The sequence below is a fragment of the Narcine bancroftii genome, chromosome 12 (assembly GCF_036971445.1).
Source record: "Narcine bancroftii isolate sNarBan1 chromosome 12, sNarBan1.hap1, whole genome shotgun sequence".
NCBI classification, from domain to species: Eukaryota; Metazoa; Chordata; class Chondrichthyes; order Torpediniformes; family Narcinidae; genus Narcine; species Narcine bancroftii.
In genome coordinates, this window is record NC_091480.1 from 63,089,606 (window position 1) to 63,195,991 (window position 106,386).

The 106,386-nt window shown below is 43.6% G+C and overlaps 2 protein-coding genes and 1 non-coding gene across 6 annotated transcripts; 1 reads left to right on the plus strand and 2 right to left on the minus strand.

The window, feature by feature from the left end:
- Positions 1–299: 299 nt before the first annotated feature.
- Positions 300–46,684, minus strand: timeless (timeless circadian clock). Its single transcript, XM_069906413.1, has 30 exons — positions 46,366–46,684; positions 42,139–42,289; positions 40,092–40,245; positions 36,469–36,583; positions 36,087–36,149; positions 35,510–35,611; positions 35,201–35,356; positions 34,416–34,549; positions 32,740–32,827; positions 31,321–31,497; positions 30,642–30,859; positions 28,479–28,582; positions 26,210–26,379; positions 25,492–25,617; positions 23,242–23,393; positions 21,073–21,170; positions 20,882–21,002; positions 16,466–16,667; positions 15,402–15,547; positions 14,780–14,868; positions 14,314–14,437; positions 11,952–12,034; positions 11,721–11,860; positions 10,713–10,932; positions 9,649–9,717; positions 9,016–9,134; positions 4,891–5,086; positions 4,558–4,633; positions 2,697–2,776; positions 300–702 (listed from the first exon to the last, which is right to left on the minus strand). Exons 2-30 carry the CDS (start codon positions 42,218–42,220, stop codon positions 569–571), a joined length of 3,738 nt encoding a protein of 1,245 aa, XP_069762514.1. The 5' UTR covers positions 42,221–42,289; positions 46,366–46,684; the 3' UTR covers positions 300–568.
- Positions 46,685–46,897: 213 nt separating this feature from the next.
- Positions 46,898–46,979, plus strand: trnas-cga (transfer RNA serine (anticodon CGA)). The gene has a single exon. It is a non-coding gene; the product is annotated as a tRNA-Ser (tRNA).
- A 12,432-nt stretch (positions 46,980–59,411) lies between these two features.
- Positions 59,412–97,561, minus strand: rnf41 (ring finger protein 41). Of its 4 annotated transcripts, none has more exons than XM_069906418.1 (7): positions 97,279–97,561; positions 96,487–96,534; positions 80,560–80,678; positions 76,717–76,988; positions 72,405–72,540; positions 64,022–64,125; positions 59,412–61,170 (listed from the first exon to the last, which is right to left on the minus strand). In XM_069906418.1, exons 3-7 carry the CDS (start codon positions 80,647–80,649, stop codon positions 60,816–60,818), a joined length of 957 nt encoding a protein of 318 aa, XP_069762519.1. In that variant the 5' UTR covers positions 80,650–80,678; positions 96,487–96,534; positions 97,279–97,561; the 3' UTR covers positions 59,412–60,815. The 4 variants fall into 4 exon arrangements, with proteins under 4 accessions (XP_069762519.1, XP_069762518.1, XP_069762517.1 ...); XM_069906417.1 differs by having other exon boundaries at positions 80,560–80,693; positions 97,279–97,560; XM_069906416.1 differs by lacking the exon at positions 96,487–96,534 and having other exon boundaries at positions 59,413–61,170; positions 97,279–97,559.
- Between the last annotated feature and the right edge of the window lie 8,825 nt (positions 97,562–106,386).

Here is a 106,386-nt window from a genome sequence, read left to right on the forward strand (position 1 = left end):
AAGTTTTGAAGGGTGGGAGGAAATCGATGCACGGGATTTGAATCCAAATCCTGATCACTGCCGCTGTAACAGTGTTGTGCTAACCGTGCCAATTAGGGCTCACAGTTAAAATAACCACCCCCATATCTTTAAAGCCCAACCAACACACGCTTCCCCCCACCAACAAAAATCAACTTGTTGGGTTTAAATTGACAACACCAACATCCACTTTACGTATATTTCCAACACCGGCAAGTACTGCTGCTATCATTCTTAAAGCTATACTGCTCTTTTTCACTTACAAGATATCAGGACACGTCTTTAAAACAGGAGGCTTTCAAACCTGTATAGGTTTATTTTATTAGCTTTAAACAACTTAACATTATTACTAAAGATTATGTGACTACAAAACAAGGATGCTTTAAGAGAGATAAAATGTATAATTGTACATTGCATTCTTTGAATGAAATGCTTATAAAACTTGTATAAGGAACATTTGTATCTGTTGATGACAGTGACTTCTTGGTTATGTTACCGGTTGTCTGATTCAGTGTTCAAAATCCTTCCAAATGATTAAAGTTCATCATGGTTAATCAAGATCATCACCATCATCATCAATTGCTCGCCTCAGTCTTTTCATCACTCTGTGGGTGAGTTTGGAGTCGGATGCCTCAGAGTTAGGCTCAGAGTCTTCCATTGCTTCCACTTCAGGTGTGTCTTCAACTGAAGGTCCATGACCAAGATCAATAAAATGCTGGGGTTAGTACCAACTCTCATTCATGTTTTATATGCATTCTATTCTCTCCCCAAAAGCAAAAAATTGTAAAAGGCAGGTATCTAAAAATAAACTAGAAAATACTGGAAATACTCTGCAGGTCATCTTAGTGAGGAATAGCAAGACAGAGGACAGAAATCCAAATAAGAGTGAGAGAGCATGACCTGGAAGGTGACAGGTGAGTAGAGGTGGGAGGCAGAAATAAAGCTCGGAGGTGATGAAAGGAAGGGGCAGAGGAAGATGCATTCAGATAGGAGGAATGAAAGAAATTGGGTGGGGAGCTGGAGGAAGGTAGGTGTGGGTGGTGGACAGGTGGAGAGAGCATGCAAGGGTAAAGGAAGGGCCAGAGGAATGGGGTTCGAGAGATCTGGAAAAGCAAAGAGAGGCAAGTTAGAAAACAAGGCGGGGGGGGGGGGGGGGGGGGTGAGCTATTACTGGAAATTAGAGTTTGATATTGATGTCATCTGGTTGGAGACTGCCGAGATGGAATATAAGATGTCATTCTTCCAATTTATGGATGGCCTCAACCCTACAGTACAGTAGACCATGGACAGAGTGGGGAGTGGTTTCGCCATTAGGTGGTCCTTGCTATTGCAGCAGACAGAGTGAAGGTGCTCAATGAAGTGATCTCCCAGTCCACATCCAGTCTCTCTGATGCAGAGGAGGCTGCATCAGGAGCATTGGATGCAGTAAATGACCCCAACAGATTCACAGGTGAAATGTTGCTTCACTTGAAATAACTATTTGGGGCCCTGAATGGTGGCGAGGGAGAAGCTGTGGATGCAAATGTTACACTCAGTGCAAACATAGGGATAAGTGCAAGGTGGGTGGTTGTTGGGAAGGGATGATTGCACAAGGGAATCGCAGAAGGAGTGATCCTTACGGAAAGCAAAGGGGAAGATGCATATGGTGATGGGATCGATTGCATTGAAGGAAATTGCGGAGAATATGTTTAATACGGAGGCTGGTGGGTGATAGCGAGGACGAGGGAATCCTGACCTGGTTGCATTTGGGTTGGGGGTGGGGGCCAGGGCAGAGGTGTAGGAAATAAAGGAGATGTGGGTGAGGGTGAAGTTAATGGCAAAAGAAGGACATCTCAGATTGCCTGGAATAGAAAAACTCGTCTGGGGAGCAAATGTGGTGGAAACGGAGGAATTGTGAGAAAGGAATAGAATCCTAACAGGAAACAGAGTGTGAAAAGTGTAGTCCAGGTAACTAAGTTAGTGGGTTTATAAAAGATGCCTCTTGACAGTTTCTCCCGAAATGGAGGCAGAAATCAAGAAAGGGGTGAGAGTTACCAGAGATGTACCAAGTGAATCTGAGGTCAGGGTGGAAGTTAGCAGCAAAGTGGATAAAGCTGGTGAGGTCATCGTGGGCACAGGAGGCAGTACTAATGTAGTCGTCAATGTAGCAGAGAAAGAGTAAAGGAACCTTGCCTGTGTAGGCTGGCAGCATGGATTGTTCCATGCACCTAACAAAAACACAGGGAGCGATGGGACCCATAAGAGTACCAACATCTGCACCTTCAATTTGCAGAAAGTGGGAGAAGTCATTAAAGGGCGAGTACCAGTCCTGTCAGGCAGATGTTGGGAGGGGGGAACTGGCTGAATTTATTATCAGCAAAGAAGGGGAGAGTCTTAAGGCCTTCCCCATGGGGGAAATGAAGTGAACCTGAAATGGTCATTGATACTACCTGATCTACTGAGTGTTTCCAGTACTTTATGTCAGTGTACCAAGTTTTTAATTCCAGTTTTGAGGAATTAATAGTTAATGGCTCTAGGCTTTCTGATTCATTGTGTTTTTATTAGTATTGGGGAATCAATGCAGCAAAATCCAGAAATTGGTTTGTTTTGCTGATAATCATGAAATTAACTTTATCCAGAACAGCCACGAAGTGGGGAAAAAAGTGCAAGTTAACAAAATGAAGGAAAACAAATCTTACCTGCAGCATCCACTTCATCATCACTGTCAAACACACGACATCGCTTCAGGAAATGTTTATGTCTTGTTTTCTCACTGTCACTGAAAAAGGGAAAAGTATAATCTGATCTTAATCTGCACTGTGGATGCGCAGATTGTCAATGAAAGCTGAACAGGTACTGGAATCTCAAACAAAAAAAAAATGCTGGAAGAACTCAGCAAGTCAAGCACCATCTGTGGAAGAGCAAGTTGTATTCAAACAATACACAGACGAACAAAAAGGAAGGCCATTCATCAAAATGTCTATGCCAGCTCTTCACAGTTCAATTTATCCTGTTATCCCTTCATCCTGTAGCCTTATAAACTATGTGCCTCAAGTCCCTATCTAATTTCATGTGCGGAGGCAGCAGTGAATTCTCGACTTTCATTGATAAGGTTTCTTTCTTGTAGCTTTTGCCCTTTCTAAACACAAACATAACCTTCCTTGTTTCAAGAACAATTCAGGCTCTCCAATCTGACCTTGCAGCCCCTGCCACAAATCTAATAATTTTTCTCCCATTCTCTCTGGGACAAAAATTATTTAATTTACATCCATTTCTCCAGCAGACACCTCACAGCAATTTTTTGTTGAGTGTTGCATTTTTTGTCCCCTTCCCCATCTCAAGGCTCAGTTACACATCTGCATCAAGTATGGAATGAAGAGAAAGTTAAAAACTTCTTTCACTCAGCCCCAAATACACCTTAAACTTTAATCCCAGAATACTACTTGTTTGGCATGGGAAATGTCCCAGTGGCACACCAAGGTTTTTGGTCTGGGTGAGATTAATGGTTTGTGCCAAACTGCAATGTGGATCAAAACCAACTGATTGAAAATTTTCCCCAAAAGCAGTTCACTAAGAATTCTTGAAATCAGTGAAAAGGTCATTTCGGCCCACGAGTGTGCGCTGCCCAATTTACACCCAATTAATCTACACCCCCAGTAAGTTTCTTTTTTTGGCCTGGGATGAAGCAAGCTTTGTGCATCATCTATTTTCTTGTAATTTAGTTCCAAGCCTCTCCATTCCTTCTTGATCATTATGAAGATTCCAACACAGAACAGCACAGGAACAGGCCTATCAGCCCATGTATCTGTGCTGAAAATTATGTCCAAATCAAACTAAAACTCCACTGCTTGAACCTGATAGATCTCACTCTATTCATATATGCATGTGTCTAAAAGCCTCTTAAACTCTATTATTGTATCTCCTTCCACCGTTAGCCTGGCAGCCCGTTCCGGGCACCCACCTCCCTCTGTGTAAAATATTTGCCCCGCATATCTCCCTTAAACCACCCACCCCACCCCCCCTAAACACATGTTCTCTAGTGTGTGACATTTTAACCTTGGGGGGATAAAAATTCTGATTGTCCCTCAGCTGTCAACACTCCAGAGAAACAACCTAGGTTTGTCTGACCTCTCCCCAGAACTCATCCCCTCCAATCCAGGCCACATCCTGGGGAACCTCTTGTCCCCTGTCCAAAGCCATTTCCTGTAATGGGCGACCAAAACCACACACAGTATTCCAAGTGTGGCCGAAGGCAAGTCTTATATTTCTGCAACATGACCTCGACCCCTGTACCGGTACTCAAGTGTCCCGCTCATTAAAGCCCAGCATCCCATACACCTACTCATGCGGCTACTTTCACTGAACCACGGACCTGGATCCCCGATCTCTCCGCACAGCAATGTTTTAACCTCCCCCTTACATTTTGTTTGTTGCCAAATTTCCCCCTATTTGCTTAGTGGTCTTTAGAATGGATTCTTCCCACTCCATAATATACTGCTGATGCTGGACCATCAGGCTCAGTGCACTGAAGTTTACCAAAAGCCATGGCTTATCACTTGCCTTTTGGTGTCAGAGTCTGATCCAGAGACAGATTCGAAGGCACTTCTAGCGTTCTCCTTAGGTTTACCCTCACCAGCTGCAAGTTATAAATAAATACAAACATCACTGTGCTTTGTATTCACCAATTATTTCCCCTCTCCTCTCCCCACTTTCCCTTAGATTTTTTTGAAACTTGCTTAGCCTTTACTTTATAATCACAGTTTCTTCAATAGATCCCCAAAACAGCATGCACAAGTGTTATCACAAGTCATAAATTACAAAACTCTCCAGCAAGCCAAAAATTGGAACACAAATTTCAGTTGCAAAGCTATTTAAATTTATTTCCATCAATACCTTTAACAGTAGATGCTTGCCTTTCCCTGGCCATCACAAAAGCTCGCAAGGCCTCAGACTTATGACCTGCACTGACACTTCCATCCCCTTCTTCGGCTACTCCTCCTTCATAACCATCATCTTGCAAGGTGATAACTGAAGCAATCTTACGCAATTGCACAGCACTCAGGTTAGCAGATATTCTCCAAAAGGTTTCCTGGAAGAAATGTTTGTTGAAAAAGCATTCAATGCAGAAATGATTGTAAAGGAAGTGATGAGAAAAGAACAAAAAGAATAAAGAAAAGTAATACATTTACAATAACTACCATTCTACGCACCAATTTTTGGTTGACCTAAACCTCGAAAGTGAAAAAGATTTAAAACTAATTAAAATTCACAATCTGTTGCATCACCAAATCAACCTTTTGGTTCACAAAAGAACCATAGAACACTACAGGACAGAAAACAGGCCATTCAGCACTTCTAGTATGTGCCAAAACATTATTCCACTAGTCTCACTGAGCTGTACCCAGTCCATTACCCTCCAGACCTCTCCCATCCATGTATCTATCCAATTTATTCTTAAAATTTAAGAGTGAGCATGCATCTACCACGTCAGATGGCAGCTCGTTCCACACTCCCACCACTCTCTGAGTGAAGAGGTTCCCCAAAAAATATTTCCCCCTTCACTCTAAGCCATGACTTATTGTATTTATTTCTCCTAATCTACGTGGAAAGAGTCTACTCACATTTACTGTCTATAACCCTCATAATTTTGTAAACCTCTATCAAATCTCCCCTCATTCTCCTTCGGTCCAAGGAATAAAGTCCCTACCTGTTTAATCTTTCCCTGTAACTCAATTCCTCAAGACCCGCAACATCTTCTCTGCAGTCTTTCAATCTTACTGATATCCTTCCTGTAGTTTGGTGACCAGAACTGCACACAATACTCCATATTTGGCCTCACCAATGTCTTATACAACCTCTCCATAACATCCCAACTCAATACTTTGATCTATGAAGGCCAAGATGTCAAAAGCATTCTTTACAACCCTGTCTACTTGTGACGCCACTTTCAGGGAATTATGTACCTGTATTCCCAGATCCCTTTGGTCTTCCACACTCTTCAGTGCCCTACGTCACATCCCTCCCCATCCATCATACCCCTGGCACCTTCCCCAGTGCAACAACTGCACCCACATGTCCTCTCTCACCACAGTCCAGGGCCCTAAACAGGCCTTTCACATGAAGCAACACTTCACTTGTGAATCCAGAGGACTGATTTACTGCATCTGGCGCACCCTTTGTGGCCTTCTCTACATTAGAGAGACCGGTTGCAGATTGGGAGATCGCTTCGCTCAGAACCTCCTCTCTGTTTGCAACCACAGTGACCTCCCAGTGGCCAACCATTTCAATTCTGGGTCACACTCCCACGCTCGCATGTCTCTCCATGGCCTTATGTACTGTGCCCGACCACCTGCAGATTGGAGGAACAATATCTTATTTTCAGTCTGGCCACCCTTTACTGCTTTCCATTAAACCTGCTTGACTTTTCTTTCCCCTCCCCCTTTCCTGTCTTTCCAGTTCTTTCATCCACTCAGCCCTGTCATCCACCCTCTCCCCCTCATTGCTGTTGGCCCTCCCCCACCCCCTTTCTCCAACTATCATCTCCTGCCTTTCCCATCCCCCTCTCCCCCCCCCCTCTTTTGTTTGGACTCTTGCCAGCATTTTCTCATTCTTTGATGAAGGGTTCCAGCCTGAAATGTCAGTTATGTGTCTTTGCCGTTGCTACTAAAGGACCCTGTTTGACCTGCTGAGCTTCTCCAGCATTTTGCATTTTTACTTCAACCACAGTGTCTATAGAATTTTGTGATTTACCTCAGTTCCCGACCATTTACTGTGCACGTCCTACCTTGGGTTTTCCTTCCAAATTGCAACACCTCCCACTTGTCTACATTAAATTCCATCTGCCACTTTCTGGCCCATTTTTCCAGTTGGTCCAGATCCCTCTGCAAGCTTTGAAAGCCTTCCTCGCTGACAACACCTCCTATCTTAGTGTCATCAGCATACTTGCTGATCCAATTTCCCACATTATCATTCAGCTCATTGATATAGACTACAAACAGCAATGGTCTCAGCACCAATCCCCGAGGCACACCACTAGTCACAGGCCTCCAGTCTGAGAAGCAATCATCCACTACCAGTCTCTAGGCACTTTTACACAGCCGCTGAGAAGCAGAAAATTTTCACAAATTTTCTGCTCTGCTGGCAGTGTAAAAATATTGAGACAGAATTTATTACACAAATTCCATCCCATAATTTTTCTACCAGGACCCCAACACATTTTTACAGAGCAGCTACAATCTGAATTGACCATAGGCACTCCATAGGAAATAAGCCTAATGAATACATTTCCTCGCTGACAAACTCCGGAACACAGGAAGACTGTGTAAAAATGATCATGTGTAAACGATCACACAAGGTAAGTATGTTAACTTTTTTTGTCTTCTCCCATTCAACCAATTTTGAATCCAGTTTGCAACCTCTCCATGGATACCTAGTGTCTGAACCTTTTGAACTAACCTCCCATGTGGGACCTTGTCAAAGGCCTTACTAAAGTCCATGTAGACAACATCCACAGCCTTTCCTTCATCTTTCTTGGTAACCTCCTCAAAAACTCTATAAGCTTCATTAAACACAACCTACCACGCACAAAGCCATCCTTAATCAGCCCTTGGCTGGTCAAATATTTGTATATCCAATCTCTGAGAACTCCCTCCAATAATTTACCCATGACTGACAACCAGCCTGTAATTTCCTGGTTTACTTTTGGAGCCTTTTTTAAACAACAGAACAACGTGAGCTACCCTCCAATCCTCTGGCACCTCACCTATATGCCAAAAAAACTTCAAGATCTACCCCATCTTGTGAGGCTCCACACACAGATGACCACTCTATCTTCTAGGGGACCAATTTTGTCCTTTACTATCCTTTTACTTTTAACATACTTGTAAAAACCCTTCGGTTTACCATCACATTATCTGCCAAAGTAACCTCATGTCTCCTTTTTTCAAAGCTCTTACAAGAGCATCAAATTCAGGACTGCCAGGCTGAAAAATAGCTTCTTCCCACAGGCTGTGAGATTGATGAACATATCTTGCAACCGAGTAATTCATCCCAAAATATCTATACACATTTATGTTAAATATTATAACTGTACACAAACGAGTCATGACTGTGCGCGCATGCACTGTGGTTCAGAAAAATACTAGTTGTATATGTACAGTCAGATGATAAACTTACACTTGAACTAAACCATACACTTGGTAGTGTTATCATGACTACACAAACATCACTCAGATAAATGTTGTTAAGAAGGCATACAGTGTGTTGGACTTCATTAACCATGGGACTGAGTTCCAAGAGCCATGAGGTAATGTTGCAGCAATGCAAGATCTATTCAACTTGGAATATTTTCAGTTCTGGTTATTTCACTACAGGAAAGGTGTGGGTGCTATAGAGAGGGTGCAGAGGAGATTTACAAGGATGTTGCAGAGCATGCCCTATGAGGATGAGTTGAATAAACTGGGTCTTTTCTCCTTGAAGCGACAGGGGATGAGGGGTGACCTGGTAGAGTCAGATAAGATGAGGAGAGGCATTGATTATGTGGGTTGCCAAAGGCTTTTCCCTGGGACTGAAATGGTTGACATGAGGGGGCATAGTTTTAAGGTGCTTTGGAATAAGTACAAGGGGATGCAAGAAGAAAGTTTTTCCACAGACAGTGGTGAGTGCATGGAATGTGCTGCGGGTAATGGTGGTGGAGGTAGGTATAATAGGCTCTTTTAAGAAGATGTTAGATGGGTACATGGAACTGAGAAAAATGGAGGGTTATGCAGTCGGGGAATTCTAGGCAGTTGCTAGAGTAAATTATTAGGTTGGCACAACATTGTGGGCTGAAGGGCCTGTACTGTGCTATAGATTTTGATGGTCCTACTACAAACTGTTTATATTTACACCGCAGCAGTGACTGTACAAACAAATGTTTCTTAAAACACAGCAGTGCTACACCAATAAAAGGACAAACACATTCATTGACCAGTTTCATTTAATGAGCATTCAGAATCCCTTGTATATCATGTAATTTACCTGTTCGTCAGCAGGGGGTCGGATTCCAACTTTCTTCAGAAGTTTCTGGAACACCTCGTGCTCCATAGCATCTTCATTTTCTTCAGACAAGGGGACGAGTGGCACAGCAATTAAGGTACCTACAACAGAATCAGATTTACCAAACCATGAAAGAGAGGAAGACAAAATAACGCAAGCCAGAACATGGACCATTTCACAGAGAAAGAGCAAGTACATTCAGGCTGCTTGATCAGAGAGAGGTTGCAATAAGGTCTCAAAGAAGAGAAAGGCAGACAGATTTAAAGAAATTCTGCTGCTCAGTTAAATTCAAGGAAAACCAAGGGAACAGAATCAGAGGTATGTCAGACTGAAGATCACAGAGAAGCCATGAAGAATCTATAAACAAGGCTAAGAATTTTAAAATGGAGACACTGCAGCAATGCACGTTTTTCTTTCTCTCTATACATGCTGGCCTGAAATATGTCACCAGAAACACTACTTGCTAAGAACTCAGCTGGGTTACTATGGATGTAATAACTTTCAGATGTTCTTAACTTGTAATTTATTTAAATGTTTAGGCCGATGGGAGTGTTTTTCATGGGACACTTGCAATTCCATTAGAGTAAAGCAAAAGGATATGAAGAATTCACTGACCATCATCTTCTCGTTTGTCCGCCATTCTGTTGAGGCAATTTTGCAGCCACAAGAGAGGACCTGTGAGACCTGTAATGAGAAAGTGAAATCAATTACCATAAAAACCCCTGGTATCTGGCACCTATGGGGAATGGTAGATGCTGGTGAAGTGAATTTTCCGGTGGTTTGAGATTGCGTGTTGCGTGATTGGCTAATGATAAGGCGTGCCAAGTTTAAGCATCTGTATTTTTTACTTATTTATTTTCTGCGATTTTTTTTGCAGGTTGCTTGAATTCTGATTAACAGGGGTTTTACTGTATTTTAATCGACTGAAGCTCACATTATCCCATCCCTTCACCATTATCCTTACAAACCAGGATTAAAGCATTTGCTGTTCATTTGCTGAGGTCGAGTGCAATACACAAATGTGCTGGAGAAACTCAGCAGGTCACTCATTTGCCACATTTAAACCAAAATCATTTGGGCGGTTTCTTCAGAAACTCAAGATTCTTGCTGAATTGGAAGGGAAACTGGGCAAATCTTTCTACACATCCAGCTTCCTGACCATTATTTTGAAAAGGCGAAAGGAGCCAAGTGTTTCTCAACAAAAACAACTGAAGCACCACCACAATGATAAGATAATAGAAGCAACAGGAATGGGACCTCAAGCAAATGGGATGAATGTAGATAAGCACCACAGCTGCTATTCTTCGCTTAGGGACAAGGGGCCCGGTTCTGTACTGCGCCTTTCTATGAAACTAAGAGAAATTACAGCTTTAACATCAATTAGATGAGGTGCATCAATGCTTAATTGGATTAAGACGGTCTTAAGACGAGACTCAAACCCAGGTCCAACAACCAAAAGAACGCTGTGACCTCATGGCACCACCCAGCAACCCTTTCCATATCTTCTCTATCCTTTTACTGCTCGTATCCACAACCTCACTCTCAGATTAATTTTGCAATTGAACCTAAGCAAAACCACATTGCCATTCTGTTCCATCTCACAAGAGGATGTGCATATTTTTCCCCAAAACATTTGTACAGAACCAACAGAAAGACTGAGTTTTAATTTAAAATTTGACCTTGCTGCTTAAGTTTGCAGCAGAGAGCTGGAATTGCTGGGTCAGGCTCCTTTTCACCAGTCGTCTGGATATGTCCTTTTGTAGCATATCTTGGTCTGGATTTGGTGTTCTGCTCTCCCCTCTCATCTGCACTGCTGTCATTTTCGTCCAGTTCATCCTCCTCAACCAAGCCCCGATTTGGATCATATCCCACATCATTTAGAAAATCTTCTTCTTCCCCCTGAAGTAACAATTTACAGTGAGAAACTTTATAACTCAGGGAAAGTCAGCTCCCTTTCAATAACAATTCTTCCCATACCACCAAGGCAAATGCAGAGGAATTTTTTAAAAATCAATTTCAATCAAATAAACACAAACACAACGATCTATTTAAAAACATTTAAAGCAATGAACTTGGAAAAGATCACATTAAACATAATAACTAAAACTTAGGCACAAGCAGCAGAATTCCCTCTGACAGGAAGTCTCAGAATTATTTCAAATTCAAGAATTGTCAGAGTCCAGTATCCCAAATAAAACTGGACTAAATTTTACCCAAATCTACTGGTGGGGAGGAGGTTGTGTTTTTCAAACAACTGAGTGTCAATCAAATCATTTGAGTTCCAATCATCAAGTTTAAAAAAAAACTGAGGGACCATATGTATGAGAGAAAACAACTTCCTCTTGTGAGGGAGCTTGGTCTGCCAGTCAATAAGATTACAAAAACAAAACAAAGAGGGAACTAGGAATTTTGAAGGAGAGCTTTTCACACCAATCAAAGAAATTAAGAGCAAGCACAGGTCATTTGGTCCTTTGAGCCTATCCACTACTCAATATGATCATGACCAGCCATCCAAGTTCAGTTTCCTATTCTTGCTTTCGCCTGTATGCCTTGAACTATTTAGTCTTCTTGAATATATTTATCAACTTGCCTTCAGATGTCTTCTGTGGAAGAATAGCACAGGGTTAACACTCTGGGAGAAGAAATGTCTCATCATCCACTACAACATCATAGAAACACAGAAGTACCTGACTTTCTGACTTCTTCCTCTTCTTCTTCTTGTAGATTTCCTTTCTATTGGAAATGAGGCCCATACTGATCAACTTATCAACAATTTTCGCTCTGGATCGCTTGTGGGTTATGTTTCTCATAATATTACCAAGCACATCTTAGGATCAAAAAGATACCTTTCAGTCAATGTTTTTCAAAAAGCCACAAGCAAATAAATTCCAGCTACACACAAACAAAAATCAATGTACCATCTGATCCTCTGAACTTCACAAACAATGTCTCAAGCTCCATTTCCTGCTCTTCTCTCCAAAGCACGATTTTAGTTCCTTTCCTTCAAAACAACAAAAGCAAAGAGCATTAAAATTAAGACACAATAACTATACATCCCCCATAATTTGGTTGGAAGTGCTTTGCCCATCACAAAACCTCATATAGACAGACTGAAGAAACTGCTTGAGGTCAAAGGAAGACAACATAAAGAGCATTCGACAACTCTTTCCTTCCCTTTCAGAGAGCCACAGCATCCATGGCCTCAATGAAGACCACATTCCCAGCCACCAATAATTCTGCTCCAAGATCATCCATTAAGATGTGATCAAGAATATCATACGACAACTTGGCCTCAAATTTTCTGCCATTTGAGAAATCACCATGTCCTGTCCAACCGTATAGCAAGGACAAGTGTACAAAATGAATAATAGTAGGTGAAAACATATATTTTTAAAAAATGTAGACATACAGCATGTTAATAGGCCATTTCAGCCCACAAGCCTGTGCCGCCAAATTACCCTACACTCCCAGTACGTTTCAAACGGTGGGAGGAAACCAGAGCACCCAGAGGAAACCCACGCAGAAACAGGTAGAACGTACAGACTCCTTACAGACAGCGCGGGATTCAAACCCTAGTCCTGATGGCTGGCGTTGTAAGGCATGGCATTAACTGCTACACGCACGGATGGCAGTCTCTTCAATCTGAGGCGCCTGCAAGCTCACACCAAGACACAAGAGAAACTTGTCCGTGAACTACTCTTTGCAGACGATGCCGCTTTAGTTGCCCATTCAGAGCCAGCTCTTCAGCGCTTGACGTCCTGTTTTGCGGAAACTGCCAAAATGTTTGGCCTGGAAGTCAGCCTGAAGAAAACGGAGGTCCTCCATCAGCCAGCTCCCCACCATGACTACCAGCCCCCCCACATCTCCATCGGGCACACAAAACTCAAAACGGTCAACCAGTTTACCTATCTCGGCTGCACCATTTCATCAGATGCAAGGATCGACAACGAGATAGACAACAGACTCGCCAAGGCAAATAGCGCCTTTGGAAGACTACACAAAAGAGTATGGAAAAACAACCAACTGAAAAACCTCACAAAGATAAGCGTATACAGAGCCGTTGTCATACCCACACTCCTGTTCGGCTCCGAATCATGGGTCCTCTACCGGCATCACCTACGGCTCCTAGAACGCTTCCACCAGCGTTGTCTCCGCTCCATCCTCAACATTCATTGGAGCGCTTTCATCCCTAACGTCGAAGTACTCGAGATGGCAGAGGTCGACAGCATCGAGTCCACGCTGCTGAAGATCCAGCTGCGCTGGGTGGATCACGTCTCCAGAATGGAGGACCATCGCCTTCCCAAGATCGTGTTATATGGCGAGCTCTCCACTGGCCACCGTGACAGAGGTGCACCAAAGAAAAGGTACAAGGACTGCCTAAAGAAATCTCTTGGTGCCTGCCACATTGACCACCGCCAGTGGGCTGATATCGCCTCAAACCGTGCATCTTGGCGCCTCACAGTTTGGCGGGCAGCAACCTCCTTTGAAGAAGACCGCAGAGCCCACCTCACTGACAAAAGGCAAAGGAAGAAAAACCCAACACCCAACCCCAACCAACCAATTTTCCCCTGCAACCGCGTCTGCCTGTCCCGCATCGGACTTGTCAGCCACAAACGAGCCTGCAGCTGAGTGGACATTTACCCCCTCCATAAATCTTCGTCCGCGAAGCTAAGCCAAAGAGAACCGCTACACCAACTGTGCATCCATCTTCATAGAACTCCAATTAAAAGTTTTATTGCCTAAGTCAATTAAAGCTTGATACCGAAGAAAACCCTTTAAGCCAAATGACAAAGTTTCCAGCTTATGGTCAGTATGTCAAATTTGTTCACAAGATTAAGGAACAGAAGCAGGCCATTCGGGCTATCGAGTCTGCTCCATAAATCTACCCTGAGCTAAACCGTTCTCACATCTAGTTCCAAATTCCAGCCTTTTCCCCATATCCCTTGACACCTTGACTCATTAGATACCTATCAATCTCCCCCATTGATCATGGCTCCACAGCTGTATGTGGCAACAAATTCCACAAATCCACAACCCTGTCTTAAAGGGGGGGGGGGAAATTAAAATTTAAAAAAAAAATCCACAACCCTCTGGCAAAAGAAATTTCTCCTCATCTGTTTTAAATAGGTGCCTCCTAATTCCAAGACTGTACCCTCTTGTCCTGGACTCACCTACCAAGGGAAACATCCTATTCACATCGACTCTGTCCAATCCTTTCAGCATTCCAAATGTTTCCATGAGATCCCCCCTCATTCTCCTATACTCCAATAATGTACTTACTTGACACGTTTGACATCTTTTATACTGTTCACCAGGTTCAACTGAACAAGTTTAGCAGCAATCTGCTTTCTGGTCCTTGTCTCATTTTTGAGGTGTTCCATGATGTGGTCAATCACGTCTTTATCTGGATAAGAAAAAAAATTGTTATGCAATACAATGCCAGATTTTGCATCCATAGTAGTGCCATATCATTAACATTCCTCTGAAGCTTTGAGAAGTCTGCATTGTAAATCCAACTTACTGAAACGGGGAAGAATTACTGGGGATCTGGGAAAGAGCAAATAAAAGTAAATAATTGGATAACCACTGAAGAACTGGTACAGTCACAATGGATCAAAATATCCTTCTTTTGACCGCAAGCTTTAAAAGCTGGAATTTAATCAGACACATCAAACTACTTTTGGAAAGTGGAGTCGATTTCTTGATGCAAGATATATTCATAAATGACCCCAAAGAGAACACATACCTCCATCTTCATTTTTGAACTTTAGATATAATGTTTCAAGTTCCTGCTCTTCGTCTGATGACCACGTTGGAGCCCTTTTATTTGTCACACTGAAAAAGTCATAAATGTTCACCATCACACATGCAATTAATTGTTTTTGCCCCTGTTGTGGACTACACTGTTGCACCATCATCTTCTAGTCTATTAAGTGAAGCAGTGCACTATTAGGCGGGTCAGTGAAGACCATTTTGACAACTAAACCATCTTTGGATGATCAGACCATTTTTGTTTATGGGTAACTCAAACAGAAGAGGAGATAAGGTCTGGGTTAGATTAGTCATGATCATATTGAGTGGTGGGGCAGGAGTGAAGGGCCAAGCAACCTTCTCCTGCTCATATTATGGTCAAACAAGCACCATTTTTGATCCACGCAGGCTGGAATCAAGCCACTTTAATTTGAAATTATCAATTAGTCTGAAGTTTGAGTTGTAAAGATGACTCACTGTTGCTATCATTGAAATGACAATCCTTATTTTATTTGGACTCTATGGTAGCCTGTGTGGGTCCTTATTTTAGATGGTCCACTTCAGTTTTAGCACAACAAAATAAAAAATCTCCATGTTTTCTTGATCAATGCACTTGCCTTTCCTCATCTTTCCTGTAACCCTCAGTCATTTCTCGAATGGTTGCAATATTTTTCCAGAAAAGCAACTCCACAAAAGCCTTGCTGTTATTGGCGGCTAAAATAAAGAACCGATTCAAGACATATCTGGAGAACTTGACTAGCTCCTGTTAGGAAAACAAAACAGGGATTAATCACTAAACATGGATCACTTTGTTGCATCTTGAAAGAAATGAATGGGCTCCAAGATCACAATTCTGGATGTAGTGCAATACACAAAAGTACTGGAGAAACTAAGCAGGTCACGCAGTATCTATAGGAAGCAAAAGGATGTAACCAACAATTCAGGCCTAAGCCCTTCATCAATATATGACAAAAAGCAGGCAGGTGTGTGAATAAAAAAAAGGGGGGAGGAGAGGAGGGGGGGGGAGGAGAGGAGGGGGGGGGGGAAGGAGCGCAGGCCAACGGGCAGGAGGTCACAGATAGATGAGTGAGAGGTCAGAAGAGAAAATAAGCTGAGAAGTGATGGGGAGGTTGCTCTCTGAATGGGGGGGGGGCGGGGGGGAGTGAAAAAGAGTGCGTGCGCTGAAGAGTGTGAGTGAAAGGGAAAGCATGGGAAAGAAATAGAGAGAGAAAGATCTAACTGGACAAATCTATGTTAATGTAATCTGGTAGGAGAATGCTCAGGTGGAATATTAGATGTTGTTCCTCCAATTTGGGGGTGGCCTCTGTTTGGCAATGCACAAGGCCATGGACGGTTAGGTCAGCATGGGAATGGGGTGTAGAATTGAAGTGGCCCTCATTATTACAGCAGACAGATTGAAAGTGCTCGATGAAACAATGCAGCTTTGGTATTAATGAGACCAGGTGGACAGGAGTCAGTCCAATGTTCACATCCAAATCATTAATCTAAGGGCCCTATTGATGAACCTTGTGGTACACCACTGATTTCAGAGTTCCAGGATCAGGTTTTGTCAGCAAGAGTTAGGGGAGGGAAGAGGACAGTGCTCCAAAATACTACTTTGTGCCTCATTACATGATTCACCAACTCATAATCATTAAACAATGACCATAATTCAACCTACTTGGTATGCACTAGCTGCTGGGTCTTCAAGAATGTGACTGAATAAGTGGAATACCGAAAGTTGATAAAGAAGGGCATCCATTTTCAAATCATATGCTATCCGATAGAGCATCTTTACAATGCAGTGGTTGGTATGAGCATTGTTCTGCCGGTAGTCCTTTAGCAGGAGAACATAGGAATTCATGACAGCCGCATTTGCAAACCTATGTAGAACAGATAAAAGGATTGTGAGGAAATAAAGTGAGTGAATGCACATAGGGTTTTCATTCTTCTCAAAATTGAGTTGGCCTGACTAAGAAAAGCAAAATAAATACTTAGCAGGTCAGACAGCATCTGTGAGAGGGGTAAAATTTTGGCTTGATAACCTTGCATCAAAACAGGATCAATGACCTGAAATATCAGGTCTGTTTTCCCCTCCATAGATACAGCCTAAACTGTTGAGTATTTCTCGCATTTTTTTAAAATTTAAAGCATTTTGTTTTTTGCAAACTGTCCTAAGTCTAGCTGTGATTCAGAGCCAGCTGGTTGGTAGGTCGAATTTATTGTCACAAAATTCGGTGTTTTGTGGCAGCATCACAGTGAAAACCGGTGGTCAGTGTGGCATTCCGCGCTGGGCATGACCCTGGTGTGGAGCACATCTCGTTTGTCTCTTTCTCGCACCAGGATGTAGTCCAGGAGGTGCCAGTGTTTGGATCGGGGATGCATCCAGGTAGTCTTCAGGCTGTCCCTCTGCTGAAAAAGGGTGTTTGTAATGACAAGCCACTGTTCTGCGCAGAGCTCCAACAGGAGGCGCCCATTGTCGTTGCACTTGCCGACACCATGCTTGCCCAGGATTCCTGGCCAGGTTTCTGAGTCTTTGCCGACCCGAGCGTTGAAGTCGCCAAGGATGACAACCTTGTCGGCTGTAGGGGTGCGTTGAATGAGGTTGCGCAGGTCAGTGTAGAACTTGTCCTTTTCTGCTGGTTCCGCCTGGAGGGTTGGAGCATAGACAGTGATGAGGGTGATGCGACGCTTGTTTTGAAGGGGGAGTCGCATGGACATGATCCGGTCCAAGTGGCCTGTCGGGAGGTTTTCGAGTTTGGAGGCAATGGAGTTCTTGACCATGAAGCCTACACCAGATAGGCGTTGTTCATCCATAGGCTTGCCAGACCAGTAGAGTGTGTAGCCCGCGCCGCGTTCTTGGAGGCTGCCTACATCTGTAAGGCGGACTTCACTGAGAGCGGCTATGTCGATGTCAAGTCTGAGGAGTTTATGTGAGATGAGGGCAGACTGACGTTCAGGTCGGTGGCTGTCAGCCTTGTCTAGCATGGTTCTGATGTTCCAGCATGCTAGCTTGAGTTTGTGAGCATCTTTGAGGGGGAGGACATGGAGGGGGAGGACGTGGACATGTCCTCGGGCCTGCGCAAAGGAGCTTTGAGGTGGAGTGCAGTGTGCGCAGTACTGGCCCCACCTTCACCAAGCCAAAGTCCAGGAACAGTAAAGCCCCCAGAAAGAGGTTCAATGTTGGAAACTTGCAGTCAGATGAAGTGAGAGGAAACTTCCAGGCAAACGTCAAAGCAAAGCTCAAGGATGCAATCCGCCTCACGGACTCGTCCCCTGAAAACCTCTGGGATCAGCTGAAGACTGCCATACTGCAATCCACTGAAGAGGTACTGGGCTTCTCCTCCAGGAAAAACAAGGACTGGTTCGACGAAAGCAACCAGGAAATCCAGGAGCTGCTGGCAAAGAAGCGAGCTGCCCACCAGGCTCACTTTGCAAAGCCGTCTTGGCCAGAGAAGAAACGAGCCTTCCGTCGTGCATGCAGCCATCTTCAGCGCAAAGTCCGGGAGATCCAAAATGAGTGGTGGACTAGCCTCGACAAATGAACCCAGCTCAGCGCGGACATTGGCGACTTCAGGAGTTTTTACGAGGCTCTAAAGGCTATGTACGGCCCCTCACCCCAAATCCAAAGCCTGCTGCGCAGCTCAGACGGCAAAGTCCTCCTCAGCGACAAGATCTCCATCAGAACACTTCCAATCTCTTTTCAGTGCCAACCGCTCAGTCCAAGAATCCTCCCTACTCCAGCTCCCTCAACAGCCCCTAAGGCTAGAGCTGGATGAGGTTCCCACACTGGATGAGACATATAAGGCAATCGAACAACTGAAAAGTGGCAAAGAAGCAGGTATGGATGGAATCCCCCCAGAGGTCTGGAAGGCTGGCGGCAAAACTCTGCATGTCAAATTGCATGAGTTTTTCAAGCTCTGCTGGGACCAAGGAAAGCTGCCTCAGGACCTTCGTGATGCCATCATCATCACCCTGTACAAAAATAAAGGCGAGAAATCAGACTGCTCAAACTACAGGGGAATCACGCTACTCTCCATTGCGAGCAAAATCTTCACTAGGATTCTCCTAAATAGAATAATACCTAGTGTCGCCGAAAATGTTCTCCCAGAAATCACAGTGCGGCTTTCGCACTAACAGAGGAACTACTGACATGGTCTTTGCCCTCAGACAGCTCCAAGAAAAGTGCAGAGAACAAAACAAAGGACTCTACATCACCTTTGTTGACCTCACCAAAGCCTTCGACACCGTGAATAGGAAAGGGCTTTGGCAAATACTAGAGCGCCCCGGAAGCCCCCCAAAGTTCCTCAACATGGTTATCCAACTGCACGAAAACCAACAAGGTCGGGTCAGATATAGCAATGAGCTCTCTCCATTAATAATGGCGTGAAGCAAGGCTGAAACAAGCCATGAAAGACCTCAACAATGAAGACGCTGTTTACATCCGGTACCGCACGGATGGCAGTCTCTTCAATCTGAGGCGCCTGCAAGCTCACACCAAGACACAAGAGCAACTTGTCCATGAACTACTCTTTGCAGACGATGCCGCTTTAGTTGCCCATTCAGAGCCAGCTCTTCAGCGCTTGACGTCCTGTTTTGCGGAAACTGCCAAAATGTTTGGCCTGGAAGTCAGCCTGAAGAAAACTGAGGTCCTCCATCAGCCAGCTCCCCACATGACAACCAGCCCCCCCACATCTCCATCAGGCACACAAAACTCAAAACGGTCAACCAGTTTACCTATCTCGGCTGCACCATTTCATCGGATGCAAGGATCGACAAAGAGATAAACAAACTCGCCAAGGCAAATAGCGCCTTTGGAAGACTACACAAGAGTCTGGAAAAACAACCAACTGAAAAACCTCACAAGGATTAGCGTATACAGAGCCGTTGTCATACCCACACTCCTGTTCGGCTCCGAATCATGGGTCCTCTACCGGCATCACCTACGGCTCCTAGAACGCTTCCACCAGCGTTGTCTCCGCTCCACCCTCAACATTTATTGGAGCGACTTCATCTCCAACGTCGAAGTACTCGAGATGGCAGAGGCTGACAGCATCGAATCCACGCTGCTGAAGATCAAACTGCGCTGGGTAGGTCACGTCTCCAGAATGGAGGACCATCGCCTTCCCAAGATCGTGTTATATGGTGAGCTCTCCACTGGCCACTGAAACAGAGGTGCACCAAAGAAGAGGTTCAAGGACTGCCTAAAGAAATCTCTTGGTGCCTGCCACATTGACCACCGCCGGTGGGCTGATATCCCCTCAAACCGTGCATCTTGGCGCCTCACAGTTCGGCGGGCAGCAACCTCCTTTGAAGAAGACTGCAGAGCCCACCTCACTGACAAAAGACAAAGGAGGAAAAACCCAACACCCAACCCACCAATTTTCCCTTGCTGCTTTTTTAAGACCCCACCTCTTGCAGTTGTCCTCATTGGAGTGAAGTCTGGTGCCTGTGATGTCACAGTCCGAGTTAACAACCCTCTAAAGTTTATTCTTGTTCTGAGAGTTGGCGCTTCTGTACCAGGCAATGATACAACCAGCCAGAATGCTCTCCATGGTACACCTGTAAACATTTTCAAGTCTTCGGTGACATAACGATTCTCTTCAAACACCTCACAAAGTATAGCTGCTGGCGAGCCTTCTTCATGATTGCATCAACATGGAGGATCAGGACAGATTATTTAGAGATGTGTTATGTGCTATGGTCTTGCAAGTCAGGAAATGAGTTGACTGACAAAGTTTTAACTTGGCACACCCACAGCTAGTAGGTAGGAGTTTACTTCAAATAGTTCAGCCTATTTCAATTCTTTACCCTAATTTCCGATTTCCTCCCACCGTTCGAAACAAACTGGGAGTGTAAGTTAATTGAGTGTAAATTGGGCAGCACAGACTCATGGGCTGAAATGGCCTGTTACCATGCTGTATGTCTAAATTTAAAATTGTTAAGCTGCTATATTTGATTTATTTTAAAAGTTTGCATAACACTTTGGAAGTCCGTTGTAAATATATCAGAGAATGGTGGAAAAGAAAATTAAGCTGCAGATGAGCGAATATTCTTTAATTTAAAAATAACCTCAATAACTCATAGAAAGTTATACCTCTTGAGATAATCCAAAAAATTAAATTCACTTTCTGACACTCTCACAGATTCAGTTTCTTCCTCTTCTATTTCTTCATCTCGAAATTCTTCACTTTCTTCAACTTCAACAGTTGGTTGCCCTGTGAAATGAATGTAAGCATTCAAAAAGAGCTCCAACCAAGACAATTTTCAAAACAGTAATATACTTACTTGGTAAATTAGCAAAGAGTACTTGTCGGAGTAATTCTGTTTCTTCCTCAAGCAGTAAATCAGAAGAACCAAAAACATCACCTTCAGGCCACACTTCCCTGTGGGTGTAAGATTTAGATGCACAATCAATGCATGATGCTTCAACAGATTTCACCACTTATTTTGCGGTCTAAATGAGATGGCCAAATTTGTGAAAAATCTGGAGACTTTGGAATGAGGTTCAGATTGCTCACACTCACTTTACACAGGCCACATACAACCATCTGGCCAGAGTCAAAGCCAAACCCAGTGAAAAAAGGAAACAATCACAACTTAGATCTTTTCCTTTCTTCTATTCATAATATTTCAACAAAATGTTCACATACAATGGATTTACTCAGGAAAGCAAACATCACGCAATGGAACTAATCATCTTATGACACGGGTTCTGATTTTAGATTTAATGCCAATGATAAAAATGAAAAGAAAACCTGTGTAAAAATACAAATGCTAACTGCAATAAAAGTTGCTCAGGTACATCTAGCTGATAAGAGCAAAGGAGCAAGGTCAAATCTGTGGCCAACTGAAATTCTGTAACTGCCAGAAAATAGGAAAGGGAGAGAGAAAAAGTGGAAAGAAAAGTTAGATAGATGATTGCTGGCTTAAAGTGACCTTTAAAGTTTAAAGAGGGCCTACCAATGTCTCATTTATTTAAATTGTTTAATTCATGTAACAAAATACTGTAAAGAGCTTTGTTTTGCGTTCTAGCCAGGCAAGTCAACTGGTACAGCAGTTGGTGTAAATAATAAATAAATAAATTGATAAATAGATAGATAAATAAGGCAACAGTGTAGAGAAGTACTGTTCCAGTACACAAATAGTGCAGGAATAGAGAAAAATATAAAATGTAAAAGACAGTGCCAACATCAATTTAAAAAAAAACCAGCGTGAGATCCATTCAAAGGACTGATAACAGTAGGAAAAAAATGATCCTTGAATCTGGAGGTTCAAGTTCTTAAGTACTTGCATCTTCGATCCAATGGAAGGGGGCGGTGGAATGGGTCCTTTGAAAATTTTAGCCCTCCATCTCCTCATCAACCACTAATTTCCTTTAGCTCTCCAATTCTCGTACAAACAAAATGGCAGCGCTGCCACTGGTATGGTCCCAGGGAGAGCAGGGAGTGGAGACACTGTGCTCCTCTACAGGGTCTAAATGGCCAGCCCTCTTACCGACAGCTCTGTACAGGCTTTAAACGGCCTGTCAAAGGAGCCAGTGGGTGTTTTTATACTAATTCCTGCAAAAGCAGACTCTGTGTCCAAAATGGCAGCACCAGTGCTGACAGTGGCCTTAAGGAGTTGCAGACTCTTGGGGAAGCAGCACATGGCACCACAAACAGGGAGAAACACCACCCCCCCCTTAAACAATTGAGAAGGGGAAGCAGAGGAGATGACGCTATAGGGACAGTGATCATGGCAATGGACTGGCAAAGGTGTTTAGTGTCTCATGGGAACCAGGTATCAGAGCTGGGACTCAAGAGGGTGCTGAGAGCAAGAAAAGCTCCAGAAGGGCTTTCGGCACTGAAGGCTTCCTGATTGTATTGGAAGTTTGGATCTGGAGCTTGGGTTGCCGATGGTTGCTGGGGCTTGTGCGGCTGCAGGAGTGCTGGAGCTGAATCCACAGACACTCAGTGACTCTGAAGGGGCACCCTTTTGCTACTCTTTCTTTTACTGTAAGGGGTACTAGGCAAACTACTGGCCACTCTTGGGCTGTCTTGTGGCAGACAAAAGGAAATTTCATGTAATAGTACATTTTCTGTTTTATTACAAGACAATAAAAGAATCTTGACATTTCCAATTTAAAACCACTCCACCACTGATGACGGTGCTTTCAGCTATTTCGACATTAAACTGTGAAGATCTCTCTCCAAACCTCCTTTGAGACTTTCCCAGAACTATTTGACTAAGCTTTTTGGTCATTTAATTCCTTAGATTGATTATCAAATTTCACCTTTGAAGTGGTTCACATGCTTTAACCTCATCAAGGACACGATGCACATGCACTTATTAGTCTGATCTTGCACCTATTTGCATGTCCAATTCCTCAGGTCAGATAAGTTGAGATACAAAGTACCCAACAATCTCAAAAATTTTTTAAAAAAGCAAGCATCTTTAGAGATAACAAATAGTTACCGGGCAGCTCGGAGAAGCCCAAGGGCCTCTGCAGCTTTGCCAGCCAGCATTGCACCCTGTATACGAATCATAGCTTCAGCCCTCTGCTCTTCCACAGGAATTTCTGAAGCAGCATCAAATGGGACTAGATCTTCTGGGAGACACTCTTGACCCTGGAGAGCAAACATACTTTTTTAAAAAAATAATCAGCTCAGGAAGTCAAGAATCCAGACACAATGGTGGATTCTGGGGTGATTCAGATATATTGTCAGAGAACATACATGACATCACATACAACCCTGAAATTCTATTTCCTGCAGGCCAGGTAGAATTACCACTTATTGGGAGTGCAAAAAAAAACTTGAACTCAACGTACACATGTGAACAAATAAAGAAATGCAAACAAACTGACTGTGCAATACAGAGATAAAGAGAAAAAAAAATCAATAAAGTGCAGAAGTAAGAGCCCTTAAATAAATCTCTGAGTTTCTTGTTGAGGAGTCTGATGGTGGAGGGGGAACGGCTGTTCCTGAACCTGGTGGTGAGTTGTGTGGCCCCGAGACCTCCTTCCTGATGGCAGCAGCGAGAACAGAGCTTGTGCTGGGTGGTGTGGGTCCTTGATGATTGATGCTGCTCTCTGATGGCAGCGTTCCCTGCAGATATTCTCAATGGTGGGGAGGGTTTTGCCTGTGATGTCCTGGGCTGTGTCCACAACCTTTTGCTGGACTTTAAGTTCAGGGGGTATTGGTGTCCCCATACCAGGCTATTATGCAGCCATTTCCACTATTTCCACCACACATCTTTAGAAATTAGCCAGGGTTTCCAATGTCACGCCAAACCTCCGCAAACTCCTGTGGAAGTAGAGGTGCTGACATGCTTTCTTCACTATGGCATTAGCATGTTGTGTCCAGGAAAGATCCTCCGAGATAGTGACTCCCAAGAACTTAAATTTGCTCACCCTCTCCACCTCTGATCCCTGGATCATACTCCTCTGGTTTGTAAAGTTAAGAGAAAGTGAATCATTTTATGCCTTCCCTATGTAACAATTTTGGCCAGAGAAGACTAGCTAATGATAATGAGTTTATTGTCTCACGCACACTAGTACAATGCACTAAAAATCCTACTTGCTGCAGCCAAGCAGGTAATTAATAAAATAAAACAGAAGTACAATAATATGTTAAATCACCCCTGAACAGGAAGAGATCATAAATATAAATAGATTATAAACATTCATAGTTAAAGTTAGTGCAAGAAAAAAAAAGTTCAGTAAATGAAATAGTGCAATAGCACAGACAAGTCTTTTTGTGGTCCCGGAATAGTTTACAATTAAGGTAGTAAGGGAAGGCTCAAAAGCCTGATAGTTGCTGGGGGGGGGAAAATACTGTTCTTGAATGACACAAATGGTGACTGCACTGGTTGAGCAAATACAAGATGAATGCAAATGGGGGGGGGGGGGGGGGGGAAGTACTCTAAAGTATACCTGAGGAAGCTAAACACTGCAGCTACTAGAAATCTGAAATAAAGAGAATATTGGAAATACTTAGCAGGCAGAATCTGGATAGTTCAAATACAAAATGGAAAGACTGAATTTAAAAATTTCAGATCATCCATGTTAAGCAGTGAAAATTGTATAGACGAAGGGGAGGGGGCAGGTTCTGAGTTCAGCAAGTAATCCTTCAAACACCCAAGTAATTGCTGGTCATTATTATGTTGCTGTTTGTGAAAGTTTGTTGTGCATGTATTAGCTATGTTTCCTACATTACAAATACTGGCTGCATATCCTTCAAAATTTCTTTATTGGTCAATGAACTGACTTCATTAACATTCTAAGATTTTTAAAGATGCTGTAAAACAAAAGCTCCCCCCCCCCATATTAATATCTCCTCATTCCAGATTCATTGATCACTGGAAACAGAATCCTTGGCCAAAATTAAGTTGACTGATTTTAGTCAAGGCAATTACAAGAACCTCAGTCGTTCATGGATCAGTCAATAATCTCTGCTGCAAGATCAGACACAATACAATCTAGCTCAATCAGTAAACCTCCTTATGGGTGAATATTTTGCTGATACAGTTTACTTTTCTTTCAAACACTGATGTCAAATGACGATTTAGCTATAGTACAAGGTGGAAAGCCAATGTGTGCACCATTGCACTCCAGCACTTACTGGACCGTTCAGGACATCAAATTTTGGAATTATGTAATGGAGATAAATTGCATCTCGCGACTGCATCAACACTGACCATGACAAGTAGCTATCAGGCACATACCTCTGCACATCTTCCAAGCTGCTCCAATGTTGCTTTCCAGATTTCCTCCAGTTCTTCTTGAGATTTTTCTGGTGTTGCAGGTTCAAGCTGCTTTGACTTATGCTGTCTCCTTTTCAGTTTCTTTCTCTGTTTCAATAGATAGGAAATAGTCAGACAACTACATTAAGGGGATCTACTCCCACAAGGTATTAACACCTATTTTCAATTCCAACATGGCCTTGCCCACCTCTATATTTGTAACTTCCTCCAGTCCCTGGGTAAACTCTGCCCTTCTCCAATTCTAACCTTCAGCTGCACAGACCCAAAGATCTGGAACTCCCTCCCTACACCTCTCCCCTCCCTCCTCCTCCTACTGCACCCGAGCTCTGGGACCCCCCCCACCCCTACCGCCCCTCCAGCTTCCCCTCCCTGAGCTCTGGAACTCGCTCCCTACATCCCCCTTCCCTCCTCCAGCTGCCCCACCCCAAGCTCTGGAACTCTCTCCCGATACCTCCCTCCTCAATCAGCTACCTAGGTGCTGATAGAAAATTTCCATCCTAAACCTCTCTACTTCCCTCATCTTTTAAGATGCTTCTCAAAATCTTTTTTGACCAAATCTTTGATCACCTTCTCCAGCAACCACATGCTCATTGCCAATGCTGCATAGGTATCTGAATCTTAAAGAAAAACAGGTGCCTGTAATATGGAAACACACAGTGTAATCTGACACTAACATTACCTGCACAAAAAGATTATTTTTGCCTTTGCAGAATTTCTCAATCATCCGAATGAAAAGATGAGTGGTTTCAACAAGATCTTTCAAAAATAACTTGGGTTGCTTAGTTGCATCAAATTTCCGGAATAGTGTCAAGAACAACTCTCGAAACTCCATAACATAAAAGATATTACCTGAAAATTGTCAAAGGCAAACAGAATCATAAACCAATTTAATTCCTAAATTTCAAATTAAAGTGCATGTACGTCGATTGATATTCTGGCTCCCCTCTTCCCATGCAACCCATTGGCTAAATAATTTTCACATTTCCCATCAACCTTCATGCTGTAAAGAGAACAACCTCAGTTTCCCCATGTACACATCCCCAAATACCACCCCTATTCCCTCACCCTGTCCAACATCACGTTAACAGTGGGAAATGTTAGCAGTAAAGGATGTGAAGGTAGGCCTAGTTAGTAAAAGAGTTATCTACACAAATTAATAATCAACAATTTCCTTATTAAGAGGATTATATTGTATTTCCTTAAATTATATTCACAGAATCATAGCAAAAAGGAACAAGAAAAGCCACAGAGTCCTTCAAGTCTGCTCCACCATTCAATGCAATAAAGGCTGATCAACACGACTTCAGTATCCTAATCCTGCTTCCTCTGCATACTCCTTAATTCCTTCAGCCAGGACAACTACATCCAACTCTCTCATGAATGAATCTAATGAAACTGCCTTAACAACTTTCTGTGGAAGGGAGTGCCACATATTCATATCTCTGGGTGAAAAGGTTTTTCATCCTAGTCTAAAACGGCTTCCCCCTTCTCCTTGGTCCGGTTTCCCAACATCCCCAAGTCCTCAGCAATTTAGAAAAAGTGATAGCTAGCTATAGGAAATTGTATACTATGTACCCAAACTGATCTGACTGCCATGTGCTCTCCCCACAGCCCTGTATCAGTCCCAACTAATCCCACTGCCCTGCGTTCTCCTCACAGTCTTGTATTAGTCCCCACACTGATCCCACTGCCCCACACTAATCCGTACTTACAAATAAAAAATTTACAAGTACACTACAGTATCCCATATAGCTTTGCTAAGTATATAATATGCTGTTCACACAACATCCACATCGCATAACGGCCAATTTCACGGTACGTATCATGGATGTTAAGCAACGCATACCTGTATTATAAACAGCTAGGATCCCAAAAATGAACTCTGAGACACTCCTCTGGTAACTGCCTACCAATGTGGAAAAGACTCTTTATCTTCTGGTAGTCGTGGTAAGTGCTGTACCTTAATTGCATTCTTCCCTTATTTCTTTCTTGATGCCATCCTCAATCTGTGGTCTGCACATCATTCCCACTAATGGTTTCTGCACTGGCATTCCCCAACTCGACCCATACAGATTCCATATTATCTAAGCTGCTGCCCTTCCCTTTGAATTACATTAACCTCTTCTTCAATGAGCAATGCCACCCCACCTCCTTTTTCATTTAATCTCTCCTTCCTCAATGTTGAGTACCCTTGAATATCATGTTCCCAACTACGGTCACACTGAAACCATGTCTCAGTGATCCCAAATTAACTGCCATCTCAGTTGTTAATCCATCCACTTTATTGTGAATGCACCTTGCATTGAGACAAAGAACCTTCAAGCCTGTGTTTTTTTTTTAAAATCAACAGCCGTTGTCTTTTTTGAATTAAGACTGCAAAATGGCCTTTTTTTGTCCCTTGCTTTGGATTTTTCAGCACTCATCTTTTAACTTTCCTTTTTTCTTACTTTTGCTACTCTCCCCATTTCACATCCCTGTCTCCCTACAGATTCCCATCCACCTGCCAACCCTTCCCAACAGTACTAATAAACAATCCCCCCCCCTCCAACCCCAGGTGGGACTAGTAAGGGCGGGACATCTTGCTAGGATGGGCATGTTGGGCCAAAGGGCCTGTTTCCATGGTGTATGACTCTATAACTGATAAAACAGGAATGTCAATTGAGCATATATCAAAGGATTAGGAATAGATGCAAAGATCCCAATAGGTCATTAAACGCTTTGAAGGCAGTTATTTCAAGAAGCTTTTACTGAACTCCACAAAGGAGAAGATGGAGGTAGATTAAGACAGAGACTAAAGGAGAAAGACCAGGGCTGCCAATGAATGCAAATTTCAAAACCATACAGGCAACAAAAGCATAAAATGTGTATTTTTTAAAAAAAGATTTTTAAGTCAAACATTTGCACTAAAATATTGATTATTTTCAGATTTATTTCCTTTAAAATCTTACTTTTGATAACTCTGGCACTCTCTCGCAGATTTTTATCCTTGGAATGGTCCATTTCGTTAATGGTGCTGAGCAGCTCTTGATAGGCTTTCAGGGCGAGATGCATTCTGAAAGGAAATTGTTTTAGCTGCAGTATAACATGTCAGGGAAATAAAACATTCAGTAGTTGACAACATGGCCTGAGCACTGAGAAGGACATATTGCTGCTGTTCAATTTCCCGCTGCCTGCCCCTTGCCTGTCTGGAGGCCTGAGCACTGAGACAGACGTATTGCTGCTGTTCTATTTCCCGCTGCCTGTCCCTTGCCTGTCTGGAGGCCTGAGCACTTCTGGAGGCCTGAGCACTGAGAAGGACATTTTGCTGCTGTTCTATTTCCTGCTGCCTGCCCCTTGCCTGTCTGGAGGCCTGAGCACTGAGACAGACGTATTGCTGCTGTTCTATTTCCCGCTGCCTGTCCCTTGCCTGTCTGGAGGCCTGAGCACTGAGACAGACGTATTGCTGCTATTCTATTTCCCGCTGCCTGCCCCTTGCCTGTCTGGAGGCCTGAGCACTGAGACAGACGTATTGCTGCTGTTCTATTTCCCGCTGCCTGTCCCTTGCCTGTCTGGAGGCCTGAGCACTGAGACAGACGTATTGCTGCTCTTCTATTTCCCGCTGCCTGCCCCTTGCCTGTCTGGAGGCCTGAGCACTGAGACAGACGTATTGCTGCTGTTCTATTTCCCGCTGCCTGTCCCTTGCTTGTCTGGAGGCCTGAGCACTTCTGGAGGCCTGAGCACTGAGATGGACGTATTGCTGCTGTTCTATTTCCCGCTGCCTGTCCCTTGCTTGTCTGGAGGCCTGAGCACTTCTGGAGGCCTGAGCACTGAGATGGACGTATTGCTGCTGTTCTATTTCCCGCTGCCTGTCCCTTGCCTGTCTGGAGGCCTAAGCACTTCTGGAGGCCTGAGCACTGAGAAGGACGTATTGCTGCTGTTCTATTTCCCGCTGCCTGTCCCTTGCCTGTCTGGAGGCCTAAGCACTTCTGGAGGCCTGAGCACTGAGAAGGACGTATTGCTGCTGTTCTATTTCCCGCTGCCTGTCCCTTGCCTGTCTGGAGGCCTGAGCACTGAGACGAGCATATTGCTGCTGTTCTATTTCCCGCTGCCTGTCTAGAAACATCAACAGTGAGACAAGACTGATGTTCCTCTGCTGTCTCCTGCTTTCTCTTTGTCTAACTTTATGGGACTGTGAAGAGCTTCTGCCAATGTTGCTTCCCTTTTTTAGGCCCATAATGAACTGGGTTTTCTTTAAATCCTGAATGTACATTGATCCACAGCACTTTAATTAATTGAGGTGTCCCTGGTGCATTCAAATTTATTTTGAGCTTTTGAACTTAAATTCAATGTGGTTTAGCATCAAATGTTACCACAATTATAGCAAACAGTAATGAAAATCAGTGCAAGCTGGTCAAAAAACGTTCGAACTTCATAGGACCTTAAAGGTTAAATTTAATGTGGTCATGATATTTAGCATCAAATGTTACCCCTACTGAACTCCTCGGACATTTCTAGAGTGCTCCCTATTGATTTGCATGGAGAACAGTCAAGCATACATGCACAAATATTTATTAGATAAGTCAAAATAACAGTCCTCACAATTTCATTCTGGCAGTTACTTGCACAGGCAGAAAGATTTGGAAAGATTGTACTGTGGAATGAACAAACCAGTCAAAATTTTGCCCATCTCTTAACTGCTCTATTATTTCTAGGAGGATGAAAAATTGCTGATCTTTCAGTATATGTACTGTCCAGTTCAAAAGTGAGTCAAAGACACAAAAATATTCTATATTCAATCCAGTCTATGCTGAATTAAACATTAACATAATACCCAGAAGACAAATCCATGGAATAATCCTGGTTTAATCCAGAAAATCAATGAACTCCAATTTGGGTACTGCACTAAAGATCAGAAGCATCTGCAGGACTATAATTTGGGGGAAAATGAGATGGGAATTAAATTGGGGAAGAAAAATAAGTATATTAAAAGTATTAATGTAGTTTAGTGGAATCCAAGAAGAGATTAATACATTTGACAGTTTATCACATACGCCTCCCCCAACTCAGAGCAAAAAAAAATTGGCAAACCCAACAGGCACATAACTTTACCCTTTGTCATTAGTTTGCCGTACCGTCTTGACCAAGAGTTGGCTTCTGTCTTGTCAATCAGCATCAATTCATAGTAGTTGGTGACATTACGTTCCACAAAGTGAAATGCTCGAATGCTGACAGTCTCTGACACTAGCTCAGGGCGGAACCTGTACATCCTATTGAACTTCATGAAGAAGGGCATGGCCCACAGGTAGTAGGTCTCATCATGCTGCTGTGCTTTTTCACGTATCAGATTGTCCTATCAATGGAATGAGCACACAACTATAGTTAAAGAAATTATTTGTGTATGCACACAATTCTGATCACATTATTTCAGTCAAGAATGTCCATAATATCTAGCTCAATGCTTCAAAACAGGAGGGACTATGCTCTTCACCTGAGAATTACATTCCCTCTCCCAAGTTTCTCCAAGTAGCTGCTCTCAAAGGACTTCAAAGATCTCACTCATAAAAAGAGAGCACCATCTCACACATCCCAAATAGAAATGAAATGGAAATAAATCAAATAAAAGCCAATGCCTACTGGCACACCGCTTTGTATTGTGTCAAATCAAACAAGCTTCCTACAACATGTCCTTCACTACTTAACACTGGAATGAAAGATCATCTGGTATTCAAATAAATTAAGGTATCTGCTGGACAAGCATTTTAAAAAATGTTTGTAATCAGGAATAAAGTAGCTCCCACGTCTCAAACTTACCTTTACCACATACATCAGTCTGTTATAACAGCTCTCCAAGAAATCAACACAAAATTCCTTCAAGAAAAACCTCACATTAAGAGCAGAACGTCGCTTGCTCTCCACATCTATTGCTGCTTGTTTCCTTTTTGGAACTTTTCTGATCACCTTGCCACAATCGTGACTGTAATTTTTCAACTAGAAAAGGCATAAACAAAAACTAAATAAATATCAAAACTGATTCAGTGGTCAAGTGAAAGACTAGACTTCTACAATTTCTATCCTGGACTACCTCTACTTTGGAGAGTAAATGGTCTGACAAAAGAATAGTGAACCTAATACATGGATAATTTTAATTTAAAGTGGTCTTGCATTCACTTTTAAGGTGCTTCAAGCAAGATGAAATTTACCAACTCCCCAAAAAGGATAACACAACACGCAGATATAAAGTTCAACAAGAATTGGTTATTCAGAGAGAGAGAGAGAGAGAGAGAGAGAGAGAGAGAGAGAAAGAGAGAGAGAGGGGGGGGAAGAGGGAGTGTGAGAGTCGCGTACTTATCTTCATCGGGAGCAGTGTCAGCTGCTGCAGATGACGTAAGTGATGCGACGTGTGGAGTAACAGTATGCACGCGCGTGTGTTAAAGGTCAGTATACAGGCGATGAATCTCAGATGTCGGAAGAGGACAGCGAGTGTCAGGATTACTGGCGTGGCAGTGAGCCAATGAAAAAGTCAGAGTAGTTTAGCTGGGTGGTGTTTCAGGAGTTGAAGGATGGAATGTTGTATCCAGTGAATAATAAAAAGAAAGTCGACTTCATGATGTGCTGAAAGAAACAAGTGAGTGTATACTTTTTTTTGTTTGTAAGCCGGGGTGAATCAGTGCTGCTACATGTGAAAAAGATAACACAAATCTAAGAAAGGTAGCCAAAATAAAGGCAGCTTCAAAAGGCCTAGTGTTAAAAGTTTGGAATTAAAGGAACATAATGTTAATGGATTAACCATGAGCCATCTAACAACATTGATTATTTGTTAGAAATGGCACCTAATTCGAGCAAGTAGTGATACAGCATTCTTATTTTTTTTAAGTTAAAAGTGCCATTAAACATCAACAAACACAAATACAATTAAATTTAATTTTTGACATGTGTTTTAAATTTGAACTTAAATTTGAAATTTAAAGTTTCAGTAAAACTTAGTCAATAACTTAAAATGCCATTTCCAGTAACTTTCTTCTAATTTCCTCTTCCAAGTCAGATGCAACTTGTTAAAAATGTTTGATATTAGATATGGTTTTATAAGTCAAAAATATACCAGTAATATTCTTAAAATCTTCTGAAAAGGAATAATTTAAGATGCTACTCCTAATTCCATCTAAATGAGCTGAATTGTTAAATGCAATTAGAGTAAATAGTGCCAAAAATAGCTGTACCATTTTCACTCACTTTGTGAACTCCCATATGACAAACAACATCCCTATTTGCAATAGACTTCAAGCCTTCTATGAGGTATGTCCCCCCAAAACGAGAATGCCTAAAATAAAGAAAGCAGACATTTAACAAATGAAATTACACTTAAAAACTGCCACATACAGTTGCTGTATGTATTGTAAGGTAAAAACATCATGAGATGGGACCAGAGAAGGAGTCACCCAGTACTAAGGAGTAACAGAATGCAGATGTGACCTTGTACACTCAAGATAAGCTTTGCACTAACAAGAATGATGTGCAGCAGACTAACAGAGAAGGGTAGCAACAGTTTATTCATTGGACAATGTAATGGTATGATAATTTACTAAGTACGTATCCTGAGGTATAAAAAAAACACCACTTGATGATAACGGCAGAATGCGCCTTCTCCAACTAACACTGTTAGTTGCAAGTGTTACAATCCGGCAATAAAGAACAAAGAACCTTGATTTCGACTCAGTCTGGTGTTTGACTCACTCATTCATGAACAAAGCAGACCTAACAGTATGCACGTACTAGGTGGAAAATAGGGAGACCCAAAGCTCCCCAGGAGGGAGGGAGGGTCTGAGACAGAAGGGTACTGCTTTCATGCATTTTATAACAGCTGCTTGCACTGCAGTATTGCTAAAGAACGGGGCAGGCAATAAAATTTCAGAAAAAGAGAAGCAATATTTGACATTTTGATATAAAAGTATTTTTTAATTAACCCAATCTCTCATCAGATTTGATAAAGACAGAGAAAGATACAGCCCACTTTGAACACCTATCATTTTAGGTTTCACTGTACATCAGGCTCATCAAATACTTCATCAGAAAACATGACTAAATTGGTTTTCTGTGTCTCCCACAGGAGAATAATTGTGGTAAAAATATAGACTATAGCAATCTTGAAGGCAAGACTCAATTCAGTCAATTCCAACTCAAAACTATCTGTTGAAAATCCCTACACTTCAACAAGCTTTACTAAAAAGATTATTCTTTGCCAAATAATACAAAAATACATTAACAGAGGTATTTTAATCTTTCAGCACTGACACCCATTAATATTCATCCTCCAACACTGTTGGTTCTAGATGCTTTCCACAGCAGACTTTCCTAAATATTTCTAATTGATTCCATTAAAAAAAGTTATGGACGAGGAATATGAGATACAGGGAGACTGGAAACCTCTCCTTACAACAGAGAAGATCAAGATCGTGATTTAATACAAGTGCACAAAATCCATAAATGTTATGATGGAGTAAAGGAAACAAACTGGCAGTAGATCAGTAACCAACTGATGCAGAGTGAGATGATGGACAAGAAACAAAGGGTAGATGAAAGTTTGAGGAGTTACAAACTGAAACATTTACGCAGATGGACATACTCAGTACGAATTTTCAAAAGCAACACAGATAAAAACAAAATGCAGGGATATACAAAAACAGCTAATTGTACCAGTAGAACAGCATTTCCAAAGAGCTGGCACAATGGGCTGAACAGCCTTCTCCTCCACCTTAACATTCCACAACACACTTAGCACTGAGTTGAGAAACTGTTCCTATCATTTAAAGGATGCACTAATTCTCCAACTCATGAGCCCAGCTGAGTACAGAACCTGACTGCGCATAGAGCCCATCATGTGGTTACATTTCACCCATTTCCTGTCTCACCTGGTTCCCCTCTCAAAAGTTCTTTTCTTCTTTGCAGCCAGCTCTCTCTGCTTTAAGATTTCAAGCTCCCTGGACTCATTATCTTTCTCCTGTTGAGATTTTGCTTGCCCTGAAGTGGCAAGTTGTTCAGGGTCCTGTCGGGGAAATTCAAAAAATGTTCTATTCAATTTCTATCTTAGTTTGCTGAAACAGAGCCAATACTACATTCTGTTGAGCTTGTGCATCATGACTGTTGTACCAGGCGCTTTGGCGGTACCTGCACAACTAATAAAAGAGACCGATCTCTCAAGGCAGGTCCAAAGATTTGATGTTGGACAGTAGAGAACTCAAGTGGGAAGTACACCACAACTGGCCTTGAAACCTAGAAGAGGAAATTGGGAGGAGACAGAAAAACAAATAAAATTAACCAATCACCTCCTCGGCTGTTGCTGAAGCACTCTCAATTTGATTATTAGATGTTCAAGAGCAGCTCTGGGGAATTACAGAGGCACAAAGAAAGACGTGTATTTCAGAGACTCAGTGTCCTGAAGTGCACCGACAGTGTCATCCTAGATATTTGGACTTCAGGCCCCTGGAGAGATGAGGAAACTTCTAGCGATAGAACCACAGCCTATCTGCAACTTCCAATCCTCATCACAACACTGAGATCTGGGTACAAAAGCACAGTCCATCAATTTCTTGCCCATTTATAGCAAAAACTTTATCTGTAACCAAAATTGTACTGTTACTGAACTGATTCCACCATTCCATCCCACCCCCCCAACCAAAAGTGACAAGGCACTAACTTGATTTCTGAACACAAGGGAAATTATCTCCAGTATGTGCATGGCCCACTGCTGCTCTTCCTGGGAAGCTGCCAGAAATTTAATCAAATCATCCATCCCACTCATGTGCATGGCCCATAACACCTTATCATGCACGCTGGCATCGTCATCAATATTCTGCATGAAAATAAAATTGGGCGTTAACAACAGAAAATACATGAAATTACTGAAAGGTTAAGTGCAAAGGAAAACAAAATCAAGGTACTGTGGTTTAATAAAACTTATAAATAAGTCTTTTACATGGCAAATAAATAATTTATCATTATAAACCTTCTCTTCCTCAAGGTCAGCAGGCACATGTAGAACATTTCGAACCAGCAACAAGATCCTTTCAATCAGTAGGTTATCCTCCTCCTGCCTCTGCTCCCAGTCCTGTTACAGAAACAGCTTTAAGTGCACAGAAAATAATTCACAAGTAAGCATAATTCTTGTTTCATTAACACTTCAGATAAGCTCACAGGGCACTGCTTGATCCATCAAAGGAATTTTAAGTTAAATATTGTTTAAGACAACTCAATCACATTCAAGCTATAACCATTGAAGGACCAATAGATGATACCTGGGTACAACATTTATAAATTAAAAATCTCAGAAGTAATAATAAGTAGTTATAAAAATAGTGCCCCTCCTCTCCAGAAGGTGAGGTTACTTTCTAAGATGAAGCTCTACACGATATTGCTTTTGTTTTATTTTAAATGTAAAAGCAAATTTGGGAAAATGTGCAATTCCAGAAAAAGTCAATCAAAAGCAGGAATTTCTTCCCAACTCTGGAAAGTTAAGCTGCGTTGGCTGTGATTAGAGGACTGTCAGGCAAGGCTCTTTTAAATAAAGGTATATTTTCACTTACTAGTTGCAAGAGATCATAGAGTTTTTCACTGAGGACCACAAACACCTTTTCATTTGCAAAAGCCTACAACATAAAGAGTTGATTAGTGGCCAATGGATATTTACTATCGACAAATAATTTCAGGCGACACTAATCTGACCAGAAATCATTATCCTCCTCCACAACCCCCCCCCCAACAAAAAATCCTAATTTCCTAACATTATGTTTCTCCCCATACCACTCACCATCTTCTTCGCTCCCACAGCCCACCTTGGTTCCCACCCTCTACTGCCCTCCATTTTTTCATGGTCACTCTGACAGTTTGTTGATGAGATAGCCTCTACCTTATGACTTCTTGTGATGCAAACTATGAATTGAGGATCAGATTCTTTTATTTACTTGCCTCTTTGTATCCCTGCAGATACGAAACCACTTGCAAAAAGTGATGCCTGGAGGTAGGGCTGGTAGGAACTTTCCCAAAACACAGAAGTGCTGGCTGTGTTAGATTTACCAATAATCTAGATGAAGGGGAGCAACAAATCAGACATCAGGCTATATCACAAACGAATCACAATAATTACAATTGTAACATGCATCAAGTCAAAACTCACAATATCTAGGAGCAGATGTAGGCCCATCGAGTCTGCTCCGCCATTTTAATTACGAGCTGATTCATCCACCCATTCAGTCCCACTCCCCGGCCTTCTCCCCATAACCCTTGATGCCCTGACTAATCAAATACCTGTCAATCTCTACCTTAAACACATCCAACAACCTTGCTTCCACAGCTGCCTGTGGCAATGTTCCACAGACTGAGAACCCACTGGCTAAGGAATTTGTTCTGCATCTCTGCTTTAAATTGACAGCCTTTTATCCTGAAATTATGCCCTCTTGTTCAAGACGAGAAGCATTCTTGCCACACCTACTCTGTCCAGGCCTTTCAGCATTCAAAATCCCTCTATGAGGTCCCCCCTCGTCCTTCTGTATCCAACGAGTCCAGTCCAAGAGCTGACAATCGTTCCTCATATACTAACCCTTTTGTACCTGGAATCGTTCCAGTAAATCATCTCTGAACTCTCTCCAACACCAGCACATCTTTTCTCAAATAAGGTGCCCAAACCTGTACACAGTTCTCCAAGTGAGGCCTCACCAGTACTTTATAGTCTCAACATTACATCCCTGCTTTTATATGCTATTCTTCTAAAAATGAATGCCAACATTGCATTTACCTACTTCAGCAACAACTCCATTTGGAGGTTAACCTTTTGGATATCCTGCACAAGGACTCCCAAGTCCCTTTGCACCTCAAAATTTTGAATTTTCTCCCCATCGAAATAACAGTCTGCCTGTCTATTTCTTCTACCAAAGTGCATGACTGTACACTTCCCAACATTTTATTTCATCTGCCATCCCTTTGCCCATAGAAAATCCATCCAAGTCTCTCTGCAGCCTTTTGATATCCTCAACACTGTATGCTCTACCACCTATTTTGGCAACATCTGTAAATATAGCCACAAAGCCATCTATGCTATAATCCAAATCATTTATATACAACGCAAAAAGAAATGGCCCCAACTACGACCCCTGCGGAACACCACTGACAACCAGTAGCCAAACCAGAATAGGATCCCTTTATTCCTACTGTTTTTCTGCCGATCAGGCAACGATCTACGCATGCTAGCATCCTTCCTGTAATTCCATGGGAATTATGTCAGGTTTGACATTTTCAGTTTTGCAAACAATGCTCCATGTGAGGCCTACCCAATGTTTTATTGAGCTACAACGTGACTTCCCAATTTTTATACTCAATGCTCCAACTGTACACCATATGGTTTATTTCCCACCCTATCCACTTGCATAGCTACTTTCAAAGAACTATGGACTTGAACCTCAAGATCCCTCTGCACATCAATACTCCTGAGAGTCCTGCCATTAACTGTATATTTTTCCCTTATGTTTAACCTCCCAAAGAAGTTTCACATTTGCCTGGACCATCTGCTGTTCCTCTACCTATATCTCCAACTGATCTTTATCCTTTGGTATCCTTTGATAACCTGACTCTCTATCCACAACTCCACCAATTTTAAAGTTAACTGTAAAATTACTAACCAGCCCACCTACATTTTTATACTCACAAACAACAGAGGTCTAATATAGAGCAGCAAGACATTCTTGCCCCATGAGCATATCCTTTTGGAATGAAAACTAACATTTCATCTGCTCATTGCGCCTCAATATTGCTTTTAGCTGGATGTACAAGGACATCCTGGTCTCATTACACCTTCCCTTTTCCCAACTCATCACCATTCAGATGATTTTAATACACAAAGGTGCTGTAGAAACTCAGCAGGTCACATAGCACCATTAGGAACCAAAGGTATATATAACCAATGTTTTGGGCCTGAGCCCTTCATCAAGGTACGAGCAAAAAGCAGACAGGAACTTAAATAAAAAAGTGGGGGAAAGGAGGGAAGCTGGGGCAGGAGCACAGGTCACCAGATAAGAGATCATGGGTGGACATGGGTGGGAAGGCAGAAGAGAAGTGAGATGATAAGGGGAAGGGGGTAGCTCTCTGAATGGAGAGGGAAGGGGTGGAGAGCTGAAGGAAAGGAGAAAGAGGGATAGGAAAGAGAGAGACAAAGGAGGGGCCCAAACAGAAATCAGAGAAGTCGACGTGAATGCCTTCTGGTTGGAGAGGACCCAGATAGAATATTTGATGTTGTTCCTCCAATTTGCAGGTGGTTTCAAACTAGCAGTGCATTGAGGCCAGGGACTGACATGTCAGAAAGGGAATGGGGCAGAGAATTGAAAGGGTTGGCCACTGGGAGGTCTCTATTATTGCAATGGACAGAGCAAAGGTGCTAAAAAAAAAAGAACTTACCAGTCTGCGTTCAGTCTCTCTAATGTAGAAGAGGCCACAACGGGGGATCGGATGCAGCAGATGACCCCTGCAATTTCACAAGTGAAATGTTGCTTCACTTGGAAGGGCTGTTTGGGGCCCCGAATGGTGGTGAGGGATGAGGTGTGGATGCAAGTGTAGCATTTCCTGTGGTCATAGGGGCAGGTACCAAGGGGGAATTAGTGGGAAGGGATGAATGAACAAGGGAGTCACAGAGAGAGCAGTGCCTGCAGAAGGTGAAGAAGATGATGTGTCTGGTGGTGAGATCACATAGTATTTGGCCTAAATTATGGCCGATAATATTTTAAACTTAGACATACAGCACGGTAACAAGCCACTTCAGCCCACGAGTTCATGCTGCCCAATTTACACCCAATTAACCTTCATCCTCGGTATGTTTCGAACGGTGAGAGGAAACCGGACCCCCCCGGGAAAACCCACACAGACACAGGGAGAAGGTACAAAGATCTTACAGACAGCACGGGATGTTGAATGCTGGTAGGATGGTAGATGAGGTCAAAGGGAATCCTAACCTTGTTGCAGCTAGGGGTGGAGGGAGCCAGGGCAGATAATGTGGGAAATAGAGGACATACAGATAAGGGCTGAGTTGCCACCCTCCAACCAGGTGGCATTAACGTCAATTTCTCCAGTTTTCATTAGGCCCACCCCCCCCCCCCCCCCCCCCCCCCCGCCATATCTGTCTACTTTCCTCCAACTTCACTCTCATTCCCTCTCCAGTCTGAAACCTAGCATTCTCAGCTTTTTCTTCTTTTGCCCTCCCACCCATGACCTCCTGCCTGGGGGTGTATGCTCCTCCCCCTGCCCCTTCTTCCCTCCACCTTTTTATTCAGGCTCCTGTCTGCTTTTTGCTCATACCTTGATGAAGGTAATGAAACATTGGTTATATACCTTTGCTTCTTTTTGTGCTGCAAGACCTCCTGAGTTCCTCTAGCACCTACAACCACAGCATCTTCAGATTTTCTTGTTCAATGTTATTCAGATAATTTGCGCCTGTGATTATACAAATTCTGTAATACAAATTACTTGTGCTCCCACATCCACCTCTTCTGCTTTATCCACACTTGGCAAAAGCACTCTGTATAGCAAAAACCTAATTCAGTACAAACCTGATCACTGTTTCATAAAGCATTTTCTCCTGAGGGTACTGTGCAATAATAGGCAGCAAATCATTCTGTACAATCTGTGCAGCTCCCAGCTGCTGCCGAATGGCTCTCGTCTCATCCTCATGTCTCAGGAATCTGATAAGATCCTTGATACTTTCTGCAAAACAAAAATGAATTTTAGTTGTGATTTCAACCAAATAAAAGTTGTTTTCAAATTTCAGCACTCTTTCAGCATGATCCCAGTGACTTTCAATGGGCCATTAAATTCGCAACTTTTCTGGCAAAGGCTTAGAAAGTGAGTGCGAGCAGTTACCGTCACCATGACCAACCCTGTTTTATTTCTAACCAGAAAAAAATCTTTAGAATACAAAATAAATTTGTGGAGCAAAGGATGATAGTTCTCGCAATGAGGGATGGGCCAAAAGGAATCTTTCTTTGTGTACATTGATCAGGAACAGCTCAAGGGTGGTGTCATAATCAAACAGCACAGAGATAGGTCCTTTGGCCCATCATTCCCACGCTGACCATCAAGTATTTTATCTATACCAATCTCATTTATCAGCACTTTCTCCATATGCCAAGGCACACCATATTTTTATTCTACTATTCCCAGAAGTTACGAGGTAAACTGAAAAGTTACAGCTGGGGTAAACCAAGGATTAAAATGCTGAAAAGTTTATGCTGCTGGGAGAGCGGAGGCACAGCTATTTTTTTTTTTAGACATACAGCACGGTAACAGACCACTTCGGCCCACAAGTCCGAGCCGCCCAATTTACACCCAATTAACCTACACCCCAAGTGTGTTTCGAACTGTAGGAGGAAACCACAGCCCCGTGGGGAAAACCCACACAGCATGGGATTTGAACCCGTCTAGTCCCGATGGTTGGCGCTGTAAACTGCTATGTTAACCATGCCACCCTGTGGGGTCTTACTGCTCAGTCATTATGCTGATGGCTATGCTCAGTGTCTCCGAAATGACTCTCTCTTGCTTTTCTTTCTCTCTCCGGTGGGGTGCTGGGTGAGTGACATCACTTTATGTCAAGCAAAAGTTAACGAATTTTGTGCATTTATACACATAACAATAAAGAACTCTTGAAATTTATTGCTCTGCAGGGCAATTAATAGGCGACAAGGCTAGAGGGCAAGTAATTTGTGTGGTTGATTCAAGATTCTTTTATATTTCTTTTAAATGTAATATTAAATGAAATTTCCTTTAGTCTGCTGAGGAATTCAAAGAGTTGCCATTAGTATTGTCCTCAGCACCCTTTTGAATCCCAGTCCTGAAACCTGCTTCCCATGAGTCAGTCTCCAGTGGCCTGCAGTCTGTGTGAGTCCCCTGACCACAAGTCGGCAACAGCCCGCAGCCTGTGCGGGCCCTTTGCTGCTGAGCCTCTTGCTGGTCTGCTACCATGGTCACCATCCTGTAGGGTTGTTTTCTATGCTTCTTCTCAACATAGGTGGGGGGGAGGGAGGTGTTTCTCCCCTTTTCTGGTGCCCTGAGCTGGTCTGCTGCTCTCACGGAGTTTGCAACCCTTCGAGGCCACTGCCGAACACAAACACCACCATCTTGGGCACAGACCCAGTGGTTGCAGGATTTTTAAAAAAGTTGGCTCCTTTTTGCAGGCAGTTTAAAGCCTTTACGAAGTCGTTGGCATTAGGACTGAGTGGTTGAACCCTGCAGAGAAGCGCTGTGTCTCCACTCCCTGCTCTCAACTCATTGCTTCCTTGGTAACTATCACCGTAACAAGCCATTAAGAAAAAAACAATCTATTCTTACTGTATAAGTTTGCCAAGGGAAATTAAATCGTAGATTATTAAAATAAAACTAAAAAGTAGCAAGAGTGGTAAAATCATCAACGCATGTGAGATGTGTACAACTACAAAACAATTAGGGTGGATTTGGGCAGAGCAGGTTCGTAGGCCAGAAGGGCCTGTCACTGCACTATGTCTCTTAAAAACCATCTCTCAACTGTGTGCTACAGCTTTAATACAAATTGAAGAAGCAAGGAACATTTAAATCACAACTAAAATTTCAAGTGAAGTGACTCACCTAAACAATCAGGCTCTTTATGATAATGGTCTCCTTCCAGGTATCCCAAGGCATTGCATGTTGCTAATAGTTCACAATTCATTATGCTCTAGTCCACACAGGGCACGCTTCAGAGCGGAAGACAGGGAAAACGCAACCAAAACAACCACAGCTTGGAGAGAAAAGGGTGACATTTCTTTATTGTGCAAAAATGCAGAAAAAAATAGACAATAGAACACTGACTGATGTCTATGGGGGGGAGGGGTAAAGGGAGGGAAACATGCATCTATGAAAAAAAAAGGACAAAATGTATCTGTTCTCACAGTCCTACAAATGCAACTTCTAAGTTAACCAAAAGGTAATTGCAAAATTTCGCAAGGTACTCGTGTTGACATGAATTGTTGGTCTTGACCATACACAGTTGCTCTCTTGCCATCTCCATCAGATCCTGACAGAAGGAAAGACACCAAAATGGTGGAGGAACTCAGCTGGTCTTTGTAGCATTCATAAGAGACAAAGATACATTGCAGACATTTTGGCCCTGAGACCTTAAGGAAAAACAATCAGAAAAGGCAGAAGAAGGATATATCAGAAAGTCTCAGAATTCAAACAATGGGGGAGGAATCCAGACCAACCAAAGATGTTAATTGGATGGGATAAGGGACAAGGTAGAATTTATTATGTCTGTGCAAAAAGAGACAGGGAGGGGGGAGGCAGAGGGTGGGGGTATTAATAAAAGCCAGAGAAGTCGATATTAATGCCAACCGGTTGGAGGGTGCCCAGTTGGAAGATGAGATGTTGTTCCTCCAATTTACAGGTGGTCCCAGTCTGGCAATACGAGACCATGGACAGACATGTCACAAGGGAATGGGATGGAGAATTGGTGGGTGGCCACTGGGAGATCCCCGCTGCTGCGGCAGACAGAGCCAAGGTGCCAACGAAGCAATCTCCCAGTCTGTGTTCAGTCTCTCCGATAGAGAGGAGACCACAACAGGAACACTAAATGCAGTAGATGACCTCTGCAGATTCAATAGTGAAATGTTGCTTCAGAATTTACTGTCATGAACAAATCATGAAATTCAGTGCAGTATCATAGTGCAAACATTCAGATTATAACCATCTTACATTACTATTAAAAAATATAAATAGTGCACAAAAAGTATGGAGTGAAGTCTGGTGCTTGTGATGTCACAGGCCAAGTTAACAACCTTCTGGAGTTTATTCTTGTCCTGAGAGTTGGCACCTCCATTCCAGGCAGTGATGCAGCCATCCAAAATGCTCTCCACAGTACACCTGTAGAAGTTTACGAGAGTCTTCGGTGACATACCGAATCTCCTCAGACACCTTGCAAAATATAGCCACTGGCGAACCTTCTTTGTGATTGCATCAACATGGAAGCTCCAGGACAGATCCTCAGAGATGTTGACACCCAGGAATTTGAAGTTCTTGACCCAATCCTCTGCTGAGCCCTCAATGAGGACTGGGTCGTCTTCCCCTGACTTCCTCCTGAAGTCTCTTTGGTTTTGCTGACATTGAACACAAGGTTGATCAAAGAGGTACAACCTGTACTTCATATAGCAGAGATAAAGATAATAACCAACATTTCAGGCTTGAGCCCTTCATCAAGGTACATATCATTATCCATGCTACATAAAAGGACACTGACTTGCTGAGCTTCTCTGGCATTGTATTTTTACTGTTTTGACTCGACTTGGTCCAGCTGGGACATTTTTTAAATATTTTATTTAAGTTTTAAGAAAATACAGAATATCGGACTCAATTAATAATAACAATATTGAATATAAAAATCATAGAAAAATATTCATTAGGTCTGAAAAAAATAAAAAGGAGAGTCGCTCTTTTCTCAGCACCCTCTCCCCAGATTGGAAAGAAAAGGGGACAGGTGGCAGGGAATAGAGGGAGATAAAAAGAAAGAAAATAGAAAGGAAAAAGCAATAGGAGCAAGGTTCAACATCTAAGTCACATCATTTTAAAGTATTAAATTTCTAATAAGGAGTATTGACAAATATCAAATTATACAATCTGGGCATTTCAGTAATTTAAATAAGGTTGCCAAATTTTGACAAACATATCTATTCCTAAGACTATAAATAATCTTCTCAAGGGGAATGCAACTTTGCACGTCCATGTTCCAACGATCAATGTGAAGTCGGGAATTGGATTTCCATGTTGCTGCTATACATTTCCTGGTTATTGACAATGCAATTTTAATAAATTTAGATTTACTTCTGGAGAGGTTAACTTTTATAACTGTGAAATTCCCCAGAAGAAACAATTCCAGGTCATGTAGGGAAGTTCACCCCCACAATTCTTGTCAACACTCTCCCCCAATTCTATCCAAAGGTCATACTTTTGTGCATAACCAGGGAGAATATGAAAAGGTACTAACATCTCCTCGTCGTCATCATAGCTATCCCTCGAGGGCGAGGATGATGGTCTTCATTCCTATGGGCTCTCAAGTGGCTTATGAGTTCACACCTGTGCATGTATTGGTTCAGTGTGTACTTTATATTTCACTCCAAGAAGCACACGGTACTTTAAAAATCAAACAACTCATTCCAACAGCATGGAAACCACGATGATTGGAGCTGATGGATTTGTTGCAGCCTTCGTCCGCATTCAGTCGTTGAGTTCAGAGTAACTTCGTCCGCTTGTCCCACCGTTGAGGTCTTGGTTGGATTGTTCTTTGTCAGGGACCTCACCCTCAACCTAACCGCCACGGGTGGCCCTACCGGGAGTAGAGCTCGAGACAGCATCGCAGGATAAGCTTCTCCACTATGTCAAGGCGCGGTATGGATGTTGGTGACAATCTTCCCCATGGATTCCCCATGGATACTACACCTATCAGAAAATTCTGGCTTATGCATCTTTTGAGGTGCGATTATATAATTGGTGCAGAAAATTATTAACGTACCAGTCCATACCTAGAATTAATTAAGGGAGTCCTACTATCCACACATAGGTCTGACCAGCATTGTGGATCAATGCTGACTGATCAAATCTGATTCCTATCTCTCCCTCGATCTAGGGTAAAGCACAGGTTTACGTTGATGCCGTGGTTAAGTGAAAAAAAAACACAAACGCTGTAGAAACTCAGCAGGTCAAACAGCTTCTTTTATGTAGCAAAGGTAAAGATGCATCCCCCCATGTTTTGGTGATTGTATAGATATATATATTTCTTTCTCTTCTTTGGCTTGGCTTCGCGGACGAAGATTTATGGAGGGGGGTAAAAGTCCATGTCAGCTGCAGGCTCGTTTGTGGCTGACAAGTCCGATGCGGGACAGGCAGACACGGTTGCAGCGGCTGCAGGGGAAAATTGGTTGGTTGGGGTTGGGTGTTGGGTTTTTCCTCCTTTGCCTTTTGTCAGTGAGGTGGGCTCTGCGGTCTTCTTCAAAGGAGGTTGCTGCCCGCCAAACTGTGAGGCGCCAAGATGCACGGTTTGAGGCGATATCAGCCCACTGGCGGTGGTCAATGTGGCAGGCACCAAGAGATTTCTTTAGGCAGTCCTTGTACCTTTTCTTTGGTGCACCTCTGTCACGGTGGCCAGTGGAGAGCTCGCCATATAACACGATCTTGGGAAGGCGATGGTCCTCCATTCTGGAGACGTGATCATGGATTCGATGCTTGCAGACTCTGCCAGCTCAATACACATACATTATATATATATCTTGGCGCCTCACAGTTTGGCGGGCAGCAGCCTCCTTTGAAGAAGACCGCAGAGCCCACCTCACTGACAAAAGGCAAAGGAGGAAAAACCCAACACCCAACCCCAACCAACCAATTTTCCCTTGCAACCGCTGCAACCGTGTCTGCCTGTCCCGCATCGGACTGGTCAGCCACAAACGAGCCTGCAGCTGACGTGGACTTTTTACCCCCTCCATAAATCTTCGTCCGCGAAGCCAAGCCAAAGAAAAAAAAAATATATATATATACATACATATATACGCACACGTATATACATACGCATGTACACACGTGTGTATACATGTGTGTACATGCACGTGCATATATAAAATAAGACACCATTAGATCAAATTAAAAGCCTCCAAAATGGCAAGAATGGGAGGGGGGGAGGGAAACTCAGCAAAGGAGGAGTCAGGTATTGATAAAGAAACGGGAAAGTGGGTGAGCAAGACACCAAAAAAAACTCCAACTGCATAAAAAATGTTGAAGTGAAGTCAATGCGGGGGGAGGGGGACCGAATCACGGAAAGGGAACGAAACTCACCGGAGCGGTTCAGAGATCGGTCGGAGGTACCGGAGGAAGAGAATTCAAACGGCCTTGGCGCCCGCCGCCAGATTTGGCGCCAACAGGCGGGTCACTGGATGTGGAGAGAGGGGGGGGGTGGAGTCACAGAACGAACATAATTTAAATGATTAAAGCCCGCGAAGAAATGGAAGGAGCCATTGAGAAGGTAAAGGCATCGATCGATCTCCGTTTCGAATACAGTTCGCAGAACGGCAAACCAAAACAGAGGCTGATTTAAAAAAAAGTAATTGGATCACGCCCCCCCCCTTTTTTTTCATGGAAGAATAAAGTTGCACAAGCGACCGGACCAATTTTCAACAGGCAAGATTCTTCCCTGTTTACATTCTGATGGGGGAGATGAGTGACCTTTAACCCCTCTTCCTCATGAAGAACGGTAGATATTTCCACGCGAGCCATCTTTTAATAGCAACGGGGTTTACTGACGTTTCCAAGTGAAGGGGAATGGTTTGTTCCTCATTTCTTCTGAGATTCGGGTCGTGTCTGCACATCAGTCACGGTGGCCGAGTGGTTAAGGCGTTGGACTCGAAATCCAATGGGGACTCCCCGCACAGGTTCGAATCCTGTTCGTGACGGCGCCTTCATTTTACCCTCGCGAGTTTTAAAACTACACCCCCAAAAGGAAGCAGGTTGTGTATCTTTATCGATATCCCACCTGCTTCAGGTAAATACAACGGGGGATGGAGGCACTGAAAGGGATCCTTTGCAAAGGGGTGAAGCAGTGATGGGAGTGGGGATGCAGGGTGGCCGCTTTCAGCCCTCCGCCCCCTCGAGCCCGACGTCCAGCTGCCCCTCCAAATTGAGGGGCAAGGGAGGGGCACTGCCTGCATGGCCTCCATTTTGGACATTTGGAAATGGCCACCCTGGTTGGTAGGTTGGTAAAAGAACATTTTGCTCACACCTTGATGAAGGGCTCAAGCCCAAAACGTTGGTTATGTATCTATCTTTGCTCATGTAAAGTACACTGTTTGACCTGCTGAGTTTTCGCAGCATTGTGTTTTAACTAAAAATATAACTTCTCGCACAATTTCATACAGCGTTCAATTGTGAAAGAACGATTCAATAGCCACTTTCAGGCGCATTCTCCGCCAAAAATGCGCCTGCAGAAGCGGATGCAGAGCTTTGGAATGGTCGTTCCGTTGGCAGCCCTGAAAGCACTCCGCTGTCCTCCTGAAAGGGACAGCTGTTGGAGAGGTACTTTGGAGTGCACTCCGGCTCCTGTCCACTCTCGCTGTACTCCTGTCCACGGACGTGACGTCATTTGAAGCACGACGAAGGAGAAGCAGAAGGAACACAGGATCATGGCAGACCCGGAGCAGGCAAGAGAAATACTGATGATGGTTTCAGCCTTTCTCAGTGTTCAGAATGAGTTACATCAAATCCTTGGCAATACCCTGCCTGCACACTGTTTCCAAATTCGCGCCAAGCGTCTCAGGCTGACGACATCACTGTGACATCATCAGGCTGCCCCTTCGCAGCCCCTTTCAGGCAGCTGCATTCAGGTGCCATGGGGGACTTCGGTGCTCCAGCGATTATCCCTCCCGGAGGAGGGTTAGAAAGTGTGCCTCGGAGGCATCTCCTGCGCTTTCAGGTGGGTACCCCGAGAGCTGCATAGGGGTAGAATATGCAGCTTTATATCGGGGTATTCTGGCCACCTGAAAGAGCCTAATAAAATGAAACCTTGCAAGGCCCTTTGCATTATATGCCAGAATTCTACTCAAGAGGCTGAGGAGCCACACCTGTCTGCAGAGATGGAGAAGGTCAGAATCTTAGTTGTCTACCATAGCAACAGGTCTATGGCAGATGACATCTCACTGGCTCAACACAAAGCCCTGAACACCTGGACCGAAAAGATCTATACATCAGGATGTTCTTTATTTGACCACAGTTTAGCATTCAACACCTGCATCTGTTCAAAACTGATCAGCAAACTCCAAGACCTGGACCTCAACACCCCAACTGTGCAATTGCATCCTGGATTTCCTCACCACCAGACCACAATCAGTGCACATTGGCAAGAACACCTCTACAATTTCCCTCAGCACTGGAGAAACACAAGGTTGCACACTTAGCCCTTTACTCTCCTCATTTTACACCTATGGCTGTGTGGCTCGGTACCACAAGTTTGCTGATAATACCACTGTAGAAGCCTGTATAAAAAGGGGCAAAGTGTCAGTGTACAGGAGGGAGATTGGAAACTTGATTGAATGGTGTACTAACAACAACTTCACACTCAACATCATCAAAACCAAGGAGCTGATTGTAGTCTTTCAGAAGGGAAAACAATCCAGTGACAACTGGGAGAAAAATCAGGTTGAGATGGTGAGCAAATTTAAATTACTGGGATTCATTATCTCGGAGGATCTTTCCTGGACCCAACACATTAATGACATGGTGAAGGAAGCACGTCAGTACCTCTACTTCCTCAGGGGTTTGTAGAGGTTCAGTATATCATTAGAAACCCTGGCAAACTTCTACAGATGTGTGGTGGAAAGTGTGCTGTCCGGCTGCATCACAGTCTGGTATGGGGGCATCAATATCTCAGAGTGAAAAGCCCTGAAAAAGGTAGTGGACACAGCCCAGTACATCACAGGCAAAACTCTCCCCACCATCAAGAACATTACATGGAACATTGAAGAGCAGCAACAATCATCAAGTATCCACACCACCCAGGACACGCTTTGTTCTCATTGGTGAACAAGAGTTGTGAACTCAGCCAGCACCATCACAGTCATCAGGCTTCACTCCATCAAGAACATCTACAAGAGGCGGTGTCTTAAGAACGCAGCCTCAATCATCAAGGACCCTCACCACCCAGGCCAAGCCCTCCTGCTACTATCTGGAAGGAGGTACAGTATAGGAGCCTGAAGATGAATATCCAGTGGCACAAGGACAACTTCTTCCCCTCCATCAGATTTCTGAACAGAATGAACTATAGACAGTACCTTACTTTCTCCTCTTTATGCATTAATTTATTTTTAAATGCAATTTTATAGCAACATTTGCACTGTAATGCTTCCGCAAAACAACACATTTTGTAACACGTTCATGACAATAAATTTGGATTCTGAGGAAAGAGTTATAGGTGACTCGTGCCACCAGGTAACAGGCCTCAATGGCTGCCTCCCTGTGGTACTGACCTTCACCATTATGAAATGCTTCAAGCATCTGGAGATGGAATGCATCAAAGTGCACCTCGCAGAGACAGGACCCATTTCAATTCACCTTCTGATTGAACTGTTCCACTTCATCCTGACCCAGCTGGAGAATGACACCTTACATGCCAGGCTGCTATTCACCGACTTCAGTTCAGCGTTTAACATGATAATTGGGGCACCTCAGGTCTGTGGGCTCAGCCTATTCCTGTTCATGCTACTGACCCACAACTGCCAGATCCAGTTCCAACAGAGTCATCAAGTTTGCAGATGACTCGCCAGTACTTGGACTCATCAGCAATGATGATGAGACGTACTGCAGTGTTATGGTGCAAGAAGAACAACCTGAGTCTCAATGTGGATAAGGCAAAGGAGATGATCGTGGATTCAGGAAAACTAGGGATGGCCACCCTCCACTTCACATCAATAACTGTAGTGGAGAGAATGGAGAGCACCAAGTTCCTTGGAATCCACTTAACTAGTGACCTATCGTGGACACACGTCTCCTCACTTGTCAGGAAGGCACAACAGCAATTGTACTTCCTGAGAAGACCGATAAGGCAAGGCTACTGGCCACCATCTTGTCGACTTTCTACAGGAGCTCGATCAAGAGCTTCCTGGCTGGCTGCAGGTTCAGTTGATGTAGAGCAGGGGTGTCAAACTCAAATTCACGGAGGGCCAAAATTAAAAACTTGGACTAAGTCGAGGGCCGAACTAAATATTTATTGAAAATTTTCAACAACATCTGCATGTTTTCTCTTCTTTCAACATATGTAATGTTAAACTTTTTCTTATTAAAGTAAATGTTTAATAATAGTTTTGGATAAACTCTTTCCAGAAGCATTAACAAATGAGAAATAAAATATTCAATAAATAATATTTCTCTATAGAGGATTTGTCAAATGTTGCTAGTGTGCTGTTGAATAGTAAAATCTGAGGGCTATTGAGAATGTGGGAGAATAACATGATTCCTGAAACAATCAAATGGGTGACTGATTGTGGGCATGAACTCTAGCAGGGTTATTTGCCATGCCCTTTTTCCATTGGTACAGATATCCTTTGATTTACATACTTTTCAAGTTTTATGCCTAATGAGCTTGTATCCAGGTGCAGGACCATTTTTAACCAGGAATATATTTATCACTGTGACATGAAACTATTGGAAGATCGTTTTATCCTGAGATTAAAGTTCACAATCCTTACTCAGGCCTGTGTGCGGGAGGGCGGGGTTTGCGGGCAATCGGGTTGGACAACGACAGTGCGGGGGCATCTCGGCGGATCAGCGGCCCCGTCACCGTGAGTTGCGGGTCGGCCTGCGGGAGGGAGGGGGAGTGGGCAACGGTCCTGGCGAGGTCAGGCCCGAGGCCTCCGGTTCTGGGTGCTGGGAAGCGGCCTTGGCTTCCCCTGACACCGGCCAGGCCTCAAAACCAGAGTCCACGGTGAGACCCTGCAACGTAAACAGAGGAGGTGGGGGCGATTAGCGGGCCGACGCCAATGCATTCTGGGATTTATAGTATTAGCTGTGCATGCGCTATACTGGCGCGGCGACCAGCGGGCCGGGCCAGAGTTTGATGTGTGATGTAGAGCATTGGATTGGAGGTAAATCCACAAGTCTGTAAGAGCAGCAGAGAGGATCACCCGGAGTCTCCCTGACCCCCCCCCCCCCCCACAACACAAAAATCAACTCTATCATTGTCTGAAGAGGGCTCACAAAATCATTAAGGACCCCATCCACCACTCACACAGTATCTTTCAGCTGCTCCCATCGGGAGAAAAGAAACATGAGGATCAGAGCCAGCACCACCAGGCCGAGGAACAGCTTCTTCCCACAGTCAGTGAGAAGGCTGAACAACCAAAGGAACACTAACCACCCCACTATTACTTAACCATATTTATATATTTTTCAATATTTACTGCATATTAATCACTTGTATATACGTGTGCTATGTCTTTGCGGTTGCATGTTTTTACACCAAGGACCGAAGAATGCGGTTTCATCCAGTTTTACTTTACAATCGTGTGTTAACTTGAACAGGTTCAGGAACAGTTGCTACCCCTTCACCATCACACTCTCCAACAACAGACTCAGAGACTTACTTTGCACATTATTTATTACCAGGGGTGCAGTGCTAGTTTTTTTTAGGTGCCGGAGCTCACCAAAACAGCAACAAGGAGGTTTCGTGAGACCTGGCCTTGATGGTTGCCATGTTGCATTTGGCGCTGTATAATTGACAGTGAACTGTAGGACGATAAAGTAGGACGACCAGTCGTGGAAGAAATGGGTATGTCCAGAATAGAGAATAGCGTTCAGCAGGAAGAGGGGGGTGCCGCTGCCCTGAACGGGCCCGAAACAGCCTGAGTGACGCTCTGGTGAGCTCCGACAACACTACACCCCTGTTTATTGCTTAATATTTATTTTTTTTCTGTATTGCAGAGTTTGTTTACAGTTACTGATAAGCAGAAATTCTGCCTGGCCCACAGGGAAAAAAATCTGTGTTGTATATAACATCATGTATGTATTCTGACAATAAATTTGAACTTTAAGTTCCTGGGAGTTCATATCTCAGGTGACCTCTCCTGGAGCCAGCACATCGAAGCACCCATGAAGGTAGCACATCCATGCTGTAGTTTCTGAGGAGTTGGGTTTATGTCAGAAACTCAACCAAACCAGGTCTTGAGGAACAGTTACAGGGAAAGGTTAAACTTTCTTCTCTGGAGCATCAGAAAAGGAGGACTGATTTGATCGTATACAAAATTTAAGATTATTTTATTGTCTTGTAATAAACTTATGTAATATTGCACAGAATTGCAGCAAAGATTCGCCATCATCAGAAATTGCCCTGCGCCCCTTGCAGTCAGAAAAAGAAAAGCAAAAGAGAGTCCTTTCAGAGTTACTGAGTATCCATAGATTTGCTTCCAGGGCTCCTGTCACACAGTCTTCAGCCCAAACTATCAGCAACCTGAGCTCCAGATCCAAACCTCCAACATGATAGCACCTGAGACCCCTCAGGAGCCCCTCCTACCCTCGGCACCTTCTTGCATCCCACTTCTGAAACCCAGTACCCCTTCAGCAAATGTCCACAGCCTGCTGCGAGTCCTTTTACATCAAGTCACCAACAGCTCGCCACCTGGGTGTCCTTCAGCCACAGAGTCCCTCACTGGTCCGCCGCAGTGGTCACCATCCTGTAGGGTTGTCTCCTCTGTTTCCCCCATCTCAAACTTGGGGGGGGGGGGTCTCCCCATTTTCTGGTGCCCAGCGCTAGTCCTCTGCTTCCCCGGAGTCTGCAACCCATTGAGGCTGCTGTAATGTTTTATGGTGCCCTGTGGAAAGTATACTGATTGGTTGCATCACAGCCAGGTTTGGGAAATTTGAGTCCCCAGGAACACAGAAGGCAGTAAACAATCAGGTCCAGCGTCGTCTCCAACCTCCCATCCATTGTAGACATCTATGTGAGGCCCTGCATCAAGAAGGCAGCCATCATAGAGAACCCCCCCCGCCCCCCCATCACAACCTTGACTCACTGCTTCCTTTGGGCAGAAGGTGCAGAAGCCTGAAAACCAGCACCACTTGGCAGTCTCCAACCAAATGGCATTAACATAGACTTTCAGTTCGCTCCGCACCCCCATGTCTCTTCCCCTCCTTTCCCCAGATCTGCATTCACAGAGCTAAATACCCCCTCCCCATCAATTTTCATCTTTCCTCTCCTGTCCTCCTATCCATGTCCAATTAACCTTTTGTCTGTTGGTCTGTACTCCTCTCCTGCCCTTGCTTTCCTTCTCCCCAGCCTTTTAATTCAGCCACCTGCCTGCTTTTTGTTACTCCTACCTCAGGCCAGAAATGTCAGTTATGTACCTTTACCTCCTATGGATGCTGCGCGACCGGTTGAGTTCCTCCAACATTTCTGTTTTTACTACAATCACAGCATCTGCAGACTTTCGTGTTTCACCCACAGGTTCAAGAACCATTTCTTTCCAACAGCTGTCACTCTTGAACCTCCCCTTGTTACACTGATCACTGACTGCTCCCACACCACAAAAGGTGTATGTGCAACATTACAAGTCACTTATTTTTACACGGTGATTACTGTGAATATATTTTTCTATCATTTTATTCAATTACATTTACTAGTTTTTAAAAAAAAAACAAGTACCGGTACCTGTTCAGTTGCAGCAAGAATTTGTGTATCTGTACATTGTGCACAATAAACTCATTATAATATTTCAGACTTCCAGCATTTTTAGTTTTCCTTTTCAAGTCTTTTATTGCTAAAACTATTTTACAGCTGTAAACATCAGTCATTTTTAATTTTGTCAAACCTTCATATTTCAAAGTGCATTTCCTCAAACAATTTTAAAAAAACAACCAGCTCAACAGGAAGATGAAAGATGACCCAAACACTAATTTTTAATGAACTTTTTCTGCCCTTAGAAAATGTACAGAAACAGGTTGTTAAATCTAACTAGCTTAATAGCAACACCCAACATACAAACCATGCACTCTCTCTCTCCATATGCCTTCAAATTTCTTTCAAGATCTCACTGGCAGTGAACATTAGTCTCATTTTTGCCTCAGCCACAAACCCTCATCTTTATCCATCTGATGGTGTATTTTGATCTCCATTCCAAATCTCTTACATTGTCATGGCCTGTGTAAGTGAAGAAGAGCATCTCTGCTTTTGTACTCAAAGGCAACATACAAATTTGTCTTCACAATTGCTCACTGTACTTGCAAATGAACTTTCAGCATTTCATGTATAAGGATACCCAGATCCAATTGAAAATCAATACACTTAACATCTCATTTGTAAAATACAATCTTTTTACTTACATCCCCCCCACCCCCACCCCCACCCAACAGATGACCCCACACTTCACATCATATTCCATTTGCTACATCCTTGCCTATTCACTTATCTCTTTCATCCTCCTTCCCCACAAACCGCCCCCCCCCCAACTGCCATCTAACCTTGTGTCATCATAAACTTGGATACATCAGAATTTATTGCCATGAAATTCAGGGTTTCGCCGCAGTATCATAGTCCCCACATTCAGATTATAACCATCTTATGACATTACCATAAAAAGTCAGGCAGTGTCTGTGGTTCATTGATCATTCAGGAATCTGATGGTGGAGGGGAAGAAGCTGTCCTTGCACTGTTGAGTGCTCGTCTTTAGGCTCCTGTACCTTTTGCCCGATGGCAGCAGAGTGAAGAGGGCATGGCCTGGGTGGTGGGGGTCTTTGAGGATAGAGGCTGTTTTCTTAAGACACAGCCTCATGTAGATGTCCTCGATGGAGTGAAGCCTGGTGCCTGTGATGTTGCAGGCCGAGTTAACAACCCTCTGGAGTTTATTCTTGTCCTGAGAGTTGATGCCTCCGTAACAGGCAGTGATGCAACCAGCCAGAATGCTCTCCACCTGTAGAAGTTTACGAATCTCCTCAGACACCTCACAAAGTACAGCCGCTGGCAAGCTTTCTTTGTGACTGCATCAACATGGAGGCTCCAGGACAAATCCTCAGATGTTGACACCCAGAAATTTGGAAGCTCTTGACCCTCTCCACTACTGTGCCCTTGATGAGGACTGGGTTGTATTCCCCTGACTTTCTCCTCAAGCCCACAATCATCTCCTTGGTTTTGCTGACATTAGGTGGTTGTGGTGACACCACTCAACGAGCTGATTGATCTCCCTCCTGTACGCTTCCTCATTGCCGTTTGTGATTCTGCTGACAACTGTGGTTTCATTTGTTCCTCTCAAAAATCAGTGATACAAATTGAGCCCTTCAACTAGTTTTGTTTTTATTTCAATCATGGTGCCTGGAGACTTGTGTTTTACTCCCACAGTCTCCCCATCTCTAGCAAGCTCTGAACCAATTCATTTACATCTCAAAACTTCAGAGCCCAGCACAACTGGGCAAGTATCAAAATGTGACTCCAAAGAACTTGCTCAAAATGAAACAAGTCACATTTAATAACCCAATCCCATTCAACCAAGATGTACAAAGTTAATCCTCCACTCACTGTTTCTTCTCCACCTCCAGATCACAACCAGTGAAGATGGGCAAGAATATCTCCTCCACAATCCCCATCAGTACAGGAGCACCACATGGCTGGGTTCCTAGCCCCCTACTCTACTCACTTTACACCTACGACTGTGTGGCTCGGTACAACACCACCACCACCTCCAAATTTACCGACGACGATACCACGGTAGTGGGTTGTATAAGGAAGGGGATGAGTCAACGTACAGGAGGGAGATTGAAAACTTGGCTGAATGGCGCACCTATAACAACTTTGCACTCAATGTTACCAAAACTAAGGAGCTGATTGTTGATTTTAGGAAAGGAAAGGAAAGCCAAGCCAAAAGGTGCACGATCCAGTGATTATTGGGGGAAAATCAGAAGTGGAGAGAGGGAAGCACATTGTGGTTGTTGGGAGTCACTGTCTCGAAGGATCTTTCCTGGACCCAACATACTAATGGCATCGTGAAGAAAGCACGTCAGCGCCTCTACTTCCTCAGGATTTTGTGGAGGTTTGATATGACACAAGAAACCCTTGTAACATCTACAGCTGTGAGGTAGAAAGTGTGCTGACCTGCTGCATCATAGTTTGGTATGGAAACACCAATACCCGAGCAAAAACCTCTCCAAAAGGTAGTGGACACTTTATTGCAGTTTGTTATCTGTTTACAGTTCTTTTGTTTACATGTTCACACTGTGTACAGTGGTAATTCTGCTGTGCCTGCAGGTAAAAGGAATCTCAGTATTGTACATGCATGTACTTGGACAATAAATATGAAATCTTTGGAAAATTTACTTTACACATGGTATGAAAAGTAGAGGAACTTCCATGAAACTTGACTAGGTTTGTGCAACTTTGGGTGGACTTTTCTGCACCTCCCACTTCTAATTGACACACTGATAGCATTGTTAATAGTATTGGAGCACAATTTTCACCAAAGACACACTGCACCTAAAAGTTCCAGCTTTGAGGGACCTTGAATGTCCACAGTCAGCAGAAATTTCAGTGCTGACCAACTCGCCCTAAAAGCAATATGGTGGGCAAGCTGTACTTGCACAATTTTTAAATAATTGGAAAAACAAGTTACAGTGAAGCAGTTTGCGCTGATTTTGGCCACATTATAACAGAAGACCTAACCAAACAATGTACAATAAAAGTCCAACCACCCAAGAATACAGACTTCTCAAACTTTGAATTCAGTGGGCTTTTGTGTGGATGCCACAGTTGGCGGGCGGCAACCTCCTTTGAAGAAGACCGCAGAGCCCACCTCACTGACAAAAGGCAAAGGAGGAAAAACCCAACACCCAACCCCAACCCACTAATTTTCCCCTGCAACCGCTGCAACCGTGTCTGCCTGTCCCGCATCGGACTTGTCAGCCACAAACGAGCCTGCAGCTGACGTGGACTTTTTACCCCCTCCATAAATCTTCGTCCGCGAAGCCAAGCCAAAGAGAAAGAGACAGTTGCATAAAAGTCATGGAAATGAACCATTTTTTTTTTGCACTTTGTATTTTAGATGAAAAACTGTTTTGTTAATAAACTATCAAAATTTACCCATTCATCTCTTTATTCTCCTTAAATTTGAATTTTAACAGTACTGCCCGAGAATCCAGATTTTCAGACTTTATAACTCTACAGCATTGAGCACCAAGTCTTTGATTCCTTTAACGATTGATGTCAACTCCTCCCCCCCATCTTAACTGCAGAACTTTATGCAAATATAGTTTGCATTTGCCCATCTAAAGCTCTGCACCATTTGTAAGTGTTAACATTTTGCACAAAGATCAGTATTTTCCACAAAGAACATCAAAGCACCTTTTTTAAAAAAATGTATTTAATGCCACTGTTGTAGCAAGCTCATGAATCTTTAACTACAAGTCCGAGCAAAGCTCAGGATGCAATTGCTGCATGCAGTTTCTGCACTGGACGAGTCCATGCCTCCTGTCAGTTGCACAAAAATTTATCCTCTGAAGTCTTGCCGCCTGGTATCTAGCCCAGAGTGAGAGTTGTAAAGAAGGTCGACAGGCAGCTCAAGAGGTACACGCACGATGCAAGTTGGAAAGATGACAAAAAAAACCAAATGCATTTTATTGAGTTTTATTTCCATAATTTATACAAAAAGTGTTTCGTTCATTAATATCAAGTGCCACAGCTTTTCAAAATACAAGGCTACTAGTCAGCTACAGGTCACAATTCTGAACTTCAAACACTTCTCAAAGTCACAAAATAACTGGTGTACTCAAGAAGTTCACTTTAAAAATGAAGCACACATAGACAATACACATTTTCATCAAATTAAAACAAAGCTTTGAATTGTTTTCCAGAGCAACACACAAAACATAACACTTCATACAAGATTGCTCATTTTCTCTTTTTACTGCAAGAAAAGTTTCTAATACAATTGATCTTCCAATGTATAGTATCTAATAGATAATTATTTAAATCAACTACTGCATAACCAGCCTTGACGACCAATGGAATGGTCAAATTTTACTTTTGCATCACATCTAATTATTTTGCTAAAATTTGGTTTGGATATAAAGTTTCAAGTGTTTGAGTGATTTACTCCCCTGTAATGAAGTATACTGATGTCATTAATGAATGGCTTGAACCCATGAATAAAAGGTATTAGATAGCTCCAAAGGGTGTCCCTCACTCACTTAACATTGCCAAGCCAAGGTGACCAAGAGGCTCAAATCCTGTTGAGAATGGAATTTGCCAACTCCCAGCTGGGGCAGCAGCTGGGCATGATTGGCCCCAAAAATCCTCAGGCTTTGGTGAAGATCTCAGGCCTTTTGCTCCCAGCAACACTCGGATTTCAAAAAGTGCTGGAATGCCCTGAAATCAAAATAGCCCTCTCATTATGTGTAGAATAGCAATTTGTTACTCTTCCTTCGAGGGCTGACAAAGCAATGCAGTAATGGCAATGCAAACCCCACCCCTCAATTCAACATACAAGTCCTCGGCACTCAAATGGAAACATAACAATTCCCACCACTATTGGTTTGCAAGGACAGATTTTATTCAAAGGCCGCTGAAAAAAATAAATCAATACTATTTTGGTATGGTTTAAATTATGGATGGAAATCACTTTTAGAAATAAAGATCAAGAATCACAATATTGGTCAGGAATAAGGGAATGTCAGAAACTGAACCACTTACTGCAAACTTTGGTGTACAAGCCTGTATTTTAATCCTTCCAATTTAAAAAAAAAGTGTAGTACAAAGTATTTCTCTGCTGATTAAAACCACAAATCAGACAAAAAGCTGAAGCTTAGTTTAAAAGATTTCTGAAAGCCAAGTGTTTATTCACATTAGGTCTCCATGGTGACAGTGGTAGATCCTTCAAAAAGGAACAAGATTCCTCAGACAGAACCACAAAGAACAAAAAAGAAATTTTTCTTTCATGTTGTTTAAGTGATGAATGTATTCAAATCCCTCATGAAATTTAAGCAAACCCAACTTTCACCCTCTTGGAACTCTACAGCATTGAGCTGTAACATCTTGTATGCATGATGCTCAAAAATGATGCACATTCAAGACTCACAACAGATTTGTTTGAAAGGGACACAACACAAACGGGCTTTGAAGATTAGTTCAGATCCAGAAAGTCTAAAGTCTTCCCAGAAATGAATCAACATTGCAGACTTAACACCAAATCCTAACAGAAGCTTAAAATAAAATCGTTCCAATTTGTATGGTTCAGCTGGAAAATTAAGAGTCTGTGCATCAGCTTCCTTCAATCCCAATCAATGGAAAATATAAATGGCAAGATTTTCTTTAAAAAATTCCACAAATTCTAGCTAGAATTTCACAGCACTTCTCCCCACCCCCCCCCCCCACCCAACTCCCCACCCTGACTAGCAATTCAAAACACTATGATCCAGACCTGTTGTCACTGACAATGGATCTGCTTATTCTCAGCTGCTTTGAATCAAAATTTTTAATAACTTAGAAATGACAACCCCCTTTGAAATTACTGTTAAATAAGTCAGTTTTAGGTACAGTTACTGGTACCTGGCTCAGTCGGTTGCACCAAAGCCAAATTAATATAATATTTGATGCATATATTTAAAAATCAAGCTTTTAAAGCCATCTTCAGTCATATAGATTTTTGGAATCCTACACCAGCTCAGCCTTCATTCCAGCTTTGAGTCCTGCAACCCTACACACAATTCCTACCCACATGATATAGCAGCTGGGTAATTTGTGCAGTTCATATGAATATAGAGCATAACATATGGGTTTACTTGATCAGGTGTTTGTCTGCAACATCTCATCAAGGTGGCTTCCTGGTAATGTCACAAAATATTGTGGGAACATATCTTTTTTTTTGTTCCTTCTCCACTGAATATACCCCACTCAAATTTTGGCCATTCTTGCACAGGACTCTAGTTATCACTCGACTTCAGTTTAATAATCCAATTCAAGGCAAACCCAGAAAAGGTAGGATGGAGGTTAAAGCGATTAAATGTTGTCAGAAGTCCAACAAAAAACAAAAAGGGAACTGCAACCAGTCTTCCCTGTAGAAGGGCAAACGTCTACTTCTCTCTGGCCCTGCCTTGTGAATTAACTAAATTGCACATCATGTGATTGAGTTGTTTTCACGGACTAAAGATCACTCCACATGTTGCCACTTGGGTTTTTGCACAAAATTTTCTTCTAAAAATCATACCTCAATATTGACGCATTGCAGCAAATCAGGCCTTTAGATTGCTTTAGCGGATATCAAGCTATGTAGTGCATACAATATTAATCTAATTCGCCTGTCAGTTCTGCTCTCACAGAAACTCAAAATAGTTTACCCCTTAAAACTAATCACAGAGAAAAAATTGCATTGTTCACTCAACCAGGATAACATTTACTTCAATAAAAATATTGTCCATTACTATTTTCTGCTCACAACAAAGGTATCAAATAGATTACAAGCCTCTACAGGCATCACATATGTTAGTGTTCTAATGTGGCATCTGGAATGGGCACCAGAATAGTACTTCCTGGTTTTAATCTTGGATGAACAAACTCAAAAGTTAGGATCAAGGTTCTGTAAACATTCTTTAAGCCTAGTTCTGAAGCTGTAAAGGCAGTGATCAAACAATCCATAATGCAATTTGGCATTAAATCTTCATTCCTGTCGAAGTTTGCTCGTTGAAGATATTCTAGAGGGCAAGGCCAAGTTTCGCTTTCTTCCTGTAGTCTGAACTTCAATTCAGAAGAAACAAAAGGAACCCAATTTGCTTTAAAAGATTTCCTCCACTCCATGAGCAAAGATCATCACCAGACCGGGCTCCATGATCATGTCCTCTCCCATGTGTTGGTTCTCACATGCCATCACCACTACAGCTTGCTTCCCTGGGATTCGTTTAGCTAAATAGTTCTCATAGAATCTGCGGTTCATTTGGCGAGTCTCTAGTGTGGCCAGACCCTGAGGCCAGTTCCTCTCGTGTGCATTTTCGATGAGATCATTGACTATCGACATTGGGCAGCCACTGTCAATGAGGGACCGCTTAATGACTGCTTGCAGAACTGCATCAGGAGTGGAGATCATCCCACCCCATCGGGTTACTCTAGCAGGTTGCAATGAATTGACCCACCTACAACACAGAAGATACCATTCACGTTTTATTTAACAACAAGCAAAGAAAATCATAATGAACTAAAGCTCTGCAAGTCAGATAAACAGACAAGTTTCCTTTCCTTCTTGCACCTTCACATCCTCACTCAGGCAAGAGGACTGCATTTTTTTTTTAAATAAAGTCCTCTAAATGCCTGGGAGGAAAGCAAGTTGGAGGAAGTGAAAGCATGGACCAGAAAGCTACGATTGTGGTCATTATATTACTGGCATACAGCATGGACTTTCCTTGATTATTAGGCATGCAGAAAAGAAATCTGCAATTGCAGGTTTAAAGTGCGATGGAGCTATATAGGCCAAGGTACACATTATTCCTGCAGCCATTCAATTTCGCAGCCTTAATTTTTTAAAAAAAGCTGCTTGGAATATTTTTTTTTTTACGAATGAAGCGGAGTATTTGAATAAGGGATCAGGAGAGAAAGAACAAACTTATATTTACATAGCGCCATTCACAATTTCTCTAGTAAATTAAGCACTTTTTAAAGCACATTCACCATTGCAATGGAAGAAATGCAGCTGCCAATTTGCGCACAAATGGTGATAAAATTGCACAGATCGCTGGAGTAGAAACAGTACAACAATGTCTGCCACTATTCAGCCCAGTGGCACACCATCAACGAACTAATTCCTCCACCTTTGACAAAGTAAACTGAAGCTATGTACTACGACAAAAAAAAAACTGCCGTAGCAACAAAAATATTCTGTATTGTGTGAAAGTTTTTATTTTTTTTATATACCAGGTAATAGGATGACAACAGTTCTTATATAGAACTTGCTGCTTCATTTATTCTAGTAATCTTTTGGGGTCGGCATGAATTGCTGTTTTAGGGTTCTTCCATACCCAAATACTGTACAGTACTACTGAATAAAGGTGGTTTAACTTTCCAGCTCATTCATGCACACCCACCTTCAAAACCACAGTCGTAAATAGTTCATAGAACAAAAATTCTAAAGTGATCAAATTTCAACATTATACAAACAGTTGGCAAATTCAGACATTGAAAAGACCTTTATAACCCCAGGGGAAATCGCAATGCATTTTTATGGTCAATTGTATTTTAAAGTGTGGTCACTCTGGTTATGGAAGAAATACAGGAGTCCTCTGTACACATCACATTCCCATGCAAGAATTAATAATTAATATTAGTCACAGGACAAGAATAGGGTCAAAACATCAAGGAGAAATGGCCCATTCCAAAGATAGCCATGGTGCCTTCTACTTCCTCCAGGGAAAGGAGGATAGGACCCCTCTCACAGCCTGCCCTTGTTCAGTCCTGCATTGATTGTCTGGCCTTCATGCTCATGTATTGGTAAAAAATGCATTTCTATACCGCCTTTCAAAATATCAGGATGGGCCACAGTAGTTCACAGTCAATGACATCACTTTGAAGCTAATTTGTGCACAGCAAGATTTCAGAAACAATGCAACGATGATCAGAATCACCTTTGGTGATGCGCAGAGGGATCAATATTGGGAGCAAGGGAAGATCCCCCACCTCACCTGAAAAATTGCAACTCCAATTCTGCAGCATTGGAGGATTATCTTAGATTGTTCTTATTTCTGTAGCAAGACAAACTTGAGTTCAAGATAAAGACAGGCCACCCAAGTTATGAAGCCAACTGGTGATTGCTTTATACATTGTAGTTACACAACAACAACCCATCATTATTGTATCAACATCTCCACGCTGATCCCATCTGACAGCCTGAATGGAGCCTGTTTCAGTACTTCAAATGTCAAGTTTCCACAAAATACTGTACATTTTGGCATATAAAACGACCTTCAGATGAGACGGATCCCCAATTTCAGTCTGAATTTCACAGTTTTATCATACATCGGGCGTATAAGACTACCCCCACCAATATGCGCGTTGTCGGAGCTGGTGTCGCGTTGACTGAGCTGTTGGACATGGCCAGAAGGTGGGTGTTATCATGGAGCCTCCAGCAAAATGAAGCATGAAGCAAGCTTCAAGTTAAAAATCATTGAAGTAGTCAAGGACATTTGGCATAACTGAGAAGATGGTAAGAGAGTGGAGAAATAATGGCATTTTTCTTAAAACATCTTCAAAGAAACAATGTTCGATGAGGAGCCATTCATTGGCCAGAGATGGAAAATCGCGCTGCAGAATGGACACTAGAACAGAGGCAAGATCGCTACAGAGTCACAATAAAATCAGGAGCAAATGCTCTGGGCAAGGTCAAACCCAGAACACAACAGAGATTTTAAAGGTACAGTGGGCTGGTGCAGCCATTTCATGAACAGGAAAAATCTGGTAATATGACAAAAAGCAAAAATTGCTCTGAAACTGCCAAAAGATCTTGATCATAAAGCGATCAGTTTTCAGCAGTTTCAGACTGGGACCCGTGTGACGACCGTATAAACAGTGAGGCTCCGGATGTGCTCGCCAGGTTCTTTGGCTCAGACAATGATAGTGATGAATTTTAAATGTTGTTTAAAAACAATAAAAATTTCTTTCTCCTATACCAGTAGCTTAAAAACTTGTTGAAGGGTGTGGTTTTAGTAGTTATGGAACCAATCGAGTGGTATTTTGAGAATTTTAAGGTCATGTTTTTGTATCTGGCCTACAAAATGACCTGTTTTTGGCGTGCTTCAAGGGTAGTCTTGTACGTCGAAATATACAGTAACTGCTTAGTCACAGAACAAAATACTTCAGAAATTGACTTGAAGCCTCATATTTCTCATACATCTCAAAGTGGCTATGCCCCCAGCAACAGAGATCTGGAAATGCATGGTTTATAGAAATGGTGCAATGCACGAGGAAAAACGGCAAAAAAACTGAACTGAAACGTACTCTAGGATCTCATTGAACTCAATGGTTTCCTCCAAGTTCTGTAGGTTTGGGTTTGCACTGCGGATAGCCCTCATATACGCTTTCAAAAGTTGAATGTCTCGTTTCTGTAAAGTAAGGAAACATACACACATCAATGATCATCAACAGCCTATTTTCAGATGCTGACTGAGTGGCTGGGAAGCCCCAACTTTTTATTTTTAATTTCTTCACTGAATGCATTTTCAGCCACGATAATTGGCTGAAAACATTTATGCCCCCCCCCCCCCCCCCATCCCACATGGGAATCAACAAGCACAAACATTGAATTTTTAGCATAGAAGTAGGAGCAATCTGTCTCTGCTCAAGGTTTATAAATCACAAGCCTCCAACTTATTTGATCTGTCCCCAATTTCTTTGTTTTTCCCTCCCTTGCAGATTTACGTGGTTTTCCTTCAAATGTGCATTATTTCTCTCAACTGCAGCATTTAGTGATTTCTACATTCTCACCACTTTCCAGATGATGTGTGCAAAACTCCAACAAATTGTCCATTTTCTTTTAACAGAAGTGACTGATGCAAGAGACCAAGATTTGTGCAAAACCATTTGCATCCAACTAACACTGAACTTTTAAAACCATAGAACAATATTGCAGAGTCTGGCCCTTCAGCCCACAATGTTGTGCCTACTCCACAACAATCTAATGTTTCCCTACCTCACACCCATAACCCTTTATTTTATGTGCCTATCGAAGAGTCAGTTGTGGAAAAAGGACTGCCTTTATTCTTCCAATAAAGAGTACAGATGTTAAACATATGGTTTAATTAACCACATACTCCCAACATTTCCACATCCTTTCAGAAGATGGCTGCTTGTTCTAAAATCAATCTGCACTGACCTCAGAACTTTTTCCAAATTTCTATGCACTGTTTTCCTCCCCCAAGCTCAGTGTTAACTAAGAATGGGCAGCAACGCCATTATAGCGCCAGTAATTGGGATCGGGGTTTGAATCTGGTGCTGTCTGTAAGGAGTTTGTACGATCTGCCAGTGTCTGCATGGGTTTCCTCCCACTGTTCAAAATGTAGCGGGGTTATAGGTTAATTGGGTGGCACAAACCTGTGGGCCAGAAAGGCGTGATGCCATGCTGATGACTAAATTAATTTTTTTTTAATGGTTACCCTCTTTATTTCAAAGATTCCACTGCAAAATATAGGTCCCATTGCACAAGCCAACTGGAATCTGAACACTGCTCCTTCCAGGGCTGAATAATGGAGTACCACATGGAAGTCTGGATCAGAAGGCGAGATTACATGGGATACAAGTGGATAGAACATTAGTTTGGTGGTAGGAGACAAAGGTTGGTAGCAGAGGCCTGCTTTTCAGATTGAAGGCCTATGAGAATGCAATGGGTTCACTGTTCAGTCACATTAACAAATTGGATGAGAATGCATTGCAAACAACATCAAAACTGGTGGTGCAGTGAACTGTGAAGGTGGTTATTGAAAATAATAACAGATTCTATGTCAACTGTGAAAGTGGGCCAAGAATGGCAATTGGGTAAGTGTAAGGCGCAGGAAAGGACTTGAATGTGGAATGGCAGGCCCTGGGGTGGGGGGGGGGGGGGTGGGGGAGCGAAGGGGTTATAGAACAGAAATCTACAATATAGGCTTAAAGTTCCACAAAAGAGGCAGCGTAGGCAGACATGATGCAGCTATTCAATACTATATCAGTCAGGGCTTTGAGTACAAGAGTTGGGATGCAAGTCCTAGGCTAGACTGGGATCAATGTCCTTGAGGGGATTGTTTGCCAGTGTTGTTGTGGTGGGTTTAAATTAATATGGCAGGGGGAGAGGAATCCAGACAGAGAGGGAAACAATGCAGAGATCAAAACAAAAGTTCAAGACAAAAGAGTGGCATACAGAAAAGTCAAATTCAAATCAAGATCATTAGAATCCAATAAACAAGGTCAGGAATGGTTCCAGAGGACTCCAAGAAGGGAGAGAGGCAAAAGACATGCAACTATAGGCCGGTTAGCCTGACTTCAATGGTTGGCAAGATTCTAGAGTCCATAATTAAGGATGAGGTTTCGGGGTACTTGAAAGCACAAGATAAAATGGGCAGAAGTCAGCACGGTTTCCTTCAGGGGAGATCTTGCCTGACAAATCTGTTGGGAGTTTTTTGAGGAAGTAACAAGTAACAAGCAGGACAGACAAAGGAGAGTTGGTGGATGTTGTTTACTTGGATTTTCAGAAGGCCAGTGACAAAGTGTCACACACGAGGCTGCAGGTAGAGTGTATGGTGTTGTGAGAAAGGTACGAGCGTGAGTGGAAGATTGGCTGGCTGACAGAAGGCAAAGTGTGGGAATAAAGGGGGCCTTTTCTGGCCAGGTGCCAGTGACTAGTGTCCCACAGGAGTCGTCGTTAGGTCCGCTACTTTTCATGATGTAAATGATTTAGATGAAATTAATTACTTTGTGGATAAGTTTGCAGATGATAAGAGATAGGTGGAGGAGCAGGTAGAGTTGAGGAAGTAGAGAGTTGGACAGGTTGGAAGAATAGGCCAAGAAGTGGCAGATGGAATACAGTGTAGGGAAGTGTATGGTCATGCACTTTGATAAAAATAGTGTAGATTATTTTCTAAATAGAGAGAGAAAATTCAGAAAGCAGCAGTCCAGAGGGACAGGGAGCCTTAGTGCAGGATTCCCTCAAGGTTAACTTGCAGGTTGAGTTGGTAATAAGAAAGGCAAATACAATGTTGGCATTCATTTTGAGAAGACTAGGATACAAAAGCAAAGATGTAATGCTGAGGCTTTGTAATGTGTTAGTCAGACCACATTTGGAGTATTGTAAGTATATCCAAAGGAGGATGTGCTGGCATTGGAGAGGGTCCATAGGAGCTTTACAAGAATGATCTGGGGGCGGGGTGGGGCAGAATCTCATTGAAACTTGCTGAATATTGAAAAGTCTGGAACAGAGTGGATATGTAGATGTTTCCAGTTGTGGAATTTCAAGCAGAAATTTCTTCAGCCAGAGGGCAGTGAATCTGTTGAATTTATTGCCATAGACAGCTTTGGAGCCCAAGTCATTTGGGTAGATTCAAAGCTGAGGTCAATAGGTTCTTGATCAAAGTTCAAAGGTTATTGGGGGTGGGGAGAGAGGGAAGTTGAATGGGGTTGAAAGGAAGAAAACATCAACCATGATTTGAATGGTGGAGCAGACTCAATGGGCTGAATAGTTTAAATCAACTTCAGGCAGCATGGTTGGCATAGCAGTTAGCACCACGCCTTTACAGCGCCAGCAACTGGGACCAGACTGGGGTTCGAATCCGGCACTGCCTGTCAGAAGTTTGTATGTGGGTTTTCTCTGGGGGCTCCAGTTTCCTCCCACCCTTCAAAACGTACAGGGAGTGTAGGTTATTGGGGTGTAAATTGCCGGCACAGACACGTGGGCCAAAATGGCCTGTTACAGTGCTATGTGTCTAAAAATATTTTTAAAAAATCTTATAGACACAGCCTCAAGATTCAAGGGAGCTGGTTTCAGATGGAGTCGAGGAAGAACTGCTCTCACCCCCCAATCAAGATAGTAGTGAATTTGTTGACTACTCTGAACATTACAGTACTGTACAGGCCCTTTGGCTCACAATGTATCGACCTACATTTTTAAACCAATTCAACAAACTAAACCTTTTCTACCTTACCTCTTTTTTTTCCTTACATCCATGTGCCTGTTTAAGAGTCTTTTCAAGGCCCCTATTGTTCCAGCCTCCACTACTACCCCAGCAATGCATTCCAAAACAGCCAACTACCCCTGATGTCTCCACTAAACTTTCCTCTTCTCCTTTTACAGTTGTCCTCTAGTGTTTGCTGCTCTCATCCTGGGAAAAAGGTACTGGCTGTCCACCCTATCTATGCCTCTTATAATCTTGTCGACCTCTATCAAGTCTCCTCTCATCCTGCTTCACTCCAAAGAGAAAAGTCCAATCCAGGCAACATCCTGGTAAATCTCCTCTGCACCCTCTTCATAGCTTCCACACCCTTCCTGTAATGAGGACCAGAACTGAAAACAATACATCCAAGTGTAGTCTAACCAGAATTTTAAAATCAACCTGCAACATTACCTCAACCCTTGAACTCAATCCCCTGACTAATGAAGCCCAGCATACAATATGCCTTCTTAACTATCCTATCAACCTGTGTGACATCCTTGATAGATTTATAGATTTTGATCCAAAAATCCCTCTATTCTTCCATACCATTAAGAATCCTGACATTAACCATGTAGTCCCCCTTCAAGTATTTGAGATATAGGGAGATAGATTTCCTCTTCTCCCCTCCCCTCCCCCCCATTGTTGGGGAATTAGGGATGTGGAGAAAAGGCAGGTAGATGGAACAGGCATGACAAGCTGGATTGCTGACTTCTCCCATTTCTCATGTTACAACAGTACAAGACATTTGGTGAGACCACGTGGAGTACTGTGCACAGTTCTGTTTGCCGAGCTACAGGATTGATGTCATCCAGCTGGAAAGGGTACAGAAGAGATTCAGTTGGATGCTGGGAAATAAACATGAAGGCCTGCAGACACCCTTCATCAAGGCTCAAGCCTGAAACATTGGTTATGTATCTTTATCTGTGCTATATATAGTACTCTGTTTGATCAGCTGAGTTTCTCCAGCATTGTGTTTTTATTTCAGTTGGATGTTACTTGGGCTGGAGAACTTGAAACAAAGGAGAAACTCGATTGGCAGTGGTCTTCTTCCCCAGTATACACATTTTTGAGGGGCATAGGTAGTGTGACTGTCTTTAAACCAGGGTAGGTGAAAGACGGAGAAGAAACCAGAGAGGCAACTTATCCATAGAGGGTTGTGGATCTGTGGAATGAGTTGCCAGAGGAAATGGCAGAAACGAGGACAATTACAGGTATGCATCGCTCAACATCCATGATATGTTCTGCAAAATTGGGTGTTATGTGATGTGGACGTTGTGTGAACACCAACATTATATTGGTATATGGGATATTGTAGTGTACCTGTAAACTTATTAGTAAGTAGGGATCAGTGTGGGGACCGACACGGCGCTGTGGGCAGAGAGCGGGGCGGTCGGATCAGTATGGGGACTGACTCAGGACTGTGGGGAGAGAGCGCGAGGCAGTCTGATCAGTTTGGGTGTAGAGTATACAATTTCCTATAGCTAGCAATTTCTTTTTCTAAATTGCTGCGGACTTGCTCACGGTAACTAATAATTATGGAACCACGGACGTCTTTGCAGTCAGCGCATACCTGAATATCATTGAAAAAAACATTTGGACAAATCGATGGACAAGAAAGGTTTAGAGGGTTGTGGGCTGAACATTAACAAATGGGACTAGCCCAGGTAGGCAACTTGGTCAGCATGGAGGAGTTGGGGTACAAGGCCCATTTCCAAGCTGTACAGCTCTATGACTACCATCAAAGGTAATGAGATTCAACCCTGCAATGTCATCAGGTGCAGTCAAATAAGGGAGATGTGCTTTTTTAAAAAATCTTCAAGTAGCAGTTTAGAACATACAATCGTAATCAGTTTTAGCGAGTGCATTCATGCGATCTAAACTGTGTCCATTGCAAGCAAAGGCTGGCATAATACAGCTCTACAAGAACGTTGAATTTCAATGAAAAATAGTATAATCATTGCAAGAAAACATGCAACTTATGACCATCTGTACATATAACCGAAAAAAGTACTGTACAAATTTTTTTAAATAAACAATATAAAAATTACACTTGGTCATACATCCACAAGTATGATAATCAGACAATAGCTCGACATTGTGTACATTACAGCATCTGTCTCAGTTTCAGGATTAAAGAATACCGTACAGGTACAGCAAGCTGTCGGAAGACAGCGGGATCAGTGTGGGGAATGATAGCGGGCTGTTGGGATCTGCGTGGGGACTACATGCCATGCTAACATACATTTGACTTGCATCAATTTAGAGATCATGTCAAGAAACAGCTGTAGATTGAAATATTCTTTCCTACTGCAATGGAGTCATCATTTCAATTTGAACATTACAGCACTGTACAGGCTGTTAGCCCGACTTATATAAGCCTATTTGACGACAATCTAATCCTTTCCTACCTCACACCCACAACCCTCTTTTTCTTACATCATGTACCTGTCTAAGAATCTTAAATTTTCCTCTTGCACCAGCCTCCACCACCACCTCCGGCAATGCATTCCAGACACCCACCACTCGGTTTGTAAAAACTTAATTTTTGTTATTAGCTAGTTACTATGAGATTTAGTATTCTATTCTTTACTGCAGATTTGTTTTATGGGTCCTTCACCAAAGAGAAGTCATAAAAATACCCCCACATTGCAAAGCATCTGTTGGTTATAATCCTCTACAATGTTTGTCACAGGTAATTTCTAACTCATTTAGTAGGAGAACCACCACAAAACATTACTCCGGTTTGTTGAATTCTCAATTATAGTTCCTGAGGGAACAGTTCGATATGTTCAATTAGATTGTGCTCTGCCTGGGTTTGACTGATAGCATTGATGCCAAGCGCAGTGGCTTCTTACAAAACTGCAGAATAAATTCAACCTTCAAATGGAGTCTCCTCAAATCCAAATTTCATCCATTCACTGTTAAAATTTAAAATGGGGTTTATCACAAATACCACAGAACTGCAAGCTCATGTGCATGATTTAACCTATCGATAGATCTTAATCTCACCAAACAACAATTTATTTTCCAATTAACATCATTAAGGTACAGGTATGTGCCACTTAACGTCCGTTTGGGCAACAACCAACTGCATATATGTACATCATCCCATAATTATCCAGTTACCGTGAGCAAGTCCACAGCAATTTAGAAAAAACGATTAGCTATTATATACTGTATACCCAAACTGATCCCACTGCCCCGCTCTCTCCCCACAGGTCCGTGTCAGTCCCCACACTGATCCCACTGCCCCACTCTCTCCCCACAGCCCTCTATCAGCCCCCACACTGATCCCTACCTCGCTCGCTCCCCACAGCCCTGTGTCAGCCCCCACACTGATCCCACTGCCCCACAGCCCTGTATCAGTCTCCACACAGATCCCACTGCCCCATCAACTCCCCACAGCCCTGTGTCAGTCCCCACACTGATCCCAACTTACAAATAAAAAGTTTATAGGTACACTACAGTATCCCCATGAGGCTTTGCTAAGTATATAATATGGTGTTCACACAACATCCACATTGCATAATGCCCAATTTCACAGAACATATTGTGGACATTTACTAAATTTTGGATTGCTAGGATGACGAACAAAAATAAAGCATGCGCACATTTGTTACGTGTACACATCACTTGTGCAGTATCACAGGTGAACAAGCCTGCCCAAAACATAAAAGATAAATGTGAAATCCAATTATTTTCCATTTACGCGTGTTTTGGCTGATACAAGCACCTGACCATTTTACACATGGGCCTCAAGTAGTGGTGACCATCTCAGAGAAGGGATGTCGTGCTATTTATAGACAACAAACATCCTGGAAGTAAAAGATGAAGGGAAAATAAGAAATTAATTTGTAATTACAGCCAATTGCCAAGGTGCAATTAAATACACAAAGCTGGAGAAACTCAGCAGGTCAAGCAGTGTCCTTTATATTAGCAAAGGTAATAATACATAATTCCTAGACAAGATATGAAAAATGTCGGCAGGTGTCCTAACAAACTTTTTGGTGGGGGTGTGTGGAAAAGATGGGTAGCTGAAAAGGCAGGAGGTGATAAGTGGAGAAGGGAGGGGACAGCAGTGATCAAGGGGAGAAGGAATGGCTAAGTGAAGGGAGGGGTAGGGGGAAGGGAGGGAGAACTGGAAAGGGGGAGGGGAAGAGGAGAGCAGGTTAACAGAAACCAGGGAAGTTGATGTTGATGCCATCTGGCTGGAGCGTGCCCAGACAAAAAAAAAATCAGGAGTTGTTCCTCAATTTGCAGGTGATCTTCATGGGACAGTACACAAGGTCATGGACAGACATGCATGTCTGGGGGTGTGACACAAAACGGAAATGCTTGGCTACTGGGTGGTCTGTCACTAGTGCGGACAGAGAGGTGTTTGGCAAAACGATCTCCCAATCTGCACCTTAGCTCTCCGATGTAGAGAAGGCCACAAAGGGACCACCGGATGCAGTAAGTCAGTCCTGAGGATACACAAGTGTTACTTCACTTGAAAGGCCTGTCTGGGGCCCCAGACTGTGATGAGGGAGGAGGTGTGGGCATAAGTGTGACACCTCCTCACCTTCTGCACCCACAGAAGAGGGTGCCAGTGGTGGGGGGGGGGAAAGAAATGAGCACACAAGGGTTTGTGCTTTTACTTCTACCACGGCGTCTACAGATTCTCATGTTTTACCACTGAGGTGCATTATTTGGCAGGCACCCACCTGCTCTGCCAGCTGATGTTTGTGCTCTGCTGAAGTCTTCTCCAGCTCTGCAATTTTTCCTTGTTGCTGAAGAACCACAGTGCGAAGATGTTTGATACAGTTGTGGCTTGGTAGCTCATCTTTGGGCATTTCTAATCTGAAAAGTGGGGAACAATAACATTTGTAAAACAGCAAAATAGGCTTATTTTAAAACCAAACAGAAGGGGCTAAACCAGTGGCTTTCAACCTTTTTCTTTCCACTCACATACCACCTTCAGTCACCTTTTACTAATCACAGAGCACCTTTGGCATAGGGATTACTGAAGGCGGTATGTGAGTGGAAAGAAAAAAGTTGAAAACCACTGGGCTAAACCTTCAAAGAGCTGCAAGATACATTTCCTATTGAGACAATTTAAAAATGGTAAACGTTAACAGTGACCAATTTAAACACACCAAGCAATCACAACCAACCAGTCTGGAGGAATAACTATTGGGCTGGAAACTGAGAATTCCTCTGCCTTTCTTTAAAATTACTCTCACGTTTGAAGAGACAGGCAGCATATCTGATAGTCCAGCACATCACTGAAAGATTAGCCAAAAGTCTTCCTAGACAAACTCAGCCTTCGAGATCAGAGGTGGTCACCTCTGGTTGACCATTACAATAAATCTTGCAACTAGAAGTTACTGATTAAAATACATCATCAGAACTTTGATCACTTGGGATAGAGAAGATGGATCACGAGAGAAATTTACATAATTGATTGGCTCTGAAACTCCCAATCATCAAAAAACAACAGCACAGTTGGCATAGTGTGGTTAGTACAACACCTTTACAGCACCAGTGATCAGGATCAGGGTTCAAATCCTGCCTGTAATCTCCATCTGTAAGGAGCCTGTACATTTTCCCCATGTCTGCGTGGGTTTTCCCCAGGGGCTCCAGTTTCCTCCCACCCTACAAAATGTACTGGGGATTGGGTAGATCAATTGGGTGTAATTGGACAGCACAGGTTCATGGGCCGAAAGGGCCTGTTACCATGCTACGTCTGAATTTTTTAAAAATTAAAATAAAAAATAAAGATTTTCTGCCTGCTCATGAATGCAGGCCAGTGGATCAGTGCCAATTGACAGGGATTGCACAGTATCTCTGATGGCCACCTCATTGCTGCATTTTGCCAAACATGGGTCCTGGCTATCTGGAGAAGACAAAATAAAAAACTGAAATGAGCTGCATCCCCATGAAAAAAGCTTGCACTGCCTTTGCAATCTCAAGTTGTTCTCCAAATGAGGAAATATCAGAACTCAATTTATGCACAGCAATCTCCCATAACCAGCAATGAGATAACCAAAACATTCTTTGTAAACCCAAGATGGTCAATCAAGAAGCAAATAATGGCCTGGGCACATCTCATGTGTTCCTTTTCAAGACAGAATCTATAACAACCATCCAAGAGATCACACACATTGCTGTTCATCATCTCCAAAAGAAAGTACAGCAAATGCCCCAATATCCAGCACCTATGGGGATTGGTAGATGACAGATAAGTAAATTTGGTGGTCGATTGAGATTGTGTGTTGCGTGGTTGGCGAACTAACTAACCATTTTGGGGGTGGGGTAGGGAAAGAGTGCAATTTTATGTTTCTTGCCAAAGTGGATAACCTCACACTCCATCTGCCAGACCTTTGCCCACTCATCCAGCTTAACTCTATCCCTCTGCAGACTCTCCACATCCTCATTACAATTTGCTCTTCTAGTCAGTTTGGTGTCATCCGCAAACTTGGCTACACCACATTTTGTCCCCTCCTCCAAGTCATCAATGTAAATGATGAACAGTTGTGGGCCTAACACTGACCCCTGCGGCACCCCACTTACCACTCTCTGCCAACCTGAAAAACTCCCATTTATCCCGACTCTCTGCCTCCTGTCAAACAACCAATTTTCAATCCAGGCCAATATACTTCCCCGGACTCCACTTTCCTGTAACTTACTGAGAAGTCTCTTGTGCGGCACCTTATCAAACGCTTTCTGGAAATCCAAATAGACAACATCAACCTGTTCCCCTCTATCCACCGCACCCATTATATCCTCAAAGAATCCTAACAAGTTTGTCAAACAAGATCTTCCCTTTCTAAAACCATGCTGCGTCTGCCTGATTGAACTCTTACGTTCCAAAAGTTTCACTATTTCATCTTTAATGACGGCTTCAAGCATTTTTCCAACTACAGACGTCAAGCTAATTGGTCGATAATTTCCAGTCTTCTGCCTACATCCTTTCTTAAAAAGTGGCGTGACATTTGCTGTCTTCCAGTCTGCTGGGACCTGCCCAGAATCCAAGGAATTTTGGTATATGACCACCAATGCATCAACTATAACTTCTGCCATTTCCTTCAGAACCCTTGGATGCATATCATCAGGACCAGGTGATTTGTCTGGCTTTAGTCCCATTAGTTTCTCCATCACTACTTCCTTTGTAACAACTATTTTATCAAGGCCCTCCTCAACATTCGCATCCTTAACTCCGCACTTGGGCATGCTGGGCGTGTCTTCCACCATGAAGACTGACACAAAATATTTGTTTAATGCCTCGGCCATTTCCTCATTTTTCGCTACCAGTTTTCCTTTCTCATCCTCCAAGGGTCCTATGTTAATTCTGGCCACCCTCTTCCGTTTTATATATTTATAAAAATTTTTGCTTTCTGTTTTTATATTTTGTGCCAATTTACTTTCATAATCCTTTTTCCCATTTCTTATTACCCGCTTTGTAACCCCTTGTTGTCTCTTAAAGTTTTCCCAATCTTCCAGTTTCCCACTGCTCTTTGGAGCTTTGTACACCTGCGCCTTCAATTTTATACTCTCCTTTATTTCCTTTGTTAACCACGGTTGATTTTTCTCTCCCTTGCTGCCCTGTTTCCTGACCGGAATATATTTTTGTTGAGCATTACAAAATATTTCTTTGAAAATCTTCCACTGTTCAACTGTTTCATCAATTAGCCTGTGCTCCCAGTCCATTCTCCCCAATTCTTCCCTCATCCTATGGTAGTCACCCCTGTTTAAGCATAATATATTAGTTTTAGATCTAACTATTTCCCCTTCCATCTGAATGAGAAATTCAATCATATTATGATCGCTATTTCCCAGATGGTCTCTGACTATTACATCATTTACTCTATCTATCTCATTGCACAACACTAGAACCAGGAGAGCATTTTCTCGTGTTGGTTCCTTAACATGCTGCTCAAGAAAGCTATCGCGGATGCATTCTATGAAGTCCTCTTCCACGACAAACTTGATTTTCCCAATCTATGTGGAAGTTAAAGTCCCCCATGACTACTGCAGTATCATTATTATATGCCTCACTTATTTCTCTATTTATTTCCTGTGCCACTAAACTATTGTTATTTGGTGGGCGATAGATAACACCCACCAATAATTTTTTTCCCTTTGTTATTCTTTATCTCTACCCAAATGGACTCAACATTATGCTCTTTAGATCTTATATCATTCCTCACTACTGCCTGGAGCTCATCTTTGATTAAGAGTGCAACTCCACCTCCCTTACCATCCTGTCTATCTCTTTGCACCACCTGATACCCTTGAAAGTTTAATTCCCATTTAGGGTCACCTTGTAGCCATGTTTCCGTGATGGCTACCAAATCATAGGCATGGGTACCAATTTGCGCCTCAAGTTCACTAACCTTATTTCTAATACTGCAGGCATTCAGATAAAGTGCCCTTATGCTCTTTGTCCTTTTAATATCTAGTGACTTCTGTAACCTTTTCTTTTGATTTTTCTGCCCACTATTTTTCTTTGTAATTTTCTTAACACTATCATTGACCCGAAAACTCACTGCACCATCTGATTTTTTACTTTCTCCTCCCAACATTACTTTTCCATTCATCTGACCATTGCAATGTTACTCATCGATGAAAACATTTACCTCAGTTTAAAAAAAATATCCCAGTTGATTAAACACGGCGAAACCAAAAAAAAGGAAAATAGCAAGTGAATGACGAAAATTTCAGACATTGTGGGAAAATTAATACTTTTTCCACAGAAGTGTTTGTTTGACTTGCAAGCCAATATCCAATCTTTCACTCCACTCTTCACTAAAAGTGACTAAACAGGAACATCTCATCAAACCAGAGATGAAAGATTCAACACCTTCTCAGCCTGTATCACACCCATAGAGCATAGAGCATTACTGCACAGAAATAGGCCCCTTCGGCCCTTCCAGTCTGTGCTGAACCATTTTTTGCCTAATCCCACTGACCTGCTCCCAGTCTCTAGGCCACTATGTATTTGAATTTTGTGAGGAAAAAAAAATTGCAACTCACCCACATCCTTGCTCACATGTCACTGGTCGCTTCGGATTATGTTCGCAATCATTGAAATGGGATGTTAACTGGTCGAGCCGCACCACAGCTGTGCAGCCGAAGCTGGCATTGTCACACGTGATCTGCAGTTTGGACAGCATGTTCCGCATGATGCGGGGAACCGGTCGGAGGTGGGCTAGAGTAACAACACTGCGATCCACTGGGCAGGTTTGCTGTTGGGAGAACCATTGGGTGATACAGGCATTGCAGAATGCATGCTCACAATGTGGAGCCTGGGAGGAAGAGAAGAGAGCACATGAACCAAGAGGGAAAGAAAACACATGCTAGCAGAAGTGATTTGGAAATCCAATTTGAAATCACTTGGGCTCTCTTAAAAAAAAACAGGCCTGCTCCCACATATCTAGGTGACATGATCAAATATATCGATCATCTATATTAAAATGCACTTGTGCTGCCGTTAGAATTTTCCTCCCATGGTATGGAAAAAATATTAGCCAGAGGAGAAAGCTCCTTTAATCAAATTCAAGGTTAGAAAGGGAGAGAGTCTGCAGTATTGTCAAGGAGCCAACTTTAAGTGAAACAGTCAGCTTCAAAAATATCTTCAGGGCTCAATCTTCTGAAAGGCATCAAGGGCATTTTTTTTATTATTAGGATTAATTCAATAAACGAGGAAAGCCTGTACTTATTTCTGAACTGAAAATTCCATTTATGCAGGACTATACAGTGGAGTTTGGAAAAAATGGAACCCACAATGACAAAACCAGAAAAACTTGAGGCCTAACAGCTTCATGCCAATGGTCAGTGGAGCTTGCATCAGAATTAGCAAGAAATTCTAGGATAAACACCCTTCAACCAATCTAAGAAATGTGCAAAAGCTAAAAGAAACAAATTGAAGAGATTGAAAGTTTTGAATTTTAAAAAAAGATGTCAGTTGCAGGGAGGGGGCAGAGAAGAATGAGAAAAAGGTGGGGGGGGGGAAAGGACCTAACTGGGAACATTATCAAGCTTCCTTTCTGCAAGGAATGGCTCGTCATTCTCACATTTCATCTTTAGTCCGTACATCCGCACTCTCCAATGCTTTTACATTAACTGCTTTGGCTTAAAGCTGTTCTTTTATTGAGTTATTTTCATGCCAAATCACTTTGGACAGCTGACATCTTAAGTAATATATTCCAACCCACCAGCAATTCTTAGAATCCCAAGAAAATAACTGCTATTGTGTTAAATCCCCATCATTAACAGAAAGCCACTGGATAGCATGTGCTCATGAGCAGTGATGTCTCAAGTATGCATTCAAAAGCATTCTTTAACTAAGTTTGGAGTAATTAGGAACTCCAGTGCAATGTCCACCATTCTATTAAGGGGTTCTGCAGCCCGAAGAAAGCACGTCAGTGCTTCTATTTCCTCAGAAATTTGCGGAGGTTTGGTACAACACTGGAAACCTTGACAAATTTCTACCAATGTGTGGTGGAAAAGGTGCTGACCAGCTGCATCATGGTCTGGTATGGAGACACCAATACCCCTGAGCAGAAAGCCCTCCAAAAGGTTGTCGACACAGCTCAGGGCATCACAGGCAAAACCCTCCCGATCATCTACAGGGAACACTGCCGTCAGAGAGCAGCAGCAATCAAGGATGCACAACACCCAGCACGCGCTCTGTTCTTGCTGCTGCCATCAGAAGAGAGGTCTAGGTGTCAAGATCGCACCACCAGGTTCACCATCAGACTCCTCAACGACAAACTCAATCAGGGACTCATTTAAAGACTCTTCCATTTTATTGCTTGTTTTTCTCTCTATATTGCAGTTTGCTTACTTTGCTTAAATGTGTACGTTGAGTACAGCTTTTTTTTGTTCTACCAATAATTCTGCCTCACCCACAGGAAAAAGAATCTCAGGGTTGTATGTGATGTCATACATGTTCTCTAACAATAGATCTGAATCTCCAGTATCATTTCACAATTTGAAAGGATTTTAACACACCAGATTCCTCCACACTACTAATGCTGATTTCAATGCCAGCCGTCCCATCACCTTGATATGTAGGAGTTCCTTCGAATTGCCTCCCAGTGCCCTTGCAGATCAGCCAATGGGGAGAATGTTTTTAATATGCTCTGCTAAATGAGAGAAAATGGAGGCAGGAAACATATCAAAACAATTTCCTGGGATTCAAGTTGTCAAGGTCAGTTTTGAACTGTAAAATTTGGTCAACTTTGACCAATTATGCTCTCAAAATAAAAAGACCAAAACCTTGCAGTTTAACAACAGGAGAGCAATGGAACAAACTATTCAATGCAACAAATTTGAAGAGCTCAAGATTGGAAAAAATAAATTCTGGCCCACTATCCCCTCTCTTGGGGCAAATTGTAGCATCCCTAGCATTGTCTACAGAGATGCCTAGCTTTCTGGACCCATTCAACCGTTTACTCTCCCATCTACAGAGTCCCATTACTTCTAAAGGTGTCATGGTTGCCAGTATATTCAACATGCCCTTCCTCGATCAACATTGCAATGGTTGCCATGGGAAGACTATAATGATCCATCGTTTCGTTTTAACAGATGACCTGTGCTTTAAAAAGGTTAACATTCCTTTACTCTCTTCCAAAGCTGGGGAAAAAAAAATCTATTGATTTTTGGCAGCTTTCCCCAAGCCATACTTTAATATTGCAGAGCCCTTGATTTCTATTTAAAGCTTCCTCTGTTCAACCAAGAGATCCAACAACATTCCACCCACCCCACCCCCCCAACTCCTGACCATGAAGGATTCTGATGCAGCAGAACTGCAGCATTTCAGACTCGGCATCAATGAATTGTGCCTGGACAAAAGGCTCGATGGACATCACTTTCCTGTTCACAACTTTTTCCAAATCAAATTAGAAACAAATACAAGCAGCACAAATTGTTGTAGTGTTTACCAATTTTAAAATTTAACATGCAAGATTCACAGTGGAACATTTTCCACTAAACTTCATCAGATTGTTGAGAGGCTCTAGAGCAAGGGTGGCCAAACTATGGCCCGCCCGCTTGAACATCATCTTAACACTGTAAGTATATTGCACTTCTTAGTTTCAACACTAGATGTTGCTGCCATTTTGAACAACAGCTGGACTGACCATTGCAATGTTACTCATCGATGAAAACATTGACCTCAGTTTAAAAAAAAATCCCAGTTGATTAAACACGGCGAAACCAAAAAAAAAAGGAAAATAGCAAGTGAGTGACGAAAATTTCAGACATTGTGGGAAAATTAATACTTTTTCACAGAAGTGTTTATTTGACTTGCAAGGAATCGGTCAACTTAAATAGTCTATCTTTACCCTTCTACAGATTTACACATTGCATCATAATCATCAAGGTGGACACTTGGGCCATGAACTGTATTCCCTAAGAGTTGGAGGAATGTTGGAGACGGCCTTGATCCTTTCTTGATATCTCCTGTTCTCATTTTACATCCAACTTTTTAACTTTTCAGTGCTTTTTGAATGAGAGTTTTATTTCATTCATTTAAATTAAATTTAGGGCCAGCAGATACAGAAATGCACATCAATAAATTACTGTAATGTCAACAGTTAAACCATTCAGTATTGTGGTATAATTATTTTGATAGAAAATGAATTGTTAAAGGCACAGGGGTTTTCTGGTCTAAAAACACCACTCTTCCTGGAGCATAACTGGTTAAAAACTGTCAGGCTTAATATTGTTTGGCCCATGACATTGTATTTTTCTGCATGTGGCCCACAACCAAAAAGGTTTGGCTACCCCTGCTCTAGAGAGATGAACGCACAAAGCTGTGAGCCTCTTCACAAGCAACTCCACCATCCCCACCAGATAGACGAGATTCCTTACCTGCACAGGTTCTTCCAAAACCCCACTACAAATTGGACAAATTAAATCTTCATCCACTTCACCCTGAAACCGATTGACATCATACCCCATGGCTCATACTGCAACAAGCTCAGGTGTTCCTGGAGAAAGATAAACTGCAAGACATTGCTCATTTGCAATAAATTTCACTGCTTAAATTTTAGCAATAAAAATACACTTTTGAATAAACTTCAATAAGAGGTACACAAAACACCAAAATATTCATTTTTTGGTAATGTTTATACATTAATATGAATTGATATTTAGAAAAAAAGAGGAATTGGAGAAATTTAAGATTCCAAATGCAAACCCCTACACCAAATATTTTAAACCGTTAACACCAAATCCCAGGTTGGTCTCTTATGCTCCTTTTCCCCCAACCATCCTAACAAAAGATTTGCTCTTCCATTTCCCCAAAGCTCAGCTGTGGTTGTTGATAACTAAGAATCTAAAATCTCATTGCACCTTACCATTTCTAAAGAATTGCAGAAAATTTTGCTTGCATGCAAGGCTTCTTTCAAAATTAGAAATTCGCAGTCACATTAAAAAGCTGCCTCGATGCTAACTAGAACAGGGCCACCAAGAGAAAGGCAGCAGGACTCTGCCTTTATGCAGCTAGCCGCACAACGGTAGATATGATGTCATTAAAAATAATGGATATGTCCTGGGCTGGAAGAAAGCCAAAGACTGGAGATGAATTTAGAGTGAACACGTCTTCCTAGTCTTATTGCTGCAAGAGCCTCATTTCATCAATCCTGTTCTTGAACAAAGGTTTCCTTCTGATTTATACTGTACTTGTGCACTAAAAGTAGGCTTGCAACAAAAGGGTCAATTCCACTGGCAGCACCTCCCCACGGGGTATAAAGAAGAAAAACAATGAGAAAACTTTCCATGAACACCATCTCCTCTCGAGGAAAAAAAATCATTCTAAGATAGTTTTAATGGAACTGGTTAGACCAATTTGTATTACAACACAATGCTATTTTTAACTTGTCAACAGGCCTTAACATCAGCTATAAAATTTGACATGAACAAACTAAAGGCAAAGGCACATAATAGGCAAAGTTTCTCCTCCTTCAAAAACAAAATCTTCAAGATGGCATGGATAGTCTTGAGCTCAACTGTGATGCACAACATTAAAGGTCTTACAGTTTCTGTCCTCTCCAAAGGAGAGACAACAGGGCTTTGTCTTGGTGGAAGGATTCCACACCCCCTCCCCCTCCAAAAATGATACAAGACAGCCTGGTCACCATTACCAATGTCTGTAAAATGTCAGATGACCCACCAGACGAGGTCTAAATTTAACATCAATATAAGAATATTTGTGAAAAGACACAAAATTGATACATTGTTTGCAAACATTCTCAGTTTTGATTAATCAGAACACAAAACTATTTTGGGGATACCAATGTCAATCAGAAACTTTGAACAATGATACCAGCACATTCCAAATCAGAGTCAGGAAGAAGAGTATGCTTGTCACATCTTTTTAGGATCCCCATGCATTTTGCATCCAATGAAGTCCCTTGGAAATGTAGTCACAAGTTGGAAGTGTGACAGTTCCCTTTTGAATCTACTTCTGCACCTTTTCAAATAGCATTCAGCACACATGAATACTTAATTTTTTTTAGATATACAGCAGTTACAAGCCCCATGAACCCGTACAACCCAATTAACCTACAACCTCTGTTACATTTTGAACAGTGGGAGGAAACAGACACAGGGAGAACGTACAAACTCCTGACAGACAGCACGGATTTGAACCACAGTCCCAGTCGCTGGCACTGTAACAGCATTGCCCTAACTGCTATGCTAACCATGCCACCACCTCCTGTAGTTCTGCTCAATATTAGAAACTGAAAGCACATTTCCAGTTGCTAGCTTTAGAAGCAGCAATAATAAGTGTACTCGAGCCTCAAACCAAGCCTTAAACAGATTAGAGAGTTTCTATATCCTTCCACACCAAACCACAGCTGCAAATATTGACTCAAATGGAACAGATACACAAAAAAATTAAGTGAAAAAAAATCCAATGTCACAGTTTGAGTATCCTGCCAGTTCAGTCAATGGTCAGGTCCTCAAACAGGGAAGCAAAGGCAAGGATGGGTTTTGGAGAGGGGGGTAGAAAAAGAATGCAAATAGAAATAAAAACAGGAAATAAACCTAAATGTCAGAGAGCAGTAGTAGACTGCCTCTTAGATTGGACGCCTGTGATTAGTGGTGAGCCTCAAGGATCAGTGCTGGGTCCACTGTTGTTTGTCATCTACGCATATCAATGACCTGGATGATAATGTGGTCAATTGGATCAGCAAATTTGCAGATGACACAAATATTGGAGGTGTAGTGGACAGTGAGGAAGGTTTTCAAAGTTTGCAGAGGGATCTGAACGAGCTGGGAAAACGGGCAGCAAAATGGAAGATAGAATTTAATGCAGACATGTGTGAGTTATTACATTCTAAAAGGAGAAACCAAAGTAGGGCACTGAGGGATTTGGAAATACAGATACATACCGGTCGGTAGTTCCCTGAAAGTGGTGTCACAGGAAGATAGGGTCATAAAGGGAGCTTTTGGCATATTGACTTTCATAAATCAAAGTACTGAGTACAGGAGCAGGGAAGTTATGGTAAAGTTGTACAAGATATTGGTGAGGCCAAATTTGGAGTATTGTGTACAGCTTTGGTCACCCAACTACAGGAAAGATATCAATAAGATAGAAAGAGTGCAGAGAAGATTTACTAGGATGTTGCTAGACTTCAGGAACTGAGTTACAGGAAAAGGTTAAACAGATTAGGACTTTATTCGCTGGAGCGTAGAAGAACGAGGAGATTTTCCAGAGATATTTAAAATTATGACTGATATAATAGAGCAAGTACAAGCACACTTTTTTCACTGAAGGTAGGTGAGATAAAAGCAGAGGGCATGGGTTAAAAGTGAAAAATTTCAGGGGAACATTATGGGAATTTCTTCACGCAGAGAGTGGTGGGAGTGTGGAACAAGCTGCCAGCTGAGGTGGTGAATGCGGGCTCAATTTTAACATTTAAGAACAATTTGGACAGATCATGGATGGGAGGGGTATGGAGGGCTATGGATTAGGTACAGGTCAGTGGGACTAGACCAAAAAATGTTTGGCACAGAGTGGAAGGGCCCGTTTTCTGTGCTGTAATGTTCTACGGCAGGGGTGTCAAACTCAAATTCACGGAGGGCCAAAATCAAAAACTTGGACTAAGTCGAGGGCCGAACTAAATATTTATTGAAAATTTTCAACAACATCTGCATGTTTTCTCTTCTTTCAACATATGTAATGTTAAACTTTTTCTTATTAAAATAAATGTTTAATAATAGTTTTGGATAAACTCTTTCCAGAAGCATTAACAAATGAGAAATAAAATATTCAATAAATAATATTTCTCTATAGAGGATTTGTCAAATGTTGCTAGTGTGCTGTTGAATAGTAAAATCTGAGGGCTATTGAGAATGTGGGAGAATAACATGATTCCTGAAACAATCAAATGGGTGACTGAATGTGGGCATGAACTCTAGCAGGGTTATTTGCCATGCCCTTTTTCCATTGGTACAGATATCCTTTGATTTACATACTTTTCAAGTTTTATGCCTAATGAGCTTGTATCCAGGTGCAGGACCATTTTTAACCAGGAATATATTTATCACTGTGACATGAAACTATTGGAAGATCGTTTTATCCTGAGATTAAAGTTCATAATCCTTACTCAGGCCTGTGTGCGGGAGGGCGGGGTTTGCGGGCAATCCGGTTGGACAACGACAGTGCGGGGGCATCGGCTCTCGCTGCAGGGCGGCATCTCGGCGGATCAGCGGCCCCGTCACCGTGAGTCGCGGGTCAGCCTGCGGCAGGGAGGGGGAGTGGGCAACGGTCCTGGCGAGGTCAGGCCCGAGGCCTCCGGTTCTGGGCGCTGGGAAGCGGCCTTGGCTTCCCCTGACACCGGCCAGGCCCCAAAACCAGAGTCCACGGTGAGACCCTGCAACGTAAACAGAGGAGGTGGGGGCGATTAGCGGGCTGACGCCAATGCATTCTGGGATTTATAGTATTAGCTGTGCATGCGCTATCCTGCTGCGGCGGCCAGCGGGCCACCTCTAATACATTTTTGAAATGATCTTGCGGGCCAAATATAATTATATCGCGGGCCAAATTTGGCCCATGGGCCAGAGTTTGACATGTGTGTTCTACGGTTTACAAGAGCCAAACCTAAATGGTAGCCACAAAATCAGGCGTCAGTGGAGATGGAAACAAGTAGTCTTTGTCATAGATTCATACAGGATAGAACAAACAAGTTGGCCCAAAAGGTCCATGCTGATTAAGTTGGCACTCTGGTTTACACTTGGCATGCACTTGGTCCGTTCACTCCAAGCCCCTGCGATTCACAACCTCTGCCCAAATGTCTTTTGAATGTTATTAGTGTACCTGCTTCTACAGTTCTTTTTGGCAACTTGTTCCAGACAACCCACCGAGGGACAAAATTTTCCCTCAGGTACTTCTAAAATCTTTCCCCCTCTCACCTTAAACCCATGCCATTGAATTCTGGAATCATCTACTCTGGGGAAAAAGACTGAGCATTCACTTTATCCAAGCTCTCAATTTTATAAACCTTCAAGATCACCCCCTCAGGCGAGAGAGCAGAGACACAGCACTGCTCCTTGGGGTCCAACCGCCTGGCCCCAATGCCAGCAGCTCTATACAGACTTTAAATGGTCTGTTACAGGAGCCAACATCGTTTTTAATTAAAAGCCTGCAACAACTGGGTGTGTACCCAAGATGACCTCTGCTCAGCAGCGGCCATGAGGGGTTGCAGACTCCGGGGTAGCAGCAGATGGTGCAGGGCACCAGTAATGGGGAGAACACCCCTCTATTGAGGAGACGACCTTACAAGTAGCAGACGCACGAGGGATTCAACAGCTGAAGGAGCCAGACAGGCCATACATGGCTGCAGGCAGTCAGCCATTTACAGTCAAGGGACTCACACAACCGGTATTCATGAGGGTGCTTATGGCAAAAACAGCTCCTAAAGGCTTCCTGATCGTGTTGGAGGTTTGGATCTGGAGCTCGGGCTACCGCTGGATCAAACAGCGGTTTGCCTCCTGAGTTCCTGTAGCCTATGCAGTTGCAGAGGCTACAGAAACTCAGGAGGCAAATCCAGACACTCAGCACCTCTGGAGGGACACTTTTGCTTCTCTTATTGCAAGGGGCAGGTCTTTCACAGAGAGTGGTGGGTGCATGGAATTCACTGCCAGCAACGGTGATGAGCCAGGTACAATAGGATCTTTTAAGAGACCATTAGATAGGTGCACAGAACGGAGAAAAATGGGAAATAGTAGGCAGTCATGAAAGTAGGTTATTAGGTCAGTACAACACTATGGGCTGAAGGGCCTGTACAATTGTTATCACTTAAAAAAAACTCCAGATTTGTGACATGCAACATCCTCCAATCAGTCCCCAACTATCCAAATGCTAGTGGATCCTGTTCCCTCAAAATTCCTTCCAGCAATTTTCCAACCACCAATGTCAGGTGCAGTTGCCTAGCTTGTCCTTGCTACCTTTTAATCAATAACTTTAATTAACATTAGGACCCTCCAGTCTTTCATCATGTCAGACAGAGGTGAAAGAGAATGCAAATATCTCAACAAGGGCCTTCACAATTTCTTTCCCAGCTTCCCACAAGATGCAATGATGCACTTGATCAGGCCCATGGGACACATCCACTTCAGTACACTCCAAGGCTTCCACAATCTCTTTGCTGGTGGTTCTACATCTCACCACTCATTTCCGTGACTTCCAGAATCTCCTCCACAGTGAAGGCTGATGAAAAATATCACAAGATATAGGATCAGAAGTCAGCCCATCGAGTCTACTCCGCCATTCTAATCACGAGCTGATCTATCCTCCCACTCAGCCCCACTCCCCAACCTCCTCCCCGTAACCTTTGATGCCGACTCATCAAATACCTGTCAATCTCTTCCTTAAATACACCCAACAACCTTGCTTCCACAGCCACCTGTGGCAATAAGTTCCACAGACTCCCGACTCTCTGGCTAAAGAAATTTCTCCATATCTGGTGAAAATCTCACCCATTTCCTGTGGCTGTCTTGTCAATCTTTAATGGGACCAATTCTCTCACTAGCTAACCCTTTACTCCTAACATTCCTGTAAAAACTCTTGGAATTTTTCTTTATCCTGCCAGCCAGCTCCATTGCTAGTCCTCTTGTTGCCCTCCTCATTTCCTTGCTCAGCATACTCCCAACACTTTCTGTATTCATCAAGGTATTTATTTGACCCAGACTTCTTGGATCTGCCACAAGCATCCTTTTTTCTGACCAGATCCTCAATAGTACTCATCAACCCAGGTTCATCAATCTTAACAGCCTTGCCCTTCACCATGATCAGAAAATGTAGTGTTCGACTTCTCACCATTAAAAGAGGGTAAAAATATTTAAGACTCATTTCAAGGCAAGGCTAAAATATGAATGTGCCAGGAATTACAAAGACATGAATTGAGTCAGTCGCAAACAAGCAATATGGCAGAAGGGCTATTACTGTGCTGCATGTCTGAATTTAAATACAAAAATTTAAAAAACAAGAAGCTGCTGTAGCAGTTCAATAGAACCGGCTCTGGAGGTTCCGAGTAACATCACAACGTTTCACAAGGTTTTAAAAAGCTGTGTGTGACTGTTTGAGTACAGGACTTTTACCAAACTTAGACTCGACTACGTCTGATCATTTTCTCATTCTTCATTTTACACTGCGACACAGTTGCTACATTGGTGACCCTGACGGACCCAAATGGATTTTGGACCCAACATGGACAACACAGCGGTTTTGCTCAAACTGCCTCTCTTTTGGACCACTCAACCTGAAGTTTGGTTCAGGCAGGCTGAGGCGCAGTTCCACATTCGCAAGGTAGAAGTAAACGCCACCAAGTACTATCATGTGGTCAGCACCCTCGACCAGGACTCGGCCGGTCGAGTAGTGGATTTCCTTCGGGATCCACTGACTCTCGGCAAGTACAAAACCCTAAAAGCCCCCCTCCTCCAGATTTACGGTCTCTCACGACACGAACGAGCTACATGATTCCTCCATATCGATGGCCTGGGGGACCGCGCCCCTTCAGAGTTAATGTTGGCACTGGCAGACGGCCATAGGCCTTGTTTGCTCTTCAAGCAGGTGCTTTGAAAAATATATGCCAGAGGACATCCGCCCCATGTTGGCTGATGAGGACTTTCATAACCCTCGAACAGTGGTCGTCCATGCAGACATTCTATGGCGCGCAAAACAGCAGGACACAAGGCCCACAGAAATTAGTGCTAATTCACACCGAAGGCCCAGGCTCCACGAGTACCGGCAACGAGGGTGTACATTCCCACAGACAAACATGACTCCATGATAATGGCTACGGCGGCTAGCCACTGTAACAACCTACTCTACACCTGGGACAAACTCTCCCAGCACAAATTTAGAGTTGACACAGGTCCGGAGGAAAGTGTCTTTTCTCCTTCAGGCTTTGACACCCGTACCAGGAGCACGGGACTGGTGCTTACTGTGGTGAATAACAGTTCAATTCATACTTATGGCACACAGACTACAATCCGGCGACAATAAGTTCACATGGAAGTTCATTCTTGCTGCTGTGTCCTGGCCATTACTGGGTGCTGACTTTCTCAAAGGGACTTAAAAGGGTACCTGTTGGTGAACACCACAACATTCCAGACTTTCTGCCTTGGAAAAGCCAAACTACCCGCCCCGCACCTAGATGCTGTAGAGTACTTGAACAACAAATTTGCCAAACTTCTTGTGGAGCTTCCCGATATTGTCACTTCCCAGTTCTCCACTGCTACACCCAAACATGGCATCACACACCACATCCTCACCCAGGGACCTCCTCTACACTCCCAAGCCCGACACCTGCCACTCAACAAGTTCCTCCACAAAATGGAGGAACTTGGAATCATACGCAGGTCTGATTGCCCATGGGCTTCCCGGCTACATGTGGTGCCCAAAGCCACGGGAGGTTGGAGACTTTGGGGAGGGATTACAGGCGCCTCAATGACACTACCACTGCAGACTGCTATCCTGTGCTCCAAACACAGGACTTGACAGCTAACTTTCAAGGGGCCAGGATATTTTCTAAAATTGACTTGGTGCGCGAGTACCTGTAAACCCGGAGGATGTGCCCAAGGCTGCCATCATAACACCATTTGGCCTCTTTGAATCTTTGAGAATGCCTTTTGGGTTAAAAAATGCTGCACAAAAATTCCAGCGACTAATGGACACAGTGGCATGGACTTCCTTTTCGTATACTTGGAAGACATACTCGTTGCCAGCCATTCCCACAAAAAGCACCTACAATATCTGCGTTTACTCTGCCACTGTATATAGGAGTTCCGGCTAGCTGTGAACCATGCCAAGTGCAAATTCAGACCGTCCTCTATTGAGTTCTTCGGACATCAGATCAGTAGCCGGAGTGTCGTTCCATTGTCTATCAAGGTAGAAACCATCTTCAAATTTGCAAGGCCCAAGACCATCAAAGGGCTCTAGGAATTTGTGGGAATGGTCAATTTCTATCATCGCTTTCTACCCTCTGCAGCTCATATTATGAAATCTCTCTTTGACCTCGTGACTAGTGATGCCAAAGAACTCGAGTGAACAAAGGAGACAATGGTAGCATTCCAGCAGTCCAAAGACACTTTAATGAAGGAAACATCGCTGGTCCATCCACAGTTGGATGCACTAACTGTCTTGATGCTAGACGTGGCAGTAGGCGGGGTCTTGGAACAGTACACCAATGGACAATGGAAGCCTCCTGCAGTTTTTTTTAAGTAGGCACCTCCGCCCTCTGGAAACTAAATACAGCATATTCGTATGGGAACAGCTGGCGGTGTACCTTGCATTCAGACACTTCCGCTATATTTTTGGAACGTTTGCTTTCACAAAGACATCAGATTCCTGGTCAGCCCGCCACCACCTATCTTATGTATCCGAGTTTTCAACCAGGATTAAACACATCTCTGGTAAGAGTAATGATGCCCTGTCCTGCTCCTCCGTTCAAGCATTATGTGCCCTCTCTCCGGGTGTAGACTACATGGACCTCTCCAAAGGTCAGTGCTAGAATGACAAATTCCCAGCTTATAGAACTGCTGTCATGAGCCTGCAACTCAAGGATGTAGCCTTTGGGCCGCGAGGTACCACTCTCCTGTGCGACGTTTCCACGGGTCAGCCAGAGCTATTATTTCTGCCTGGGTATCTTGTTTCAGCCTACCCACATACGTCACCTCCGACCAGAGGCCCACACTCTGGGTCATTTTGTCGTGACTGCTGGGAATACAGCTCCACCACACGGCACCCTACCACCCGCAGTCAAATGTCCTGGTGGAGCAGTTCCATAGGCACATGAAGGCTGCGCTGCTGGCCCACCTCCAGGGATCTGATTGGGAAGACAAGCTGCCCTGGATCCTCTTGGGAATAAGAACGGCACCCAAGGAGGATCTCAACTCCTCAACGGCTGAGTTGGTTTATGAAGCCCTGCTCATTGTACCTGAAGAGTTTGTGCCCGGAGCACGCAGACAGGAGGTGCCACTGACTTGAAGTCTTTGGCAGACCGTGGGAGCAGCTTGGAAAATTGGCTCCAGTTCCCACGTCAAGGCATGGAACAACGACACCCTTCATCCCAAAGGAACTCTGGGACTGTGAGTTTGTGTTTGTGCGTAGAGGTGCGCATGGGCCACCCTTACAGAGGCCGTATGAGGGCCCCTTCAGAGTGCTACAAACAATCATACATCTTGTGTTCTGGACGTTGGAGAGCATCCAGAGATATTTACGATTGACTGACTGCTCATCTCAATCTCTACCGGCCCTTGCCACAACTCCCGATGCAAAGGCGCGGATGACCGCCCAAGAGCGGTGGACGGCAATGGCACCAGAGGTGTTAGCCTCCTATCGCTGGTTCTTGGGGGGGTGGGGGGGGGGGAGAGCATGTAGCGGCTCACTGGAGGCTCAATCAAACTGGCCCAGGAGGTTCCGAGTGATGTCATGACATCACAATGCAATTACATCATTTGAAACACGTGGGGTTTTAAAAAGCTGCGTGTGACTGTTTGAGTAAAGGACTTTTACCAAATTTCGACTCGACTACGTCTGATCATTTTCTTCATTTCACACTGCAACACAGTTGGTACATTGTAAACCCTGATGACCAACAAGAACTCTAACAGCTCAGAGGATAAAGAGATGGGTGATCTAAAGCATTCACACAAGAACTGATGCAATGTCTCAAACAAATAGCAGGCAGAAGAGGAAGAGGCCAAGGATGGATCAGATGTGCTCTAGAGATAATATTGCAACAACAAGAAGAGTTGTCCCTGCTGGTGGTGTTTGGCTCCATGAGGGAATGATAGGAATTAATTGAACAGAAGTGGGACATTGGACTGTTCAATCATCTTCTTTGGCTTGGCTTCGCGGACGAAGATTTATGGAGGGGTATGTCCACGTCTACTGCAGGTTTGTTGGTAACTGACAAGTCCGATGTGGGACAGGCAGGCACGGTTGCAGCGGTTACAAGGGAAAATTTGTGGGTTGGGGTTGGGTTTTTCCTCCTTTGTCTTTTGTCAGTGAGGTGGGCTCTGCGGTCTTCTTCAAAGGAGGTTGCTGCCCGCCGAACTGTGAGGCGCCAAGATGCACGGTTGGAGGCGATATCAGCCCACTGGCGGTGGTCAATGTGGCAGGCACCAAGAGATTTCTTTAAGCAGTCCTTGCACCTCTTCTTTGGTGCACCTCTGTCTCGGTGGCCAGTGGAGAGCTCGCCATACAACACGATCTTGGGAAGGCGACGGTCCTCCATTCTGGAGACGTGACCCAACCAGCGCAGTTGGGTCTTCAGCAGCGTGGATTCGATGCTTGCGGACTCTGCCAGCTCGAGTACTTCGATGTTGGTAATGAAGTCATTCCAATAAATGTTGAGGATGGAGCGGAGACAGTGCTGATGGATACGTTCTAGGAGCCGTAGGTGATGCCGGTAGAGGACCCATGATTCAGAGCCGAACAGGAGCGTGAGTATGACAACGGCTCTGTACACGCTGATTTTTGTGTGTTTCTTCAGGTGGTTGTTTTTCCAGACTCTTTTGTGTAGTCTTCCAAAGGCGCTATTTGCCTTGGCGAGTCTGTTGTCTCTCTCTTTGTCGATCCTTGCATCAGATGAAATAGTGCAGCTGAGGTAGGTAAACTGGTTGACCGTTTTGAGTTCTGTGTGCCCAATGGAGATGTGGGGGGGCTGGTAGTCATGGTGGGGAGCTGGCTGATGGAGGACCTCCGTTTTCTTCAGGCTGACTTCCAGGCCAAACATTTTGGCAGTTTCCGCAAAATAGGACGTCATGCGCTGGAGAGCTGGCTCTGAATGGGCAACTAAAGCGGCATCGTCTGCAAAGAGTAGTTCACGGACAAGTTGCTCTTGTGTCTTGGTGTGAGCTTGCAGGCGCCTCAGATTGAAGAGACTGCCATCCGTGTGGTACCGGATGTAGACAGCGTCTTCATGCTGAAGAAGATAGTAAAGAGGGTTGGTGCAAGGACGCAGCTTTGCTTCACACTGTTGTCAATGGAGAAGGGTTCGGAGAGCTCATTGCTGTATCTGACCCGACCTTGTTGGTTTTCGTGCAGTTGGATAACCATGTTGAGGAACTTGGGGGGGCATCCGAGGCGCTCTAGTATTTGCCAAAGCCCTTTCCTGCTCACGGTGTCAAAGGCTTTGGTGAGGTCAACAAAGGTGATGTAGAGTCCTTTGTTTTGTTCTCTGCACTTTTGGAGCTGTCTGAGGGCAAAGACCATGTCAGTAGTTCCTCTGTTAGCGCGAAAGCCACACTGTGATTCTGGGAGGACATTTTCGGCGACACTAGGTATTAGTCTATTAAGGAGAATCCACATAGAGAAAAGGAGTTTACCAGTCGCAGAATTTTATTCCAATTTTCATTGGAAATATGAAGGTTGAGTTCTCTTTCCCAATCATTTTTAAACTTTCCAAAAGTCCCAGAATTTATTTTTGTAATTATATTATATAATTTAGATATCACACCTTTTGGAGGGAATTTTGAATATAGTATATCCTCTAAAATAGTCGTAGTCTCCCGATTGGGAAAAGAGGGTAAAGTCGAAACTAAGAAACTCCTAATCTGCAAAGATTTCGAGCGAAGATTTTGCCTGCAATGGAGAGCAGCGTGATTCCCCTGTCGTTTGAGCGGTGTGATTTCTTGCCTTTGTTTTTGTACAGGGTGATGATGATGGCATCACGAAGGTCCTGAGGCAGCTTTCCTTGGTCCCAGCAGAGCACGAAAAACTCATGCAGTTTGGTATGCAGAGCTTTGCCGCTAGCCTTCCAGACCTCTGGGGGGGATTCCATCCATACCTGTTGCTTTGCCACTTTTCAGTTGTTCAATTGCCTTATATGTCTCTTCCCGGGCAAGGACCTCAGACTCTAGGGTTGTTGAGGGAGCTGGAGCAGGGCGGATTCTTGGACTGAGCAGTTGGCACTGAAAAGGGATTGGAAGTGTTCTGACCATCGATTGAGGATGGAGATCTTGTCACTGAGGAGGACTTCGCCGTTTGAGCTGTGCAGAGGGCTTTGGACTTGGGGTGAGGGGCCGTACACCCCCTTTAGTGTCCCATAAAAACCCTTGAAGTCGCCAATGTCGGCGCTAAGCTCGGTTCATTTGGCGAGGTTAGTCCACCACTCATTTTGGATCTCCCGGAGTTTGCGCTGAAGATGGCTGCATACGAGACGGAAGGCTCATTTTTTTCTCTGGCCAGGAAGGCTTTACAAGGTGAGCCTGATGGGCAGATCACTTCTTTGCCAGCAGCTCCTGGATTTCCTGGCTGTTTTCGTCAAACCAGTCCTTGTTTTTCCTGGAGGAGAAGCCCAGTACTTCTTCAGTGGATTGCAGTATGGCCGTTTTCAGCTGATCCCAGAGGGTTTCAGGAAACATGTCCGCGAGGCAATTTGCATCCTCGAGCTTTGCTTGGAGGTTTGCCTGGAAGTTTCCTCTCACTACGTCTGACTGCAAGTTTCCAACATTGAACCTCTTTCTGGGGGCTCCACTGTTCTTGAACTTTGGCTTGAAGTGAAGGTTGAGCTTGCAGCGAACAAGCCGGTGGTCAGTGTGGCATTCCGCACTGGGCATGACCCTGGTGTGGAGCACATCTCGTTTGTCTCTTCCTCGCACCAGAACGTAGTCCAGGAGGTGCCAGTGTTTGGATCGGGGATGCATCCAGGTCGTCTTCAGGCTGTCTCTCTGCTGGAAAAGGGTGTTAGTAATGACAAGCCGCTGTTCTGCGCAGAGTTCCAACAGGAGGCGCCCGTTGTCGTTGCAATTGCCGACACCATGCTTGCCAAGGATTCCTGGCCAGGTTTCTGAGTCTTTGCCAATGCGACCGTTGAAGTCGCCAAGGATGACAACCTTGTCGGCTGTCGGGGTGCGTTGGATGAGGTTGCGCAGATCAGTGTAGAACTTGTCCTTTTCTGTTGGTTCCGCCTGAAGGGTTGGAGCATAGACACTGATGAGAGTGATGCGACGCTTGTTGTCAGAGTGGCCTGTCGGCAGGTTTTCGAGTTTGGAGCCAATGGAGTTCTTCACCATGAAGCCAACACCAGATAGGTGTCGTTCAGCCTGAGGCTTGCCAGACCAGTAGTGTGTAGCCCGCGCTGTGTTCTTGGAGGCTGCCTACATCTGCAAGGCGGACTTTGCTGAGAGCAGCTATGTCGATGTCGAGTCTGAGGAGTTCATGTGCGATGAGGGCAGACCGACATTCAGCCTTGTCTAGCATGGTTCTGATGTTCCAGCATGCTGGCTTGAGTTTGTGTGCATCTTTTGAGGGGGAGGACATGGACCTGTCCTCGGGCCTGCGCAAAGGAGCTTTTAGGTGGAGTGCAGTGTGGGCAGTACTGGCCCCACCCTTTACACCCATGGTTCGTGTGCCGTGGCCAAGTAAGCTGGGACGTGGCAGCAAGGTCCTTGGGTCGTAGGTTTTATATCGGAGTGACCTTCTCCTATGCAGGTTGCTTAACCGGGCTAAAGAGGCCTGCCTCCCCTTTTAGGTTGAACCATTTCTGGAGATCTACGAGCGCTGTCCCCAGTTATGGAGTGGTGCGCCCTGGAATCGGCCTGCGTGCGTTTACTCCTGCCGTGGCTGAGTAAAGGGGATGCAGCATTGGTTGAGGATCAGAAAGAAAAGTTCTAGTAGAAATTTTTTTATAAGACTGGAGAGAACTCTGCAATGGAGTTCACAGTTGTTAGTGTTTAGACTATTGGTTTTGGAGGTGTGCATTAAACTCTGAAATACACTAAACAGTTTTCATTGACCGCTCCCAGCCCGGGGTTCGGCTGCCAACGGTCGGGCTGTGCGGGCTGCCGGGGTTTGCCTGCCGACGGCGGCCTGTGTTCGGTGCTCGGCAGCGGTGCGGGCAGGCCCGGTCTCGGCTGGCTGTCTCTCCCCGTGATGCGGCCGTTACCTCAAGCGGACTCAGGCAGGAGCTCGGGCCCCCCCGGGCGGCAGCAACAGGAGCTCGGGCCCCCCCGGGCGGCAGCAACAGGAGCTCGGGCCCCCCCGGGCGGCAGCAACAGGAGCTCGGGCCCCCCCGGGCGGCAGCAACAGGAGCTCGGGCCCCCCCGGGCGGCAGCAACAGGAGCTCGGGCCCCCCCGGGCGGCAGCAACAGGAGCTCGGGCCCCCCCGGGCGGCAGCAACAGGAGCTCGGGCCCCCCCGGGCGGCAGCAACAGGAGCTCGGGCCCCCCCGGGCGGCAGCAACAGGAGCTCGGGCCCCCCCGGGCGGCAGCAACAGGAGCTCGGGCCCCCCCGGGCGGCAGCAACAGGAGCTCGGGCCCCCCCGGGCGGCAGCAACAGGAGCTCGGGCCCCCCCGGGCGGCAGCAACAGGAGCTCGGGCCCCCCCGGGCGGCAGCAACAGGAGCTCGGGCCCCCCCGGGCGGCAGCAACAGGAGCTCGGGCCCCCCTGGGCGGCAGCAGCGGGTCCTCCGGGCGGCAGGGGCTTTTAAGATTTCATCACGTGTTCAATTATACACAACAGAAAATAGGAGGGGAAATAGAGAGAAAGAAATATGGGCTTTGGTATGACATCAGAAACTCTGGCAAATTTCTACAGACCTGTGGTGGAAAGTGTGCTGTCCTACTACATCACAGTCTGGAATGGGAACTGTAAAAGGTAGTGGACCCAGTCCAGGACATCACAGGCAAACCCCTCCTCACCTTGGAGAACATCTACAGGGAACGCTGCCATCAGAGAGCAGCAGCAATCATCAAGGATCCACACCACCCAGCACACACACTGTTCTTGCTGCTCCCATCAAGTTCAGGAACAGCTGCTCCCCCTCCACCATCAGACTCAACAACTCACTCAGAGACTAATTTAAGGACTCTTATTTTTGCAGTTTTTTTTGCTTCTATCTGGATTGCACAGTTGCTTACATTTCATTTGGTTTTTTTTTAAATATAGACGTTGTGTGCAGTTTTTTTGCACGACCAAAAAGTGGTAATTCTGCCAAGCCAGCAGGGGAAAAAAAACCATCTCAGGGCTGTATGGGATATCATACATGTACTCTGACATCTGAAATCTTTTTAAACCACCCACAAAGCAAGCATGTGGGTACGGTGTCATAGTCAAGTTGCATTTGAAGCTCCACTAACTGGATCAGCCCCATATACCCATGAAGGATAAATGAATGGGAAGTGATTTTTTTTTTTAAAAAAGAGGAAAAATTCCTGCTCTTTTGTAGATGCCTTAACAGACCAAATAGGAATCCAAACTACCAAATGCAAATTCCAAGAAATGTTCAAAAAGGACTTTCCCCTCACAAGTAGCAACATCAGCAAAACTAGGCAACACTCACCGTGATCACATGTTAAGCACATTGACTTGATGATCATCATCCAGTCACCTGCAAACAACGTTATTTGTACAAAACACTAGACAAATCAGAACTGTCAAAATACTTGGGAATGACACAACTTGATATTGATTAGTCAAACAAAGCCCTTTAAACAGTCACAAATCAATAAGTTGCTGTTGCAACAAACTTGAATTATTGGTATCCCCTGTCCATTCCACCAACAAATCAAGGAATTTTTTTTTTAAATAGCACTTTCAACCACAATAAGGGCTGGATTTTAAATGGAGGATTAATCCAAGTTCCCAATTTAACGCACCAAAATGAAAGTTATTGAGAGCTCACCAAAGGCTGCAAATGCAGATTCTGCATGGAAGAATATATTTGGCAATCTAACAAGGAATAGATCTACAGATAAGGGGGGGGGGGTGGGAGTGAAGAACGCAAATCATTGCATTAAAAAAGGAGGCGGGGTATTGGTGGTGAAAAAAGGTACAAAGGCATCGGATTCAATCAGAAGGAAAACCTGCATTTCAATGAGGACAATGAATTGACGGTTTCGTGATCCACCAAAACTAAACCTTATTTAGAGTCTAAGGGGTGAAGCTTTATTCCCTCCCCCACCCCCACCCCCGCCCCCGCCCCGGTCAAACAACAATTCACTGGGAGGCCCATTCCAAGCCGTGGCGTTTCCTCCGGGCTGCAGCCCACATCGCCCACCCTTAACCGCCGGGGACCGGGAGAACACGGGGTGAGGGAAGAGAGGGAGCAACCCCACCGCAGCGGCAGACTTACCCGAGATCCATGGACAGGCGCAATTACTTTGATCTTGAGGTTTCCCGCAATCGCGCACCACAGCCATTCACCGTCATCTTGCCTCCAAAAAAAATGCCGAATCTCACGAACGCCGTGCCCGCTGATTGAGAGCCCTCCCGGCCAATCATTCATCCGCACTCTGAGCGATGTCCGCGGTTGACCAATGGGCGTTTAGAATACCGTCAGTGATACATCCCAGTAGCGAGACAATGAGTAAATTGTCTTCAAAGACACGCCCCCACCTTATAAATGACTATCATACACGTCGACCAATTGAAATAAAATGTACTCTGGGCGTCGAGTGATGGACATTTGAGTGAATCAATAGCAAGAATTTCTTGATTGAGGATCCAATCAGAGACAAACGCACATTTCTGAAATCTTGACCCACTCTGATTTCTGGAGCAACCAAACAACTTGGGGGGGGGGGGGGGGAAGAGAAGAGGTTGTGTCAAGGTTGAGGTCACCTTTATGGGATCAATTCCAGATCAAGAGTGACAGGGTTGGCATTGCAGTTAGCACAGCGCCAGGAACCGGGACAAGGGTTCGAATCCAGTGCTGTCTTTAAGGAGTTTGTATGTTCTCTCTGTGTTTGTGTGGGTTTTCCCCAGGGGCTCTGGTTTTCTCCCACCGTTCAAAACGTACTGGGATTTGTAGGTCGTGAAACAACACAAGTCTGTCAAAACACAGCAATTTTTCAGGAACTCAGATGGTCTCATAGTGTCCATTAGAGGTAAAGGGTTCTAGGTCAATTGGATGCAATTAGGCTCATGGGCCGAAAGGGCCTGTGACCAAAGGGTGTATGTCTAAATTTAAAAATTTTAAATTGAATTGAAGAATCTGGAGTCATGCTGTGTTGGAGTCATGCTGTGCATCTTCCTCCTAGCACCGCTGGCGATCAACATCAGTTCCAAGACTGAGCTCAGTTCGCATTCTGTTCAATGCACCCATGCATTTGGAGATGGGCTTCAAGTGGATTTTCTGGCATTGTGTCAGCCAACTATTACTGTTAAAAAGGACCTCAGGTGCTGAAGACTTCCTGAACGTGTCAGAGGTCTGGATTTGGAACTCAGATTGCCAATGAATTGAACTGGGGTCTGTGTGGTTGAGGAGGTTGCAGGAGCACTGGAGGCAAATCCACAGACACTCAGTGACTCTGAAGGGACTCTCTTTTGTTATTCTTCTTTACTGTAAGGGATGCTGGACAACACTAATGGTCACTCTTTGTCTGCCTTATGGAAGGAGGTGGAAATCTGGAGGAAAGAAGACAAAGCAAAAGGGGAGCGAGGGAGACTGGAGAGTATGTTAACAGAAACTGAAGAAGTCGATGTTTATTCCAAAAGGGTCGTGGAAGGTGGTACCACGACAAAGGGTTACTTAAACAAAAGTTGCTTTTAATTTTCTTTGAACATGAAAATTGAATCAAACTTTAACTTATTTCTATTGGCTCACTTAACCTAATTAACCCCCTTCTAATTCGAAGTGCACGTGTGTGCAAGTTCAGAAAAGTTCTTTGAATCACAGTCCAATCTCACTAGTTGCAGACAATTCTTGTACTATGCACAGAACAACATTAATAAAGTTCACCATGCTTTGGTGCTGAACAGACAAATGGTTACCACTCAGAAGGGTTTTTGTTGGATTTTAGAGAGAGAGTTTTTCTTGTTCCAGGACATCCACAACTGATTACTTTTTAATCAGCCACTCCAGTGTCTTGCTGATGAAACTTTCCCCCTTCAGGGTTCTCCAGATGATAACCTCTTTCTTTCAGACCATCACAGAGTTCCTTTCTGTTTTTCCTATTCCAAGGGAAACACCAGACAGCTAGTCCTCTCCTTTGACCAGGCTGTCTTCCATAGATTGCCAGGTTCTCCCTCTGAAACCGATGTTTGTGTCTCTCCTCTCTCTCTCTCACTCCCTCCAACTCTGAGAGCAAAGCCTGTTTCTTGCTGCTCTCTGCCTGCAAAGATCAAATGACCTTCCATTCAGTAAATTCTGTTTTCCAAACAAAGCTGCCACTGCCTGTTGTTACATTTGTTTCCTTTTGCAAATAACAGCCCATCATGAGTCTGAGCTCTCTTGCAAAAAGTCCTGCAAAAGATCTTTGTTTTAAAGTGTTTGTGTGGGACTTGCTCTAACAAACCTTTCCCAATGTATCTCCCAAACACATCTATATACTCAGTCACAATGTCATGAATAAATATGGTGGCTAACAATGCAGAGATATTATCACAGAGTAAACAAAATAAATCTGCTGATGCTGGGGTCTTGTGCTGTACACAAAAATGCTAGAGAAACTCAGCAAGTCACACAGCAACCATGGGAAGTAAAAAGCAGCAGATGCTTCAGATTTTTTTATTCAGGGATTTGCCTGCCTGATTTACACCAGTGTACTTTAAATAGCAAAAATAAAGACACATAAGGCTTCATCAAGGTGAACAAAATGGTTGGATTTGATTTAGTCTGTTCTTTGTGGCTCCCAATGAGAATTACTCACCAACTGGAGGATATCGCCAAGTGCTGTAGAGTTCGGGTGCAACAAGATGTCAATAAGAAATTTTCATCACCAAAGGACATCTGTGAGATTTGTTGTGTTTCATTCCTGACAGTGCAACTTTCATTAAAATATCGCTAATTAAACAGCACGGAATGCAAAGAAGGTTTAAGTAGAAACAGGGGACTCTCTTCTGAAGTGGAGTCTTCAGCACACTATCCATTCAGCACAAAATATTTAAAGTCAATTTGCAACCCTGCCCATTGACTGCAATATTTGGAATCTCTGACAACTCCCTAAGTTCCCCACAGAAAATCGGGACAGCATTTACATCCTATTAGCCAAGAGTCTAATCTTGTTACCCTGGAAGTCTGATAGGGGTCCTTCTATTACACAATGGATTAAGGATATCAATTTCTGTATTAAACTGGATAAAATCAAATACGCATTAAGAGGGTCCACCGGAAATCTTTTCCACAAATGGCAACACTTTATACGGTTTTTTCCCTCTGAATTTCCAGTGCTTTCGGAGTAAAAGACTGAGACAGTTGTACCAGTACAATCGGTAATATACTGATGATACTGTCAGCAAAGGTTGCCAAGGTGATCAGGGAGTAGGGGGGGCCAGAGGTATATCTGAGAGTGTATAAGAACATTTGTGTGCATAGGTTTTTCTGTTAGAAAGAGGAAAATAGGAGCACAATTTACACCTGTGTAATGTGTCTAAAGTTGTTATTGATGTTCAATACATTTTGGAAAAAAAATGTAAAACTATATTGTTGCTTCACAGTTGAACATAGAAATAGGGGACTATCAAGCTGTTACATTACAGGATTACTTCCTGGTTCTAATAGCACATTAGATTCTAGTCAGTAAACAATATTTTCAATTACCGATGAATGAATTCAAGGAAGGATTTAGCAATTCAAGGAAGGATTGGTGCCGGTGCTGGGGAATTGCTCAGCGAAAGGAGGTGTAAGGCGATCCTTCTGTCCGATAGGCTACAGGTCACCCTTGCGCAAGGTGTAGTTTACCCTCCCAATCAGGGTCACGTGAAGCCATGGATTGCAGATGGTGGATGGTTTTTACAGGCACATTCTACAGATTGGAATTGATGGTTGTAAAACCAAAAACGCTGGGCAGATGAATCTGTTGATCAATGGCCAGGATTACCCGTCCAGTATGGACACTGCAACTGAAGAAGGCAACAGGAAATCACTTCAGTATTTGTCCCACATATAATCAACATCAACTATGATCTCAGTTCAAAGATGGAGCCTTCGCCGAAGGGGAAGAGGCAACAACTACAATTTGGAGGGTCAGGGATCATGACAGATGGAGAGATGTGATCGCCCATGCTGAACGGCAAGGCACCTGAATGATGATCTTTAACTCAAAATTATGTCATGATGTTCACGTGACATGGTGAGATTGAAGCATTGCATCATATATTTGACTGAATAAGGTCGAGACTTGGCTTTGCTGGTTCTATCTTTATCATAGTCCAATCCATCTCCCCTTTTAATACTGGAGGCTTTTTGTTCAATTGTGAAGAATGTGAAAAAAATGAGAGAGAACTGGGTATATCATGAGATTGTGGTTAGTCAATGGTCTTAAGTGGAGAAGGTTCAAACAAGTTAGTCAAGAATGTGCTGGTAACTATTTCCTGGAAGAGATTCGATTATGAGAGCAAAGAAATGGAGTGCTAATGAAGCTCTTCAAGACTTGTTGCACCTTGTGTCTGTCAACAAGGTTTTTGCCTGATGCCCCTTGAAATCTTTCTTTCTCATAAGAGAGAAATTCTCTGGAAAGAAGAAGGTACCTTGATCACAGGCCCCAATTTACTATTAGGTATTTCATCAGCCAATCAAATAAATAGGTAAGCTCACACATGTAGACCATATCAATGTATTGGAATCAAAGTTTCTGGCAACAATGATTCATTTAATTCTCCTCTACCCATATAGATTCTTTTCAATCACATGTGCCCAGCAGCTCCCCTTTGATTCTTTTTTGCCTTTACCCTAGGGGCTAGTTCACAGTGGCCTGTTGAACTGCCTGCTCATCTTTATGATGTGGGAGGCAATCCATCCAGTCAGGGAGAGATCGTGTATGCTCTGCACTGACAACACACGAGCTCGCTGAAGTACTATCTTCTCTGCCACCATGCCATCCACATGCATACCTTTTCTGTCAGAGCAGGCTCACTTCTTGTGTAATTGTGCAAAGGTGAATATCAGACTTGCATAAGAAACAGGAATAGAAGTCGGCTGTCTGGCCCATCGAGCCTGCTTCGCCATTCAGTAAGATCCTGGCTAATCTGACCATGGACTCAACCCCACTTACCCATCTGTTCCCCAGTACCCTTAATTCCTCCAATATGCAAAAAATCAGTCTTAAGTATATGTAATGAGGCAGCCTCCTCTGCTTCCTTGGGCAGAGAATGCCACAGATTCCCCGCTCTCTGGGAGAAGCAGCTCCTCCTAATCTCCATCCTGAATCTACTCCCAGAGAATCCCACAGTTTCCCCACTCTCTGGGAGAAGCAGATCCTCCTCATCTCCGTCCTAAATCTACTCCCCTGAACCTTGAGTTGTCTCTTCGAACCATGGAGAGATACAGATGGAAAAAGCCTCTTCAGTGGACCAAGTCCACACCACTAGAGGCTGCATTATGAAATGTATTTATCATGTAGATTGGGGAATGCAGGTAATGGGCAAGAGGCAAATAGGTGGTCCACAGCCAGATCAGAATGTAGGAGCAGGCATGATGGGTCAATTGGCCAATTCCTGCTCATATTGTATTCTTTTGTTCAACCTTCAAGCACCCATTTTTACACCCATTTGATGCCCCTCATGCTCCTTGCAGCTTCCCCCAGGTTCTGCCACTCACCTATTTTCAGAAACAAATCAACCTACCACCTGCACACGTTTTGAGTGTTGGAGGTGCCGGATGACACCTATGCTCTTGCAGGTGCAAACTCCACAGAGACAGCGGCCAAGGTCCGGATGCAGCCTAGGTCACCACTGTACCGCCCCCTGATCTGGGAATGTTGGATGATGCCAGTTGGAATAAATGGGAGCTCTTTCTGTTCCCAGACAGCCTATTGTCTTCAGAAGGTTGGTGGGAGCAAGCAACAGTCACACTCACCCATGATGCCTCCTTATGCAGCTATGCACTGTTAGCGTTAAAGATCATTGCTCTTTTGAAATATTTCCCTTGAATGGATTATAAAGTAAAAGGGAATATTCTCCAAGATTTCTTTTCAAAACTTTCATTAAATTTATAATCTTTAAAAATGTGGACATATGGCACAGTAACAGACCCTTTCGGACCACAAGCCTGTGCTGCTTGATTGTACCTGATTTAAGTACTTTTCCGGAAATTATAGTTTGTTATCTAATGAGAGAGGAGAGATTACAGAAAAAGCATGTGACTTTAATGGTCCATGATACGAGTGAATAGAAAGCAAATCACCTCTGTGTTTTGTGAGGATAAATCGTTTGGTTTAGCCAGTGAATTACTATCAGTTAATGAGATCTGTCAGCTTTTATTGAGCTCATGTCGCCCTATTATGAGCTAGCAATCTTCCATCTGAATTCTGTCATTATAACACCATGATTCTGATGACCTTCCTTAATCATATCACCAATCTTTGTTTTATTAAATGCATTGGAGGCAGTGATCAGGTTTGGGGGCATTTGGTTACAGTTTTCCACATCCCACTCTGGGACATTGGGGATGAAATTGCTTTAAGCTTTCCAGAAATAATTACCAAATGCTTTTACAGCTGGTTTCCATGCATTGATCATTCATCGACCTTCTCCCCCTTGGGATTAATGAAGGCAGCACTCTTTGAAACAAGTTATGTCACCAGCTCCTTTTCCACTCGCACCCTGTCCCACGAATTAACTGGGAATTTATTGGGACACGGTCCAGTGGAAAAGGAACACCGTCCAAACACCAGCGTCAAATGACTTCATTTCACGCCAGGGATTAACCGCCTCTACCCCCTACTCACTACAGCCGGTGTTTACTGATAAAACCAGTAGGAAAGGGACAGCAGAGTCACCCATTTCCAGTTGAAGGTAGAACACTCCAATCTCTGGGGATGAGTTGTGTCCCAGTTAAGGGCGGCCCAGCGGAAATGGCACAAAGGGCTTCCTATCCCAAGACACTGCACGGCCAATAAACTGGAATGCCAGTGGAAAAGGGGCTATTATCACTGGTGTCACTAGGACTGCTCCGGGTGACACCAAAATAACTGTCAATAAAATTTTTGTGCAGTGTTTCAGCAGAAATTTATTATTTTTTATAAAAATATCCCTGTAGCCCCTTACATGCAAGTCCAGCTTACATGTATCAAGATACCAATAAGGGGTCGTGAGTTTGTTCCTTGTTATGGCCTCATTTCTGTGAGGGGCGCTGGACAAAGTGGTGATGACTCTCTGTCTTCCTTACAGTAGACAAAGTTACATTCTAAATGTAGTATTACGTGACAATAATGGAACCTTTATCTTAACTTTATGCTCTTTTACTTTTTGAACCTTCTAACGTGCTCTGGTCAGAGCTGTCATTATTACCCAATTACAATGACGCTTCGATTCACCTGTTTCGTCTGCACTAGCAAGCGCTGTTGTTTTCATTGCTGCTGGTGTTTTTTTTTATAGTCGCTGCTTTTGTCAAATTTTCTTAAGGTGGTCTGTGAGTGGAAAGATAAAGTTTGAAAACCACTCTTTTAATCGTCCCCAATTGACTCGTTATGTGCACGGTTTCAGAACACCTAAGGAAATCGTCCAATGACCATTTTTCTCAAGCAAAAGATTTCAGTAGCAATTGGGTCTAGAGCAGGGATTCTCAACCTTCCCCTCCCACCCACATCCTACCTTAAGCCATTCCCTTACTGATCACAGAGCACCTATGGCTTAGGGATCACTTAAATTGGTATGTGAGTGGAAAGAAAAAGTTTGAGAACCACTGAGCTATCGGGAATACAGCAAACATTATGTAGAATAACACAAGGACTGTAAATGGTTCTCAACCCAATGCAACTCCTTCACAGATCTCATCACTCTCTTTCCCAACGTTACCATTTCCCAACTTTAAAAATTTTTTTTTCCAAATTTTGCTTTGACTTCGTAACAGCAAGTTCAAATCAGTCATGTCTTTGAGAAGCTCAGAAATTATTGGCTGCCCTTGGGATCAAAGCACAGATTGCATTTTTTGATGCGGAGAGAGCCAAGAAATAGGCAGAGAATTACCCTCGTCCTGCAACAAAGGTAAATGTTGACAGACAGCACAGTAACAGGCCCTTCTGGCTCATGAGCCCGTGCTGTCCAAATTCACCCAATTAACCCGTACATTTTGATTGGTGGGAGGAAATCAGAGCGCTTGGAGGAAGCCCATGCAGTCACGGGGAGAACAAACTTCTTGCCGACAGCGCGGCATTCGAACCCGGGTTGCTGACGCCATAAGAACAATTCTCGAAACAGAATAACAGGTGCTCTTCCTAAGATTTAAGATTGGAGCCAAGTGCACTGTGTCCTAAACATGAGCAAAGAAGTGAACTGGATCTTTTCCATTCCCCCCCCACCCCACCCCCACATATTTTACCACTGCAAATCTTGACAAATCAGAAAGTGAAGCAGGATAATGGGATCCTTGCAGAGAGGCAACAAGTTGTCTCTCTTTCATAAAGTAATTTGCGCAAGACCACCATGTAAGAGAATTCAGATGCTTTTGACAATTTTAATAAAGCCCAGGCTTTCACAGGAATTAGCACAATTAAATCCTTTGAGCATGGGATTAATATCTCACCAATATTGCATTTTAAATAAAATTAAAGATACCTTACTGTTAATTTTTCATGTTCAAATAAATACAGCCATACCTCGACTTGCGTCTGGGTTATGTTCTGGAAGTGGGGGTGCAAATCGATTTGGGTGCAAGTCAATCATTATAGTTGAAATACACTCATCCAAGCTCCCGACACCCGACCGTGGATCTTCACCCCAGCTGCCTACTCACCAGAGCCCTTGACACCCCAATTGCCCACCCATCCGAGATCCCGGCGCCCAGACCACGGCTTCTCGACATCCCAACGTAATGGCCAAAGACTTTCTCCTAGCTCCTTGCCGCCCACCCATCCAAGCTCCTGATACTCCGACCGCAGATCCTCGCCCCAGCCACCCACCCACTGGAGGTCCCGATGCCCCAACTGCGGACACTCGCTTCGGCCACTCGAACACCAGAGCTCCCCAAGTCCCGGCCGCAGACTCTCTCCTAGGCCACTCGACTTAACTGTACAACATAAATTTACAGCGTCAATTAAAAAATTTTTATTAAGCACTTACGTGGTGACCTTGGACGTATCTGCGATTGGACATTACTCGATCAGGCACGTTGAGGTATGGCTGTAAATACATATGTTGTTTGTGCTTAAACCAAATCAGAAATGAAAAAGTGTCGGACACAGGAGTCTGTGATCAAAGTGCTTCTGGTTGGTAAATGTTATCATTTAATCATTTTAATAAATTTTTGTTTTAATTTTAAAAATTGAGACGTACAGCACAGAAACAGGCCCTTTCGGCTCAC

What these genes read in the sequence shown, in the direction of transcription:
- timeless (XM_069906413.1), bottom strand. Translation starts at nt 42,220, where the DNA reads ATGAATTGTGAACTATTAGCAACATGCAATGCCTTGGGATACCTGGAA. An exon ending in GAAGTTCAGAGGATCAGATG is followed by an intron (nt 11,861 to 11,951) that starts GTACATTGATTT and finishes TTTGATCCTAAG; the next exon opens with ATGTGCTTGGTAATATTATG. An exon ending in GCAAGCATCTACTGTTAAAG is followed by an intron (nt 4,634 to 4,890) that starts GTATTGATGGAA and finishes TATAACTTGCAG; the next exon opens with CTGGTGAGGGTAAACCTAAG.
- rnf41 (XM_069906418.1), bottom strand. Translation starts at nt 80,649, where the DNA reads ATGGGGTATGATGTCAATCGGTTTCAGGGTGAAGTGGATGAAGATTTA. An exon ending in TTTTGGAAGAACCTGTGCAG is followed by an intron (nt 76,989 to 80,559) that starts GTAAGGAATCTC and finishes TCTTCCTCCCAG; the next exon opens with GCTCCACATTGTGAGCATGC. An exon ending in ACATGTGAGCAAGGATGTGG is followed by an intron (nt 72,541 to 76,716) that starts GTGAGTTGCAAT and finishes CCCACTTTTCAG; the next exon opens with ATTAGAAATGCCCAAAGATG.